Source organism: Lissotriton vulgaris, chromosome 4_1, assembly GCF_964263255.1.
Source record: "Lissotriton vulgaris chromosome 4_1, aLisVul1.2, whole genome shotgun sequence".
Classification (NCBI taxonomy): Eukaryota; Metazoa; Chordata; class Amphibia; order Caudata; family Salamandridae; genus Lissotriton; species Lissotriton vulgaris.
Genome location: NC_141691.1, coordinates 1,077,205,215 through 1,077,349,393, shown reverse-complemented (window position 1 = coordinate 1,077,349,393; position 144,179 = coordinate 1,077,205,215).

The window sequence follows — 144,179 nt, the reverse complement described above, 5'->3', positions numbered from 1 at the left end:
TTTCAAGTTCGTGTAGTCGGGCTTTTTCTCTTTCTTGGATCTCGTCTTGCGAGAGACCCGTTCTTTGCTCTTCAGGGGCCGTGTTGGTCTTTTTCGCGGTGCTTTGCTCCGGGGCTTCGACATCCCCGGTCTCTGCCCAAGATTCTAGGGCATGCTTAAAATCGTCCTTGGTACTTAGTCCGGTGGTAGCGATACCTAGTTCGATGCAGAACTGCTTTAGTTCACGATGGCTGTATTCCTCTAGCTTTTCCATTTGGAACTTCTCAGTTGATCCGCTCTCTTTAGTCGACATTGTTGTTCGTTGTGGGGTGAGCTACTCTCTGTACGTTATGCGGTGATTCGGATCGCGCCGCTGGCCACCAATGTTAGACGGACCGGGAGGGTCGGCCGAGATTACGGGGAGAGGTCTCCAGGGAGAGCCGTCTCCAACGACTGTACAGATAAGTAACTTCCCCCCCACAGACGGACACCACACAAGATTGAAGGTTAACGAGACTTTATATGCACTTCTTAGGTTACGTTGATATAATACAAGGAGGTCTGGACTCAGGGGTCCCCTCGGTTCTGATCTCTGGTTGAGGAAAAGGGTAGCGGGACAGTCTTAGTTACCAATGAGTTCAATAGCTCTCAATCCTCGAGCTCGGCGTGGTTGCTGATCGGGCCGTGGAGGAGCCAAGCAGGTCCCGAGATGGATGAAGGTTGGTCGACGGGCCGTGGAGAAGCCAAGCAGGTCCCGATATGGATGAAGGATGGTCGACGGGCCGTGGAGAAGCCAAGCAGGTCCCGATGCAGATGACAGTTACAACGGTCCGCGGCCTCGCCAGCAGATCCGGACGACGGTGAAGGATGAAGGTTACGACGGCTGTGGCAGCGCCAACAGGCAGGATGATGGTGCACAGGACAGAGCTACGGCAGCGCCAGTAGTCCGTCCAGGATGAGTTCTTCTTTCGTCTCTCGACTCCAAGATACAACTGCCTTCCTGTTCTGGAGCTGCCCCAGTTATAGGGCTGGCGTGCTTTGATGTCCGGACCCTCGCACTTGGAGGTCGGGAGGTCCGGGATGAGGGAGTCCAGACACCCAGCAGGGGGGTGGAGCCAGCGCCCGGGGAGGCGATGGGCGAGCGGCACTGGCCGGGGGAGAACCATCGACACCTCTTTCTCCCATTGACTGGCCAAGTAGCTCGCTCGCCTCCTGGGTGGAGGGTGGTGCCGGAATGTCTGAGGCCGGGCTAGGCCCAGGGTTGAGGTCGATCGGGGGCCAGGCGGCCTCGTGGCGAGGTGTCCAAGATGGCGGCCCGGGCTGGGCGCGTGGGTCGGCCGTGGATCGGACCCACGAGGTTATCATGCTTGAGGGCAGGTGTCCCTGAGGGGACGTAGGACGTGCAATGGTGGTGTGTGGTGCTTGTATGACTGGCTCGGGCTTGGTCGAGCCGGGGGAGAGCGGCCCGTCATGTGGCCTGTCCAACACTGAACTTCATCCGGCACTCCTCCTCTTGGGAACAAGGGACCATACGTTGGGCCCTGGGTAGGGGACCTCCTACACTGAAGTCTAAATAGCTGCCACCACTGGACTCAACCCTCCCTGGGGGATCCAGAAAATTATGACTGCAGTCAGGGGATAACCTACACTCTAGGGCTATCTTCTCCCTGGCCAAGGCCCTCTCAGCCTCTGCAGTCCGCTCATTCACACCCAGCTGCGCCATCTCTCTGGCATACTCTAACCTGAGCTTCTCCATGGCCAGCTGGTGCTCCCTCTCTTCTCTCCTATCCACCCACTCCTCTGGGGACAGGGAAAGGGATGGGGTGCTACATCTGACACTGGACCCAGCAAGGGGCTCCCTATCTAGGGGGTACTCGCTCTCTGCTGGCGCCCATCCACTGTCAAACTCACTCTCCACATCAGACTCTTCAGGGTTCCCCTCAGACCCACCACCCTCATGGTGTGCGGTCCGGGCCCTCTCCCTCTCACTGTGCTCACGCTCCCAGTCACTCTTCTGCCACAGGATCATGTTATCCCTAAGCTTGGACTGGGTGTCTGACTCACTCACTGGGATGTCTCTCTCCTTACATAACCGTACCAACTCATGCACACTGTACTTAAACAGGCTACAAAGGTTAAAAGGAGATTCCATCTTGACAGGATGCTCACAGACACGTGCAACACAAGGGACCTAGCAATCTGAAGTAAGAGTACACAATTCCAAAACTTCCACTCTCCTTAAGAAAAGAACTCACTCATGCGTCCAGGAAAACACACCATTCATCCACACACACCCTCCCCTCGGATCGGTAAGGCAGTTTCTACCACCCCTGACTTCTCAACCTGACCACAAGTGACACAGGTACCAAACTCTGGAAGCAGGGCGGGGGACAAATGTACTGAACACAATTACACAATGATACCTTCAGGAGAAGAAAATAATGGAACTTCAAAAACAATAATCCCCTAAAATGTGGTCATCTAAAATGCAGAGTTTTGTAGTGTGGCCAGTTGCCACTGTGGTACAACACAAACACAAATTCTCATCCTCACCGCTTGCCGCCAATGTTAGAACCGGGACCCTGGCCGGCCAAGACTCGCGTCGAGGTCAGTCAGGGATCGCCAGTTCTAAGTGTCAGGGCAAGGGAGTCACACACCAAGGTAACCCCTACTCGCCCTCTAGGTAACGTGGCGCGAGCAGTCAAGGCTAAACTTGGAGGCGATGTAAGTTAAGTATTTGCGCATGCACCCCAGCAACAACACCCAAGGCCCACCACAAAGAAACACTCCACACAAGGTTATATAAAAATAGCCTTTGTATTCCAATAAACATACATTAGATAAAACACACACTTTACATTGTGCCAGAGGCACGGGCAGAATTTACAGGGGATAATGTACAGGACAGGGCCACCTGGACCACTGTCAAGGGTAGGCACTTTTAGAAATAATACTTTCAGAAATAGCACTTTTTAGATCATAGAATTATCACTGTAGCACAAAATTAACATACAACCAGTCACTACTGGTACCAGGTGAGCACCACCTATGCAACCCTCACTATCTTAGGAGATTACACTAGGGAACCTGGGCTCTGCTAGCACCACCTGTACTAGCAAGAAGGAAACAACCACCTACATATCACACTACCTGTAGGGGTGTAAGAACATAACCCATGATGCAATGCATAACATTCATTCAGAGGTGTAAGCAAAATGAACAATTGCGCCAAACTCACGTAAGTCACCACCTGTGACGGTCCCTAGGCCCTCTGGCCTTGTTGGGGCTAGGACGCCCTGTGTCCAATGTCAGGGGGGGCCTAAACGTGGCAGTTGCCCACAAAGTGCTGGGCAACTGGGTAGCACAATGGTGGGGCCAACAGGATGGGGGAGCCTCACAGGCTCTGCAAAACTGACTGTCTCTCAAGAGCCTCACTGGGCTCTGAATATCAATTATGCCCCTGAGCCTCTCAGGGCTCAAAACGAAGCAATGCAGCCCCTCTGGGCTCTGAATACAAATGGCACCCTCAGAGCCTCTCTGGGCTCGCAGAACGAAGGACGGTCGCCTCACTGGGCGGGGGAGCCTCTCTGGGCTCAAGAATAAGGATGCGCTCTCGAGCCTCCCGGGGCTCGTCACACATGGGGCCGCGTGGGGGGGAAAGAAGACTGCTCTTGAGCCTCTCGGGGCTCTGCCACGCACGTTGCCCCCTGAGCCCCACTGGGCTCTAAGTAAAGAAATGCCCCGTCCAGAGCCTCACTGGGCTCTACACAAGTGTGCCGCCTTGGTGGAGTCCCCCTCCTGGGGACTCAAAGCAGCTCTGGCCCCCAAGAGCCTCTGGGGCTCGAACAGCAACAATGCCTCAGGACGTCCCCACTCACCGGGTCTCCTACGGCGGCCGGCTGCTTCACGAGAGCTCCCGCTCCTCGGGGCTCTCTGCAGACTTCTGCCCTCTCTCCGGGGCCCTCCCTCGCTCTGGGGGCCCGGGGGGGACAAGGGAAGACGCCGGCTCCTCTCTCCTTGCTCACCAGATCCCGGGGTCGGCTCCCGGCAGCTTCTGGCTTCCTCCTTCCTGTCCCGGGCCGGCAGCCAATCAGAGCGCGGCCCGGGTAAGGTCACGTGATGTCCCGCAGTCCCGCCCCCGGCCTGCCTGACTTCCTGGTCGCGGGCCGGGCGGCGATTTTGCAGCAATGTACGGGGCAAATGCCGGGTGGGCACCGGCTCTTTTTAAAATACAATAAATCGAGGTGGGCACTCGGTCGGGCCCGCAAATCCACCACCAAAACGGGCCAGATGCCGGGTGGGCACCGGCGAAGCAAAATAAAGCGCTCTCAGGCGCCAGGGGCACGGAACAAGCGCTCCCAGCGCTGCAGGAGAAATCAAGCGCTTCCAGGCGCTTGGAAGCCCAGAAGTCCAGCAAAAGTCCTCCTAGGCAGGCAGGGGGGCAAGGCTGGGCCAGGGGCCAGCTCACTGGCCCTCCAGGCAGGGAGGCAGTCCAAGTGGCGGTTCCTCCTGGCCCCAGCAGCAGCAGCCCCTCGAGTAGGATCAGGGAAGAACAACTTCTGTGGGCACACAGCCCCATTTTTATACAGTACATTCCTTTGTCTGAAGGTGCAGGGTGGGGGCGGAACCAGTCGCAGCTGGTTCTTGAGTACCCTTGATGGCCCAACCACCCCTTTCTTTCACTGGCAGGTCTAGGGACATCAGTCACACCACAGGGGGGCGGAGCCAGCATTGTGTGGGGGAAAACCCAGCCCATCCAGGACACAGATACACTCCTCCCACACATCACTCATGCTAATCTCCCACTCACCACCGGGCAGACCCATCCAGACTTCCTGGAGCCTGGCATGCCAGCCAGCTCCAGCCAATCACGCTCCAGCACCCTCACTGCACACATATCTCAATGTCCAGAAGTAGCACTTCCCAACTAGACACACACATGCCGCAGACACCATCTTGCAGCATTCACTCTCACGAGTTTAAGCATACCAAACTCGAGCCTGCACTCCCCACGCATCAGGAACTACCAGGGACACACACATTCCCCATGCATTCCTATGGGAGGGCAGGCCAGCCATACTACACGCACGCACTTTCACTCTGGGACTCAGGGGAAAGTGCGCAGAGACCCAAAAATCACTAACACAGGGTCACAAATAAGGCAAAAAGTCTAGGGGTGAACCTGCCCTGCGGGCCAAGTCCAACAGGAACTATTGTCTAATGGCTGCCATACAGAGAGTTTGGCAACGTTGTCAACATTAGCAGATGACTGCCCAGCGCCAGATGCAAAAGGGGTTACCATCGGTGGTGGGGTAAAAAGACCGTAGATCAAGTCGACTTTTTTAACAAAAAAGTCAGCTAAGGATTGGCATTGAACCTTGTCAAGCGCAGGAGGAGTAGGAATAGAGTCCGCTCCTGTCAGTTTTTTTACAACTGAAAAGAGCATATTAGGGCAGTTTTGTGCATCTGAAACTATTTTTTTAGTATAGTCTGTTCTGGCTGTTTTGCAGCTGTTATGATAGCCCTTCAGAGCTTCTCTGTAAGCTACTTTGCGTGTAGGAGAATAATTGCGCCTCCATTTCCTTTCTAAAATCTTACATTGAGTGCGAAGGCACTTAAGCTTGTCGGAGAACCAAGGTGCAGGTGGATGATGAGGCATAGTTTTGTTATATGTCAAGGGAAGCGTGGAATCAACAGCATTATTTAACCACTGACCAACTGCACAATATTTGCAGAGATAGATAGGTCGGTGTTAGGAAGTGTCCTTAATAATTGTTTATTAAGTTCTGGCATGTTAATTTTCCCCCAACTGCGTGTCCGTTTATCTATTTCCTTTCCGATCTGTAATGCTGTCCTGGTAATATCCAATGAAAAAGGAACAGCAAAGCGGTCAGACCATTCTATCGGGCGTGCTTTCTGAGAGCCGTCCAACTGTAGATTTGACAGGATGGGATCTAATAAGTGACCAGCAAGATGTGTAGGGGCATGTTGGACAGGCCACGTGAAAGGCTTGCTCCCTCCCCGCACGACCAGGCCCGAGCCCGGCTCTTCAGGTGTTACACGCAACAACCACCCGTTTCCCGTCTCATATGGGACCCCTGCCCCTGAACATCTCCACATCATGGGCCCGATTCCCTACCGGCCCTCTCGCCCGGCCTGGGCGCCATCTTGGACACAGCACCACGAGGCCGCGTGGCCTCCGATCGACCCTAACCCTGGGCCTGGCCAGGCCCCGACATCCCGGCGCCACCATCCACCCAGGAGGTGAGCGGACTACTTGGCAGGTCAATGGGAGAAAGAGGTGTCGATGGTTCTCCCCCGCCAGGTACCGATCGCCCCCAGCTCCCCCAGGCGCTGGCTCCACCCCCCTGCTGGGTGTCTGGACTCTGTTGGACTTGGCCCTTCTGGCAGGTTCACCCCTGAACTTTTTGCCTAGTGATTTCTTGTCTTTGCGCACTTTGACACTGTGGCGCAGTGTAAAGTGCGTGCTCTCCCTGAGTGCATGTGTGAGATTGGCCTGCTCTCCCATAGGAATGCATGGGGAATGTCTGTGTCCCTGGTAGTTCCTGATGCGTGAGGCGTGCATGGTCAAGTTTGGTATGTGCGAACTCGTAAGAGTGAATGCTGCTCAATGGTATGTGCGACGTGTATGTGTCTTGTGCGGAAGCGCCACTTCTAGACATGGCTGTGTATGTGCTGTGAAGGTGCTGGCGTGTGATTGGCTGGAGCTGGCTGGGATGCCAGGCTCCAGGAAGTCTGTGTGGGTCTGCCCCGGTGGTGAATGGAGAGATTAGCATGAGTGATGTGTGGGAGGAGTGTACCTGTGTCCTGGATGGGCTGGGTTTTCCCCACACAATGCTGGCTCCGCCCCCCTGTGGTGTGACTGATGACCCTGGCCTACCTGCTGAATGAAAGGGGTGGTTGAGCCATCAACAGTGCTCACAGACCAGCTGCGACTGGTTCTGCCCCCACCCTGCACCTACAGACAAAAGAGAAAGGTGTATAAAAGAGGGGCTGTGACCCCATGAAAATGTTCTTGTTCTGACACTTGAATCTGACCAGGGGCATGCTGCTGCTGGGGCCCGGGGGAAGGCTTGCCTCCCTGGGCCCTGCCCAGCCCCTGGACTCCTAATGGACCTTTGCTGGACTGTGGAATGCCCTAAAGCGCCTGGGAGCGCTTGTTCTTTGCTCTAGCGCTGTGGAGCCCCTTTCTGTCTGCCCTTCTAGCGCCTGGGAGCGCTGGAGTGTCTACTAAGTGCTTGGGAGCGCTGCCTTTCTGCCACAGCGCGCTGAGAGCGCTTTGTTTGCCAAGCCGGTGCCCACCCGGCATTCGTGGAGTTCTGCTGCACTCGTTGTGTGGTTACGAGTGCCCACCTCGCTTTATGGTTATTTTAAAGCCGGTGCCCACCCGGCATTGCCCCGCTTATTTAATTATTTAAAGTCGGGTGCCACCCCGATTATGGCCGCATCTTGATTTTTCACTTCGAGGGTGCCACCCCTCAGTTATGCCCAAGTGTTCACCGCCGCGGCCCGAGCGCCGCAAAACAGGAAGCCAGGCACTACGGTGCCTGACGCGGGGCGGGACTTCCGGTTTTGGAGGGAAGTCCCGCCTGCCGCCGCGCCACGATTGGCTGCCCGCTGCCGCCGGGAAAGAAGGGAGTCGCGGCTGTTTTTGAGCACCGGGGCAGGCAGGAGCCTACTCTGCGCCCCGGTGCACTCGCCCCAATCCAAGGGAGAAGAGGCAAAGTCCGGCCGCAGCCCAGCAGCGGAGAGCCGCGAGAGGAGACGCCGCCTCCCACACAGCCGGTGAGTGCAGGCGTCCCCGTGGGCCGTTCCTCTGCCCCCCCCCTGGTTCTGAGTCCCCGAGGGGGTTCCTGGGGGCACTTGATTGTTTCAGGGCCGCGGAGGCTCCAACGTGTGTGTTGGACAGGCCACATGAAGGGCCACTCTCCCCCGTCCCAACCAGGCCCTAGTCCGGGCCCACAAGTACCACACACCACCATTGCACGTCCTCTGTCCCCTCAGGGACCCCTGCCCTCGAGCATGTCAACTTCGTGGGTCCGATCCACTGCCGGCCCTCGCGCCCATCCTGGGGCGCCATCTTGGACACTCCACCACGAGGCCGCCTGGCCCCCGATCGACCTCAACCCTGGGCCTGGCCCGGCCTCAGACATCCCGGCACCACCATCCACCCAGGAGGTGAGCGGGCTACTTGGCAAGTCAATGGGAGAAAGAGGTGTCGATGGCTCTCCCCCGCCAAGTGCCGCTCGCCCATCGCCTCCCCGGGCGCCGGCTCCACCCCCCTGCTGGGTGTCTGGACTCCCTCATCCCGGACCTCCCGACCTCCAAGTGCGAGGGTCCGGACATCAAAGCACACCAGCCCTATAACTGGGGCAGCTCCAGAGCAGGAAGGCAGTTGTATCTTGGAGTCGAGAGACGCAAAGAAGAACTCATCCGGGACGGACTACTGGCGCTGCCGTAGCTCTGTCTTGTGCACCATCGTCTGGCCTGCTGGTGCTGCCGCAACCTTCGTAACCTTCATATCCTTCATCGTCGTTGGGACCTGCTGGCGTGGCCGCGGACCGTTTGTAACCATCATCTTCATCGGGACCTGCAGGCTCCGCCGCGGACCGTCGTTTCCTTCGTCCATCTCGGGACCTGCTGGCCCCGCCGCGGCCCGATCATCTAGAACGCCGAGCTCGAGGATTGAGAGCTATTTTCATCTTTTTGGTAACAAGACTGTCCCGCTACCCTTTTCCCAAACCAGAGACTAGAATCGAGGAGACCCCTGAGTCCAGACCTCCTTGTACCATTCCATCGTAAACTTAAAGAATTGCCTATAAAGCCTTGTTGAACTTTAACCTTGTGTGGTGTCCGTCTGTGGGGGGGGAAGTTACGCGTCTGTACGATCGCTGGAGACGGCTCTCCCCGGAGACCTCTCCCCTTATTCTCGGCCGACCCTCCCGGTCCGTCTAACATTGGTGGCCAGCGGCGCGATCCGAATCACCGCATAAACGTACAGAGAGTAGCTCACCCCACGACGAAATCACAATGACAACTAAAGAAAGCGGATCAACCGAGAAGTTCCAGATGGAGAAATTGGATGAGTACAGCCATCGTGAACTAAAACAATTCTGCATCGAACTTGGTATCGCTACCACCGGACTGAGTACCAAAGACGATTTTAAGCATGCCCTAGAGTCTTGGGCAGAAACCGGGGCCGCCGGAACCCCTGATCAGAGCACCGCAGCAAAAACCACCACGGCCCCTGAAGAGCAAAGAACGGGTCTCTCGCAAGACGAGATCCAGGAAAGAGAAAAAACCCGACTACACGAGCTGGAAATGGCCCGACTCAAAATGGACGTTGAGCTTAAGTTGGCCGAACAAAAAATCAACTTAGAGCACCTGCGTCTCCGAGAAGAAAGAGAGGAGAAACAGAGACAAAGGGAGCTCGAGGAAAAGAAACTAGCGTACGAACACGAGCGGAACCTAGCTGAGATCAACCTACGCAAGCAGAATAAAGGAGTAGGGGTGCCCGAGCAACCCCACTCCCCAGGGGCAACAGAGAAGAAGGTACACATCCCCAAGGATGTCGTTCGAGAATACTTCCGAGAGGACGACATCCAGCAATGGTTTAAAGCCTATGAAATCGCTATGACTGCACACCGGATCGATAGAAGCGATTGGGGAGCCGGTCTATGGGGGAGATTCCTCAATGAGGGCCGCGATGCCCTGCTACAGCTCCCGGACCACCAGATGACCTCCTATGACCATATGAAAGCTGCACTCCTCACCCGCTATGGCCTCACACCCGAAATGTACCGTCAGAGGTTCCGAGACTGCACCCGCATCCCGGGTACAACTTGGGTGGACTATGTAAACTACTTTAGCCGAGCCTTCGAGGGCTGGATCAAAGGAAGCAACGTCACAACCTACGAACAACTGTTTAATCTTATGGTATGGGAGCATCTGTCGAACAATTGCTTCATTGAACTCCGCCAGCACCTCCTCGACAGCAAGTTAACGGATCCCCGGCAGCTCGCAGCCGAAGCTGACCGGTGGGAGATCACCAGAGTGGGCCGGAATGGGTCCTACGAACAGAACCGGAACAACAATGGTCAGCACCGTCCCCGAGGGGGAGGAGGGGGCCAAGGACGAGGAAGAGACAACGCCCCGGTCGCCCCCGCTACCAGCACCACCCCCCCGGCCAACCGGGGCAGCACCCCGGCGCGACCGGGTTACCGAGCCAATGTTACGTGCCATCGATGCCAACGAGTCGGCCACTATGCGAACGACCCAAACTGCCCCCAGTACCAGAGCCCAAGGCCCCGCCAGGTGGCTGCTGCTGCCCTAGGGGAGGAACAGATCACAGAGGAACAAGAGGAATATGAACAAGAGCATCAAGAATGGGAGCCAGCCGCCATGGCCCTAGCCTGCTTAGGGGGGAGAGACATGGTCCCGCGGGTCCCCCTACCCGCTAACACCCAGAAGTACAGCCAATGGGTGAGCATCAATGGACGCCGGGCCGAAGCCCTTCGTGACACCGGGGCCAGTGTAACAGCCGTCCGCTGTCACCTGGTGACCCCAGAACAATATCTACCGAACATTCTCTGCCCGGTACGTTCAGCCGATAACTCAGAAAGTCTGTGTCGGATGGCCTGCGTCCCTTTCGAATGGGGAGGGGTCTCCGGCATGTTGAAGGTAACAGTCCGAGACGATGCCCCCGTAGACTGCCTCCTGGGGAATGACCTTGAAAGCTCCCCGTGGGCAGCCGTAGAACGAAGAGAACACCTGGGGATGTTAGGCGTCCCAGACTGGGCGTGTGTCACCACCCGGTCCATGGCCGCCCGTGCCAACCACCGCCCAGAAGAACCCGAATGGCCGGCGCCACCGCCTCCGGTCGCCCCAGCCGAAACCACCGACCATGACGTCCCCCCCGAACCAGCTCAACCTTCCGACCTCGCTAACCTCGACCAGTGGCCTCAAGAGGGGGGGCCCACGCAAGAGCAATTTCGCCAGGAACAGAAGACCTGTCCCTCCCTCGAGGGACTCCGCCAGCAAGCGCTCGCCCAAAGCGCAGGGGATACCTCCGGAACTCACTGGGTCTACTGGGACAATGATCTGCTGTACAGTGAGCAAAGAATCGCAGAGCTGGGGGCCAGCCGAGTACTAGTGGTGCCGCTCCGTTTTAGAGACTTTCTGCTAAACCTGGCCCACGATGTCCCCCTAGCCGGACACCTGGGACAAGATAAAACCTACAGTCGCCTAGTGACCCACTTCTTCTGGCCCAAAATGAGAAACGATGTACACCAGCACTGCCGATCTTGCCCCACGTGCCAAGCCAGTGGAAAGAGCGGCCGCAAACTAAAGGCCCCCCTGCAACCTTTTCCCGTGGTCACCACCCCGTTCGAGAGGGTCGGGATAGACATCGTGGGACCCCTGGACCCGCGTACAAAACAAGGCCATCGATTCATCTTGGTGCTAGTGGACCACGCCACCCGCTACCCTGAGGCTGTTCCCCTGCGGACCGTGACAGCCCCGGTAGTCGGCCGGGCTCTGATGGGGATCTTCTCCCGGGTGGGCTTCCCCCGAGAAGTCGTCAGCGACAGAGGCACGAACTTTATTTCTAAATATATGAAATCCCTCTGGCAACAGTGCGGGGTTACCTACCGATTCACGACCCCCTATCACCCTCAAGGGAACGGACTCGTTGAGCGGTTCAACCGCACGCTAAAAGGGATGATCGGGGGGTTGGAAGAACCCCTCCGTCGCCAGTGGGATGTGCTGCTGCCGTGCCTCCTTTTCGCCTATCGGGAGGTCCCTCAGAAATCCCTGGGCTTCAGCCCGTTTGAACTGCTATATGGACACCCAGTGCGGGGACCCCTCAGCCTAGTCAAAGAAGGCTGGGAGATGCCCCCGCTAAAGAACCCTCCAGATGTCTTCCGGTACCTCCTAACCCTCCGCAACCAGACCCGGCGGTTCCGGGAGCTGGCGAAAGCTAACCTAGAGGCCAGCCAAGAGGACATGAAAAAGTGGTATGACCGGAATGCCTCTTCCATTGAATTTGAACCTGGCCAACAGGTATGGGTGATGTCCCCCACCGAGCCATGCGCCCTGCAAGACAAATGGACGGGGCCCTTCAAAGTAGTCGAGCGCAAGGGCCCTGCCACCTATCTCATCGACATGGAATCGCCCCGGAACCCCCTCCGGGTCCTCCACGCTAACAGACTGAAACCCCACTTTGTGCGTACAGAACTCAGCCTCCTGATGGCCACAGACAATGGGGCTGAAGAAGACTCCGAGCCCCTCCCTGACCTCCTACGGACTCGGGAGCAAGACGGCTCCGTGGATGGGGTCCGACTCTCGGAGACCCTCACCAGAGAGCAACACCAGGAGTGTCGAGACCTCCTGTCACAGTTCGCCAGCCTGTTCTCCCTCACCCCAGGTGTCACTTCCTGGTGTGTGCACGATGTGGACACGGGGGACAGCCCCCCGATCCGCCACCGGGCCTACCGCGTGCCAGATCGGGTACGGGCCTGCATCCAGGAAGAAGTAGCCAAGATGCTCACGCTCGGGGTCATCGAGCCCTCAGACAGCCCCTGGGCCAGCCCTGTAGTACTGGTCCCCAAAGCAGCTGCCCCCGGCACCACACCAGAACTCCGGTTCTGCGTTGACTACCGGGGCTTGAATGCGGTCACCAGAACAGACGCACATCCCATCCCCCGGGCAGATGAACTAATCGACCGCATGGGAGCTGCCCGCTACCTCAGTATCTTCGACCTGACGGCGGGCTACTGGCAAATCGGCCTCACACCCCGGGCGCAAGAACGCTCTGCCTTTTCCACCCCCGGTGGCCATTACCATTTCACAGTCATGCCCTTCGGCATGAAGAATGCCCCAGCAACATTCCAACGGCTCGTCAATCAGGTCCTGGCGGGGCTCGAAGAATTCAGCGCCGCCTACCTAGACGACATCGCTGTATACAGCCACTATTGGCCCGAACACCTCCACCACCTCCGAGCAGTGCTGCAAGCCCTTCAGCGAGCTGGCCTCACAATCAAGGCCAGCAAGTGTCAAATTGGGCAAGGGTCTGTAACCTACCTCGGGCACCAGGTGGGAAGCGGCCTGGTGGCCCCTCTGCAGCTAAAAATTGCCGCCATCCAATCCTGGCAGCCCCCCATCACCCGGACCGAAGTACGAGCCTTCCTGGGCCTCACGGGCTATTACCGAAGGTTCGTGAAAGACTATGGTACGATGGTGGGGCCCCTCACAGAACTCACATCAAAGAATCAGCCCAAGAAAGTCAACTGGACCCCCGAGTGTCAAGCTGCATTTGAACAATTGAAAGCCGCCATGTGTTCCGCCCCTGTGCTCCAGGCCCCCGACTACAGCCGGGAGTTCGTCGTCCAGACGGATGCCTCCGACCATGGCATTGGGGCAGTCCTGTCTCAAGTGAACGCCGAAGGCCTTGATCAACCGGTGGCCTTCATCAGCCGGCGACTCCTACCACGGGAACAACGCTGGAGCACCATAGAGAGGGAGGCCTTCGCTGTAGTCTGGGCCCTCAAGAAACTCCGGCCCTACCTTTTTGGTACCCACTTCCGGGTGCAGACCGACCACCGACCCCTGCAGTGGCTGATGCAGATGCGGGGGGAAAACCCGAAGTTACTACACTGGTCCATCTCCCTGCAGGGTATGGACTTCACAGTTGAACACCGGCCTGGGCCGGATCACGCCAACGCGGATGGCCTGTCCCGATTCTTCCGCCTCGACGAGGAGAGTCCCCAAGAGGATGGGTAACTCTCCCCGCCTTCAGCTGGGGGGGACGCATGTTGGACAGGCCACATGAAGGGCCACTCTCCCCCGGCCCAACCAGGCCCTAGTCCGGGCCCACAAGTACCACACACCACCATTGCACGTCCTCTGTCCCCTCAGGGACCCCTGCCCTCGAGCATGTCAACTTCGTGGGTCCGATCCACTGCCGGCCCTCGCGCCCATCCTGGGGCGCCATCTTGGACACTCCACCACGAGGCCGCCTGGCCCCCGATCGACCTCAACCCTGGGCCTGGCCCGGCCTCAGACATCCCGGCACCACCATCCACCCAGGAGGTGAGCGGGCTACTTGGCAAGTCAATGGGAGAAAGAGGTGTCGATGGCTCTCCCCCGCCAAGTGCCGCTCGCCCATCGCCTCCCCGGGCGCCGGCTCCACCCCCCTGCTGGGTGTCTGGACTCCCTCATCCCGGACCTCCCGACCTCCAAGTGCGAGGGTCCGGACATCAAAGCACACCAGCCCTATAACTGGGGCAGCTCCAGAGCAGGAAGGCAGTTGTATCTTGGAGTCGAGAGACGCAAAGAAGAACTCATCCGGGACGGACTACTGGCGCTGCCGTAGCTCTGTCTTGTGCACCATCGTCTGGCCTGCTGGTGCTGCCGCAACCTTCGTAACCTTCATATCCTTCATCGTCGTCGGGACCTGCTGGCGTGGCCGTGGACCGTTTGTAACCATCATCTTCATCGGGACCTGCAGGCTCCGCCGCGGACCGTCGTTTCCTTCGTCCATCTCGGGACCTGCTGGCCCCGCCGCGGCCCGATCATCTAGAACGCCGAGCTCGAGGATTGAGAGCTATTTTCATCTTTTTGGTAACAAGACTGTCCCGCTACTCTTTTCCCAAACCAGAGACTAGAATCGAGGGGACCCCTGAGTCCAGACCTCCTTGTACCATTCCATCGTAAACTTAAAGAATTGCCTATAAAGCCTCGTTGAACTTTAACCTTGTGTGGTGTCCGTCTGTGGGGGGGGAAGTTACGCGTCTGTACGATCGCTGGAGACGGCTCTCCCCGGAGACCTCTCCCCTTATTCTCGGCCGACCCTCCCGGTCCGTCTAACAGTGTGGGGCCTATTTGTTTGAGAGCCTGCGAGGCTCTACACCGCCAGTAATTCCGAGTCCCCCGAGAGAGACTCCTGTGAAACCGGGCATTTCCTGTGAGCCCACGAGAGGCTCTGGAGTGCCCCCCCCTTGTTGAGAGCCCGGCGAGGCTCGAGGCACCGCCAGTAATTCAGAGTCCCCCGTGAGGGACCCCCACAGCCCAGCGAGGCTGCACCTTTGTTGTTGGAGCCCTGAGAGGTTCCCAAGGAGGCATATCTCTTTTGCCAAAGAGTCCTGAGAGGCTCAGCAGTGCCCTTATTTGTCTAAGAGCCAGAGAGGCTCAGGGGGACATTTTATTTCTACAGAACCCTGAGAGGCTCTCCTCTTTGCACCACATTGTTCTGGCCAGAGCCTGCGAGGCTCCAGTGGTGGCCCAACAGTGTTTCCAGTTGCCCAGCACTTTGTGGGCAACTGCCACGTTTAGGACCCTGACTTTGGACACAGGGCGTCCTAGCCCTAGAGAGGCCAGTTGGCCTAGGGACTGCCACAGGTGGTGGCTAATGTGATTTTTGCTCTATTGTGTTGTCCTGCACTGCTGAATGTATTGTTGATGCATCATGTGTTTTCCTTCCCTGCACCTCTGAATGTATGTTTATGCATCATGTGTTTTGTCCCCAGGTCTACACCCCTACAGGTATAGTGATACTTAGGTGGTTGTTTTCTCCCTAGTACAGGTGGTGCTAGTGAGGTCCTGGTTACCAGTGATTACTGGTTGTATGTTATTTTTGTGCTACAGTGATTTTTCTAAGTGCTATTTCTAAAAAGTTTTACTTCTAAAAGTGCTGATTCCTGACAGTGGTCCAGGTCGCCCTGTCTTGTAATATCCCCTGTAAATTCTGCCCGTGCCCCTGGCACATTGTAAAGTGTGTGTTTTATCTAATGTGTTTTGGTGTAATACAAAGGCTATTTTTACATAACCTTGTGTGGAGTTTCCTTTGTGGTGGGCCTTGTGTGTTGTTGCTGGGGTCGTGCGCAAATACGTAACTCATATCGCCTCCAAGTTTAGCCTTGCTGCTCGCGCCACGTTACCTAGAGGGCGAGTAGGGGTTATCTTGGCGTGTAACTCCCTTGCCCTGACCTTAGGAATGGTGATCCCTGACTGACCTTGACGCAAGTCTTGGCCAGCCAGGATCCCATTTCTAACAGACTCCCTCATCCCGGACCTCCCGACCTCCAAGTGCGAGGGTCCGGACATCAAAGGGCGCCAGACCTATAACTGGGGCAGCTCCAGAGCAGGAAGGAGTTGTATCCTGGAGTCGAGAGACGCAGTGAAGAACTCATCCTTGACGGACTACTGGCGCTGCCGTAGCCCTGCCTTGCGAACTATCGACCTGCCTGCTGGCGCTGCCGCAACCTTCTGAAACCTTCATCGTCGTCGGGACCTGCTGGCGTGGCCGCGGACCGTTTGTAATCACCACCTTCATCGGGACCTGCTGGCTCCGCCGCGGACCGTCGCTACCTTCAACCATCCCGGGACCTGCTGGCTCCGCCGCGGCCCGATCATCTAGAACGCCGAGCTCGAGGATTGTGAGCTATTTCATCTACCACCATATTCACCAGATTGGTAACAAGACTGTCCCGCTACCCCCTTTCCCAACCAAGAGACTAGAATAGAGGGGACCCCTGAGTCCAGACCTCCTTGTACCATTTCACCGTACTTAAAGAATTGCTTATAAAATAACGTTGAACCTTATCCTTGTGGGGTGTACATCTGTGGGGGGGGGGGAAGTTACTTGTCTGTACGATCGCTGGAGACGGCTCTCCCCGGAGACCTCTCCCCTTGTCCTCGGCCGACCCTCCCGGTCCGTCTAACATTGGTGGCCAGCGGCGCGATCCGAATCAACGCGTAATCGTACAGAGAGTAGCTCACCCCACGACAAAACCACGATGTCAACCAAAGAAAGCGGATCCACCGAGAAATTCCAGATGGAGAAATTGGAAGAATACAGCCATCGTGAGTTGAAACAATTCTGCATTGAACTAGGTATCGCTACCACCGGTCTGAGTACTAAAGACGATTTCAAGCACGCCATTGAGTCATGGGCAGAAACCGGGGCCGTCAGACCCCCGGACCAAAATGTCGCAGCAACAGAGAAAAACACCACGGCTCCCGAGGAGCGAAGAACGGGTCTCTCGCAAGATGAGATCCAAGAACGGGAAAGAAACCGAATACATGAACTAGAAATGGCCCGGCTCAAAATGGATGGCGAACTCAAATTAGCCGAACAAAAACTGAACCTGGAACATCTGCGGCTCCGTGAAGAACGGGAAGAGAAACAGAGACAAAGAGAGCTCGAAGAGAAGAGACTGGCGTATGAACACGAGCGCAAACTAGCTGAGATAGACTTACGCAAGCAGAACAAAGAATTAGGGGTGCCCGAGCAACCGCGTACCCCGGGAGCAACAGAAAAGAAGGTACACATCCCCAAGGATGTCGTTCGAGAATATTTCCGAGATGACGACATACAGCAATGGTTCAAGGCCTACGAGATCGCTATGACCTCCCACCGGATCGATCGAAGCGACTGGGGAGCCGGTCTATGGGGGAGGTTCGTCAATGAGGGCCGCGATGCCCTGCTACAGCTCCCAGACCATATGATGACCTCCTATGACCACATGAATGCTACCCTCCTCACCCGCTATGGGCTCACACCCGAAATGTACCGCCAGAGGTTCCGAGACTGCACCCGGATCCCGGGTACAACTTGGGTGGAATACGTGAACTATTTCAGCCGAGCCTTCGAGGGTTGGATCAAGGGAAGCAACGTAACGACCTACGAGCAACTCTTCAATCTCATGGTATGGGAGCATCTATCAAACAACTGCTTCGTCGAGCTCAGGCAGCACCTCCTCGACAGTTAATTGACTGATCCACGGCAGCTCGCCGCCGAGGCTGACCGGTGGGAAATTACCCGAGTGGGCCGAAATGGGTCACATGAACAGAACCGGAACAACCAAGGTCAGCACCGTCCCCGAGGAGGAGGAGGGGGCCAGGGACGAGGAAGAGACAACGCCCCGGCCGCTCCCGCTACCAGCACCCCACCCCCGGCCAACCGGGGCAACACCCCGGCGCGGCCGGGGTAACAGAGCCAATGTCACGTGTCACCGATGCCAGCGAGTCGGCCACTACGCAAACGACCCGAATTGTCCACAAAGCCAGACTCCGAGACCCCGCCAGATGGCTGCCGCCGCCCTGGGGGAAGAACAAATCTCCGAAGAACACGAGGAATGTGAGCAAGAACACCAAGAATGGGAACCCGCCGCCATGGTTCTAGCGTGCCTAGGGGGGAAAGACATGGTCCCGCGGGTCCCCCTACCCGCCAACACCCAGAAGTACAGTCAGTGGGTGAACATTAATGGACGCAGGGCCGAAGCCCTACGTGACACCGGGGCCAGTGTAACGGCCGTCCGCTGTCACCTGGTGACCCCAGAACAGATCCTGCCGAACGTTCTCTGCCCTGTCCGTTCAGCCGACAATTCGGAGAGTCTATGTTGGATGGCCTGCGTCCCCTTCGAGTGGGGAGGAGTCTCCGGCATGTTGAAAGTGACGGTCCGAGATGATGCCCCCGTAGACTGTCTCCTGGGAAATGATCTTGAGAGTTCCCCGTGGGCCGCCGTAGAGAGAAGAGAGCACCTGGGGATGTTGGGCATCCCGGACTGGGCGTGCGTAACCACCCGGTCCATGGCTGCCCGTGCCATCCCCCGACCCGAAGAACCTGAATGGCCGGCACCTCCTGCCCCGGTCGCTCCAGTAGAAGACACCGACCGTGCCGTCCCCCCAGAGCAAACTCCCGAGGGGCTCGTTCAGCCTCAGGACCTTCCCGGCCTGGCTCAGTGGCGTCAGGAGGGGGGGCCCACCCAGGAACAGTTTCGCCACGAGCAGAAGACCTGTCCCTCCCTCGAGGGACTCCGCCAACAAGCCCTCGCACAAAGCGCAGGGGATACCTCCGGAACCCATTGGGTCTATTGGGACGATGACCTGTTGTACAGCGAACAGAGAATCGCGGAGTTAGGGGCCAGTCGAGTGCTAGTGGTGCCCCTCCGCTTTAGAGACTTCTTGCTAAACCTGGCCCACGATGTCCCCCTGGCTGGCCACCTGGGTCAGGACAAAACCTACAGTCACCTGGTGACCCACTTTTTCTGGCCCAAGATGAGGAACGACGTACTCCAGCACTGCCGGTCTTGCCCCACGTGCCAGGCCAGCGGGAAGAGCGGCCGCAAGCTTAAAGCACCTCTGCAACCTTTCCCAGTGGTCACCACCCCGTTCGAGAGGGTGGGGATAGACATTGTGGGGCCCCTGGACCCCCGTACAGCACAAGGACATCGGTTCATCCTGGTACTGGTGGACCACGCCACCCGCTACCCCGAGGCTGTTCCCCTGCGAACTGTGACAGCCCCGGTAGTCGGCCGGGCCTTGATGGGGATCTTCTCCCGGGTGGGCTTCCCCCGAGAAGTCGTCAGCGACCGGGGCACAAACTTTATTTCAAAATACATGAAGTCCCTCTGGCAACAGTGTGGGGTCACCTACCGATTCACGACCCCCTATCACCCTCAAGGAAACGGACTAGTTGAGCGGTTCAACCGCACGCTCAAAGGGATGATTGGGGGGTTGGAAGAGCCCCTCCGTCGCCAGTGGGATGTGCTACTGCAGTGCCTCCTCTTTGCCTATCGAGAAGTCCCCCAGAAGTCCCTCGGCTTCAGCCCGTTCGAACTCTTGGATGGACACCCTGTGCGAGGGCCGCTCAGCCTAGTCAAAGAAGGCTGGGAAATGCCCCCTCTAAAGAACCCTCCAGATGTTTTCAAGTACCTCTTAACCCTCCGCAACCAGACCAGACGGTTCAGGGAACTGGCAAAAGCAAACTTGGAGGCCAGTCAGGAAGACATGAAAAGGTGGTACGATCAAAATGCCTCCTCCATCGAATTTGAACCCGGCCAACAAGTGTGGGTAATGTCTCCCACCGAACCATGCGCCCTGCAAGACAAGTGGACGGGGCCCTTCAAAGTAGTCGAGCGCAAGAGCCCTGTCACCCATCTCATCGATATGGAATCTTCACGGAACCCTCTCCGGGTCCCCCACGCCAATAGACTAAAACCCCACTTTGTGCGCTCAGAGCTCAGCCTCCTGATGGCAACAGACAACGGAGCCGAGGAGGACTCCGAACCACTCCCTGACCTCCTACGGACTCGGGAGAAGGACGGCTCCGTGGACGGGGTCCGACTCTCGGAGGCCCTCACCCTGGAACAGCGCCAAGGCTGCCGAGACCTCCTGCTGCAGTTCGCCACCCTGTTCTCCCTCACCCCAGGGGTCACCCCCTGGTGCTTACACGACGTGGACACTGGAGACAGTCCCCCTATCCGCCATCGGGCCTACCGCGTACCAGATCGGGTACGGGCCTGCATCCAAGAGGAGGTGGCCAAGATGCTCACGCTCGGGGTCATCGAGCCCTCAGCCAGCCCCTGGGCCAGCCCAGTGGTACTGGTCCCCAAAGCGGCCACCCCCGGCACCACTCCTGAGCTCCGGTTCTGCGTCGACTACCGGGGCTTGAATGCGGTCACCAGAACAGACGCACACCCCATTCCCCGAGCAGATAAACTAATCGACCGCATGGGAGCTGCCCGCTACCTCAGCATCTTCGACCTGACAGCGGGCTACTGGCAGATCGGTCTCACACCCCGGGCCCAAGAACGATCTGCCTTCTCCACCCCTGATGGCCACTACCACTTCAAGGTCATGCCATTCGGCATGAAGAATGCCCCAGCAACATTTCAGCGGCTAGTAAACCAGGTCCTGGCGGGACTCGAAGAATTCAGCGCCGCCTACCTGGACGATATCGCTGTGTACAGCCGCCACTGGTCCGACCACCTCAACCACCTCCGAGAGGTACTACGGGCCCTCCAACGAGCTGGCCTCACGATCAAGGCCAGCAAATGCCAAATTGGCCAGGGGTCCGTGACCTATCTCGGGCACCAGGTGGGAAGTGGTCTGGTGGCTCCGCTGCAACTCAAGATCGCTGCCATCCAGTCTTGGCAGCCCCCCATCACCCAGACCGAGGTCCGCGCCTTCTTGGGACTCACCGGCTACTACCGGCGGTTCGTGAGGGACTATGGCAGCATTGTGGGGCCCCTCACGGAACTCACATCCAAAAACCAACCAAAGAAGGTCAACTGGACCCCCGACTGTCAAGCGGCCTTCGAGAAGCTGAAGGCCGCCATGTGCACCGCTCCGGTGCTCCAGGCCCCCGACTACAGTCGGGAATTTATCGTCCAAACGGATGCCTCCGACCATGGCATTGGGGCAGTCCTTTCCCAGCTGAACCCCGAAGGACTTGACCAGCCAGTGGCTTTCATCAGCAGACGGCTCCTGGCCCGAGAACAACGCTGGAGCACCATCGAGAGGGAGGCCTTCGCCGTGGTGTGGGCCCTCAAAAAGCTCCGGCCTTATGTCTTCGGTACCCACTTCCGGGTACAAACCGATCATCGGCCCCTGCAGTGGCTAATGCAGATGCGGGGGGAAAACCCGAAACTATTGCGTTGGTCCATCTCCCTGCAGGGGATGGACTTCACTGTGGAACATCGACCCGGCCAAGACCACGCCAACGCAGATGGCCTGTCACGCTTTTTCCGCCTCGACGAAGAGAGTCCCCAAGAGGATGGGTGACTCTCCCCGCCTTCAGCTGGGGGGGACGCATGTTGGACAGGCCACGTGAAAGGCTTGCTCCCTCCCCGCACGACCAGGCCCGAGCCCGGCTCTTCAGGTGTTACACGCAACAACCACCCGTTTCCCGTCTCATATGGGACCCCTGCCCCTGAACATCTCCACATCATGGGCCCGATTCCCTACCGGCCCTCTCGCCCGGCCTGGGCGCCAGCTTGGACACAGCACCACGAGGCCGCGTGGCCTCCGATCGACCCTAACCCTGGGCCTGGCCAGGCCCCGACATCCCGGCGCCACCATCCACCCAGGAGGTGAGCGGACTACTTGGCAGGTCAATGGGAGAAAGAGGTGTCGATGGTTCTCCCCCGCCAGGTACCGATCGCCCCCAGCTCCCCCAGGCGCTGGCTCCACCCCCCTGCTGGGTGTCTGGACTCCCTCATCCCGGACCTCCCGACCTCCAAGTGCGAGGGTCCGGACATCAAAGGGCGCCAGACCTATAACTGGGGCAGCTCCAGAGCAGGAAGGAGTTGTATCCTGGAGTCGAGAGACGCAGTGAAGAACTCATCCTTGACGGACTACTGGCGCTGCCGTAGCCCTGCCTTGCGAACTATCGACCTGCCTGCTGGCGCTGCCGCAACCTTCTGAAACCTTCATCGTCGTCGGGACCTGCTGGCGTGGCCGCGGACCGTTTGTAATCACCACCTTCATCGGGACCTGCTGGCTCCGCCGCGGACCGTCACTACCTTCAACCATCCCGGGACCTGCTGGCTCCGCCGCGGCCCGATCATCTAGAACGCCGAGCTCGAGGATTGTGAGCTATTTCATCTACCACCATATTCACCAGATTGGTAACAAGACTGTCCCGCTACCCCCTTTCCCAACCAAGAGACTAGAATAGAGGGGACCCCTGAGTCCAGACCTCCTTGTACCATTTCACCGCACTTAAAGAATTGCTCATAAAATAACGTTGAACCTTATCCTTGTGTGGTGTACATCTGTGGGGGGGGGGAGTTACTTGTCTGTACGATCGCTGGAGACGGCTCTCCCCGGAGACCTCTCCCCTTGTCCTCGGCCGACCCTCCCGGTCCGTCTAACAGGGCAGAGTTCAAGAGTTGAATGTTAAAAACCTCGAGAGTAGAAATAAGCTGTTTAGTGGACGTACTGTCGGAATCTTCGAGATGGATATTTAGGTCCCCTAGAATCGAAACGTTGGCTACTCTAAGCAGCAAGGGGGCCAGGAAATCTGGCAAAGAAGAAACCCAGGGATTAGCATTCCCAGGAGGGCGATAGATTAATAGACCTGTCATTGTGAACTGAGGGTTAATAGTTAGCCTAAAAAGGGCTGCCTCGCAACCTTTGAAAGGAATGTCTTCAAATTTACAGGTGTACTTAGATTTGAAGATCATGGCTATCCCCCCCCCCCTTTGCCTAGAACTCTGTCCTTCCTTACGATGATGTAATTAGGGGGAATTGCAGCGGCAATATCGGGCCAGAGCTGTCATGCAACCAGGTTTCTGTAAGAAACACAGCATCCGGTTGTTCATCAGTGATGAAGTCACAGATGCTATATTTGTGTTGTGGGAGAGATCTACAATTCATACTCCAAAAATGTAAAGAGGAATGTGAAGAGACAGTATTGGACTTAACAGGCCTGCTGCGTCTGACATAGTGCTTAAGTGATCTGCAGCTCGCTGGTATTCCGAGAGCGAAACCGCATTGGTGACATTTGTATTTGGGGAAGGGCAATGTACATACAGAGCAGGTCTTGCTAGCAATGCGGCGCCATGAATGTAATTCCACAGCAGAATAGGAAAGAACCATAATGCAATACAGTAGATCAGAAACAACTTACTCACAGATGATGTATAGAGTACTTGCCAGAGCCCAGAGCCCATACACTGCTGCATGCCACACACTGCTACATGCCGCACACTGCTGCACGCCGCACATTGCTGCATGCCTTACACTGCTGCACGCCTCACACTGCTGCACGCCACACACTGCTGCACGCTTCACACTGCTGCATGCCGCACACTGCTGCACGCTGCACACTGCTGCATGCTGCACACTGCTGCATTACTCACACTGCTGCATGCTGCACACTACCGCACGCCTCACACTGCAGGCACGCCTCACACTGCTGCACGCCTCACACTGCTGCATGCCTCACACTGCTGCACGCCACACACTGCTGCACGCCTCACACTGCTGCACGCCTCACACTGCTGCACGCCTCACACTGCTGCACGCCTCACACTGCTGCACGCCACACAGTGCTGCATGCCTCACACTGCTGCACGCCACACACTGCTGCACTCCACACATTGCTGCACGCCTCACACTGCTGCACGCTGCACACTGCTGTATTACTCATACTACTGCATGCTGCACACTGCCGCATGCCTCACACTGCTGCCTGCCTCACACTGCTGCACGCCTCACACTGCTGGACATTGCTGCATTACTCACACTGCTGCATGCTGCACACCACCGCATGACTCCCTGCTGCACGCCTCACACTGCTGCACGCCTCACAGTGCTGCATGCCACACACTGCTGCACGCCACACACTGCTTCACGCCTCACACTGCTGCATGCCACACACTGCTGCATGCCACACACTGCTGCACGCCTCACACTGCTGCACGCCTCACACTGCTGCATGCCGCTGCACACTGCTGCATTACTCATACTACTGCATGCTGCACACTGCCTCACGCCTCACACTGCTGCCCCCTCGAACTGCTGCACGCCTCACACTGCTGCACACTGCTGCATTACTCACACTGCTGCATGCTGCACACTGCTGCACACCACACACTGCTGCACACCTCACACTGCTGCACCCCTCACACTGCTGCACACCTCACACTGCTGCATGCCTCACACTGCTGCACACCTCACACTGCTGCACACCTCACACTGCTGCACGCCACACACTGCTGCACGCCACACACTGCTGCATGCCTCACACTGCTGCATGCCTCTCACTGCCGCACACCTCACACTGCCGCACACCTCACACTGCTGCATGCCTCACACTGCTGCATGCCTCACACTACTGCATGCCTTACACTGCTGCCCGCCTCACACTGCTGCCCGCCTCACACTGCTGCATGCCTCCCACTGCTGCACGCCTCCCACTGCTGCACGCCTCACACTGCTGCACACTCCTGCATTACTCACACTGCTGCATGCTGCACACTGCTGCACACCACACACTGCTGCACGCCTCACACTGCTGCACGCCGCACACTGCTGCACGCCACACACTGCTGCACGCCTCACACTGCAGCACGCCTCACACTGCTGCGTGTGTGTGGCAGTAACTACTTGCTTTAGTCGACTAAACTCTCAACTATACAACTTAAACATTAATCCAATGAAAAAAATACAACAATGTCATTCATAGATTTTACTAAAAATACTCTCTACTCACACTTTACTAACACTTCCACCTCCACCGCTGCTTCCACCCCCACTTTCCACTCTGATTTTCTCTATTAGGGAGTCGACTTCTTCTAATTGACGTATGTTATACATGTGATTATTCCACATTTTACGTAGCGATGCGGGGAACTTAAATTGGGTCTTAGCTCCCAGAGTGTTCAAAATCGTAATTCTCTTCCCCAGTTCCCACTGCTTAGTGGCCGTAATATGGGAGAAATCAGAACGGATAAATGTTAGACGGACCGGGAGGGTCGGCCGAGATTACGGGGAGAGGTCTCCAGGGAGAGCCGTCTCCAACGACTGTACAGATAAGTAACTTCCCCCCCACAGACGGACACCACACAAGATTGAAGGTTAACGAGACTTTATATGCACTTCTTAGGTTACGTTGATATAATACAAGGAGGTCTGGACTCAGGGGTCCCCTCGGTTCTGATCTCTGGTTGAGGAAAAGGGTAGCGGGACAGTCTTAGTTACCAATGAGTTCAATAGCTCTCAATCCTCGAGCTCGGCGTGGTTGCTGATCGGGCCGTGGAGGAGCCAAGCAGGTCCCGAGATGGATGAAGGGTGGTCGGCGGGCCGTGGAGAAGCCAAGCAGGTCCCGATATGGATGAAGGATGGTCGACGGGCCGTGGAGAAGCCAAGCAGGTCCCGATGCAGATGACAGTTACAACGGTCCGCGGCCTCGCCAGCAGATCCGGACGACGGTGAAGGATGAAGGTTACGACGGCTGTGGCAGCGCCAACAGGCAGGATGATGGTGCACAGGACAGAGCTACGGCAGCGCCAGTAGTCCGTCCAGGATGAGTTCTTCTTTCGTCTCTCGACTCCAAGATACAACTGCCTTCCTGTTCTGGAGCTGCCCCAGTTATAGGGCTGGCGTGCTTTGATGTCCGGACCCTCGCACTTGGAGGTCGGGAGGTCCGGGATGAGGGAGTCCAGACACCCAGCAGGGGGGTGGAGCCAGCGCCCGGGGAGGCGATGGGCGAGCGGCACTGGCCGGGGGAGAACCATCGACACCTCTTTCTCCCATTGACTGGCCAAGTAGCTCGCTCGCCTCCTGGGTGGAGGGTGGTGCCGGAATGTCTGAGGCCGGGCTAGGCCCAGGGTTGAGGTTGATCGGGGGCCAGGCGGCCTCGTGGCGAAGTGTCCAAGATGGCGGCCCGGGCTGGGCGCGTGGGTCGGCCGTGGATCGGACCCACGAGGTTATCATGCTCGAGGGCAGGTGTCCCTGAGGGGACGTAGGACGTGCAATGGTGGTGTGTGGTGCTTGTATGACTGGCTCGGGCTTGGTCGAGCCGGGGGAGAGCGGCCCGTCATGTGGCCTGTCCAACATGCGTCCCCCCCAGCTGAAGGCGGGGAGAGTTACCCATCCTCTTGGGGACTCTCTTCGTCGAGGCGGAAAAACCGGGACAGGCCATCCGCGTTGGCGTGGTCAGACCCAGGCCGGTGTTCAACGGTAAAGTCCATACCTTGCAAGGAGATGGACCAGCGTAGCAGTTTTGGGTTTTCCCCCCGCATATGCATCAACCACTGCAGGGGTCGGTGGTCAGTCTGCACCCGGAAGTGGGTGCCAAAAAGGTAGGGTCGGAGCTTCTTGAGGGCCCATACCACAGCGAAGGCTTCCCTCTCTATGGTGCTCCAGCGTTGCTCCCGTGGTAGGAGTCTCCGGCTGATGAAGGCCACCGGTTGATCAAGGCCTTCGGTGTTCACCTGGGACAGGACCGCCCCAATGCCCTGGTCGGAGGCATCCGTCTGGACGACGAACTCCCGGCTGTAGTCTGGGGCCTGGAGTACAGGAGCGGAACACATGGCGGCCTTTAGCTGTTCGAAGGCCGCTTGACACTCTGGGGTCCAGTTCACCTTCTTGGGCTGATTTTTCGACGTGAGTTCGGTGAGAGGCCCCACGATGGTACCATAGTCTTTCACGAACCTTCGGTAGTAGCCCGTGAGGCCCAGGAAGGCTCGCACCTCAGTTTGAGTGTTAGGGGGTTGCCAGTTCTGGATGGCGGCAATTTTCAGTTGAAGAGGGGCCACTAGACCGCTTCCCACTTGGTGTCCGAGGTAGGTCACTGACCCTTGTCCAATTTGACATTTGCTGGCCTTGATCGTGAGGCCAGCTCGCTGAAGGGCTTGCAACACTGCTTGGAGGTGGTGGAGGTGCTCGGTCCAGTGGTGGCTGTACACAGCGATGTCGTCCAGGTAGGCGGCGCTGAACTCTCCGAGCCCCGCCAGGACCTGATTGACGAGCCGTTGGAACGTCGCTGGGGCATTTTTCATGCCGAAGGGCATGACCGTGAAGTGATAGTGGCCATCGGGGGTGGAGAAGGCAGAACGTTCTTGTGCTCGGGGTGTGAGGCCGATCTGCCAATATCCTGCCGTTAGATCGAAGATGCTGAGGTAGCGGGCAGCGCCCATTCGGTCGACCAGTTCATCTGCCCGGGGGATGGGGTGTGCGTCCGTTCTGGTGACTTCATTCAGGCCCCGGTAGTCGACACAGAACCGGAGTTCGGGTGTGGTTCCGGGGGCGGCTGCTTTGGGGACCAGTACGACCGGGCTGGCCCATGGACTGTCGGAGGGCTCGATGACCCCGAGCGTGAGCATCTTAGTTACTTCCGCCTGGATGCAGGCCCGTACCCGATCAGGTACGCGGTAGGCCCGGTGGCGGATAGGAGGGCTGTCTCCGGTGTCCACATCGTGCACACACCAGGAAGTGACACCTGGGGTGAGGGAGAACAGGCTGGCAAACCGTGATAGGAGGGCTTGGCACTCTTGGCGTTGTTCCTGGGAGAGGGTCTCCGAGAGTCGGACCCCATCCACGGAGCCGTCTTGCTCCTGGGTCCGCAAGAGGTCAGGGAGAGGCTCGGAGTCGTCCTCAACCCCGTTGTCTGTGGCCATCAAGAGGCTGAGTTCTGTTCGTGCAAAGTGGGGTTTCAGTCTGTTGGTGTGGAGGACTCGGAGCGGATTCCGGGCGGACTCCATATCGATCAGATAGGTGGCGGGTCCCTTGCGCTCGATTACTTTGAAGGGTCCCGTCCATTTGTCTTGGAGAGCGCACGGTTCTGTGGGGGACATTACCCAGACCTGTTGCCCCGGCTCGAATTCAATAGATGAGGCGTTCTGGTCATACCATCTCTTCATGTCCTCTTGACTGGCCTCTAGGTTGGCTTTCGCTAGGTCTCTGAACCGCTGGGACTGGTTGCGGAGGGTGAGGAGGTACCGGAAGACATCTGGAGGACTCTTGGCCGGAGGCAACTCCCAGCCTTCTTTGATCAGGCTGAGTGGCCCCCGTACTGGGTGCCCATAGAGCAGCTCGAATGGGCTGAAGCCTAGGGACTTCTGTGGGACCTCCCGGTAGGCGAAGAGGAGGCACGGCAGCAGCACGTCCCACTGGCGACGGAGGGGTTCTTCCAATCCCCCGATCATCCCTTTTAGAGTGCGATTGAACCGCTCAACAAGTCCGTTTCCTTGGGGGTGATAGGGGGTCGTGAAGCGGTAGGTGACCCCACACTGTTGCCAGAGGGACTTCATGTATTTGGAAATAAAGTTCGTGCCTCTGTCACTGACGACTTCTCGGGGGAACCCCACACGGGAGAAGATCCCCATCAGGGCCCTGCCGACCACTGGGGCTGTGACGGTCCGGAGAGGAATAGCCTCAGGGTAGCGGGTGGCGTGGTCCACTAGTACTAGGATGAAGCGATGGCCTTGTCTTGTACGTGGGTCTAGGGGTCCCACAATGTCTATTCCGACCCTCTCAAATGGGGTCGTGACTACGGGAAAGGGTTGCAGGGGGGCCTTTAATTTGCGGCCGCTCTTCCCACTGGCTTGGCACGTGGGGCAAGATCGGCAATGCTGGTGCACATCGTTTCTCATTTTTGGCCAGAAGAAGTGGGTCACTAGGCGGCTGTAGGTTTTATCTTGTCCCAGGTGCCCTGCCAGGGGGACATCGTGGGCCAGATTTAGCAGGAAGTCTCTAAAGCGGAGTGGCACCACTAGTACTCGGTTGGCCCCCAGCTCGGCGATTCGTTGCTCGCTGTACAGTAGGTCATTGTCCCAGTAGACCCAATGAGTTCCGGAGGTATCCCCTGCGCTTTGGGCGAGCGCTTGTTGTCGGAGTCCCTCAAGGGAGGGACAGGTCTTCTGCTCCTGACGAAATTGTTCTTGTGTGGGCCCCCCTTCTTGAGCCCACTGGTCGAGATTAGCAAGGTCGGAAGGTTGAGCAGGTTCGAGGGGGATGCCCTGGTCGGGGGTCTCGGCGGGGGCGACCGGAGGCGGAGGCGCCGGCCATTCTGGTTCTTCCGGGTGATGGTTGGCACGGGCGGCCATAGACCGGGTGGTGACGCACGCCCAGTCTGGGACGCCCAACATCCCCAAGTGTTCTTTTCGCTCCACGGCTGCCCACGGGGAGCTTTCCAGGTCATTTCCGAGGAGGCAGTCCACGGGGGCGTCGTCTCGGACCGTTACTTTCAACATGCCGGAGACCCCTCCCCACTCAAAGGGGACGCAGGCCATCCGACACAGACTCTCCGAGTTGTCGGCTGATCGTACAGGGCAGAGAATGTTCGGTAGATATTGTTCTGGGGTCACCAGATGACAGCGGACGGCTGTCACACTGGCCCCGGTGTCTCGAAGGGCTTCGGCCCGTTGTCCATTGATGCTCACCCATTGGCTGTACTTCTGGGTGTTAGCGGGTAGGGGGACCCGCGGGACCATGTCTCTTCCCCCTAAGCACGCGAGAGTCATGGCGGCTGGCTCCCACCCTTGATACTCTTGCTCGTCTGTTTCTGGTTCCTCGGAGATCTGTTCTTCCCCTAGTGCCGCGGCGGCCACCTGGCGGGGTCTTGGGCTCGGATACTGCGGGCAGCTTGGGTCATTTGCATAGTGGCCTACTCGTTGGCATCGGTGACATGTAACATTGGCTCTGTATCCCGGTCGCGCCGGGGTGCTGCCCCGGTTGGCCGGGGGGGTGGTGCTGGTAGTGGGGGCGGCCGGAGTGTTGTCTCTTCCTCGTCCTTGGCCCCCTCCTCCTCCTCTGGATCGGTGGTGACCATTGTTGTTCCTGTTCTGCTCGTAGGACCCATTCCGGCCCACTCGGGTGATCTCCCACCGGTCAGCTTCAGCTGCGAGCTGCCGGGGATCGGTTAACTTGCTGTCGAGGAGGTGTTGGCGTAGCTCAATGAAGCAGTTGTTGGACAGATGCTCCCATACCATCAGATTGAACAACTGCTCGTAGGTCGTGACGTTGTTCCCTCTGATCCAGCCTTCGAAGGCTCGGCTGAAGTACGTTACATAGTCCACCCAAGTTGTACCTGGAATGCGTGTGCAGTCTCGGAACCTCTGACGGTACATCTCGGGCGTGAGGCCATAGCGAGTGAGGAGGGCCGCTTTCATATGGTCGTAGGAGGTCATCTGGTGGTCTGGGAGCTGTAACAGAGTATCGCGGCCCTCATTGAGGAATTTGCCCCATAGGCCGGCTCCCCAGTCGGCTCTATCGATCCGGTGCGCAGTCATCGCGATTTCATATGCCTTAAACCATTGCTGGATGTCGTCTTCTCGAAAATATTCTCGGACCACATCCTTGGGGATGTGCACTTTTTTGTCCGTGGTCCCGGGGGTGGACGGTCTGTCGGGCACCCCTAATTCTTTATTCTGTTTGCGCAGGTTGATCTCGGCTAGGTTCCGCTCGTGCTCGTACGTTAGTCTTTTTTCCTCGAGCTCCCTTTGCCTCTGTTTCTCCTCTCTTTCTTCTCGGAGGCGAAGGTGCTCTAAGTTTATTTTTTGCTCGGCCAATTTGAGTTCTATGTCCATCTTGAGTCGGGCCATTTCTAGCTCGTGTAGTCGGGCTTTTTCTCTTTCTTGGATCTCGTCTTGCGAGAGACCCGTTCTTTGCTCTTCAGGGGCCGTGTTGGTCTTTTTCGCGGTGCTTTGCTCCGGGGCTTCGACATCCCCGGTCTCTGCCCAAGATTCTAGGGCATGCTTAAAATCGTCCTTGGTACTTAGTCCGGTGGTAGCGATACCTAGTTCGATGCAGAACTGCTTTAGTTCACGATGGCTGTATTCCTCTAGCTTTTCCATTTGGAACTTCTCAGTTGATCCGCTCTCTTTAGTCGACATTGTTGTTCGTTGTGGGGTGAGCTACTCTCTGTACGTTATGCGGTGATTCGGATCGCGCCGCTGGCCACCAATGTTAGACGGACCGGGAGGGTCGGCCGAGATTACGGGGAGAGGTCTCCAGGGAGAGCCGTCTCCAACGACTGTACAGATAAGTAACTTCCCCCCCACAGACGGACACCACACAAGATTGAAGGTTAACGAGACTTTATATGCACTTCTTAGGTTACGTTGATATAATACAAGGAGGTCTGGACTCAGGGGTCCCCTCGGTTCTGATCTCTGGTTGAGGAAAAGGGTAGCGGGACAGTCTTAGTTACCAATGAGTTCAATAGCTCTCAATCCTCGAGCTCGGCGTGGTTGCTGATCGGGCCGTGGAGGAGCCAAGCAGGTCCCGAGATGGATGAAGGGTGGTCGGCGGGCCGTGGAGAAGCCAAGCAGGTCCCGATATGGATGAAGGATGGTCGACGGGCCGTGGAGAAGCCAAGCAGGTCCCGATGCAGATGACAGTTACAACGGTCCGCGGCCTCGCCAGCAGATCCGGACGACGGTGAAGGATGAAGGTTACGACGGCTGTGGCAGCGCCAACAGGCAGGATGATGGTGCACAGGACAGAGCTACGGCAGCGCCAGTAGTCCGTCCAGGATGAGTTCTTCTTTCGTCTCTCGACTCCAAGATACAACTGCCTTCCTGTTCTGGAGCTGCCCCAGTTATAGGGCTGGCGTGCTTTGATGTCCGGACCCTCGCACTTGGAGGTCGGGAGGTCCGGGATGAGGGAGTCCAGACACCCAGCAGGGGGGTGGAGCCAGCGCCCGGGGAGGCGATGGGCGAGCGGCACTGGCCGGGGGAGAACCATCGACACCTCTTTCTCCCATTGACTGGCCAAGTAGCTCGCTCGCCTCCTGGGTGGAGGGTGGTGCCGGAATGTCTGAGGCCGGGCTAGGCCCAGGGTTGAGGTTGATCGGGGGCCAGGCGGCCTCGTGGCGAAGTGTCCAAGATGGCGGCCCGGGCTGGGCGCGTGGGTCGGCCGTGGATCGGACCCACGAGGTTATCATGCTCGAGGGCAGGTGTCCCTGAGGGGACGTAGGACGTGCAATGGTGGTGTGTGGTGCTTGTATGACTGGCTCGGGCTTGGTCGAGCCGGGGGAGAGCGGCCCGTCATGTGGCCTGTCCAACAATAAAAAAGATAATACAGTAGAGAAAGAGCTACATTATAGCTGACCGGCTTTCAGAGCAAGGGACAGGATGCTCTCCTTAATAGTATATGTAAGAAAATTCACCAAAACTTTCCTAGGGCGCTCTCTCCCTTGAACCCTCCTGAATGGATCGCGGTGCACCCTTTGAATATCCATGCACAAGTCCATGCCCACATCCTCAGAGTCCTTCAGGATGGTAGCCTTCATGAGGGAGACAACAAAGTTCTTTATATCGTTCCCTTGTAGATCTTCCGGTACATTTAGAATTTTCAGGTTGTTCTTCCTTGAATGATTTTCCAACCGCTCTATATCATCTTTCAAATCCTGATTTTGTTTGACCATTTCATTCATTGAAACAGAAGATGCACTCAGGGCTTCATTTATTTTTGGAAATTCTGCCTCGAGAGCGACTGTTCTTTGAGACACCTCCTCTACTTTCTGAGCGAGTACTTCGCAGGAAGCCTGGATAGCTACCTGTTTGGCCTCTGAGGTGGTAAACCTCCTACTGATGTCATCTTTCAGGCTTAGCAAAATATCAGCCAGCGTCCCAGGGGGCCCAGACATATCCGCAAAACCAAGTACAGAGTGGGCGGGCTGGGCAGAAGGTAAGGGTAACAAAGGAGATTGGTTAAGTAGATGTTGGGCAGAAGGTAAGGGTAACAAAGGAGATTGGTTAAGTAGCTCAGGAATTCCGTGCGTCTGAAGTTCAGGGAGAGACCCACCCTCTTTCACAAAAATTGTGGAGGTATCATTCTGCTCGTTTTGCTGAATCTCAAGCCCCGAAAAGCTATTTGACAGTTCTACTGACGGGTGGACAGATACTATGTGGTCCTGTGCGGATGAACACTTCACAATAGCAAAAGGCTCAGTGGAGGATTGGGTACTTAGCTCACTAAACATCAAGTTCACAGTAGTAATGGTAGCTGTAGCTGTAGTTGTAGTGACCAAAGTCGCAGTGTCAGCAGAGGTAGAAGCAGTTGCCATATTTAGAGCCACCACCTTGTCCTTATCCTTATCCATTATACTATTATTTGTGCTGTTATTCTGCCCACACACCACAGTACTGGTGAAAATAACTTTATAGAAGGATTTCAGTGAGGGTGTAATTTTGACTTTAGTGCCTCCCCTGGGTTTTTTCTTGCGATCTTTTCCTTTCCCAAATCCGTCGTGGGCCGTCATGCTGACATAACCCCTTGAAGCACGTGTGTATTAGCAGCTTATCAAGGACTGCACATACGTCGCTTCGTGGTCACGATAACCTGATGGATATTAATATTTACCTAATGGTATAATCTGATATGCTATTTGTGTGAACAATTCGACGGCCCTCTACGCTTTGGATACTTCTATTTTACTTGGAACCCTTTACTAGTATATGTACCATTATAGTGGCCAGCTCTTTCTTCATTTTGATTGCACTACTATAGGAGAACCATCTATTAAAATTGCCCTGACGAAGCTCCCATGGTTGGGGAGCGAAACGCGTTGGCTGTCCTGTGCACTTTGAAAATACGAAAATAAAAAGAGAAATATATTTTTGAAAAAAACTTTGGCCTTGTTGATTTACTTCAAGATTGGTGCTGCCTCCACGTTCTTTAAAAAGCTCTGAATAAGGCCTCACTTCCCTGAACCTGCCAAACTTTTGTCCTCCAGGCAGATTCTTTTTGCCTATGGTGTCTTTCTAAAAGTTGAAACCCTGTACAGACAGTTGGGAAATAAAGGAAGCAGGGAGTATCAGTGTTGGACTTGGCCCTTCTGGCAGGTTCACCCCTAAACTGTTTGCTTTGTGTTTGTGACCCAGTGGTAGTGATTTTTTGGTTTCTGCGCACTTTCACTGTGTCCCAGTGGAAAGTGCGTGTGCACTCTGAGTGCATGTGATGAGATAGGCCTGCCCTCCCATAGGAATGCATGGGGAATGTATGTGTCCCTGGTAGTTCCTGATGCGTGGGGTGTACAGGTTCGAATATGTGCGAACTCGTGTGAGTGAATGCTTCGCAATGATGTATGTGGCATGAGTGTGTCTGGTGTACAAATGCCACTTCTAGGAGTTGGTATATTAGTGTAAAATATGCCTGGCGTGTGATTGGCTGGAGCTGGCTGGTGAGCCTGGCTCCAGGAAGGCTGGATGGGTCTGCCCGGTGGTGAGTGGGAGATTAGCATGCTGATGGCTGGGGAGGAGTGTACCTGTGTCCTGAATGAGGCTGGGTTTTCCCCAGACAATGCTGGCCCTGCCCCCTGTGGTGCGACTGATGACCCTAGCCCTGCCAGTGAATGAAATGGGTGGTTGAGCCATCAAGAGTGCTCCAAAACCAGCTGCGACTGGTTTCTCCCCCACCCTGCACCCTTAGACAAAGGAATGTGGTGTATAAAAATGGGTCTGTGTCCCCACAGATGTTGTTCTCTTCCAGGATCCTGAGGGGGCTGCTGCTGTTGCTGGGGAGGAGGACCGCCACTTGGATTGTCTCCCTGCCTGGAGACTCAGTGAGCTGGGTCTGGGCCCAGCCTTGCCCCCTGCCCACCTGAAGAACTGTGCTGAACTGTTTGTTCCCTTTTAGAGCGCCTGGAAGCGCTTTTGTTTGACTTATAGCGCTAGGAGCGCTTTACATTTGCCCTCGCGCTCAATAGCGCTTGAATTTGCCTTTAGAGCGCTTGGGAGCGCTCTGGTTGTCCAGCCGGTGCCAACCCGGCATTTGCTGAATTTGCTGTGCCCAATAGTTACTTATCGAGTGCCCACCTCAATTTATTGCTATTTTAAACAAGCCGGTGCCCACCCGGCATTGCCCCGTGTGTTCACCGCCGAAGCCCAGGACAAAGAACCGCCGAGAAGAAGCTGCCGGGAGAGCCGCGCTGGGATTGGCCCAGCCGGCCGAGCCTCCCGCCGCGTCATCGGGGGAGGAGGAGGGAGCAGGAAGCAGCCTGCGTTAGCCGTCCCGAGGCTCCCGAAGCGAAGGGAGAGCCCTGGGGAAAGAGAACCATCCCGCCAGCGAGACCTGGTGAGTGGGGGCCGGGAGAGCAAGTGAAGGGAGGAGGGCGTCGGGGCACATTGCCGGTGCCCGCCCCTCCCCTACAGTGTGCTGCCTGGCTGTCGAGCGGCCCCGCCTGATCAGAGGGCCGCTCCAACAGTGTTCTGGGGCCATTGTTCTGAGTCCCCCGAGAGGGACTCCACCGTTATCCGGAGGCTCTGAGTGCCCAGTTGTTGTTAGAGCTGGGGAGACTCCTCAAGGCCCGCAATTGTGTTTCGAGCCCAGAGAGGCTCAGGGTGCAAATTCTCTCTTATGAGCCTAGAGAGGCTCGAGGGCCATTTCCTTGTTCACGAGCCCACGAGGCTCCCAGCCCATCATTGTTTGCGAGCCCCGAGAGGCTCGAGGGGCATTAGTTATTGCAGAGCCCCGAGGCTCTGAGGTGCCAGTTGTTCTTTGAGCCCGAGAGGCTCAAACCGCCCATTGTTCTGTGAGTCCCCCGAGGAGGGGATTCCGACGCACAGCAGCATATTTATTGGTGAGCCCTGAGAGGCTCAAGGCGGCATTCTCATTCCCGAGTCCCCAGAGGGGGGACTCCATTGTGTGGGGCATATTTGTGCTCGAGCCCCGAGAGGCTATTGAGGGCCTCATTCCTTTCTAGGGTCCAGAGGGGCTCAGGGGACACTCAGTAGCCCAGAGCCTGCGAGGCTCCAATGTTGCCCATCATTGTTCTTTCAGCTGCCCAGCACTTCGTGGGCAGCTGCCACGTTTAGGCCCCCTGACTTTGAGACACAGGGCGTCCTAGCCCTAGAGAGGCCAGTTGGCCTAGAGACAGTCACAGGTGGTGACTTGTGAGTTTGGCGCAATTTTTCTTGTTCTTACACCTCTGAATGTATTGTTGATGCGTCATGTGTTTTCCCTCCTTACACCGCTGAATGTATGTTATGCATCATGTGTTATGTGCTTACACCCCTACAGGTATTGTGATACTTAGGTGGTTGTTCTCCTAGTACAGGTGGTGCTAGTGAGGTCCTGGTTACCAGTGATTACTGGTTGTGTGCTTTATGTTCTATTTGATGCTAAAGTGAATATTATTCTATGTGCAAGTGCTAATTCTACCTAGTGCTAGGTTCTAAAAGTGCTGATTCCTGACAGTTGCCCAGGTGGCCCTGTCTTGTACATATCCCCTGTAAATTCTGCCCGTGCCTGTTGGCACATTGTAAAGTGTGTGTTTTATCTAATGTGTTTTGGTATAATACAAAGGCTATTTTTATATATAACCTTGTGTGGAGTTTCCTTTGTAGTGGGCCTTGGGTGTTGTTGCTGGGGTGCGTGCGCAAATACTTAACTCATATCGCCTCCAAGTTTAGCCTTGCTGCTCGCGCCACGTTACCTAGAGGGTGAGCAGGGGTTATCTTGGCGTGTAACTCCCTTGCCCTGACTTAGGAGTGGTGGTCTCTGACTGACTTTGGCGCAAGCCCTGGCCAGCCAGGGATCCCATTTCGCTCGAGGAGGGGATTCCGACGCACAGCAGCATATTTATTGGTGAGCCCTGAGAGGCTCAAGGCGGCATTCTCATTCCCGAGTCCCCAGAGGGGGGACTCTATTGTGCGGGGCATATTTGTGCTCGAGCCCCGAGAGGCTATTGAGGGCCTCATTCCTTTCTAGGGTCCAGAGGGGCTCAGGGGACACTCAGTAGCAGGGGTTATCTTGGCGTGTAACTCCCTTGCCCTGACTTAGGAGTGGTGGTCTCTGACTGACTTTGGCGCAAGCCCTGGCCAGCCAGGGATCCCATTTCTAACAATCAGCTTGGTGTTCGTTAGCATATTTTTGAGTGCAGGTGTAGGTGCAAGCCTATAATAATAAGAGGCTGGGTCTGATGTGTCAAAAGCAGAAAAATAAGCACACATTTGTTATGTTATGTTATGTTAAATAATATTTATAAAGCGCACGTACGCCCTTGGGCTTCATGGCGCTGAGGTACGGGAACATAACTGAGAAAGGAAAAATAGACAGCCAAATTGGAATAAACATTATTTGTGCAAATATTTTTTAACTACCTTTTGGCAGTGTTGAGCAGTGTTCCCATTGAGTGTAATTGTAAACAGCGCATGGGATACTAGCTTTCTGTAAAAAAAAAATGGTGACCATAATGTTGATAACAGAATATGTCGCCAAAGTTAAATGTACTATCATACAATTCATCATTGGATTAGGCAGCTGATTGCTCTAGATCTGCTAGGAAATTGTGCACAGCTTCAAAGTCTCAATCAACGATTAGAAAAAGTACTAGAGGTGATGATATAATTCAAGGAAATTTTAAACCAATAAGATATCTGTAAAAGTTCAATAGGACCATACACATAATACAATACCCTGTCCCACACTATTCCTACCAGAACTGGAACTGCTGTAATGTTCACCTGGGACAGGTCCCTTATCTCACGGTGCGATGATGCATGTGGCTTCAGTACCAAGTTCACAAGTTTTACTGCAGAGCGTTTATTTATTTATTTAAAGAGTTTTATTTAGCGCTGGCTAGTCCCGAAGGTATCAGAGTGCTTTACATGAGAATCAACAATGTAAGAGAAAAAGATCAACAATTACACAATACATAAAAAAATAGGCAATACAATTAGAAGAGGTGGGAAAGGAGGGATAAAAGTGGTGGAGGGGGCAGTGTAGAAATCAAAAATCCACTTCTCAGGGGTTCCACTGATACTTAGACCTTTTAAACTCACAAAGAACTTGACACAGAAGCTGGAATATAAAAGTATATTTTTATTAAACTCAAATGAGTGAGACTACGTCACACAGAAGCCTTATCAACTGAATGAGGCAGTCTGCTAGAATGGTCTTACTTCACATATTATATACTCTTTATCCTGCCCCAGGCATGTAAGGGAGTTGTATCAGTTAACTTTTTATTACATTCCTAAACAAATGGAAAATCTGGAGGGTCAGCAGGTGAGTAGCCTTTGGGGTTTTAGCAGGATATGGTCAAAACATTATAATTACATAGTTCACAAAGGTTAATCGGATTTAGATGGCACTGCAGGGCATGGCATGATTACATGTACAGTATCCCAACCCAAAAGTCAATCATTAAGAATGTCCCAAATTTAATCTGCAAAAGCCGGACAAACCTATAATTGAAAGCATAACCCATGTAATGAAGAAACATAAAAAGAAACAGTAACAGATGATGAACAAGATAAGGCATGTGCAAGGAAACTAAAAGTTAACGATGTCCTGAACATTGATTGTCAATCTCAGACAAAGATCGATCAGGAAAATTGGCTTTGCGAGGTCAGTTTCAGGTGAAGAGGTCAGTTTCTTACAGTTCATTTCAGAGTCAAAAAGAAACCTTAGTTAATGTATACATGGACTAAGAAGGCCAGGCCACTTTATTCGCCAGGCTACCTTCACAGGTCTACGTGAGGGCAACACAAAATGGTGGCACAATATAAAATGGAGTCAGTCTTGAGAATTACAGAACCTCAGACCCTCCTTTTGCCATTACATAGGCAATAACCTAAGACTCATGTTAATCTGAATCTAGGTCTATATCGATATTCATTAGGTCGTCAAAGTGTTGCTGTAACATCATCTTATTATTCTCTACTTCTCTTGGGACAGGTCTCCGAACACACATAGTAGCACAGTAGCACAAAGACTCACTTCTGGTGAACCATTTTTGGATGCTAAAGGCAGAGCCACTTCCTCTTCCATGGCAATTCAGTCAAATGAGAACTTAATTAACATTTACTTTATACAATTGCACTGGAATCGCTTGTGCAACTGTGCCCAAAGTCCGTTCAAAGCCTCTCTGGCAGGCTTCTATCGTTCATCAAATCTGCTTCCATTGTTTTCTTCCGCATTGGGCCTCTTGATTCAGGCCTTCCATGAAAATAGTTCTTCTCAGTATCCGTTGGAGTGCCCTCCTGGCAAACACTCACAGCTCACTTGAAAGTCTCAATGTCTCAAGGCAGTCCACCAGTATCTCTCCTCTGTGGCAGACACTAGAGATAGTGTGCTCTTCATTGATCATGGGCACAGATCATCTCGTGCAGACCTGGGTCTACATTCTCAAGCTCCAACACTCATTATTCAGTGTCAGAGGACGCTCAGGCTGCTCTTTCATGGGCACCATAATGTAGTGCCTTTTGCCAATCTTGGATCCTCCGGTGCACTGCCCTTCCGTTGGAGCAAAGGAAAAAGGGGGAGTGTGTGGCCAAAACTCAGGCCAAGGGGCTCAAGGGACTGCACACTGTCAGAGGTTACCAGCACATGACAGCTAGAAAACTTAATCTCCAACCAGCCCTGCCATCAATAGCAGGGATCCTTCTCTTTCGCTCTTTTGCACTGAAATTCATGTTCTGCATTGAACAGGCCTCCTTCTTCTCTGGAGTCCACTGCCGTCTAATGAAGCAAGCACGATGCTCTGGAGATGCAGTTGATGAAGCATTTTCTGGGTGTTGGGACTGTAGGGCCAAGGTATGTAGCCCTCATCTGTAGCTGACACTGATGAGAATTAGGACTCATCTTTATCACCGTTCTGCAGGGTATCATTCTTCCTTTGACTATGGAAGATACCGCAGAACCTAGTGATGTAGGAAATGTGACACAGTTGTTAGTTTCCTTCAATTTAGTACAAAAAAACAGTTCAATGTAATTCACAAGGGGACTGCAAACAGGTGGCCGCAATCTTCAAAGGAGTGGCCAAACACCATGGGACTATTGTGATCTAAAATACACTGTCATTCTCATAGAATACAAAGACAAAGGCAGTAGGCAAAACAGTGATTCTAGCCTCTTCAATTGGGTTTCCATGTGAGAGCATATCCTCTACCATCTAAGGGTAGATAACTACATGAGAATTCTATATGAATGGATGTCCTCACAAATAGTGACATCGTCTAATGGGGTAAACATTTTTTCTCAATGATTAAGTCTAAGTGTTCCGATCTTCCCTATCTAGAACACCTCAAAAGTGAAATCACATAATACAGATTATCAGGGACATGTAGATACCGCCTTTTTAATAATTGTGCATCAGGCGCACTATGCAATACAAAGGCTAATGATCAAAATGTGGAAACAAAAGACAAGAACTAGAGAGTCCTGGTGTTTCCATTATTAAACCACATCTGGTCCATCAAAAATTAAAGCAGCAGAAAAAAGAAACTGATAACCAAATTAGAATAGGCATTGAATTTGTCATATTCAAAAAAATAAACATAAGGTATCTCCTATTGAGATGGAAAACTTGTCTTACTATAATATTAAGTCAGTTAACCAGTCTATCACTACCCTGACAGTCAGACTGGAAAAGATCGAAGTAGGCCTAAAGAAAACTCTTGAAAACCAGTCCGGTCATACAAAAGGGAATTATACATAATATGGGGGTCCCTGGTACATCACTGCAGTCTGGAAGTGTGAACCCGAACAATACACCAATTATAATAAATGGGCTGACTGGTGAAAAGAATATGGAAAAGGAAATGGAAGTAGGACACAGCTAAAATCCGAATAAGTAGGCACAATGCAACATCAGTCAGGGGAGAAGCGGCAAAAGAAAAATCTATAGGAAGAACAAAAAAATTACTCGGGTGATAGTTAAGTTTGTGACATACAAGAGTATGGGTGATACACAAAAGTCACAATAGTACACAAATTTTAACTCTACCGCTGGCCCCTACACCATATACGGTAATCACAGCTAATGGTCCAGTTCCTTCTTCAAGGGAAAAAATGAAAAGTTTCGGTCACCTTTAGCAAGAGCCACAAATCTATAATTTCATCCTTAGGTCCAATCAAGGAAACATAAATCTAGGGCTGCCTGTTCCTTAATGGAAAGGGCAGTAACGTGACTAACTGCAGGTGACACAATTTGATCCTGTATCTCTTTTATTTTTCTTCAATATTATATAGCCAAATTTGACATACACTGGTGAAGTGTTGTCTGTCTTGTTCACAACATGAAAAATCATATCTGTGAAATTTAGTATCAGCACAAATTTGTTGTGCAGCGATATGCATCGTCATGAAAAATCCCTTCACAACACAGGGGAACTTGTAATAGTATCAAAAGCAGCAACATAAAACAAAAACATGCATAAGATAAAAAAACACACACATGCCAAGCCATCAGATATACACGCTGTAGATCAAGCACAAAAAGCATAGACAAAGTACAATAGCATATGTAAATAAGCGGTGACACACAACACCATTGCATGCACTTTATGCACTGTGAACCTGCAGCCCAAAACCCAATATTCTGGCCTGCTTAATTTGTCAGGCTTAAAATCGAAATTACACCAAAATTACTTTCTTTTACTTTCCTCACTTTTGACAGCGGATCACCAGTCAGTGGAGATCAGCTGTCAAATACAACTTACTGTGTCGCTTCTGACACACAGGACCAGCAGGAACAATTCATAAAAGGATAAAATGCAAAATCATGAAAAAAATGCACGAACATTTCTTTTCAAAGAAGTCATACTAAAAAACACATCTTATTTTCAACATACTGCTGATACTGCACATAACACACAAAATATCAACTGTAACCAACCATCTTTTGTAAACATGCTAAACTACCTTATTTTGAATGTCCAAAAATAAAACTCTTTCACAGACACTCTGCGTGTCACGTGCGCCAACCCCTTTAAGGCCCTGCTATTTTTGCAAGGCTGGTCAGAAATGCACTTCTCGGAGACAAAGCCCTAATGTAATAGGCTGCAGATGTGGACGTGAAAGCCTCGCAATGTGCAAGCTTTAATTTCTGTTTGTCAGAGAAGCTTTTCCAAGCAGTGATTTCTCCATCTGTTTTCACTTACTTCTAAACCCCCACTTCACTGACCTTAAGGTCAAAATCTGCCTCGCGTGATCCGCGCTCCTCAGCCCCCCTCTCTTTTCCCTCACTCGAGCTGACAAAGACAAAAAGCCTTCCTAACTCTTTCTAACTTGCAATAACCAACCCTATCCAAAACCACATACCATATATAATATTCCCTTTAGGGGTCACAATCCACTCCTATTCCCAGACTCAAAAACATCTACTGTGAATAATTCACAGAACACAACAACACAACATACCAGCTTTAGAACAAATGCTTGTTACCACCCTATGCAATGGTACTCATTTCATCAACCTTAAATGGATGAACGTCTCAGTAGGCCCAGCTAAAGTTAGAACCTTCAACCCTGATATTAAACACAAACCTCTGCACCGGGCACATTGGCTCACTGAGCTAGGAAAAGCAACCTCAAATGGTAACAACCTGCAAGTTTGTATTATACACAAATGTATGCATTTACTGAAGCCTGAGACACTATAAAGCAATTGTAAATGGCAAGAATGCTGTTTAAAAGTCTATTTAACTCAATTTCGACTTTGATCTCTGGGGCACTTAAAAATAAAGATCCTACAATTGCATTACTTATTAATCATCCTCAGAATGTTCTTTACAGATTGCAGAGATTGGACTTTAGACATATCTCATGTAATTCCTTAGAAAAATTAGTTTTTACGCCTCCGCCAATTGAAAACCCACATGCTAATTTCCTGATTATGCAGTAACACACAACTTAAATTAAATTCTAATGCTAGGAGGTCATAGTATGAGTATTAAGCTTTATAAATATTGAAAAACGAATTTAGAAGCACTTATTTTTAATAATTATTTTTCATAATTAATAATTATTTTTACTAAACCCAATCATTTTTGATAATTCCACATATACAAGCAAGCTGCATCCCTTGCCTATCATTTTAGACGCATTCATTTATGAGCCTAAGCACAGAAGCCTAACTGAAAACATGACAGATTTTCGCGCCACTTTTTTAAAAGGACAATTATCATTTAGCAACAGAACCAAGAATATGCTTACAAAAATGCTTAAAGAGAGGAAAACCGCAATTGAAATGTCTTCCTGTAATACAAAATAATGAACCTTATTTTTGTAACCCTGTAAAACACTATTCTGAAATGCAAAGTTCAAACCGTGATTAACTAACGGCTAAATCCTGGCTAAATAAACATTTCGATGTTATTCGTGGCCTTCAAAAAACAACATCTGCTTCCTTAACGGCAGTAAGAGCCCTTCACAGTGTTGAAACCTGAGCGCGGTGGCAGTCTTACTTAAAACAGACATTTCAAGTTTTAAAAAGCAGGTGCAATAATATGCATTTAAATTTTTGCAAAAATTCACTTTAGCTGAAGTGTTTGCCTGTTTACATGTAATATAATGAATGTAAGTAAAAATGCTATAAATTCGTTTTTCTACAAAACACACAATTTATTTTTGAGGCCTTTCATATTCCTAGTGAATGTGAATTTTAATTTTATCTATTTTTTTAAGCATTTAACAGTTTGTACATATGCGTTTTTACTTAGTCTAAAAATTAAATAGCAACATATAGCTATTTTAGTATATCACATGGTAAATTGCTGGATTTTTATTTAATTTCTACTTAATATAATTAATCTGACATTTTACTTAACAGACTGAAAACATAAAAAAAACCACAAACACACATTGAGCTCATTTCAGACATAAACATAAAGGGTTCAAACACTCAGGACATACAATACAGCGCTTTAGCCATTTGTTTCATAAATTGCACCAATGCTATTCACTTACAGAAGTGACACTAATGGGAAAAACCACATAGACATTTAAACACACATTTAACCCACAGATCAACATATAGGACTGAAACAAAGGACATCCCACAGACTGTACTAAAACCAAACCATTTGTAAATACTAGTTGTAAGTCATATTTACAAGAAACGCTTCTCAATAGTGTTCCAAAAGACTGCAAAAACAGCGCCACAGACCTTTATTTCCAAGAAGCCAAGATACACTCAATTCACTAGCTTTGGCTGGCAGAACACTAAAAAAAAATCGCTCTGCATATCTCCATTCATAAAATTGCACAGAACAAAGGACCCTTGTATGTATTATGTCCATATTTTAATTCCCTGGGGATACAAAATCACCAAGGAAGAAATATGTTTTTATACCCAAACCTATTTAAGTATTGCCTCTAGGGGAGCTAGCTAATTTTAATTCACATCTCACCATGGTACCTTCCAAAAAAGCAACACATTCTTTGATGTGAGCTTGAAAACAGGCATGCCAAAAATATTGCAGAATATACAATATTATACCCAAAGTAGTGCTTAAAATACTCTTCGTACGTGCACCGTTCAACAAAACCAGATAGAGAAAAATCTCCTCATTACCTGCCTACACAAATTGCAATTCGCATATACAAACCTATACAAATCCAAAGTTGGCCAACACAAATTCCAAAATTCCAAAGCTATACCAAACAAATGGTTGTCCAAATTCTAACTGCCAAGTTCTAAATGACCTAACGGTCTTTTTTTTTTTAAAATACCCACGCCAAAAAGGTTCTTAGTCAGAAGTGACATCATGTGGAGGATCAAAATCAGGAAGACCAGCAATATACTGGGCTGCAGAGACAAAGAATCCCCAGAAGCTCCGTGCACAGAGTACCTCCTTAGTAGAGCCTTGTCCTGTCCTCCTCAGTAGATTTCTGTCTTCTGACAAGATCACTCCCTCAGATAGCCACTTCTCTGATGAGGCCCGCGTTGGCCGCGCCATTTGTAGAAATCAAAAATCCACTTCTCAGGGGTTCCACTGATACTTAGACCTTTTAAACTCACAAAGAACTTGACACAGAAGCTGGAATATAAAAGTAAATTTTTATTAAACTCAAATGAGTGAGACTACGTCACACAGAAGCCTTAGCAACTGAATGAGGCAGTCTGCTAGAATGGTCTTACTTCACATATTATATACTCTTTATCCTGCCCCAGGCATGTAAGGGAGTTGCATCAGTTAACTTTTTATTACATTCTTAAACAAATGGAAAATCTGGAGGGTCAGCAGGTGAGTAGCCTTTGGGGTTTTAGCAGGATATGGGCAAAACATTATAATTACATAGTTCACAAAGGTTAATCTGATTTAGATGGCACTGTAGGGCATGGCATGATTACATGTACAGTATCCCAACCCTAAGGTCAATCATTAAGAATGTCCCAAATTCAACCTCCAAAAGCCGGACAAACCTATAATTGAAAGCATAACCCATGTAATGAAGAAACATAAAAAGAAACAGTAACAGATGATGAACAAGCTAAGGCATGTGCAAGGAAACTAAAAGTTAACGATGTCCTGAACATTGATTGGCAATCTCAGACAAAGATCGATCAGGGAAATTGGCTTTGCGAGTACAGTTTCAGGTGAAGAGGTCAGTTTCTTTCAGTTCATTTCAGAGTCAAAAAGAAACCTTAGTTAATGTATACATGGACTAAGAAGGCCAGGCCACTTTATTCACCAGGCTACCTTCACAGGCCTATGTGAGGGCAACACAAAATGGTGGCACAATATAAAATGGAGTCAGTCTCGAGAATTACAGAACCTCAGCAGGGGAGGTGAGAAAGGGAGGATAAGGGAAGAGACAACAAGGAGAGATGAAAGGAAGTCTGTCTAAAGACCAACTGGGTAGGTGATGACCAAAGGAGGGAATCCACAGCCCCTCTCCCCTACAGCTAAACCAGGTAGCTCCATCGGGCATCAGACAAAATAGTTCAGTCTCAATACATTAAGAGAGAGGAGAGAAGGAGAGAAATAAATAGAGGGAGGAAGCAGGAGGAGACTATAAGAGAGATGAAAGGAAGTCTGTCTAAAGACCGACTGGGTAGGTGACGTCCAAGGAGGGAATCCCTGGCCTGTCTCCCCTTTAGCTAAACCAGGTAGCTCCATCGGGCGTCGGTCAAAATCGCTAGATCTCAAATGACGAGGGAAAAATTCACAGATAAAAAGGGTGGGGACTAAAGGGCCAGGTAAGGTGAGGGCAAAGATCAGAAGCAGGAAAGTGGAGAAGAGTAGAGCGGGGAGGGGTAGGGGGTAGAGGGAGATAAGGTCAGAAGAGACGCAGGAGGGTTTGTTGCGTCTGTCATTTTAGGCAGGTACAAGCAGTATTTTCATGAGGATCAGAGTTACAGGATTACAAGTTACATTTGTTCCAAGAGCGAAATAAACATAGGAATTTGGAGTGTGACAGGGGGAGGGAGGGAAAGGACGGGGGAGAGACAAAGGGAAGTCTGCCCAAAGACCGACTGGGTAGGTGACGTCCGAGGAGGGGGTCCCCAGCCCATCACCCCTATAGCTTAACAAAGTAGCTCCATCGGTCATCAGTCAAATAGCTAGGTCTCAGCTGATGAGGGAGAGTTCACATAAGGAAGTCCAGTGGATAAACATGGTGGTAACTATAAGCAGGGACAGGTGTAACTATAAGCAGGGACAGGTGAGGGCAGGGGTCATTAGCTGGAAGGAAGAGAAGAGTAGAGCGGTAGGGGGTAAGGTGACGGGGGGAGGGAGAAAAGGTCCGGAAAGACGCAGGAGAATATTGCCCAAGGACCAGCTGGGTAGATGATGGCCAAGGAGGGAGTCCATATCCCATCTTCTCTTTAGCTCGCGAGGTAGCTCCACAGGGCATTAGTCAAAATGGGTCTCAGCTGCTGATAGTGGGTTCACAAAGTCAGTGAGTGAGGCGACCGTCGTGAGGCCAGGCGGGGGGATGGGTCCTTGATGTATATGTTCAGAGGATTCCCATAATTTCCTAAAATCCAGATGAAAGTGGGTGCAAACAAAGCAGAGGATCAGCATGAAGCACATAGGCAGGGTCAGCATGTTGGAGTACTTGACAGGCTGAAATCAGATCGTCAGATGGCTTGTAAGGAGGTTCCCGATGTTAGAGAAAAACATAATAGGAGCTGGGTACCATTTTGTGAATCTGCGAAGGCGCTGTCTCTCAGTGGGCACAAAAGAGGAGCTAAGCAATGCAGGATGAGCTCCCAATCGCATGGGAGGTGGGGGGCACAGTGGATTGAAAGTGAAACGCTCATAACACTCTGCAGACAGTTACAACGCTGGGTGAATATGCGCAAATGTCTCTATAATGAGTGTGTCTATTATGGCCGTCATCTTAGGGTCAGGCTAAGTCTGAAAGAAGCTTGATGTGATGATAAAATAAAAGAAATAAACTTGAATTGTTATAATGTGGTGGTACCTTAACCAGAGACGGAGGCAGCTAAATTCCGGGGAAGCGGCCGTTCCGATGGGTTATCCGGAGTATGAATGATTCACATCACAGCAGATACGCGTGCCACTTGATGTCCGCCATTTTGGGTTACTGCATTTACCCGGTTGGCGAAGTTAGTGATCATGCTGAAATCAGTATGCCTCGATGTTCGCTGGCCACACCACAAGTGCAGCGCTTCACCGGGAATCGACGTCCGGAGATCGTTCCGCGATCCTCAGTGGACTCCGGAGACCACCATGTCCCCTGCTCAGCCTCCTCTGGGGCTGTCACAACCGGCGTTCCGAGGCTGAGTGGAAGGGGGCCGTCTCGATTCCCGGTGTCGCGCTGCGGCAGTCCTCGCGCAAGTGTAGTCTGTCCGTCGCAGGAGGTCCTCCACGTCTTGACCGGTGAGAGGAAGCAGGACTCCGATCCTGTGGTGCAGGTCCACGCTGCGAGTGCCGGGGCAGAAGGGCCGATGCTCTGCGGTTCGAACTCGAGCCAGACTGCCCTAAAATTCCCTGGAACAACTCAAATCCATAGCGCTCTGGTCTGTTCCTCACATGTGAGTGATATGTCAATAAATGCACAGCAGTATAGGGAAGGGGGCCAGCAAACATCCCCTCGCTCGGGCTCGGGCTCAGCGTCGCAGTTCATCATATCGCAGTTAATAGTTTGTGCATAATTCTTTTTTAATGATGTGATTATGGATCCCGAGGCTAACATTTGTCACATGCTGAGACCTTCACTAAAAGCTTTCACGGGATAAAAGCCAAGAAGTGAGCTCCACCATGGCAAGCGATTAGATGGAGGAGATGTTCTGGGTAATAGTGACCATTCAGAAGTAGGAAAAAGACAGTCACCAAACCAATACAGAGGACCAGGAAAAGTAATCCAATTGTAATCCTGAGATGTATCCAAGGAGCAACAATGCATGTATTTTTCAGCCAAAAATAGAGAGCATACACCGGTAGCTTGAAAGGGAGAGGCGATGGTTGCAGCTCAGGTTCACTTGAATCCAATGAGAAGTTGTCATAATGCACGAAGTAGCCAGACGCAGTCCGGTCTATTTTTGGCAGCTCAGAAAGTTTTGTAGAACTGAGAGATGACTCGGTCTGTGGCATATTCACATAGACGTCGTCAAATGTTTTGAATTGAGATTTCTGTAATCGTTGACTGTACAGGTGTAGTTATTTCAACAGGAAGAAGTAATACTTCTTGTTGTTTACAGCTTCTCCTTGAAAAGTGGAATCTTCTGTAGTTATTAAAGCTTCCATCTGAACTTCTTGAACGGTAGCGAGAGGAGTGCAGTAGCTACTCAGAAGTCCATGTGGCCTACGGTTAAGAATCCGCCACATAGTGTGGTTGAATCAGATCAATGGAGACAAACCTTTTCTCTGTGGCCAGCAAGGGGCGGAAGAAGTACAGTTCTGGTACCTTCGACAGCCAGGACAGGTATAGGCCTACTGTAAGATGGCCCAAATTAATTCTTGTCCACATTGTTTCCTCTGACCAGGTCCTCAATCTTCGCGACCCAGGCAGTTCTTGCTGGTACGACCTTCACTTCTCCAGTGGTTGTGTGTTTTACTTGGACGTTGCCTTGAGATCCTTGGAAATCATTGAGTTTCTGTAAAACAGCTAAACATTCATTGATGGCAAACGGGTTTCCGCCGCTACTTTGAGAACATTAGCGAGGTCTGGTACCCATATTCTCACACTAAACAGGACTTTGTATGGAGTACAACCCACTAGGGATGTTCTTGGCATGTTATTAAGTGCCCTCTCGATCCCATTTAGGTGATTGACCCAACAGCCACCTGAACCTGATTCCTTAGCTGTTAAGGATTGCTTTAAGTCATGTTTTTTCCACTCAACTTACACATTTCCCTCAGGATGGTGGAGGAATACCGCAAGTCCACACCCATACATCCCATGGCTTCTTTGTAAGCCTGAGAGCTAAACGCCAGATCATGGTCTTAATGTAGTGTGCTAATTGCGTATGTCCAGATGAAGGATGCAAATCCTTTATAACAGTTAGGGCGTCAGCCGAGTGCTGTGGCCAAACCCACAGGCATCTGGAGCATGAATCCACTGCCACCAGGAAATACTTGTAAGCCCCGTCTGAGTGTAAGAGGCTGCAGTGATCCAAATAAACAACCGCTAGAGGCTTGTCTCAAATCAGTAGAGGTGTCTTGTGGAGGACTTGCTACTGTAAAATCCTTCATCTGCTGGCAGATGTCACATTTGAGCGCAAAGTCCTTGGTCTGTTTTGTAAGACCAGGCCACCAATAGTGATGCTCCAGTAATGAAACTGTAGCAGTGACCCCTGTGTGTGCTGACCCCAAACCCTCTTGTGAAGCTAGTATTAAACAAAATCTGCGATCAGGGTTTGGTATTACTCTATCCCCCACTCCTAGAATCTGAGCATATGGAATATTTTGTGGATCTAACTTGTAGGAGTACATGAGTGGAAAGCCTTTCCGCTGGTAGGTGTCTTTACAAGCAGCATTGATGGCTACTATGATGTCTCCGTCTGGTCTCGTACTTGAACGAGTGATTGCAGCAACGGCAGCAGTGTTGGCTGTTGCTTTAACGGCTTCACCAGACATGGAATTCCCTTCAACGTTAACACCAACACGTTGATGACTCAATGTGTGGATACCATATTTCCAAAGCAGCTTGTGCAATTATTGGAATCTCGGAATCCATTTTGGCCCCAATAGTGAAGATATTGTTTATTGCACTTAACACAGTAGTATGAATCACACACTATAAGTGTGGGGCATTAGTAATCTGCACTTTGTAGTGCCAGTATTATGGTTTTGACGTCTGCCAACTGCGTGTCTTGCAGGCTGAACAGTTCCATCAGTTTAGATTATATAGTCATATCAATCTAGAGACATTATTTCATTCAGCAAGGAATTACCTTGTTCATACTTCAGGAATGCTTGTGTTTGTAATGTAGAGTTGAATCTGTAATCTACATCTGTTGCAGTGAGAGAGTTAGCCTATTGAATCCATTGTGGATGTAAGGCACTCACTTTGGTGATCCAGTCCGGATCTTACACGCAGCACGCAGCAGAGCAGCAGAGTGAGAGGCTCACGGCGGCGGTAGCAGCAGCAGCCGCGGAAGGACGGCGACCGTGTATCGCCGTGTATCGCGACCGTGAACCACGACCCAGAATCCCGCGAATCGTGACCCGGTATCCGGCAACCGGCGAACCACGACCTGGCGAACCGCGATCTGGTGACTGGGGAAAAGCACGGCTTGGTCGCGCGCCGGGACTCGTGACCCGTGGCCCGGGGGTCGGGGTAAACAGCACCGGAAGGCAGCTACCGGAGGGTCAGCGGTAGGATCAGTGGCGTGGTGTCCTGTGGCGCTGGTTGGCCGCTGGGACCCGGTGCAGAGTGGAGCAGAGCGAAGCGCTGAGCACTGTGCAAGGCTGACGGCGGACGGCTGCTACTGAGAGCGGTAAGGTCAGCCAGCGTCAGTGGAGGCGTGGGAGGAACCGGAGCTAGACAACCACCGGGGGCTGGCTTGCACTGCTGGCTGTACCCTCTGTACCCCTAGCCGGCCTGCCCGCTCGCCTCTCCGCCCATTGTCCGCCCTTTGTCTGCCACAGCTACTGCCAAACCTTGGCTCCAGTCTATGCCAGCTCCAAGGTCTCAGCACTCCAGATTGAAGGATTGAGCACAGGCGCATAGGAGCTTCACCTCTGCAGTGTTTTAGCGGCTCGGCCTTGAGGTAAGAGGCGGGGAGAGGAGGGGGCGACATAAGCGCAGACGCCGTTAGAGGCGGTAGCTAAGTAAGAGCCCGGGGAGTAGATCGAGGGAGGCTGTCTTACTAGGTCTTTCAGCCTGCGGTCCCCCTGTTTGCTCCGCTTGTCGCCCCTTACCCCGCATGAACTAAACGGATTAAGCCTGCACCTCACTCCATAATCAAAACTGCCCAGCTAACAAACTAATAATATAAACGCCAAGGGCGGGTGCAAATTGAATCTCGTGGGGGACAGCAGGCGCTTATCAATTGATTGGTTTTGTCATCTGCCCGCCCTCACCACCATCTACCACCACATCTTTACAAAATCCCAATCAGCAATCAGCAATCCAGCAATCCAGCTATCCAGCTTGCAAACCAACTTGCAAAACCAACCATCAAAAAAGTTAAGAGATAAAAGAAGGATAATTCCGACCCATCGACTGCACACCGACGGAACCTTCAGCCCAGGTTCCCCCCCAAACGAAAGGAACAATTATACAGTTCACACTTGAAGTATCTTGATCATGAGATCCGGGAAGATATGAGGCGAGGAAAACCCAGCCGAAAAACCACAGGCAAAGACAAAAAAGGCCAAGGGGGACCCTGCGGGGACTATCAACGAGGCAGAGGACGAGTCCGCCACAGGTGGGGGCAAGAGCCCCAAGAAGCAGGTCCCGGACAAGGCATCAGTTCAGCAAACCTCGTAAAATCCCCTCCTGGCGCGATACTCCAACGTGATCAATTCGGATTGCAGAGCCCCGATGCGGGAGCCAAGGGGCTCCACAAGTTCAGCACAGCCTGTAGTCCCCTAGCCAGAGATAATGAATCATCGGAACACGATGCTACGCCATCACTGAACCATAAAGCTCAAGCTCAAGCGGCGCACTCCAAATCAAGCAAACGGGCACTGATTACAGACTTTCTTAAAGTCTGTCAAAGACTCTCTACCGGGAATGGATCAGAACTTCGCCCATTCGATGCTAGCTCCAATTTCAACAGTACTCAGCGCAAAGCACTCAAGGAGGGCACAAACAAAGGCGTCATATCGCCAGCACCACCATCACTTCACATAAGGTGTTATAGCGAACCTAGCAATGCCTCTAATACCAAAACAAGAAGGATCTCTGGGAGTGGGGGATCTGGCCCTCCCGGGGCGTGTGACCTAATTACCCGACAACTAGCCAATGGCTTAGACCAAACCAGGGGGCACCCAACTCCCAAGCCCCAACAAATAGCTCACATATCACCGGCTCGTGCCTTAGTCCATTGGACCCCGGACGCAAGCTATGACTCTGTTTTTTTAGAGCAAAGCCCACAATTCATCCAGAAAACGACCCCGACAATAACCGAGGAATGTCCCTCACAAACACAAACAGTAAACTGCATTCAAAACCTGCTGTCACCAGTAAACTCTCCCAGTAAATCGAGTTGCCAGCCCATATCTGCATTTGTTAAAAAGCATCACCCCCCATCTGTCGGACTCGTAACGGAAGAAACCGATGCCATTGAACACAGTGAGCCATCGAACCCACAGAAAGAAAACGTAACCACAAGCGACAGCATAGAAACAGAACGGAGTATGCGCCAGTTCGCAGCTCAATATGACCAAACGCCTGGCAAGGAGGAAGGAAATGTCAAAAGGTTATCGCTAAGGAGTGTGCAACCGTGCAAGCATCGCAATCAACTAAATCCTCCTGAGCATCCTTTCACCTCACCCAAGCTTACCCATACATATGGGGAAACACTAGTGAGCAACCAAACGGCCTCCATCTGGCCGCAACTATTAAAGACCATGGAAACCATAGGTGTCGCAATGTCCTACCATACGGACAAATTGGACACGCAAGTCGACCTGCTTAACCTTCTGGCCCTTCACGTTCAGGGCATTGAATCAAACTTAAAAGATTTAAACAACATGATCACGAAGGTGCAACTCAACAAGGACTCCACCTTCTATACCTGCCACTGTTCAGATATAATAGACAAACTGGCCACAGTACCAAGCCTGATGACGCAGATATTGGGGGCTGTCAAAGAACCCACAATGGACTCCCCTAAGGCAACAACTACAACTATAAGACACTCAACAAGTCAACAGTGCGCCAAAGAGGGCCCAGGTAGGCCGCTTGAGATTTGCAGCGGCGAAGCAATCTTGAAAACCCAAGACCAATCAGATTCCTCCATCTCCATTGATATCACGACGCCAGCAAGAGCACACGAACATACTCTAGCTGACCACGGATAGGAAGCAGACTCAACTCAGGCGTCCCTACAAATCGCGGAACATAGTCCCAATCTTACTGTTCAGGTACATGCGCTTACTAAAAGGGAAAGGAAGCGCCAAAGGAAAGCTAGAAAAGCAAAAGCATACAGGCAAGGCGCATTATCGAAGCCCCCCAAAAAAAACAACAACGACCATAGCAGCTGCGAAGATAAAGAGCAGTCAGAGGGTGTCCCATCCCAAATCAGAACAACTTCAGAGCAAGGGTCAACCTTAAAAGGATTACCCCTTGACAAGGACACAACCACCCCAAAAAGAGCCACAAATGGCACAAACTCAACCCAGAACGCAATAAAGGTGTTTAGCATCTTCAACCCACCCAGAGAAAAGCCAAACCGCAAGCCACCAATTGACGAGCAAGTCATAATCACAAACATCAAGCGAAGAATAAGTTCAAAGGATACCACCTCATCCATTCAAGTATCAGAAAACAAAAGACAAGTTGGCATAGATAAACCCGCAAAGATCAAGGAACCAAATTCACGAGACCTGCTGGAGGGAAAAACACAAGTCCCACCAGCCCTAGACCTCAACGAACAATCAACCACAAGCAGTGCACAGCCAGCTAATCAGTACACCTCAGAGCCAAAGATGGACCTGGAAGGAAAGTCTACCCCAATCATCAAAGAAATCAGACGACCAATAATTCAAAAGCGACATATTTCAAGCAATAAAATTGAGCTAATTCCGAAATACTGCTCAAGAGGGACCCATGATATTTTGAACAGAGGGGCAATCCTAAGACTCCTAGAGGAATTACCAGGCCTGAGTCACTTAAAATCATGCGACTTGGAATCAGTAGAGTTTAAACCAAACCCCTTCCAACCAGGCTCCGATTCCACGATAACAACCTGGACTGATCACATCGTCACAGAACAAATCCTGACCCACTGGGAGGATTTTGCCTCATGGGGTATTGATCTAAAAAAAGTGGAGCCAGCTCGATATCCCAGTCCGTTGCGGAAACAAAATCCAAAACGAGGCCTCCTAAAAAACGCTAAAGGACCAGAGTTAAGAGGCAGCATAGAAGAAGAAGGCAACCAACTCAGGCAAATCACAATCACGATTGCCCGTCAGGTGAATGACCTGCCCGAAAGTCACCAACATGCCCCTCTGGCATCAATCCATAGGAACACAGACTGAACCAAAAGTAGAGCAAAGGTTGGGAAGGAGCAGGGCTGCTTGTTCTGTTCATGGAACGTATATGGTCTAAAAGCAAAGCTGGAGGAAGAAGACTTTATAGAGTTTATCACGCAATTTAAAATACTAATGCTCCAGGAAACTTGGCAGACAACAAACACGCCTCTTGTGGGATACAAAGAATTCTTTACACCAGCACAAAAGGAGGCCCGCTCCGGCAGGGCAAAAGGAGGCCTATCCATTCTCATATCGACGGACCTTCTATGGCAACTTAGTCACATCGACCTAGAGTCTACATGGATGCAATGCGTTAAAATTGAAATTTCCCCAAATATGGGCCTTTTGATCATGAACATTTACATGCACCCGGGTGGAAAACATAAGGGGAAGAGGATAAAACAACTAGTTACTGCAATCAAGGGGTTAAAGTCTACCTATCCAAGCGAAAACATGCTTATAACAGGAGATTTTAATAGGAATCTAATTCATCGTCAGGAGGGAAGCCTCCCCACCCACATTGTCCCTCGGCAGGGCAATCTTTGCAGATAAAGTGCCATAGGAAGGAAATGTGCCATGGAGTTGGAAGCCCTCCAATTGTACACCTTAAACGGAAGGGGTAATCTGGATACACCAGCTGCCCTAACGAGGGTTTCCAAAAATTCAGGTTCAACCATAGACTATACTCTGGCGGACCCCGACCTATTCCTTTACATCAGAGACTTCCACATCCAGGAACGGGGGGAAAGCGATAATTTCCCACAGACCTTCACCTTGGCAATTGAAGTAAAAAAGTCTGAGCTAGCGCTGCCTCTATCCTTGAACACCCAAATCTTCAATTTACAACGTCTAAACTGGAATGAAGAAAACCTCGACAATCTAACGGCGTCATGCCATGCATTGCTTTCACTATCTGATACATCAAAGGACATAATAAAGACCTGGGAGTCCTTTGTAGCAGACTTAAACAAGAATTTCCAATCCAACCATAGAGGACAAAAAGCCATAAGAAACAGAGGAGGGAAATGGTACACCCCAAAGCTGCGACAACTAAAAAGGCAAACGAATGCATTTCTCAGGGCCGAACGCAAAAAGGATCCTCACTTTTCACAACAAACTTTGAAAACAATTGCAGCCTTAAAAAAAGAGCTAAAAAGAGAGACCAATCTGGCCAAGAGAATGCATAGGGAAAAACTAGCATGTACTATACTCCACGCCAGTAAGATGCAGAACTCAAAAGAATTTTGGGCAAAAATAAACTTCATGCTCAACGGTAAACATCGGCAGTTCAATTCCGACATGACTGACCAGCTTTGGTGTAGCCACATCGATTTATTATACAATTTCACACTTGATAACTCACTTGACAATAAAGTCGTGCCGCTCCTGGAGCGTGCCTTGCCAAGCCTGAGAACAACGACAGACCCAAAGCCTGCTGATCCCAAAGCCACTTGCGAACCGTCAACAACAAAGAACATAGGTGGCACGGACCTGATGACACTAACGCAGGTTTTTAACACCATAAAATCATTGAGAGCAGATGGAGCTCCTGGCCCAAATGGTCTCCCCAACGCTCTATTCAGGAAAGACCCCATGTTCTGGGCCAGTCAATTACTCCCTTTATTTTGTCACAGTGTAAAGACCGGGAACATTCCCGAATCGTGGAGGGGCAGCATTCTACACCCAATATATAAATCTGGGTCTCGCTCTGACCCCAACAACTACAGGCTAATAGCCTTAATAGATGTGGAGGCAAAGATCTATGCGTCAAACTTACTGGTAGAACTGGAGGCTTGGGTAAGCAGCATAGGTCTAATCCCCCTGACTCAAACAGGCTTTCGCCCAGGAATGGGCACCCTCACCAACTTATCTGCAATAACCCTACTAGCGAAAAAGGGCAATCGACAACTCTAACTCGCTGTATACTTGTTTTTTGGACTTAAAAGCGGCCTTTGATAAAGTGCCAAGATCCAAACTCTGGGCCAAAATGAAAGCCTGGGGCGCACCGCCAAAGCTAATGGGAGCAATCATAGAGCTGTATTCAAAGACCTGGGTCCAAGTGAAAAAAGGAGATGGCCGATGCCTGACAAAGAAATTCTTCACACTCAACGGCTTAAAACAAGGCTGCGTATTGGCCCCCTGCCTTTTTAACATTTACACCGCGGACCTAGAAAGCGACTTAAGCTCGATTCAGGGAGATCCACCAAAATTGGGTAACTTGCCCATAATGAGTCTACAATTCGCAGACAATATTGTGCTTTTGTCACAAACTCCTCTCAGCCTACAACGTATGATCTCTAAGCTTGCGTCATACCTCTCGAATGCACAACTTACAATAAATCTTAAAAAAACAAATGTTTTATGCTTTTCTGGCTCTCGCAAGAAAGGAGAAAAATTCGTCTGGAAGATAAACTCCAGCATACTAACTCAGGTAGATCAATACAAATACCTGGGCATCTCACTGGATCATCAATTAAAATATAAACAGCACTTGGAACAGGGGAAATCAAAATCCAAACAGCTCCAATTCGCCTTTAAAACAGTCCAAAAACACCTATGCGGAAATTCCACTGCCCACATTTTAAAGATCGTAGCGGCCAAATTCTTGCCATCCCTCACATATGGTTCAGAGATGATGGCAACCCGGGACTCCACAGCGCTAAACCTCGCCCAATCTCGCCTCTTCAAAAACCTTTTTTCAATCCCGCGCTATATTTCGCAATCTCAAATACGTTTGGAATACGGTCTCACAAATCAGCTCCCGGCAAGACAAGGAGCCCTCGTCAAATACTACTGGCGAATGAGGGATGCAGAAGATCACTCCCTGGCTCATCTGTGCTGGCTGGAAGTAGAAAACAGGCAGGACTTCCCAAGTCTATATATAAGTCCCTCAGGCAAGCGCTTCAATCATTAGCACTGGAAGAATCCTGGCTTGCACCCATGACTTACACCGCTTTTAAACTGCGAACTAACAACGCAATCAAACAAGCGTCACTATTAATGGACAAAGCTGCAGTGGCAGGCAAAAGCCACGCCTGGATTGTTCTGCCATCATACATCCACATGAAGCCCCATCCATATTTGCAAGACTGCTTCAGGGACCATTACAAAAGGAAATTAAGTTTGTTAAGGTTGGGCTGCTTTGCGAGTAAAGATCTCACTCCCAAATGGCTACAGTCGTGGTCAACTTCCGACTGCCGCCTTTGTAACAATGGCGCAGAGTCATTACTGCATCTAATATGTATCTGCCCCGCACTTCAGAAACTAAGGAAAGTGCTTCTGCTACCACTCTTTAGAGTCGCCCAGGTGAGAACCTGCAGGGCGGCTGTGATCATATGCCTCAGCGGGACTTGGATAAAACTATCTTGCAACACTATAAAATTTCTGGAGCATGCTGCTCAAGAGCTGGGAAACAAGGCAGCAACCAAAGAGAAGTCAGGATAACAGGCATGGACACAGCCGGCCATAGATTCACTTTTATTTTCCCAACGGACTCTCTTGTCTCCATCCCATAGCACTTCATTTTATGTCACAAAAGTGTACCCTGATCCAACCCACTTTGATTCCCCAAGTTTTACTTTCCCCCTTACACCACTTTTTGAAAAGTCTGTGTAATTTCATGTTACAAAAGTGTCCCTTGATCCTAATCATAACACCTTTCTAAATTTTAATTTTTACCTTAGACCACCTTCCTGAAAAGCTTGTTCAATTTTATATTCTCTTTGCTTTTTTTAATTCTTTTTGTTTTATCTTGACCTGAAGTTGATTTTGTGTTGTTTTAAAGATGTAAACATTGATCAAATGGTGGTAAGCTCCACCCTTTTATGATTTTTATTATAAATCAAATAAAAGTATTACTCTCTCTGGATGTAAGGCTTTGGCATTCAGAGTGCTTGCTTTAGTAACGGGCTCTAAGGTCAGTACTGAAGTAACAACAATTATTTGCTTACCTTGAGCTAGTGCTCTCTCTATCACTACAGCAGTCTGTACCGCTGTGACAAATTTCAAAGTGGGTGTAAAACGCATTTCAGCGTTTGTGTCCAAACGTGATTTGTATTCAATAGGTACCGTATCACCTTCCTTGAAAGTGATATAGATGTACCCAGTTGATCCAGTGACTACGCGGATCACCAAGTTAATCGTGTTTACATGTGTGTGTAAATGTTTGGAAGCTGTCATTCAGCTTGCACAGAACTTAAAATGTTTGTATGTTCTGTTGTCCAATAGTTGATTGAATAATTCGGTCTGATTAAATCGTAGAACGGTTTTACTCGTTCAGCATAATCCAAAATGTATGTTCTGCAAAAACTTTCAAATCCTAAAATGGATTGTTAGTTTTTATTTTAGAGTTGTTGCAGGTTGGAGCAATGCACATTTTTCTAAAACATTTGCTGTCAGGCTCTTGCCTTCACTAGCTAACTTGTATCCCAGAAAAAAGACATTAAGATGGGCAGGTTTAGATTTTATAAAATTGAATTTGTAGCCCAGGTGAGCAAACACAAGAATTATGTGGTTGCCTCTAGCCAAGTGTTCCCTTAACTCAGCATCCTTCAGATAAATATCATCTACTTGGGACAATGTCTCCTCATCAAAATCTTGAAGTAACTCTGTTACCCTTTCTGAGGCCAGCCCAGGGCTGTTTTTAGACCCTTGAGGTAGACGGCAAAATTAACGGCTGGTTTCGGAGGGTTAGGAGGTACCGGTAGACGTCGGGGGGGAGCCTCCTGGGCTGCAACCTCCCAGCCTTCTTTGACCAGGCTGAGGGGAACCTGGACGGGGTATCCATACAATAGTTCGAAGGGGCTGAACCCCAGGGACTTCTGAGGGACCTCCCGATAGGCGAAGAGGAGGCAGAGCAGCAACACGTCCCATTGGCGCCGCAAGGGCTTTTCCAGGCCCATGATCATCTCCTTGAGGGTGCGATTGAAGCGTTCCACCAGTCCGTTCCCTTGGGGGTGGTAGGGGGTTGTGAACTTGTACGTGACCCCGCATTGTTGCCACAGGGACTTCATGTATCGGGAAATGAAGTTCGTACCCCTGTCCCTGACGACCTCTCGGGGGAAGCCCACCCGGGAGAAGATCCCTATCAGCGCCCGGCCCACCACGGGGGCCGTCACGGTCAGGAGAGGAATGGCTTCGGGATAGCGGGTGGCATGGTCCACCAGGACGAGAATAAAACGGTGACCCTGAGAGGTTCGGGGCTCCAGGGGCCCCACAATGTCCATCCCCACCCGCTCGAATGGGGTGTTGACGACTGGGAATGGTTGAAGGGGGGCCTTGTGCTTCCCGCCGCTCTTCCCGCTGGCTTGGCAGGTTGGGCACGTCCGGCAGTGATTGTTCACATCATTCCTCATTTTTGGCCAGTAGAAATGGGTCACCAGGCGGCTGTATGTTTTGTCCTGCCCCAGATGCCCGGCGAGGGGCACATCGTGTGCCAGGTCCAGGAGGAAATCTCTGAACCGGAGGGGGACCACCAGCACCCGGCTTGCCCCCAGTTCGGCCCCCAGTTCGGCAATCTTTTGTTCGCTGTAGAGGAGATCGTTGTCCCAATAGACCCAGTGGGACCCCGATGGGTCTCCGGTCTCCGGCGGCTTGAGCAGCGGCTTGCTGTCGGATCCTCTCGAGGGAGGGACACGCTTTCTGTTCTTGACGGAACTGTTCTCGGGTGGGGCCACCTTCTTGGCTCCATTGGGCCAGTTCCGGGAGGTCGCCGAGCGTGGCAATTTCTTCCCGGTTGGGCCCCAGTGGACCGGGCTCAGGGTCGACGTCTTCGGGGACGGAGGGTGGCGGAGGCGCGGGCCACTCGGGTTCTTCGGTTGGGGTGGATTCAGTCGGGGCGGTGGCCCGGGAGGTCATGGATCGGGTGGTCGCACAGACCCACTCGGGAAGGCCTAGCATCCCCAGATGCTCTCTTCGCTCGACGTCGGCTCAGGGGGAACTTTCCAGGTCGTTCCCAAGGAGGCAGTCCACGGGGGCATCGTCCCGGACGGTCACTTTCAGCATGCCCGACACTCCCCCCCACTCGAAGGGGATGCGGGCCATCTGGCACAGGCTCTCTGAATTGTCCGCCGACCGTACTGGGCACAGCACATTGAGCAGGATCTGGTCAGGGGTCACGCTGGCTCCGGTGTCACGGAGGGCTTCTGCCCGGTGCCCATTAATGGTGACCCACTGGCGGTACTTCTGAGTGTTGCCCGGAATCGGGGTCCGGGGGACCATGTCTCGCCTAGACATACCAGGGACATGGCGGCGGGCTCCCACTCTGTCTGGTCTTCGTCATAGTTCTCTTCTTCGGGGTCGCTGGTTCATCGAGCAGTTGGGGTCATTGGCATAGTGACCGGGTCGCTGGCATTTGTGACAGATAACGTTTGAGCGGGGCCCCGGCCATGCTGGGGGGGCCCCTCTTCTGGCCAGGGATGGCAAAGTGTTGGTCAGGGGAGGCACTGCGGGGGAGTCTCGGTTCCTGTTCTGGCCTCCTCCGCCGCCTCGCGGACGGTGGGGCCCCTGGGGAGCTCGGCTGTGGTCTCCCATTGAGTTCTGGGGGACCCGGGTGCTCTCCTATCGATCGGCCTCGACGGCGAGTTTACATGGCTCGGTCAGCTTGCTGTCGAGGAGATGCTGCCTGAGTTTGACAAAACAGTTGTTGGAGAGGTGCTCTCATACAATGAGGTTAAACAGCTGCTCGTAGGTGGCGACCTGGCTGCCTTTGATCCACCCCTCTAGGGCTCTACTATAGAAGTTCACATACTCCACCCATGTAGTACCGGGGATTTTCTTACAGTCTGGGAATCGCTGCTGGTACATCTCGGAGGTGAGTCCATAGCGAGTAGGGAGGGTGGCTTTCATATGTTCGTAAGAGGTCATCTCGGCGTCTGGGAGCTCCAGCAGGGCGTCTCTCCCTTCGTTGACGAACTTCCCCCACAAGCCGGCACCCCAGTCTTTTTGGGGTACTCGGTGCGAGGTCATGGCTACCTCATAGGCCTTAAACCATTGTTGGATGTCGTCGTTTTTATAGTATTCTTTGACGACATCTTTGGGGATGTGGACCTTCATGTCCGCAGGAGGAGGTGGGCTCCGGTTCCCGGAGGCCCTGGCCTCCCCATTTTTGGCCTTGATCTCAAGTTCTTTTAAGCCACGCTCGTGCTCGAACGTGAGCTTCTTCTCCTCTAAGTCCCTCTGCCTTAGTTTCTCCTCCAGGTCCCCTTGCAGCCGAAGTTGCTCAAGGGCTATCTTTTTCTCGGCCTGCTGTAGTTCTCCGTCCAGACGGAGTCGGGCGAGCTCCAATTCGTGGAGCCGGCTCCTTTCTCGCTCTCGGGCGTCTTCGTGGGAGAGGCCCGCGTTTACGTTGGTATTTCCTTCCTCTGCTGGGGTTGTGCTGGTTTCCGGGTGCATATCTGGGATCGTGTTATCTTCGTTCTGGGGTGGCGTTGCTCCTGCCTCTACCCATGTTTGTAGGGCCTGCTTGAAATCGTCCTTGGTGCTTAGTCCAGTGGTAGCGATGCCCAGGTCCTTGCAGAATTGTTTCAATTCTTTGTGGTTATATTCTTCCAACCGTTCCTTCTGGAACTCCGCGGTCGGTCTGGTTTCCTTGGTAGTCATGGTTGTAGTGTGTTTCTGTCAGTAGTGGGTGAGTCACTATCTGTACGATTTGCGTTGGCTCAGATCGCACCGCCTGCCACCAATGTTAGAAAGGCGATCCTAGGGGGAGGCAGAAGTTGTCTGGCTGACCACCCCGCGACCCACCTTTCCTTCTGGAGTTGGCCGAGCGCCGTCGAGAGGTCTCCTGGCGAGGTTCCTCTCCTAGAATCGTACCGCCGAGCAATCACACCACTACAAATGGACACCACACAAGGATAGATTCTTAGAGTCTTTATCAGCAATCAAGGCAGGTTCTTTCAGCAATATATACAATCGGATCGAGGGATCCTTAATGTCTCGGTAACTGGGGGAATAGGGTAGCGGGACAGTCTTAGTACCAGGCTGCACAGGGAAACCCTACCCTCAGCTCGCGGTCCTCGAGCTGGGGGTTCCGCACGGTCGGGCCGCGACGTCGTCAGCAGGGCTCCGAAGATGGTTTAGCGAGGTCGGGCCGCGGCAGCGCCAGCAGGGCTCCGAAGATGGTTCAGCGAGGTCGGGCCGCGGCAGCGCCAGCAGGGCTCCAAAGATGGTTTCAGCGAGGTCGGGCCGCGGCAGCGCCAGCAGGGCTCTAAAGATGGTTTCAGCGAGGTCGGGCCGCGGCAGCGCCAGCAGGGCTTCAAAGATGGTTTCAGCGAGGTCGGGCCGCGGCAGCACCAGCAGGGCTCCAAAGATGGTTTCAGGGTTCAAAATCGCGAGTTCTTCTCAGGGTCCTCGACTCCAGGATACAACTGCCCACCAAGTCCAGAGCTGCCCCAGATATAGGTCTGGAGTCCTTTGATGTCGGACCCTCGCGCCTGGGGGTCAGAGGGGCCGGAATGAGAGGATCCAGACACCCCGCAGGGGGGTGGAGCCAGCGCCCAGGGAGGCCGGAGGGTGATCGAAACCAGGCGTCCGGGGACGGCTGGAGGGCCATCGAAGTCAAGTGGCCGTTTTACCACCTGGTCGGATCTTGGTGCCTCGATGTCGGGGTTTCGCTGGGGCCGCGGCCGGGGTCGGGCCGAGGCCACGGGGCCGGATGTGGAGGGTCCAAGATGGAGTCGGGGCCTGAGCTGGTGGCCCGGGATAGGGGTCGATGTCGTCCAGGGCCTGCCATGTGGAAGGAGGGGGACCACGCCATGAGGCCGGGTCCAACAGCATTCATCACCAACTCAGGTGGCCAATCTGTTTTAGCCAAAAGAATGTTGTGACCATGTGTCAGGTTCTCTCAAAATAGAGCCTTGCTGTTTCTGGGTATGTCCACCTACATTCGGTGCATTATTTTGTATAAACGATGTGGGACACTTACCCTTGTATCAGGTGTTTCCACCGTGATATTCTCATTCAGTGCTTCTACCACCAGATAATCCATCAGGTTACAGTGAGTTATTGTGACTTCTGTGGCGCTGTCCAGCATTGTCACTGCCCATTCCCCGTTCAGAAGCAGAGTCCTCAGTAGTCTGGGCATGTCTTATTTTAATCCCTGCTACTTCCTTCTTTTTGAATTGAGGTTTTTGAGTCTTTGATTTGACCTAGTTTAGGATGTAGCCTGAAGTGCAATGTGTTTTCTTTTCAGCTTCACACGCTCTTCTGATCTGCGCTCTGCCCGTTCACCTGTCTCTGAATGTGTATCAGATAAATTCTAAAAGGAACGAGAGGAAGGTGTATCAGTATCCCGATACCTGTCAAGCTTTCTAATATTATCATGGTTTCTTAAGTTATATTTCTTGTCAGTGGTTTCCTGCGGGGGAGACCCACGCCGTGATTGTGTCTTCTTTTGTTTATTTTTTTATTTATTGTCCCATTTGCTCTTGGAAGAATCGGGTGCTTGCTTAGAGCTATCCTTTCGAGAATTACTCTTAACATGTGGTTATCTCTACCCAGCATAGCATAGGTTTCTTCAGAAATTTTAGGCAATTCTCACTCCTGCTGCGCAAATGGTGTATGACCAATATTGCTGCTTCCCCCTTTATGTTTCTTAACATAATTGTTGATACTGCGGCTAAATTGCCCATCAGATTAATCACCAAGTCCAGGGCAGGTGCTGCCCTGTACTCATTTCAGTACCTTAGGTACTACTATTGAAGGGATACCATGAGTTCTGGTGTAAACTGCAGCGAAGATTGTACTCCAAGTGGCACAATCTTCCGTCAGGGGAGCCATCCCTATTGGCAAGCAAATTGTTAATATTCTGTGTTTTTCCAGAGGGCCCTTATGAGGAAAAACCGCATCAATCTGACTTGGTTTCTCTGCTATCCAGAGCGTAATTTGCTCACGACTGGTGGGAACTTTTCCATTAACGGCATTCAGTGTTTAATGCCTAATACCCATAGTAGCCAATTCTGGTTGTGCAGCCAAAGCTGTTTACCTGAGGGATAAAAATTAGGTTTTCTCATATATACCGGAGTGTCAGAACATTGTGTTAGCACGATTTTTCTATATCCTCTGTGCTTCATATGTATATAACATAACCCACATATGATTTAGTTGGTAGGAAAAGGGTTACCCTTCTTCAATTTGTCCCATTAATGGAGTAGGCCGGGAACTAGACAGACGCCATCTTGCTGTGATCACGTCTTACTCTCCAGCAGCTGTCAGGTCCCAGTTCATTTGAGTTACTGAGAGCAGCTGAAAGTAAACTGTTCTCCTGCTATCCGGAGACTCAAGGTCGCATCTGGCTTTGGGTGCGATAAGCACATTCCTGGAGGCGCTGTGCCTACACTCCCGGGTACCGAGACGAAAGGGAGTCACCCTTCCTGCCCCCCCCCAGTAATAGATAGTTGTGCCTTTATTCCTAGCCAAGCTGTGCCATATATGGTCCCTTCCTGGAGCTAGGGGCCAAGTGGTGTTTTTCCTTTTACGGTGACTTCATGTGTTGATCTGAAATTATATATGTTCTGTTTTGACTGTAAGCCAGCAGTCTTCTCTGCGCACCAGATGGGTGAGGACAGAGAGGCTCCTCTATAGAGTATTTTGCTTAATAAATTATTGAACCTTCTCCACTGCCAACTGACTGATTATTTAGTACTGGGATTTAAGCTGTTGGTAGGTAAAGCCCTTTATGTTATTTTTGCAGTACTTCACACCCAGGGTTAACTGTGAGTGTTCTGTAAATCTTTACACATTTTTTGTTTACTGTCGTTATTTCTGCTGCATCTAAATTAGCGAGATTAGGATCCGCTGTATAAGAAGCTAGGACTGGCTAGGTTGCTCCTTCTTTACCGAGCGGACCAAGTCTCACACTTTCTACAGTATGGGGTAGGGCACCTTAAACCAATTTATGTGTCCTTCGTAAGTTAACGGAATTTCTAGGTCCACATATGAAAAGTATTCCTCTCGTGTTTCATCTTTAAAGTATGTATGAAACAATTGTGTACGTGAATCCGCAGTCAAGAATTCAACCCAAGAATAGGATACCTCTGTTCTGAATGCTTCATGTGCCTCAACCATGAAGGTCGTAATGTTCTAATTTCATAGTAACTGAATGTCTGCAATTTTCTGTTCTATTTAGAGTAACTACTTCTTCTCCACTGGCTTTTTGGTTTACGGACATTGTGTGTAGAGAAAATAGATTTAGTAAGTGAATTTATGGAGAAAGATTCAGCACAATGTGGGAACATTTTATTCTACAAGCTTGCCAGTACATGGGGTATACCTACTTAGCTGAGGCGGATTTCCTTCCCATCATGGACGTCTCCGGTTTAATGGTGAGTAGGGGTATCTGAGAAAAGCACAACTGAACTACTCAGACAGACCGTTAAGTAAGTACCCAAACAACGTTGGCGGTGCCATGTCATTTATTTACCACTAATCCGAAGGACCTGTTAGTTTGTTGGACAACATAAACTTTGGGTGAGGTGCCTAGAACTGATTCCAGGCGCTCCGCAGGATATGTTGGCCTAAAGACTAGCTAGCTCACAGTTCCACCGTAAGTTCCCCTAACCTTATTAGAGAGCGAATGGTTTCTGGCAACCACTGAACCTGACAACCCTGACCTCTCAGAGATCATGAAATCAGATCAGAACCTTTCGCTCAATCATTCGTGTTTACTCATGCCCAGAGAAATATACAGTGAATACACATTGGGACGGTGTCATTATATTTATTGAACTAAAGTTATTCTTGTATAAAATACATGTCCTGCTATAATCAGTAGACAGAAGCAGATGAATGTGATTACACGCAGCAAAAAAGTAAATAGTAGATATAATTATACCATGGTGCTAAAAGAGGGTATATATGCAGGCATATAAACAAGGCAGTATTCAGGCCTACTCCTACTATGCAAACCCTACTCTGCATGTACCTAGAGTGTGTATAGGTGTGAAGCCAAAAATCCCCCCCAAGGGACGATCCAAACCCATTACCTGGCCGGAGAGAATGTAGGAGCTCGTCTTGGTCACAAACTGGTCACCCCCTCACGGAGATGTCAGACCGCTGCGTGGTAAAGTCTCAGCTTGCAAGGACCCTCTGTTTCAGCTGAAGTGCATCTTCGGCTAATCTTTTGGGATGCTTATTATTTATAATAGAAAGCAGCCTTGTGATGTGTAGGAAGGTACATCCTGACTATGGTTGCCCCCAACTTTTTGCCCTGTGTTTTAGCTGGTTTTTGACATAGTCGACCTGGTATCCTGCCAATCAGGACCCCAGGCCTACTGCTCTCTCTTTAAAATGGATTCCATGTACCCTAGGTACATTTCCAATTGGGACTGGGCCACCTTATCAGACCCTGTAACTCAGGGCATAGGTGTACCCAGGGCCTACCAGGGGCTGAAGCATGTATTATGCCACCCCTGGCTGGCCTCCTAAATTTGACACAACTGGCTGCATGACAGCTGGGGCAAAGTTGTGTAATCACCCTTTGCTATAGATATAGTATACCTATATCTAACCCTAAAATGGACACACAGATTCCTATCAGTCACTCCTATGGCAGGCCTTGACAATCCTGAAGGCAGAGTGCTTGGAATCGTGTGAGATGGTGCTTTGGCATGAGCTGAGCCTGTCTGCAGCTTGCGGAACCAAGTCCTAATAGCTGTTCCATGATATCGCATACCATATACTCTTAAGTGCATTATAATCCTCGCGGTTAAATGCTATCTTTGGTATTGCTTTATCAAAACATGTCGAGTAAGGTGTCATACGAATTGGAATACTAACCCCTCGCCAATTCTGGCGACGGGGTTAGCATTCCACCCTTCTAGAGGGACACGACATGTATGTAACTGTGAACCCCGGTTAAAGTTAAACGAAGCCTCAGCTCCACAAAATGGATGCTGCCACCACAGACACGAGTCTGACCCCCTGCAGCTGGGAGTCCTTCCAGCGAGGGGAGCCTGGACAAAGGGTTTCCTGTCAGGGGCGGTGCTAGCACCGTCCCAGACATGGTTTTGTGTATCCTGGGTAGGCAGGGCTTTACAGGAAGGTGACTGCTGAGTGGCACCCCGGTGCTCACTACCCATAGGCCGGTCAGAACCAGTTCCAGGGGCACACCAGCCCCTGGCCTGGGGAAAGTCCGGCATGGCAGAGGGGTGTAACCACCCCCTCCTAGTCCCACCCATAGGCAGGACCTAGTCACCGGGTCAGCCCCCTTTTTTAGTAAAGATGGGAGCGGGCCCCCTGTTCAAAGGAGATCATCTTTGGAATCAAGACACGACTTTCTGCGAAAGGACTTCAAGATTTCCTTCTTCAAGATTCTCCCTTGTGGCTAAGGAGTAGTCACCCTACATCCGCAGGCACCATCCTAAGAACACTGCGGTCTGCTGCAAGTCCTTCTTCACGAATCCGACGACCCAGCTCGACGAGACCCGGCTTCCCTGGCACCTCTGACCTCTACTCACCTCTACAGCAAAGCTGAGAACCGTGAGTGCGACGAGACCTCGAGGGACCGACGATCGCCAAGACTGCACGACTTCTTTGTAACAAGCCCAATGTGTGCTCCACTGGTGAGTGCTTTGGGGTCCGAGAAGCCCCAACCCTGAGCAGCTCCAGCACCAAAGATCAGCCCTCCAGCATCTCCACGATCTGCGTGGGGCCCTTCTGCTTTTGCGTGCTCACCGCGCTGTGTGGCTACTAGCCGGCTGGCTTGTGGCCTTCTTCACGACGCCCGACGACATCACTGCTGCTGGTCTGGTTGTTCCAGACTGGCCCTTGCTTCCTTCTTCAAGAGAGGCACCCCGTACCCTCCTGGTCCACTCCAGACGCCATTTTAAGTCCACCGCGTGGGCTTGAATTAGCCAAGGCTTTGTTGCCCAATCCTGGGTCCAGCGACGCCGACAGCTTCATCCATCGTGGGACAGATCGCTCCTCCATCCTGGTCACCGACAACGCCTCCTGGTCCGTGAGATCTGCGATCACAGCATCACCCACTCACCTAGTCGAGGTGGCTACCATCCGGTGCCCTCCTGGTGCCCCCTGACTACTGGCTAGTAGTCTCGAACTTGGTCCCCTCTGCTTTCAGGTGTCATCTTCCTTCGATCCAGGCTTGGATCCATCAAACTTTCTTCACTGGTCGCCTGCCAGCAACTTCTTTCTTCCAGGCTCCTGGTCCGTCTTCGAGAATTCCTGACGTCTTTTGAGTCCTATGCAGCTGCAGCCCCTGGGCTAGGTAACTTCGGCATTTCGGTGCCCCAGCATAGCCTCACTATCCAAGGGTCAGAATCCACTTTCGTTTTCCTCCTACCAGGTCGGGTTCGCCCGAGAACACTAACTTTGCGATTACTAGCTACCATAGACTTTGTCCCGCATCACGCGTGAGAGTGCACACTCTGCACCCGAGTCCCCTGGGTCTCCTAGAAGTAATCTAACGATTCTATAGTCAAGTCCTAGCGATTCCAAAGGCTATTAGTACTGTACTTACCTGCTAGTAATTTCGCATTCCACTTTCAGAGTATATGGTTTTCCGTGCCCCTCGGGCATTTGTATATACTGTGCTAACTTAAGTATTTTCGTAAGAGTTTTGTTTTGTGCTTAGTACCCTGTCCTCATAAAGAGTACAGGGCTGTTGTGATTCTTAATAAATATCTTGTTTATTTTCATAACACTTGTGTGATGTCCTTTCACTTGGTGTTCAAGGGGTATATGTGTGGTATAACAGCTGGCTTAACACGCCCTCTCGAGTCTTTAGCCTTAGACTGCTCGTATCCACGCTACTAGGATAGCTGGTCTATAAGGTTGACTTACAACCAATCATCAATAGGGGTTGCTGGACTGATACATAGTGTTCACTAGAATAGTGAGCACTGCATATCAGGCCACCTTCTCACATTGGTGAGCAGCGGTTGGGATTTGAGCTTGCTGTTGTTTTACCACACGTATCCTAAGAATATCTTGTTGAAAGATCACATAAGTACTGTTAGTACATATAACTAAGCTTAGAATACTCTGAGTTCTACTGAACCAGCTGTTGCAGCTCCTCAAGGCTTATCACACCTTGGCTGCAACTCTTAGCAAGGGATCAGTAGGCAAACACATAGTGTAGGTAGGTGCATCACTTACACCACACTAGAATCAGCATGTCAGACAAAGGAGGAAACTCTGAGTCTCCCCTTGTGTCAGTGGACCCTCCACAGGTCACTTCCAAATATGCTGCTCTTAGCTTCCAGGAGATGAGACAAGTGTGTACCCTCAGGAAGCTAAAACAGGGGTCTAACCCCACAATCTCCTTTCTGATTGGTCTCTTAGAGACTTATGATGCCAGGAAAGCTGAGAAACTTCTTAGCTCTCCTAATCCAGATGGGAGTTTGCCCTCCTTACAGGGACCCTTTGATAGCCATGACCATCCCCTCCAGGAGGCAGATGATGCTGAGGATGAGGATGAGGATCAGTTGTCAGGGGATGAGGCAGATAAGGGACAGGTAGAAGTCAGCAGACTAACCAGGTCCAACTTAAGCAAACATGACAGTGGTACTGGGGGACCCCTGGGGCCACTCTCAGGTCAGCTTAACATTGGGAATGGACGAGCCAGATCTCTATCAAGAGGCTCTGGCAGATCCCTTCAAACCAATGGCTCTCACAACTCTTCTCAAAGAGGGATGACTTCCCCTCAGAGGAGAGTGTATGAAGCTAAAGAAAGGGCAGCCAATCTGAGGATTGAAAGGGAAGAACTTGCCCTGGCCAAAGAGAGGCTTGCCTTTGCTAGAGAGCAACAGTTAAGTGGGGTAGTCCCCACTGGTGGCAGCAATAAACCTAGCAATAGGGAAAGGAGTTTTGATACAAAGCACCTGAGTAAGATAGTGCCCCCCTTTAAACAAGGGGATGACATCCACAAATGGATTACTGCTTTGGAGAGGGCCTGCACTGTGCAAGGTGTTCCCCAGAGTCAGTGGGCAGCTATCTTGTGGCTCTCCTTTGAAGGAAAAGGTAGAGACAAGCTCCTCACTACTAGAGTGGAGGATGCTAACAATTACCAAATCTTGAAAAATACACTGGTTGATGGGTTTGGTTTAACCACTGAACAATACAGGATGCTGTTCAGAGACACCCAGAAAACTCAGTCTCAAGATTGGTCTGACTTTGTTGATTGTGCCACTAAGGCTTTTGAAGGCTGACTACTGGGTAGTAAGGTTACTGATTTTAAAGGATTGTACAATCTAATTGTGAGGGAGCAAATCTTAAGTAATTGTCAGAACCAGTTATTACACCAGCACCTGGTAGACTCTGATCTGACCTCTCCACAGGAATTGGGTAAGAGGGCAGACAAATGGGTCAGAACCAGGGTCAGGCCTAAAAACCAGGGTGGTGACCAAAAGAAGGAATCAACCAAGCCTCAAGAGAAGGGTGGGGATAAATCCACAGAGAAGACTTCCCAAGGGCCCCAAAACTCCAACAAGGGTGGTGGCTCCCAGAACACTACTTCAGAACAGAAGAAACCTTATTGCCATGCCTGTAAGCAGGTGGGCCATTACAAAAGTGATGCCAAGTGCCCTAAAAATAGCAATAAGGAAAACATACCCCCAAGTAACACTCCCAGACCTCCTGTTACCACTAGTGGTAATCCCCCAGGTGGTGGGAGTGCCCCCAAGAATGTGGTGGGCATTACTTTGGGCAATCAGGAGGACTATGGCCTAGCCAGGTCCCCTGACCACACTCTTGTCTGTGAGACTGGCATGGGGTTTGCCAACTTCACTACTGGACCCCACATTTTGGGAAAGTATAGACAAGAGGTCATAGTGAATGGTCAGAAAGTTGAGGCATTCAGAGACACAGGGGCCAGCATCACCATGGTGATTGACCATCTGGTCCCCTCTGCTCAACTGACCCCTGGTTTTACTTATCAGGTGACAGACATTCATGGAGTGAAGAGAAGGCATCCCATGGCAGTAGTCAAGCTCAGCTGGGGTAATGTCACAGGGCCCATGAGAGTGGCAGTGACAGATAACCTACCCGTAGATTGCTTACTGGGGAATGACCTGGAACTCTCAGCCTGGGCTGAGGTGGAGCAAGAAACTCACTCCAGAATGATAGGCCTATCCAGACAGGTTAGTGGGGCAGTAATAGCTACAGCCCCAGTCCAAGCACCATTCCTCACTGAAAAGGTTGGAAGGGCAGTGGTAGCCACTGCCCAGGCTCAGACAGACTTTCCAGAACAGGATAGGAGGGCTGTGACAGTCACAGCCCAAACACAAACTGAGTGCCCTCCTGAAAAGGTTGGCAAGGTTGAAATGGTCTCAGCCTCTACTCAAACAGATAGTGAGGTTGTGAAGCCTGAAACAATGGATCACTCCACTCAAACAGAGAGCATTGAGGAGGAAGAAGAGTCTTCCCCCTCCCAGACACTAGGTGAGAGCCAGCCTCCTCAGGGAACTGACTCTACCCCTGTTGAAGGAACTGCCCCAGAGGTAGTCAGGCCTAGCCTGGCAGAGCCCCTAATGGCAGTGGACCCTTCCCAGGTGGGACCCAGTCTGGAGCAGGTAACCTGCACCTCTCTACCCTGCCTCAGTCAGCCCAGGGCTGTGGAGGTCAGGGAGGCCAGTGGTGGACCCCAAAGGGCCCCCTGTCCAAAAGAACCCCTTAATCAGCAGATTAGGATCACTGAAGCTGGTAAACCTAGCCAAGTGAAAATAAAACAGACTCCTGAGGGATCCCCCTTAAAAGTAGTTAGGGACCTCCCACAGCTGGACACTGTTGGGCACAGCCAAACCTGGGGCCTAAAAACCCCAAACCTGACCTGTCCCTCCAGTAAGCCAAACAGAGGGACTCAGCCTCCAGCTTTAGGTAGCCAGAGGCTGACCCTGAGAGCTCAGTGCATCTCAGCTAAAGAAAGAAAGGCACACATGATGAATGGTGATTGGAGGAAGTTGAGCCCAAAGGTAGAGGAGCCTCACTTCAGTACTCCATCCCAGCATCAGCCTTCTTCTTTCCCAAGACACACCAAAGGCAGAGATTCCCTATGGTGGAGACCGTCAGATACCCTTAGGGTGAGGGGTTGCCTAGTGGACCATGACACAGGGGGAAACCAAGCCAGAGCTGGACCTTCTTTATATGGCCACTTAGGTAATAGAGGCTTACCTGGACAAGGATAGCCTTATCTCCTTTCGTTTGGGGGGGGGTTGTGTAGGAAGGTACATCCTGACTATGGGTGCCCCCAACTTTTTGCCCTGTGTTTTAGCTGGTTTTTGACATAGTCGACCTGGGATCCTGCCAATCAGGACCCCGGGCCTACTGCTCTCTCTTTAAAATGGATTCCATGTACCCTAGGTACATTTCCAATTGGGACTGGGCCACCTTATCAGACCCTGTAACTCAGGGCATAGGTGTACCCAGGGCCTACCAGGGGCTGAAGCATGTATTATGCCACCCCTGGCTGGCCTCCTAAGTTTGACACAACTGGCTGCATGACAGCTGGGGCAAAGTCGTGTAATCACCCTTTGCTATAGATATAGTATACCTATATCTAACCCTAAAATGGACACACAGATTCCTATCAGTCACTCCTATGGCAGGCCTTGACAATCCTGAAGGCAGAGTGCTTGGAATTGTGTGAGATGGTGCTTTGGCATGAGCTGAGCCTGTCTGCAGCTTGCGGAACCAAGTCCTAATAGCTGTTCCATGATATCGCATACCATATACTCTTAAGTGCATTATAATCCTCGCGGTTAAATGCTATCTTTGGTATTGCTTTATCAAAACATGTCGAGTAAGGTGTCATACGAATTGAAATACTAACCCCTCGCCAATTCTGGCGACGGGGTTAGCATTCCACCCTTCTAGAGGGACACGACATGTATGTAACTGTGAACCCCGGTTAAAGTTAAACGAAGCCTCAGCTCCACAAAATGGATGCTGCCACCACAGACACGAGTCTGACCCCCTGCAGCTGGGAGTCCTTCCAGCGAGGGGAGCCTGGACAAAGGGTTTCCTGTCAGGGGCGGTGCTAGCACCGTCCCAGACATGGTTTTGTGTATCCTGGGTAGGCAGGGCTTTACAGGAAGGTGACTGCTGAGTGGCACCCCGGTGCTCACTACGCATAGGCCGGTCAGAACCAGTTCCAGGGGCACACCAGCCCCTGGCCTGGGGAAAGTCCGGCATGGCAGAGGGGTGTAACCACCCCCCTCCTAGTCCCACCCATAGGCAGGACCTAGTCACCGGGTCAGCCCCCTTTTTTAGTAAAGATGGGAGCGGGCCCCCTGTTCAAAGGAGATCATCTTTGGAATCAAGACACGACTTTCTGCGAAAGGACTTCAAGATTTCCTTCTTCAAGATTCTCCCTTGTGGCTAACGAGTAGTCACCCTGCATCCGCAGGCACCATCCTAAGAACACTGCGGTCTGCTGCAAGTCCTTCTTCACGAATCCGACGACCCAGCTCGACGAGACCCGGCTTCCCTGGCACCTCTGACCTCTACTCACCTCTACAGCAAAGCTGAGAACCGTGAGTGCGACGAGACCTCGAGGGACCGACGATCGCCAAGACTGCACGACTTCTTTGTAACAAGCCCACCGTGTGACCACTGGTGAGTGCTTTGGGGTCCGAGAAGCCCCAACCCTGAGCAGCTCCAGCACCAAAGATCAGCCCTCCAGCATCTCCACGATCTGCGTGGGGCCCTTCTGCTTTTGCGTGCTCACCGCGCTGTGTGGCTACTAGCCGGCTGGCTTGTGGCCTTCTTCACGACGCCCGACGACATCACTGCTGCTGGTCTGGTTGCTCCAGACTGGCCCTTGCTTCCTTCTTCAAGAGAGGCACCCCGGACCCTCCTGGTCCACTCCAGACGCCATTTTAAGTCCACCGCGTGGGCTTGAATTTGCCAAGGCTTTGTTGCCCAATCCTGGGTCCAGCGACGCCGACAGCTTCATCCATCGTGGGACAGATCGCTCTTCCATCCTGGTCGCCGTCAACGCCTCCTGGTCCGTGAGATCTGCGATCACAGCGTCACCCACTCACCTAGTCGAGGTGGCTACCATCCGGTGCCCTCCTGGTGCCCCCTGACTACTGGCTAGTAGTCTCGAACTTGGTCCCCTCTGCTTTCAGGTGTCATCTTCCTTCGATCCAGGCTTGGATCCATCGAACTTTCTTCACTGGTCGCCTGCCAGCAACTTCTTTCTTCCAGGCTCCTGGTCCGTCTACGAGGATTCCCGACGTCTTTTGAGTCCTATGCAGCTGCAGCCCCTGGGCTAGGTAACTTCGGCATTTCGGTGCCCCAGCATAGCCTCACTATCCAAGGGTCAGAATCCACTTTCGTTTTCCTCCTACCAGGTCGGGTTCGCCCGAGAACACTAACTTTGCAATTACTAGCTACCATAGACTTTGTCCCGCATCACGCGTGAGAGTGCACACTCTGCACCCGAGTCCCCTGGGTCTCCTAGAAGTAATCTAACGATTCTATAGTCAAGTCCTAGCGATTCCAAAGGCTATTAGTACTGTACTTACCTGCTAGTAATTTCGCATTCCACTTTCAGAGTATATGGTTTTCCGTGCCCCTCGGGCATTTGTATATACTGTGCTAACTTAAGTATTTTCGTAAGAGTTTTGTTTTGTGCTTAGTACCCTGTCCTCATAAAGAGTACAGGGCTGTTGTGATTCTTAATAAATATCTTGTTTATTTTCATAACACTTGTGTGGTGTCCTTTCACTTGGTGTTCAAGGGGTATATGTGTGGTATAACAGCTGGCTTAACACGCCCTCTCGAGTCTTTAGCCTTAGACTGCTCGTATCCACGCTACTAGGATAGCTGGTCTATAAGGTTGACTTACAACCAATCATCAATAGGGGTTGCTGGACTGATACATAGTGTTCACTAGAATAGTGAGCACTGCATATCAGGCCACCTTCTCACATGATGTACATATAGATTACCATTTTATGGATATGCAGATAGCCTTGCTGCCCCGTGGATGAAGATACAACGACATTTGTACATAGTGGGTAGAAGGGCCTTGTACAAGATGTTTGGGCATCATGATAATGTTGTGCGAAGCTACATGTGTAAAAAAAGTAGTTTCAGAGAAATGAATCCAACAGTGTTGGGCACGCACATATGTGCAAAAGGTTACAGCAGAAATGTTAAAGTGAAAAGTAGGACAATGTAAGTAATTAGCCGCTTTGCTACATGGGCCTAATCTGTGCACATAACAATACTTGAGAAGGGTGGTTCTTTGACAGATGGGCAAGTATGTTTTTTTACCTTTGTGCTCTATGTTGGGAGAGTTAATACTAAGATATAGTGCAACCATAGCTCCTTCGGACCTCCATCACTCAGGATCCCTTCGGAAAGTGTTTTGAGGTTGAATGCACTGTACCAATATTGCATATTATACCACTTCTTTAAATGTTATTTTCAATCTGAACTTACATCATCATTACTTATAGAGAAGTTGATATTATCATGTAAGACAAAGACAGAATGATAAACAATAGTATTATTACTTGTATACATATACGGTGGCCAATCTTTCTTCAGCCAGCTATATACAATGCAACGATCTTTCATTATTACAGAAACAATCCTTGCTGCAGGCGAATTTTGATTCTGAACAAGTTTAAAGGTACTTAATACAAAGTTATCATAACTCAGAGAGTGAAAATTACAGCTAGCGGTTATTTCAGTATTATTTTGAGCTGTCCATAACACTTGCATATGCAGTTCTCTCTGGCTGCAGGCTTTGCTGAGTAGCAGTTCAGAGTAGCCCCATAGTATTAGCAGGGAGATTTCTGTTGTAGCAAAGAACAGCCCCATTTTCAAGGAAGAGGTTTCCAGCACTTGCACTGGAGCACACTTTTTGATAGTTGGACACGTGTGTTCATGATGGGAGGCCTTGCCACTTGACCACTGTATTGGAGGTGAGTAGTATCAGAAAAGGACCCTTCCACCAAGGCTACAACAATGTCTTTCTTTGAAGACTCTCATATGACCGACTTCCCTGACTGAAGTTGATGACGAGTGACTGTATTCCGTGGTCAAGGCTGTTGATACCTGTGAATGGAAGATATGTACGCAACTTATTAAAGCACAGCAATAATCCAGGACAAAATCATTAGCTAAGTGCATATCTAATGCAGATAGGGGTACCGGTGGTGAGACAGGATGTCTTATCATTTTGCCTTTTAGCATCTCATGTGAGCTAAGGCCTGTTTACCTATTTTCAGTAGCTTGAAGGTTCATAAGATCAATAGGCAGTGCATCAAGCCATTTGAGGTCAGTTTCCACATAGATATTTGCAAATTTGTTTCTAAGCACCCCATTATTTCTCTTGACTTTCCCTGCTAAATGGGGGTGATAGGCAGAGTAAAAGTTCTTATTTATTTGTAGTGCCTTGCAAATGTCACACATTATTTAGACAGTAAAGAGAGTACTATTATCTCTTTTTATGGTTAGTACAATGCCAAACGGAGGAATAAAAGGCCCAATTTATATCTTGGTGGTTGGGCTGTCCATCCTCCATGACGTCATTGAGCCTGCAGGGCTTCTCCTGTCATTCAGCCTTGATGGAGTCATTTCTGTACGAATAGTGGTTGTCCTCTGCACATGTCGCACACTTACCTGCTGTCAGACAATACTCCATCAGTATCGGAGTGGCTGTATACCACCTGCCAAATTTATATATGTTCGTCACATTGGTGGCCTTGCAGCAATGTACTTTCAAAGTAATTACGCCTCAGACCTATTTCAGTTTGCCGTATCCTTCCATCTTGAAGATGAACGTGTACATCACACACCTGAGAAGAATGGGCAAAGTAATCATAGCTGCACTGCATGGTATACAACACACCCCATTCAATACCATGTTCCTTTGCTTTTCTCATCTTGCAGCATCAAGAGGTACGTTTTTCTTTGGTTCCCTTGTACTAGTTCAGTGATTTTTGTTTATCCCCTACTTGTTTTATTGTTTATTTTCTATTTTACAGAGTTTTATATAGCGCGAACTTGACCCGAATCGGGTATCAGAGCACTTTACATAGCACCAGTTGCATTACATGAGGACACATTCATTTTTGTTAGGTATGGGGAGATTAAGGGCCATATGTATCATGCCCAAATGCGTTCGCAAACGCCGAAATTCACAGAATTTCGGCGTTTGCGAACGCATTTTCGCAAATTGGTATGCATCACACATCTGCATGCAAAATAAGGAATTGCAAAATTTGCGATTCCTTATTTTGCGATTGCATTTAAGGAATCGCAAATTTTGCGATTCCTTAAATGGAAAAACAACTATTGAAGGAGGGTCAAGGGGAATATATTTATAGACCATCTGAGTTCAAAAAACCCCTATTGAAACTATGAAGAACAAGAAGAACTAGAAGGTCTGAAAGGAGAAGCTAAGTCCTCATGGTCCTCAATGAGAGCTACGCACTGGAATTGCACTGAACCAGACCAAAATGGTCGATAGACACTAAGTGTACAGTAGAAATCCTATCAGCCCACCCTCTTGGCGGAGCCTCGTCATGTAGGACATCTAGAACCAAGTTGGTGTATCCATGCCCAGATGAATTGGCTAGATATCACGCTGTTATGGTTCACAAGATGGAAGTGTCCACGCCACTAACGGTGCTGGTACAGTGCAGTGCAGTGAAAAAAAGTGAATGAGTGATATTAAAATGACGGTCAAGGCAAAAGAAAGATCCCTTTATTATTATTCACCTGGACGTCATATTAAAAAAAGGGGTGCATAACAGTGTGACAAGATCACTGTCTACTTTGCTGTGTGGTTGATTAGGCCAACATGTTTTTTGCCATCAGGTGAAACTACACCGGCATTCTTCAGGGCCACTAGTATGAAAATTGCTACTGCAAAGATACACTCTATTAATAGTGCAAAAAGTGAAGTATCAGACCAAACTAAGTCTGTCAATAGAATAATATGGTCAATTGGACCATCCTACCGTATCCTCTTGAACCATGTGATGATAGAGGATGCAGTTCCCAACAATGTGTGGGAGTCAAGCCTCACCTCACCCGGCAACGGCTCGGAGAATGAGGCTCCGCTCTCATCGTCGGTACCTCTCGGCTAGATCCAAAGCCGATGGGGAGGCGAAATGGGGGTGATAGGCAGAGTAAAAGTTCTTATTTATTTGTAGTGCCTTGCAAATGTCACACATTATTTAGACAGTAAAGAGAGTACTATTATCTCTTTTTATGGTTAGTACAATGCCAAACAGAGGAATAAAAGGCCCAATTTATATCTTGGTGGTTGGGCTGTCCATCCTCCATGACGTCATTGAGCCTGCAGGGCTTCTCCTGTCATTCAGCCTTGATGGAGTCATTTCTGTACGAATAGTGGTTGTCCTCTGCACATGTCGCACACTTACCTGCTGTCAGACAATACTCCATCAGTATCGGAGTGGCTGTATACCACCTGCCAAATTTATATATGTTCGTCACATTGGTGGCCTTGCAGCAATGTACTTTCAAAGTAATTACGCCTAAGACCTATTTCAGTTTGCCGTATCCTTCCATCTTGAAGATGAACGTGTACATCACACACCTGAGAAGAATGGGCAAAGTAATCATAGCTGCACTGCATGGTATACAACACACCCCATTCAATACCATGTTCCTATGCTTTTCTCATCTTGCAGCATCAAGAGGTATGTTTTTCTTTGGTTCCCTTGTACTAGTTCAGTGATTTTTGTTTTTCCCCTACTTGTTTTATTGTTTATTTTTTATTTTACAGAGTTTTATATAGCGCGAACTTGACCCGAATCGGGTATCAGAGCACTTTACATAGCACCAGTTGCATTACATGAGGACACATTCATTTTTGTTAGGTATGGGGAGATTAAGGGCCATATGTATCATGCCCAAATGCGTTCGCAAACGCCGAAATTCACAGAATTTCGGCGTTTGCGAACGCATTTTCGCAAATTGGTATGCATCACACATCTGCATGCAAAATAAGGAATTGCAAAATTTGCGATTCCTTATTTTGCGATTGCATTTAAGGAATCGCAAATTTTGCGATTCCTTAAATGCCCAAAACATTTGCTAAATGGCCTTAAGGAATCGCAAATTACCACCAACTTCTAGTTGGTGGTAAGTTGCGAATTCCTTGAAAAATGCACATTTTTGCATTTTTCAAAGTGCCATGTGATGCACATATATGCCCTTAGGGCATGTATGTGCGCCACATGTGCACCCATGCATATTTCAGGGGTGCAACAGGGTGTCCTTTGGTCACCCCTGCACCCTTGAAATTATTCTCAATTTGCGATTAGCAAATTGCGAATCGCAAATTGAGAATACCTTCTCATTCATTCCTATGGGCCTCCTGGCCCATAGAAATGAATTAGAAAGTATTCCTTAATTGCGAATTCACAATTTGCGAATTCGCAATTAAGGAATATCCAGAAATCGCTAAAAAATTGCAATTTTCTTGATACATACCAATTAGCGATTCTGAAATAGCGATTTCTTAAAAATCACTATTACAGAATCGCTAATTGGTACCTTGATACATATGGCCCTAAGTGATTTGCCCAGAATCAAAGGATGTTCAGCGTCATTGCCGAGATTCAAAACCAGTTCCCCAGATTCGAGGTAGACCGCCCTAGCCATTAGGCCAACTCCTCTCCTTTACTTGTAATTCTGTAGGTATTTTTCATTACATTATATTTTTTCATTACCTTCACCATGTGTGAAAGAGGAAATCCTAGCTGCTCAATCACAAAATTAGCAGTCATGGCAGACGAGATAATTAGGTTAAATCAACAGTTGTTTAAAGCCCTTGTTCAAAGTACTATAATAACTCAGAAAATGCAAATGTGGGAGATCATTGTCTCAAGAGTGAATGTTGGAATGATCTGTGGGGAGAGTAAGAACCCTGGCCTCTAAAGCCCAGCAGACTGGTGGTGGTTCTCGTAAGCCCAATAACCTCATGCCCTGTGCCCTGGAGTAGGTGTATCGGATCCTACCTATAGAAGACGTTGCAGGAACCCCTAGTGGTTTGGAGACTGGTAAGTGCAGTCAATGTTAGTCATACAGCAAACTGTCTTCAGAATTTGTATTTTACAATGTGTCAGTGATTTCACTTAATTGTACACAAAAATTAAAATCTATATCTGTGCCTGAAGTGTAACATTAGATATGCTGTTATCAGAAGCTGCCTTCATTCATAATCCACTTTAATTCTTACAATAATATATTTTTTCTCCAGATTTCATCTCTACCCATGTATATGTTTAGACTTTTGACTTATCTGCTACAATATAGCCATTATGTTTGTCTTGGTTTTCAGAATATGCATTCTACTTCATAAAATGCATGTAATCATTTTCTTTCTATGGTTCTGGTAAAAAAAAAAACCTGTGCATTTTGTTTTAGCATAGTATAACACATATATTTTCACGAACTCACATTTAGCACATATTTAGTCAATTCTAAGTATAGACCACAACTACTTCAACATTTAGTTGCTAATAACTACATCTCCCATAATTCCCAAAAATGATGGATACGTTTGATGTATGTTTTTTTGTCAAAAGTATGTTTATTGAAAATTTCAAGTGCAAGTAAAGTACCAGACAGCTTAATAAAAAATACATGGCCATAGCAGAAATTCCCACATTGGATAAAATACAGTCAGGATGATGCAATAATAGGCAGTATAAGCAACAGAGATGAAAAACGACAGGCGACGAAGGGAGCAAGTCTCCCGCTGCGGGTCCAGCAATACATTTAAGAGTCATGTGCTATAAGCAGCTGGGAAGACGGTCCCTATAAAACTCAGTCGCAAGTCAGTCAGCAAACATCCTGAAGAAAGCGGAGGGGAGGAGCACCCAAATTCCTGCTAAGGGAGACAAAGAAGAACTGGACATAGCGAAGTGGCCTCAAGGAAGGCAGGCCAAGCATTGAACTAGAACAAAACAGACCCCCGTCCCCCTATCCGACCAAACCCCCCCACACCTATCCTCACCCCGCCACCAACCCCCCCGCCCCCCCTCCCCAGAACCCCCCCTCCAAACCTCCCCCCCCCCCCCCCCCCGGTGGCGGCAACAGCTACTAAAAGACGAGGGAAACAGCGAAGGAAACAACAGGACCAGTAGGTATGAGCGCAGCAGGCGTTATAGAATGTTCACATTTGGATGAGATGTAGAGACCTAAGAGTGGGAGGGCATACTGCGGAAGGGATAAAGTTCTTAAATCCATCCCTGAAGATGTCCGCCATGCGCTCTAAGCTTAGAAGTTGCCAAAGGCGGGCGTGCCATAAGGATATGGCAGGGGCCTCCTTCTTCTTCCAGGCCGCTGCTAGGGTTATCTTGACAGCCCCAACACACAGCCACATAATAGCCTTGTCTGCCCGTGTTTGATGTAGCAGGGAGGGATCGCGGAGCCCCAAAAGGACCCCTGCCATGTCCGTGGGAATAGGATAGCCAAGCATTTACTTTATGTGCGCTAGGATTTCTTCCTAATTGGGTCTAATGGAGGGACAGTCCCACCAGATGTGCCGAAAATCCCCCAGCTGACCACACCCCCTCCAGCACCTGTCGGAAGTGGCGGGGAATATCCGCCAAAGTTTGGAAGGGTGAAGGTACCAGTCCATCATCGTCTTGAGGTGTGCTTCTCTGAGGGTGATAGATTGGTTAAAGCGGTGGGTATCAGCCCACAGATGACTCCATTCCTCATCGGTGATGGGGCGCTGCAGCAGGTCCTCCCACATAGTCATATATCGATGTCGCTGCGAGATGCAGGTTTTAAGCAAGAAAGAATAGATAAAGGATATCACTCCCTTCATCGAGGAGGACTTAGTAAGAAAGGCCTCAAATTTGGTCAAGGGGCGGGTAGCAGCGTCTCTAATGGAAGGGTGAAGAGCCCAGTGCATGAGTTGGATGTAGTGGTAGGATTCAGTGGCTGGCAAGTGAAATTCATCCTGGCATTCCTGAAAGGTGAGAGGCTCCCCATCACGGAATAGATGAATCAAGGCAAGACACCCGCCCCGCTTCCAGGCGTCAAAGGGGCCCTCCTGGAGGGCTGGGGGAAAAAGGGAAGTGTGGTATATCGGAGTGTAGGGGGACGGGAAGGTGGTCCACCGTTCGTCGTCTGATAGAGTGTCCCAGATCTTCAGTGTGGTGCATGTGGGCGTGTTCAGGTAAGTGTTCAAAGGTCTATCCCTGCTAGGGCGCCAGACTAAATCCCATATGGTCCGTCCGTCACGCTGCGGTCCATATGAAGCCAATGTTTCTCAGAATCCTTCTGAGACCACATGAAGCCAATGTTTCTCAGAACCCTTCTGAGACCACTCGACCAGCACCCGCAATTGGGCTGCCTTATAATACATCTGTGTAGGAGGGTGGATACCTGACTATGGTTACCCCAGATTTTTTGCGACTTAGTTGGCCTGGGATCCTGCTAATCAGGGTCCCAGGCTATCTGCTCTCTCTGTAAAATGGACTCCATGCACCCTAGGTGCATAACTAATTGGCTTGGGTCACCTTAGTAGCCCCTGTACAGTGTACTATAGGTACCCAGGGCATAGGTGCAACCAAGGCCTAACAGGGGCTGCAGCATATCTTTTGCCACCCCTGGCTGGCCATTCAAACAGACACAACTGGCTGATCACTCAGCTGGGGCAGGGTGGTGTAATCACCCCTTGCTTATATATAGTATACCTATATCTAAACCTATATCTGGACACATATATACCTATCAGTCACTCCTATGGCAGGCCTTAACAATCCTGGAGGCAGAGTGCTTGGCTTTATGTGAGATGGTGCTGAGCTGAACCTGTCTGCAGCTTTCGGAACCATTTCCTTATAGCTGTTCCAGAATATTGCCATACCATATACTCTTAAGTGCATTATAATCCTCGTGGTTATTGCTAACTTTGGTTTGGCTTTATCAAAACATGTTGTGTAAGGTGTCATACACGTTGGAATACTACCCCCTCGCCAGTTCTGGCGACGGGGGTAGCATTCCACCCTTCTAGAGGGAGAAGACATGTTACTTTACTTAAATGCGGTTAAAACTAACCAGAGCTTCAGCATCCCAAAATGGATGCTGCTACCACAGACACAAGTCTGGCCTCCTGCTGCTGACCGAAACTCTGGCAGGGTAGGCCTGGACAAAAGGTTTCCTGTCACAGGGAGGTGTTACACCACCCCAGACAGGAGATAGTGGATTGAGGCAGGCAGGGCGAGTGAAACTAGACACTGCCTGGGGCACACAAGGTGTCCCATGCAAAATCCAGTCAAACCGGTTCTGGGGCACTCCAGCTCCAGCTCTGGCGTGAAACTGGACAAAGGGAAAGGGGTGTAACCACCCCCTTCCCACCGATAGGAGGGACCTAGCAGGTAATCCAGCCCCTTGATTTGGAATAAAGGTAGGAGCTGTGCCCAGGAGCATTAGATTATCCTGGCTGAAACTTTGATACAGAACTCTGGACCCTTCAACATCCCACACAACGTGGAAGACTGAAGAATCTCCCTTGTGGTCAAGGAGTGACCACCCTGTGCAAACAGGCACCATCCAGCGCCCAACGGTTTGCTTTATTGCAGTTCCGCCGGAACTCGAGCGACAAAGATTGACAAGACCCAGCTTCCCTGAGTTCTAACAGCCCAATCCACAGTTCCAGCTAATCTGAAACTCGTGGAGGCGACGTGAAGCGTGGGGCCGGCCATCTTGAAAAGACTGCAAAGTGCTGACCGTGCAGCTCCCGAGGCATCCTTGAAGCTGTGCATTGGGGTTTGAGAAGCCCCAACCCCGAGCAGCTTGTGCACCGAAGATCTTCCCTTCACACTCATCGAGTGCTGCGTGGAGCCCTTTTGCATTTTCCTGCTTGACGCATTGTCCAGTCACCTGGCCGTTGGCTAGTGACCCCTAAGACGACAAAAATACAAAACTACTCTACTGGTCTGGTTGCTCCAGACCGGCCCTTGCTCCCCTGAAAAGGAGCCACCGCTGGTCCGAGTAAGAAGCGATCTTCCAATCCCGCAATGGTTGCATTTGCCAAGGCCTGTTAACTCTGATTCGGGAGCTGACACCGCCGACAGCGAGAGCCTTTGTGGGACAGCTTGTGAACCACTCCTGGACATCCTCGATGCCCCAGAGTCCACGTGGCAGCGGAGACAAACTTCACAACAACCACCTGATTGCGCCCGACATCGCCTGGTTCCTTCCTGGTTCCATCCTGGTCACTGGCTAGTTACCCAGACTATGTCCCCTCTGCTTTCAGGTACTCTACATCTTCGATCCACCCTTGGATCCAACTGGACTCTTCTCTCCTGGCCGCCTGCAGCATCTTCATCTCCAGGCTCCATAGATCTCCACAACGAAACCCGACACACTTTGGCACCTATGCACCCGCTTCCTGTGGGTGAGGTAACGATCTAACACCGGTGTCCTGTAGTGGTTTACACCTCTAGTGTCCTAGTTTAAAGTGGTTTAATTCTATTCCAGTCGGAAGACTTCCAAAACAGTAACTTTGTAACTTTTATGCGCCATTGACTTTGCATTGGTGCATGCGTGTGTTTTAGGCACTGCACCCGTGTCCCGCGGGCCTCTCCCGACTTAATCACTGCTAGTCCTGAGTAGTCCCAGCGATTCACAAGGCCCTAGGCCCTACCATTGTTCGAGAGGTGGTTCTTATACCACTATTTTAGTATATGGTTAGAGTGGCCACCGGGCTTATCCAAAATTGTGCAACTTTTGAATGTTGAACTGGGCTTTTGTTTAAGCCCTTGTGCCTCTGCACTCATAAAGAGTACAGAGGATTATTCTAGTAATAAATACATATATTTTTATGATATATAACTTGTGTGGTGTCTCCTTTCATTTGGTATTACAGGATTGCATATGGTAAAACAGCTGGCTTCACATGCCCTATTGAGTTAAGCCTAAGACTGCTAGGTCTATGCTACCCCTAGGATAGCTTGTCTATAAGGTTGACTTTCCAACCACCACCATAAGGGATTGTTTGGACTGATACAAGGTGCTCACAGAATTGTGGACATCATACATCAGGCCAACTTCTCACAGTCTGGATGTCCGGTAGACCCACACCACCCTCAGCACGAGGCAAACGCAACAAGGCAAAGGAAAAGTGTGCTCTGCCCCCTTGCCAAATGAAGCAGAGCAACGAGGTCTTGAGTTTCTGGATATAGTCAGGTTCAAGGCTAATAGGGAGTGCCTGAAAGAGATAAAGGAGTTTAGGTAGTAGGGTCATTTTAATAGCGTGGAAGCGGCCCAGCCATGAAAGGAAGAGCGGCTTCCATTTTGCCAATTCGGTTTGGATTTGTGTGAGGAGAGGGGGAAAATTAGCTTGAAAGAGCCCCCGGAGCGAGGGGGTCAAATACACCCCCAGGTATTGTAGTGACTCAGTCGCTCAGGCGAGCGTTGTGGAGGAGCGAAGCTGATCCGCCCTTTCCGAAGGAAGGGAGAGGTTAAGAATGAAAGACTTTCTAGCATTGACCTTGAAGCCAGAGAGAGACTCAAAGTGAGCGAGCTCTGTGTGGAGGCTAGGGAGGGCTCTCAGGTTGCATAAGGGACAGCAGGATGTCGTCTGCGAAGAGGGAGATCTTATGGGTTTCGCCTTTAAACTGAATCCCCTGAATGGTCGCGTTTTGTCGCACAGCTATCGCTAGGGGTTCAATGCTGAGGGCAAAAAGCAGGGGTGAAAGGGGGCATCCCTGCCGTGTCCCCCTTGAATGCCTGAATGAATCAGAGCCTGTGCCATTGACCAGCACCCTGGAAGTGGGAACACAATAGTTCGCCTGGACCATCTCAATAAATTTGGACGAGAAGCCAAAGGCGGCCATCACTCGGTAGAGGAAGGCCCAGTTGACCTGGTCAAAGGCCTTCTCCGCCTCCAGGCCCACCAGGATGGCCAGGACCCAAAGTTTGTTGACCTTTTCTATGAGATGGATGATCCGGCGGGTGTTATCATGGGTCTGTCGCCCCTTAATGAACACGGACTGGTCAGCGTGAATGAGGAGGGGCATAAGATCATTCAAACGTTTAGCAAGGATGGAGGAATATAGCTTGGCATCAATGTTCAGTAGGGCAATTGGCCTATATGAGGAACAACATTGAGGGTCTTTCCCCGGCTGAGGTATGACGGATATCACAGCTTCCGCCATGGTACCAGCCGTCCTGCTCTCTTCAGCCGTTGCGTTAAAAAGCGAGACCAGATGCTTAGAAAGCTCAGGGGCAAGCGTCTTATAAAAGAGCGGCGTGTAGCCATCGGGGCCAGGGGCTTTATTGGGCTTCAGCGAGGAGATGGCCGTAGTAACCTCCTCTAGGGTAATGGGGGCAGCCAGCTGGTCATTCCACGTTGCAGAAACTTGAGGAAGGGAGAGGGAATCGAGGAACGCCTGCTGGGCATCACCATCGAGGGAGCCCCCCGAGTAAAAGTCTGTATAAAATGAACCAAACAGGGCTGCCTTCTCCTCACCCCCAGGATTCCCCCTATATACTCCTTCTCCCTTTTAGCCCGGAGTTGACGTGCCAGATGTTTTCCTACCTTATTGCCCTGGGAATAGAAGAGCTACCGAAGCTTAAGGAGCGTGAGCTCTGTCCTATTAGAATAAATGGCCCGAAGTTTGCCTCTAAGAGCAGGGAGTTGCCGTTGCTTTTGGCACGTGGGATTCGTTTTGTGGACAAGTTCCACGGCTGTGAGTTCAGTTTCAAGGGACTCGCGCTCCAGTGCCCGCTGTCGATTGTGCGCAGAGTTGAGGGGAATACATCTGCCCCGAACAACCGCTTTCAGAGTGTCCCAATTGGTAAACACCGAAGTGTCCTCCGGTGCGTTAGTCTCAAAGAACCCAGAGACAACAGCGTGCAGTTTATTGCAGGACTCCCTGTCTCGAACGAGGGAGGGCGGAAAATACCATCTAGGGGCAGCCGGCCTGGGGCCCGCCATTGTAGACAGACCGAATAAAGGCTATGGTCAGAGATTGCGAGCGGAAAGATCTTGTCTTCTTGTAGAGCACCCTGCAGGGATTGACTGATTAAACACATAGTCTAGGTGCGAGTACGTTCTGTGGACATGGGAGAAAAATGTGTAATCTTGTGTCTGGGGGTAAAGTGCCCTCCACGTATCTAGAAGTCTCAGGTCGCTGAAGCGGTGACGCAGCTCCCCCCCAAAAGTCCCCGCATCCGACCTCATTGTGTGTGTGCTGTCAAGTCCCTTGTCCCAGATCAGGTTAAAATCACCCATGAGGAGGAGAGGCCCTTCCACGAAATCAGTTAGTTTCTCCAGGAGTGTGGAAAGAAAGGCCGCCTGGCCCGCATTGGGAGCGTACAGCGCTACAAAGGTGCAAAGCTGTCCCTGGTGAACCCCCTTCACCATCACTCAGCGACCCTCTCTATCACTCTGCACACCCAAAGGCTGGAATTGAATCGCTGCGCGAAAAAGGAGGGCCACCCCTCGGTGTTTAGTGGTAGCGGAGGAACGATAAATGAGGGGAAAGAGTTTGTGTTTAAGGCGAAGTTCGTCCGCTCTCGCCAGGTGTGTTTCTTGTAGGGCCACGACATCCAGGTGATGGTCCACTATGTATTTCCACACCTTGAGCCTCTTCTGCAGAGAATTAAGGCCCTTCACGTTCCAAGTGGCAATCGTTATAGGAGTCATAGCATCAGGGGAAATATTGTACGCTGAACAACGCAGAGGAGGGCCCCGCAAACTCGCCACATGTTCCTGCGCCTATGTGCCCCGCAATAACTGCACACTGCCCGTGGAGCCAGAAAGAAAAAGGAATACCAAAATAAAATAGCCGCCACCAGGAAACCCTCCCAACCCCCCACGCCCCCACCCTAGGACCCAACCAAACCCCAACTTGGAAAATGAGAAGAACAACCAAGAAAAAGAATCAGCGGGACAGCAAATGCATCCCAGAGTCCAGTGGACCAGACTCCAGACCCATCAGCCGGTGGCCCTTGGGCCGGGTCCAATACTCGCCGGGGACGAACGGAGGGTACGGTGAACTCTCATGGATCACTCACTCCGGCACCCTCAATAGAGCTAGCAGTGCCAGTCGAAGGACATGACTTTCAGGAGGCCCCGGACGCCTCAGTCACCAGCGCCACAGATGCAACCGCAGCTCCTTGCTCAAGGCGGCTTGTAGAGACGTCAGGTGTCGCCGCACGTGGAGACCCGCCATCCCGCTGCCAAGCCATCGATTGCTTCTGTTCCACGGAGGCCGGGCTCGTGCCGACGGATGGAGTCTCGGGGTCCGACAATCCCAGGAGGGAAAGGGTCACCGCGAGGGAGCGGGCCTGGACTAGTTTGCCGTTGAACCTAAAAATCAATCTGAAGGGGTGCCCCCAGGAGTAGGGGATGTCCGGCTCTTTCAAATAGGAGGTCACTGGTTTGAAGTCTCTGCACTTGGTCAAAGTGGAAGCCGCCAAGTCCTGAAAGAGCAATGGCCGATGCTCTTGGAATTGCAGAGGATTAAAAGCGCGAGCCTAACGGAGGATCCGTTCCTTCAACTGGAAGTCATGGACACACACTAATATATCCGGAGGGGGCGCTTTGGGCGCTTTGGGGCCTCTCGGAAGGCCCACCCTGTGCACTCTGTCCATGGTAATGGATGTAATGTCGTCCTCGTTCAACACGTGTTTAAACAGGGCCTCCACGTATTCTCGTAGGTCAGTCCTCTCACCCTGCCATGGCACCGCCCAAATTATTCCTGAGCAATCTTTTCTCCAGGTCCTCAGCATGGGCCTGGAGGTCAAGATTTTGCTCGGTGAGCCGGATCACATCCTGCTGTAGGCGGTGAATGTCGCCGGCCGTGTCCACGTCGTGTTCCTCTAAGGTAGCCACTCTTTCTCCCAATTCGTCGACATCGCGCCGCACCTCCCGGAGATCCGACACTAACTGGGAGCGCAGCTCAGAAATATCCTCCTTAATGGCAGCGAAGAGTTCCATCATAAAGGCCTTGGTAGTTGGTGCGTCGTCGTCTCCAGGGCGCTGCGACTTCTCTGTGGATTTCGCGGGAGGGAGATTCCCCGGCGTGTCCTTGAGGGGCTTGTCTTTCCGGGGTCTACCCGTCGACATGGCGAAATGGCCGACAGCGGTGGCGGCAAGGTCCCAACCTCGTGGTAGCGTTCACAGGTATCGCCAGCCGCACAGTGACCACTGCGTAGGAGGAGTGAAGTGCAGGGTGCTCCGTCCACGAAAGCCAAGGGTAGCCTCACAGGGGGGGAGGGGCACCGCGGCTCCTCACTATGTTGGCGGCCCGGTCGTGTCCCACTGAGGCCGACAAAGACTGCTTCGTAGGAGAGGGTGAGGAGGGGGGAGCCCCGATGGTCCACTGCCTCACCACCGCACCGGCTCCACACCGTCCGCCGACACACGGACCGAACCTCCCCCCGGCTCCTGGCAGTTCCTGCTCTCCTCACCTCACACCGTGCTAGGCCGCCTCTTCACAGGCCGCCCCTCCACAGATCGCCGCTCCACAGGTCGCCAAACAGAAGCTCCTTCACCTGGCTGTGCTGCAGTAGGTCCTCTCAGCTTCTCCGCCGCCGCTGGGAGCAGGGCCCAAGATGGTGGCGCCAGCTCTCCCTACCGGGCAGGGCCCCACTCCAAGCTTCTCCAATGCCTCACTTGTCCCCCGGGCCAGGCGGCTGCCAACCACACTGCAGTATGCCCCAGCGAGGCGGCGAGGCGGCCAGGCAGCGGTGCAGGGGAGAGCCCGCTCGTTATGTAGGAGCTTCCCCCCGCGGCCTCCACGCTGCCCCGAGCTGCACACCCCAGTCCGCCGAGGCGCAGACCGAAACCAGGTGAGAATCACCCGCCCGCGGGCGGGAGACGGCCACTCACCGTAGGCGGGCCCGCTCTCCTCCACCGCGGGTCCCGCAGTGCCTTCCGCCGATCCGGGCAGACCAATGCCAACAGCCTGCCAGGCGCCGTTGTCGGAAGGCCGCCACTAGCGCTCCCTCCTCCCGATGACCAGGCTCTGTGAACAGCCCAGCCCGGGGCGCCAAAGGCCGCAGGTCCGTCGGACCGCAGAACGCTGCCAATACAGCTCCCCTCCGGCACCAATGGACACGGGACAGTCTGGGGCTCCCAGGCGAGCCGAGGTCGAGCATAGATGGGAACTAGCTAGGGCTCTGAACAAAGCTTAGCAAAAAGCGGCGCCGGAGAGACGGAGATACACGTCTTACTCTGCCGCCATCTTGGACACGCCCCTTGATGTATGTTTTTTGGAAACATTCCGGCCCGTATCCGTTGGTTGTCTGGCACTGAGTTGCTATGCTCGTGTCCTCTAATAATTTTGCATCATGCTCCGTTTTCATCAAGTTTAGCAGTTTATCTAGAATCTTTTAATCGTCGCCTTCTAGAGAAGGTCTTGTTGGACATCGTCCTCTGTTCCCCCAGAGGACCAGTTACGCCTGTCTCGGGATCGAGATAGGCTCCTTTACATATGAGATCGTCTTTTTGAACCCGTCTTCATCGGAATTTGAGTGCAACTTTTTGTTTTATACTTATTAGCCCTTTTTGGATCCACGCCATCCAGAACAGATCCTCTTGTCTATATATTTCTGTGGATACCATTTGAGATTCACATGCAGGAGAGTCTTCAGTATATGTTTTTCTGATAATTACAGAGACGCCATATACAGGTTTTCCTTGAGCACAACTTCTTTTGAGGTGATACTCCAGATGAAGACAGTGTGTCTGTCAAAACGCGTTGGATCAGCTTTACGCCCAGTTCAAAGATCCTATCGACTTATCAAACTTATTTAATTATCATCTTTTGGTTGAACATTAGGATATATTGTATATCATTTGTATCAAAGAATCGTTTTTTAAGTGAGTCGGTATGTGCCCTAGTATGTATGGTCTTGTATGAAAGTGGTAAGGATGTTGTGCATTTGTTCAAGTCTCTGTATGATATGATATGTTTTTTATTGTGAATATATGTCTTTTATAATGTATTCAAAAGGATTAAAGAAAATTACAGTTGAAAAAATAAATATTTTTGTATGGTTCTAAAAATTGTAAGTGTCACTATTGTGATTCCCTTTTGTATGAAATAAGGGTCTGTTATTTCTGAAGTAGTCCTAGAATGTCTACATGATTGTATTTTCCCTGTCTAGGTATACTTCTTACCAGTTCTCAGGGGTCCCCTTTCTTTTGCGATACGTTTGATGTATGTTACATTACACTTTCATCATACTATATGTTGGACTGATGACACATATAGATACATGTGATAGTCATCTACAAATCTATGCACTAACTTTACATAGTCTTTATACAAAAAGCTGTGTTAATTATGCCTGTTGTTTCACACTTTCTATTGTAAATATTATTACTCTGTGCTTCACAGGATGTATAGGTTCATAATCTTTCTACCGCATTCTCATGTTGTTGATCATCTTTTCAAGTCGTTATTCTTGTTATACAGATATGAAATCTATGTGATGTTGTGTCCTATACCTAAATGTCAATGAGAAATGTGGTTGTCTAACAAACCTCAGCAAGTTGAAGCACAGCAGTCTTACTTCTGAGTCATCAATTACAAATGTTATGTGATATAAATACTCAACATCTAATTTGTTGTAGTGTCAGACTAATGACGTTTATTTTGAAGGTTATCATTTTTAAAAAAAATGTTTTAAATTGGGATTTTTACAGTACAATACAATATAGAGCACATTTAACATGAAATAACATTTCGCTGAATGTACAGCGGGGTTTAGAGTCATCATTGATGGTCAGTGGATGCTTACCCCTCTTTGCGTTTACACATAACACAAAAACCACGAGTGGTTGCGATGTTGTCTTGGCTCAAGTTATACATGAAACATAAAAACATGCAGGTGTTGAATTGGGTGTTGTGGAAGACCCTCTTTGGTTTTACTTCCGGTACTATGTTTGAATCTTTCTATTTTACTTTGCATTCATGGGGGTTCGTAAGGATCAAGCAACTTATCTAGCATTGTCCACATCTCTCTGTTGGGATTCTTCCATGGGGCGTATCTAAGTGCAGTGTTGTCTGCGCCTCTAAGGAAAGTTATCCAATTTAGCCATACCTTGAAGGTGGCTTTGGTTGTATCTTTCCAGTCACCAACCACAGTTTTTGTGGCCGAAGTTAGGAGGAAATCTAGAAGGTTTCTGTCTTGCTTTGTGATGTTGTCTGCCCCTAGGCTTGCTGTGGTTAGTGTGGCGAATTCTTCTCTTAGTGTGCACCCCAGGGTTCTGTTTACGAATGTGAATACATCCTTCCAGAACTTCTTTACCATGGAGCAGTTGAAGATGAGTTGCGCTAGGTCGCCCATTCCTGAGTCGCAGTTCCAACATTGGTCTGTTCTCTGAGGCCTAGTGTCGCTAATCGTGCCGGGGTCCAGTATATGCGGGGCAATAGCCAGAACTTTGTTTGAGCAGCACCGGGGAGATTTGTGCTTCCCAGTACCTGGTGCTTTTAGTGTTGAGTTGTGATGTATTGGGGCGGAGTAATTTGTATAGATGGGGTACTTGGTGGCCCACCGAGTTTAGGTTTCCCATATATTAGATGATCGTGGGTTTACGCTTCAAAAGTTTAGCTTTTGCCACTGCCGTTTTAATTATCAGGAAGTTGTATAGTTCTATCTCGCTCTGGTTGTGTTGTGTTTTTATGTTGTTGTAGGTGAGTGGTTTCTTTTCATCATCCTCTAGTTGTGCCGGGAAGGAGAACCCTAGTCGTTTCCACAAATCTATGTCTAGTGTTTTCCCCCTGTACTTGATTTTGTTGTTCACCCAAAGGGATTCCCATTTTGAGTTTCTGACACTGTGTTCGAGTGTCCTGTCTATCTTAAGCAGAGCCTGTCTGGTATTTCTGAGAATGGAGTTATTCAGCAGTGCCTGTTTGTTTGCTGTTAGGAGGGTCATAGGGCTCATGTTATTTAAAGTGTCTTTCTCAATTGCTAGCCATGTCGGTGTGTATGTTTGTCCTGGTAGTATCCAGTACATGCCTTGCTTGGCAATGAAGGCTGTTTGGAACGTTCTGAAATCTGCCAGATGGAGTCCTCCTAGTTTTTTTTGTAGCCTTAGTTTTGGGAGACTTATTCTTGCTTTTTTATTGCGCCATATGAATGTGTTTATCATCTGGTCTATTTTACAATGAAAATTGTCTGTGAGTATGAGTGAAAGCATACGCGCTAAGTAGTTCACTATTGGCGTTATCATCATCTTAATGGTGTCAATTCTACCCCACCACGTTATGAATTTGGGTGACCAGTCTTCCAGCATTTTTTTAAATTTTCCTAATTGTTATGCTTTCGTTGTGTTCTAGGGTTAATTTTAGTGTTTTCCCGAATTGTATCCCCAGGTATTTGATGAATTGTGGTTGCCACGCTAACCCCGAGTGGGCTATAAGCTCTTTAGTTGTGTGTATGTTTAAGGGAAGGCACTCTGATTTATCTTTGTTTAGTTTGTATCCCGAGTGGGCTGAGTATGTTTGTATGGAGTCAGTTAATGCTTTGATGGAAGCATCTGGGTCTTCCGTGACTATAAGAATGTCGTCTGCATATGCCGCTAGTTTGACTGTGGTGTCATTGATTGTAACACCTTTAATTTTGCTGTTGGCCATGATGTCTGTGATTAGAGGTTCATGGGTGAGCAGGAATAGTGATGGAGATAGTGGGCATCCCTGTCTTGTGCCGCGCTGTAGGTTGAGCTGCTGAGATTTGGACCCATTAATTGTTATCTGTGTCTTGGGAGATTTGTATAGTGCCATTACTTTCTTGATGAATTTATCTCCCAGATTGTACGTGTGCAGACATTGTTGTAGAAACCCCCAGGACACTCTGTCAAAGGCTTTCTCTGCATCTAGCGTTACGGCTACCGTTGGCTTGTTTGATTTGTTTGCATGGTCGATTACGTGGCACAGGAGCCTAGTATTGTCGTGGGACATGCAAGTTTTTAGGTATCCTACTTAGGTGTTCCTGATGAGTTTAGGTAGCAGGCTTTGTAGCCTTGTGGCGAGTATTTTAGCACAGATCTTACAGTCTATGTTGATGAGTGAGATGGGGCGATAGTTCTGTGGACTATAATGTTAGCTTCCCTCATTGACGCTGATATTACCCCCTCTGTTTCACAGGTGTTGAAATCCTTCTTCATGATAGGGATGAAGTTGCTTTGGAAGGCTTTGTAAAAGGTAGCTGTGTAACCGTCCGGCCCCGGCGCTTTGTTATCTTTCAGTGAGTTGATCGCCTGAGCGATCTCGTTGCTCTTAATTTCTTGTCCTAGAGAGTTGGTTTCTTCTGTAGTTATTTTGGGTAGGTTTAGATTCTCTAGGTACTCACCGCAGCCTTCCTGATCTAGTGTGGTGTCCTCCTTGTATAATTCTAGGTAGAATTCTTTGAAAGTACGCAGTATGTCTTTGTGTTGGGTGCATGCGATGCCATTCGCATCTGTGATCGATGAGATGGAGTGTTGCTTTTGCATGGGTTTGAGGTATGATGCTAGGATTTTCCCTGCCTTGTTGGCCTCGCATAGGTTAATTTGCTTGTATTTGTTAATCCATAATCCTGCTCGTTCGCTCAGGATGATATTGAACTCGTATTTTTTACACGTGATCTCTAGTAATGAGTCGGAGTTTGTGGAGTCTTTGATGTGTTTTGTTTCTAATACTTTGATGTCTTTCTCTAATTGGTTTATCTAATGCTTTGTTTCTCTATCTCATCTGGCCTTAATTTCTATTAGTATCCCTCTGACAGTTGCTTTGAGGGCATCCCACAGAGTTTTGGCGTCTATGTCTTGGGTACTGTTCTCTGTTATGTAGCCCTTGATCGCCTGTTCTATTTTCGCTTTGTCTTCCTGTTTTGCTAATACTGTGTTGTTAAAGCGCCATTTACGGTCGGGGCTTTCGTTGTGTCTGCCTGTTAGTTTCAGGGTGATGCACGAGTGGTCGGAGATTGTCCTTGCTGCAATTTCTGTGTGATCTATTAGGTGTGTGTTAGCCTGATATGAGGATGTAGTCTATTCTACTGTATGAGTTGTGTGGATAGGAGTAAAATGTGTAGTCTCTGGTGTCGGGGTGTTGGAGCCGCCATGGGTCTTTGAGATCGTATCAGTTGCATATTCTTCAGGGTGTTCTGTGAGGCCGGGGGTTTGGTGTGTGTTGATGACTGCCTGTCTATGGTGTGGTCTAGTGTTAAGTTGAAGTCGCCCGCCAATACTAACATGTGGTTGGGGTCGCGTGACTCCAACTTCTTCTCAATATCTTTCCAGAATGCTACATCTTCTTTATTTGGCGCGTATACATTAGCTACAGCTATAGTGTCGGCTCCTCTCTTTAGGTGAGTTATCAGTAGTCTCCCTTCCTCATCATGTTGTTCTTTCTCAATGGATATCTTCGAGTTTCTGCTGATCAGTGTGACTACCCCTTTCCTTTTGCTTTCAGCTGGAGAGCAGGCGACTTGTCCTATCCACCTTGCCTTGAGTTTGCTGGCATCTTCCCTGGATAATTTTGTCTCCTGTAATAGTGTGACGTCTGCCTTCATCTTTGCTAGGTAGTCTAGCACTTTTTTCCTTTTTAACGGGTGGTTCAGACCCTTCACGTTGAGTGACCCTATTTTTAGGTCTGTTTGTAGCATGGGGCGGTTTCTCAGTGGGATGGGTGTGTTACTGTTGTATGTCATTACGTGTTTCTTTCTGTGGTTCCTTCAGTTTATCTATATATTCTTTGAGGTGTTTGGCCTGGACTGTTGCGTGTGTGTGTGTGTGTGTGTGGGGGGGGGGGGGGGGTTGCGCTTTCTATTGTAGTACCCTGTTGGCTGTTTGGAGTGTTTCAATTGCGCATTTAAGGGTTCACTTCTACTTTCTGTTGATGTGTGTGCACCTGCATATTTGGGACAGTACAAGACGAAGGGACAGACTAACCAAACAGAGCACAGGACAAGACAAACTAGACATACGTGATGATAAAATACTCCCTTCCTTCTCCCCCTTCCCTCCCATCCCCCCTGCCTCTATATCCTCGTGCTGAAGACATGCGACAGCAAGATCCCTCCCGCCCCGCCCTTTCCCAGGGGTGATTGTCTTGCTACATTGTGTTTGTTTTAGTTCCGGATGTCTCTTGAGAGTCGTTTAGCGGTCGTACCAGGCCTTTGCACAAATAAAGGATATTGCCGCTGATGTTGGAAGCCCTCTTGTATTGCCGTTTGTTTCCTCTTGCTTCTTGTCTGCATCTTCAGTCTGTATGTCATCGTGTTCTGTTACTGTGGTTTTAGGCTGAGGTAGACTTGTTACGTTTCTGAGGTAATGTTTTGTTATTGCCGCTACTGCCTGTGTTTCAAGTAGAGATCTTTCATTGTTAATTTCTGTATGCTAGGTGTCTGTTAAGAATCATTAAAAGAAAAAGTGTCTTCTGCCCTTGTCTTTAAAAGGATACGGTCGCTTCCATGTTTTTTTCTTGGCTCTTCATCTGTATCCTTCAATGTCCTGGGGCCTTTTGTTTCTGGCCATTGACTGTGCCTGAGGTAGGATTCGTTTAGGTTTTGTAAACTGTATCTATTGGTCAGTTTATTCCGCTAGTTGATCCTGTGAAGCTCTTCTTTTGCTCTAAGTCATAGTAGTGGTTTTCATCTCTTGTACGGTTGGTCCTTGCAGGTGTCTCGATAGCTCTTTTGGGTCATCAAATGTGTGTGACCTTCCATTGCTGCTGATCCTAAATTTAGTGGGGCCCACAAAGGAAAACAAAATGTTTTCTTTTCTGAGTTTGTCTCTTTGTGCTAAGAAGCCTTTTCGTATGTCTACCGTCGGTTACGAGTAGTCTTGTGTTAGGATTATCTTGTGACTGTTCCATTGTAGATTTGGGTTCTTTCTCGCTCCTCCAAATATGGCGTCTGTGTGGTGTGACCTTAGTGGTTTGCAGATTATTGGTCTGGGGCCTGCCCAGTTCGTTGATTTGGAGGCTGGTACTCTGTATGCTCTGTCCAGTTCAAAGGGGTGCTCGAAGTTGAGTTTTGTGAGTTTTGGATTGAGATCTTGGATAAGTTTTACGCACGATCCTGCTTTGTCTTCTTCCCCCTCTGGTACTTCTAGTATCCTTATATTGCCTCTTCTGTTCCTGTCCTCGAACTCTGCTGCTTGTTTCTGAAGGCCGTAGTCGCACAAGCTATGGCGCTGACAGTTTTATTTGTGATGAGCGACTTGTCCTCGATATCACTCACTCGTTGTTCTACCTCTGACAGTCTGTTGTTTGCTGTGTGTATATCAGCTCTAACTGCGGCCAATTCGTGTTGGATTGCGTCCGTTGTTAACTTCGTTGACTTCGCAAGTTCATGGACATCTGCTAGTTTTTTGAGGATGCTATCCAATGTACTGTTAATGTCCGGCTTTTGTTTGAGGGGGGATTCCGAATGACTTTCTGGCCTGTTCTTCTTTGTGGCTTGATTGCCAGTCATTATGGGTGGCCCTTCTACTTGCTTGACGATCGCAACTTTCTTTCTTTAGGTCTTTGTTATAGCCCGAAGCTGCTGTTTTTGCCCTTGTTGTAGCTTGCTCACTGTGAGTCGGGGTTCTTCTGTACGGTGCTGCTTGGCTTGTCTTTGTCTTCACAAGGGCTCTTTGTCGTGTGTGTTATAGTTGTTACCGGTTTCTTTGGAAGGGTCCAAGTGTATTTAAGCTGACAGGATGGCTGTTTTGCTTGTCGCCGTATGCCTGCACACGTGCCTTTATTGTGATCGGTCGCTCTCTTTGTGTTGGATTTTGTGACTTTTATGCGTGATCCTCTTTTTCTCTCGGTGCTCTCTGTGGCTTGCGGGTTTCGAATCAGCTGGTCGTTTCTTGACCGTGCGGTTGGCTTCTTCAATTGCTGTTGACACGCGCTGGTATTCCTTTGTTTCACTCTTGCGTGCTGCTTTTGCGGAATTTTCGCAGTGTGCTCCTGCTTCTTGGCGTTTTTGCCTTCCTAATCTTGTCTTTTTTTATTCAGCCCTTTCACATTTGTTCAAGGATGGTCCTCTGTTTTGGGGGCTACGTGTGAGAGCTTTCCTGATTTTTCTTTTCCGTTAAGTTTGTGGTGCGCTGTGGCCCTTGCAACTTTTCTGTTTACCTTTGTTGCGTGCTTCTTTAATATTTGTCCTCCATGCCCCGCCTAAGATGGCCTAAGATGGCCTCTCTGACGTTGGTTTCCCTGATGTTGGCATCAGTTTCGTTTCGTTTTGTGTCCTCCCCCAAAATGGCCTTTCCCTGTAGCGTATCTCAGTTTCATTTTTGTTCTTGGCGGGTTTTGTGCGGATACTAGCGGGGGTGTTCGCGGGGTTGGGGGGCGGTTTTCCTTTCCTCTCACCTTAATCACTGATCGGCAGTTATTCTCAGCGGCATCTGTGGATGTCCTCTGTTTCTTTGCTCGAGCGCGCTTTCACTTCAGCGCTCTACAGCCGTTGCGTTAGCGGTGCACTGTGGTCTTCGCGATTCTTCTGTTTACTTTTGTTGCGTGCGTCAGTTGTTCAGAGTTCAACCCGACAGTCTTTAAAATTTATCCTCAATGCCCCGCCCACGATGGTCGCTCTGATGTTGGTTTTCCTGCCGCTGGCATCAGTTTCGTTTCCTATCCTTGAAAAAGGGCGTAGAGGCAGCACCAGTTTTGAAGTAATTCACAAAGGCAAAGAATTCTGTAAATAAGTTCTTCTTTTTATTGATCTCTTTGTTTTAAAGGTGCACAGGACAGCCAACGCGTTTCGCTCCCCACCTTGGGAGCTTCGTCATGGCAAAGTCAAGAAAAATATTACACAATATACTGGTCCAGGCCAGGCAGGCAGTATAAGGCTCAGTCAGAGTCCCAATAGACATACAGTAAACAAAGTCAGGAGAATCGCACGCAAGTTAGTGCAGGAACTGAGTGCAATATGGACCAAATCGTGTAGGATCAGTTTCCAAGGTAATAGGCATATATTGAGGCAACAAGAATATGGGGTTCTTGACAGAATTATTTCTGGATAGAGATGAGGTCTTTCTTGAAAAACTTGCCAGACCTTAATAAGCTGCCAGGCCCACTCGTTCTCAAAAACGTATATCGTCCACTGCGAGTCCCCGAGTCTCGTTTCCTGTCCTTACCCAAAATGGCTGCTCCCTGTGTCGTATTTCAGGTTCTTTTTCGTTGTTTGCAGAGTTTTGTGGGGATACTAGCGGGGGGTGTTCGCGGCGTGGGGGCGTTTTTTCTTTCCACCCACCTTACTCGCTGATCACCCGTTCTTTCTGCGACACCGGTAGATGACCCCTGCTTCTTTGCTCGATCGCACTTCCCTTCTCGGTCCCTCTGCCTTCTTTCATATAGCGCCCGCGATCTTAATCTTTTTGCTGCTCTGCGGAGGTCTCTGTTTCTTTTCTAATTTGTCCGTTCTTTCCTGTTTTTTAACAGCTTGTTCTGTGGTCTTCCTGCGCACTGGGTGTTCCGATCGCTTCCTTTTGTTTTAGTTTGGTGTTTCGCAGTCTGCATTCGTTTTTATAGTCTCGCTTTTCCCTGGGTCTAGCGGAGCTTGGGATTCAGGCAACTCTCTTCATTGCCGTCCAAGCTTTTACGTCTCCCTTGGGAACACAGAAGAGAACATTTTATTCACAAAAGAAAAAGAGTTGTTGTTTTGGAATAAGGATGTTAAGTGAAAAGGCTGATATATAAATGTTAGGTAAAAACAAATGTATACACAGATGTGGTACTAATCCGTTTCTTATTTATATTGTAAGGTCATCATCCAGAGATGAAGTCCAGGCAATATCACCAAATTCCCCAACTACCAGTCCTACTCCTGCAGAAGCCTTCAGTAGAGACAACTCCTACTGGCTTGGATCCTGATAAGGAGCAGCCTGGTCTGTCATGTGTGGCTCAGCATGGTGCTAGGGTGAGCCTCGCTCTGCTTAACCTTCTCACAGCCTGTCCCTTCTCAACAGCCATTATTTTTTTTATTTCGTCCTGTGGCCCAGCAGCTATCACTACCTCTGTAGTGTGCATCACAGTCCTTGCTCCTCTATTTCTAACACCAAAATACCAACAACAGCTGTAGTTGAGCCACGACCCAGTGTTACGGTGCACACTGTTCAAAGGCCACAGGGTAATGTGGGTAGGGGTAGGCCAGTATTGGAACCGTAGAGTGAGGCCACTGATGCCCATAGTGGTCGTGAGACTATGGGCCATAACATCATTGGCGCAGCCTCCAGACACAAATCCAGATGGGCCAGCTCATAGTGCTCCTCAGAGAGACCAATCAGTTCCTGGGGGAGAAAAACCAGTTGCAGAGGGAGCACAATAACCTCACGTAGACTTATGTAAGGCAATTCAACATCTTTCTGTGCACCATATACTTCATGCAACACTCCAACAGGCACCTCAAGAGAAAGGGAGGCTCTGCATCCATTGGAGTCACCTATCATTACCTTGGACTCTGCAACTGCGAACACATCAGTCCCCCCGAGGAGAGGTCGTTCAGCTGGCCAGAGGGAGAAGATCACACTATGACCACTACCATGAGTTACAAGTCTTAATTTATTTCTGTGAGGCACGACCATTCACTCTTTTTTTATTTTTATTATTTTCTTTATTCAGCATTTTCGTACAAACCTACAAATAGGTGGAAATAAACAAAACCCTGTCAAAAGAAAGGAGGTGGGGAACACAAATAATCATCGGAACAATTTCAAAATATACATATCCGAGTACTGAATCGTTCAATTATTTCAGGCCACAAAGCGTTTGGAACTTAGCATGTAATAATCATCTTACAGGCCGGTCACTCCGGTCAGGAACATTCGGGACATAGCCCATTAGTTGCGATATCACCGATATTGTAGTTGTTAAGGGTAGGTGACACTGGTAACTTCCTTTTGTGGTGATAGTGCTTGGCCCTGTCAGTTTTTTACTCTATCTAGCCTGGCTTTCCAGGTAGGTATTATATAAACTCCAAAAATGTTAGGAGCAACTTCTAGGAGGGAGCAGCTCGCTGTATGCTTCTGTTTGTATGTTTCAAAACAACATGTCTCTAGACCATTGGGTTACTGAGGGGGGAGGACCCCGGGCCCAGTGCATTGCCATCACTCTTTTGACTATTAATACGCCCATGTCAAAGAGTTGTCTAACACTTTTCTTATGCGTTTTGAATATCTCAATATTGGCAATAGTGGGTCCGAGCCAACCTGTTCATCAGTGATGTCGCTAAGTTTGGAGAAAATTTGTATCCAGAAATCAACGATTGGTGGGCATAGCCAAGCCAAATGCAAGAATCCCGCCCCTGTCTCCCCACATCTTTCACAGCAGTCCGACTCCCGCAGCCCAAGTCTATGGACCCGCATGGGTGTGTGGTATATTCGGTTCAGAAATTTGAATTATGTGAGCCGGTGTCCTCCGTTAAGGGAAATTCGTTTGGTGGCTTCGCAGCAGTACGACCACATTGTATAGTCTATTGTGAGTTCTAAATTGCGCCGCCATTCCAATCTTGCTTTAACATATTGGTTACTGAGCAGCTCTTGTGTCTTTTGTTAAATGTGCAAAACCAGTCGGCATGGGGATTCACTGCGGAATATGGCCGAGAAGGCAAGGATCTCGGGTGGTTCTAATAAGTCGTCACCTAGCACCTCCTGTGGTGTCTTAGTGAGGACACGTTCTAGTGTTTCTATGCAATGTAATACAATCTACACCCACCCACCACAGACGTCATGGTGTCACATGACGCTGCCAATAAAAGAGGCTGAGCGCACGTGCTCAGGACCTTTCCTACCACTCATTCCTGGTGTCTGTGTCATTCTTGCTGCGCCTAACATGAGGGCCCAAGGCCCACACTTTCAATCATTACAATGGCGACGAGGTCGGTAGTGCAACCCACGCGTGCCACTACCAATCACTGAGGAAAAGGGGGAGATAGTGCCTGCCTGAAGGGCACCCCCTGCAGCAAGGCACAGCGAGCCGAGAAGCCGGTGCACGTCGGAGCCCAGCAGCCACCAAGAGGCGACCAGCTAGCCGACTGAAGCCACCCGCGATGGCCGCCACCAACATGTGCCTCGAGGAATGAGCGGACCGCCCAGAGCCCACCTGAGACGGCCGCATGGCAACAACCCCACCAGAGTGGTGCACGGACCGGGCGGAGTCCACCCGCCACGACCGCGACGCAGCATCTGGCCTGCCGGCCGAAGGTGAGCCCCTGGGGGGTGAAGTGCCCAACAGTAACTGTGCCAATAAATAAGCAGGACCAGCGGAGCCTACCCGCGGCCTGCCCGAGTCCTCCCTTGCCCCCGCCGCGTGTGTAAAGGAAGCGGCGGGGCCCAGAGTAAGCCACGGCGCGAAGGGAAGGCGGCCGGACCCAAAAATCCAACTACACCAACGAGGGGGAGGGAGCGGAGTAGCTAACCGCCTCCCGACCCCCCTCGCGACGTGGTCCAGGCCAGCGGAGCCCACCCGCGACCGGCCGGCGGCACCTCCATCGAGGGAAGACACAGTAGCGCCTGCGGAGCCCACCCGCGACCTGCCGGCGGCACCCCCAGCGAAGTAGAGTCTAAGCAGCACCAGCGGAGCCCACCCGCGGCCCGCCGGCAGCGCCTAGCGGAGGACGGTGACTGCAGAGCCAGCGGAGCCCACCCGTGACCTGCGAGAAGCAAGACAGGTCTCCGCCGCGCAGCGTGTGCCTGTGAAGCTGCAGCGGCGGGAGACCGGCGAAAGTGGGGCCAACGGAACAGCGCATTTAAAAGACAGAGCCGGCGGAGCCCAACCGCGGCCTGCCTCGAGCGTCCCCCGCCAAGGAGGAGTGAACGGAGCGACGCGCTTCCCCGCCGGAGTACAACACCTTCACCCCGCCCGCGTGAGTACTGCCGAGGCGGCTGCGGACGGGGAGAGGAGGCAAAGGGAAGCAAGCGTCTGCAAGCGGCCAGCGCCGCCAAGAGCAAGAGGCGCCCCCCCCCCCTCCTCGTGTGCTCCGTGCGAGGAGCGGAGTGCACGGGAGCAAGGGAGAAGCAAGCGCCTGCACCAAGCCAGCGCCGCCGTCGCATGAGAGCACCCTCCTTGTGTGCTCCGTGAGGGGCAGTACACCGTCAAAGCGGTCAACACCGCCAAGTTCACGCAAGCCCCCACCGGGACACTGAAATAAGAGGAACCACCGGGGCACCCACAAAGACTGCCAAAATTGCCCCCAGCACAAAAGCCTGCACGAAAAAACAAAGGGGATACAAACTGTGCTTTTGAAAGGCCTTCCGGACTTCATTACACTGATGCTTCAGTACATTTACATTGGTGAACACTAAGGCAAGGGAAAATCTACTCACCCATATCAGCAGCAACTCCAACCCCCTGTGCACGGAAGCATTAGAGTGCACATCCGGGAAGACAATACAGGCGGCTAAAAGATCCAGCAACACTGCTACCCTGTGGCCAAAAGTATTACTGCACCAACATCTTTAAGCACAGGAACAAGCACTGCTCAACGCAAAAGAAGTTAGCACCATCTAGCGGCAACAGACGGAGTAGTGCCCCAAGGTAAAGCATCTCAACGCCGCAATCCAGAAAGCGCGCTCCGCGCAGAAGACAAGGAAGAGAAAACACCAACACGCACCAGCAAGGAGTCGGCAGAGGCCACTTCCAGAGTGACGTGGGAAGAGGCACCAACGCCTCACCAAGCATCCAAGCAAGGACGAAACGTCTGGAGAAAACGACTGCCAAGCAATGGAGGAACGATCAGGGAATAAGACTGCCGAGATCAGAAGACGGAGAGAGCAGTGACTTCTAGTGGCCACAGGAGATCACCGCAGCATCAACTACTCCCGCCAACGGTCCGAAGCAGCAAACGTCTGACGCCATCCAAAGCAGCAAGTACCCGACGGTCCAAAGCAGCAAAGTACTGGACGTCAGCCAAAGCAGCAAGAAAACGACGCCAGCCAAAGCTGCAAGTACCGACGACACGCTACAAGTGTCCGAGAGCCTTGAAAAGAACGGGCGCAGATAACGCGCCACGTGGCAAGGCACAGCCCCCACGAGATGGAAGAAGGGCACAGGTAACGCCACAGTGCAGAAGAGTTACCGAAGAAGACCACTAAGCGTGGCACCCCCAGAAGCCGATCCACAGAAAGATCGCGTACCAAGTATGACCCGTGATGGGTTCTCTAAACCTACATCAGAAAGTCCGATGGACGACCAAAGGAACCTGCCAAAACATCAGCAGGAGCGGACCGCCAAAGGGTCCAGGACGTTCGACCTAGCCAAGGTCTCCAAACACCATCCCATGAACGTCACCTACAAGTATCTAGTGAAGAGGGTTCGCGACGCCAACTCAGGAAGCTGAGGAAGAAGGAGGAAGTGTTCCGGTCGGGGACAAACCAGGATCACACATGCAGCGGGCGCGCCCTGCATGGAGGAGCCAGGTCAGGAGAGAAGATGCAAGATCGGACCGAGTGATGTCGCGAAACAAGAAGGGAGAAAAGGAGAGATCTGCGTGGCACGTCTGCCACTGCGAAAAGAAAGGAAGAAGAGGAGAGATCTGCGTGGCACGTCTGCCACTGCGAAAAGAAAGGAAGAAGAGGAGAGAGATGTGTGGCACGTCTGCCACTGCGGAAAGAAAGGAAGAGGAGAGAGCTGCGTGGCACGTCTGCCACTGCGAAAAGAAAGGAAGAAGAGGAGAGATCTGCGTGGCACGTCTGCCACTGCGAAAAAAGAAAGGAAGAAGATGTGTGGCACGTCTGCCACTGCGAAAAGAAAGGAAGAAAAGGAGAGACCTGCGTGGCACGTTTGCCACCGCGAAAAGAAAGGATGAAAAGGAGAGACAGGTGGGAACCCTGCCACTGTTAGAGCGTAAGGAAGTATACCCACGTGGCAGTTGCCACAGTTAGTAAGGAAGGAATATATCCACGTGGCCGTTGCCACAGTTAAGAACAGAAAGAAGTACATCCCTGTGGCCGTTGCCACAGTTAATAATAGAAGGAAGTAACACACGTGGCCGTTGCCACAGTTAAGTAAGGAAGGAATACATCCACTTGGCTGCTGCCACAGTTAAGAGTGAAGAAGAAGTCAGTGCGCAGTGAGTCCCCACAGTGAGCCCTAGGCCAACCATCATTCCAAGGCGAACCACGAGAACTCCAACCGCACCCGTCACCGCGGAGGTCAGCAACAGAAAGATTGTGAGTACAACGGGACTCCCCAAGGCTTGCAGACTGTTTCCATCAGCACCACCAACCAGGCCAAAGCGGACAGTGTTCCCCTAAACAAACTGAACGCCATCTGCCCAATTCCAAGCAGCGGTGGATTGAACAGCTTGGCGGAACTGAACACTTCACTGCATCCTGAGATACGTTATTTTCTACAAATGTAAACTCTGAGGTTTAGTCTTTTCATAGATTAAAAGGGGGAGTGATGTGGTGTCTTAGTGAGGACACGTTCTAGTGTTTCTATGCAATGTAATACAATCTACACCCACCCACCACAGACGTCATGGTGTCACATGACGCTGCCAATAAAAGAGGCTGAGCGCACGTGCTCAGGACCTTTCCTACCACTCATTCCTGGTGTCTGTGTCATTCTTGCTGCGCCTAACATGAGGGCCCAAGGCCCACACTTTCAATCATTACACCTCCTGTAGCGCGCCTCGGGCCCTGAAGTAGGTGAATAGTGTTAGAGTGAACCTGGGGGTGTCACTGTCTGCTAGTTCGTCCCAGTCTCGTCCCTCTTTAAAAAAGTCACCAATTGTGTCTATTCCCAAGGTACTAAGGGCTCCAGTCATCTCAGGTGTAGTAAACTCTGGAAGCCACGCACACCATGCCAAGGGTGTAAGGGGAGAATACAGTTCAGTAGTTGCTTGGCGGTTCAGCAGGTTCGGCCAGGAATGAGTGGTTGCATTTTTCAAATCTAAAATTGCTGTGCGACAGGATGCCTCGTGAAATAGTGCAACGGCCAAACGCGCCAGGGCCATCACAATACATTCTATGTGGAGGTGTGTGTGTCGGGGGGGGGGGCGGTTCTGCTAGTGTAGCCAGTAGTATGCTTGTGAGGCCTGCGCAGCTCGATAGTAAAGATCTAGGTCGGGGGCCCCCAGCCCTCCCTTTGCATAAGGAAGAGTGATAATATCCCACCAGGCTCTAGGTTGCTTGCTGGCCAGGTCAGCTTGATTTGTAGTGTTTTTAGTCGTTTGAAAAAGTGTTCAGGCAAAAATATAGGGATGTTTAAAAACAGGAAAAGAAATCTGGGAAGTACCAACATTTTCATAATAGAAATCCTTCCCAAAAGCGTGAGGGGGAGGTGGATCCATCGGTCAATGTCTTCCTCCAGCCTGGCCATAGTCCTGCCATAATTCTCCTGCAGTACCACCGCGGAATCTGTGTGGATTTGTATCCCTAGATATCGGACCTGATCTGTGGACCAAGTCAAGGGGAAGTCCAGGTCCTTCAGGATCGGCATTGGGTCAAGGGAAAGATAATGGACTTTGCCCAGTTGATTCGTAGGCCGGAAAATTCCCCGAATCTCACAACTTCTTGTAGTACTGGGGAAAGGTTAGTTTCAGGGTCTCGAATGTAATGGAGGGTAACGTCAGCGTAAAGCGAGATTACCAGATCATAAGCAGAGGACCTAACTCCTCTATGGCTTTGGTACTCTCTTAAGGCGCAGATTAGCGGTCCCACGACTAGGGCATCCAGCAGCGGGGAGAGTGGGCAGCCCTGCCGTGTAACCCTAGATATCTCCAAGGGCGCAGTGACTGTATTGCCCACTCGTACCCGGGCTGTTGGGGCGGTGTAAAGCGTTTTCAGGAGATGCAGGAAGAGACTGCCCAGTCCCATATGCTCGAGCACTAGCATCACAAACTTCTACTCTACCTAGTCAAATGCTTTTTCTGCGTCCAGGAAAACTGCGGCAACATTGGTGTCAGGGTTCATTTGTTGGATTGCTCCAAATACTGTGCGGAGATTATGAGTTGATGTCCTTCCTGGGACAAAGCTGGCTTGTTCTGGGCTCACTGGGGTTGGGAGTAGAGGGGCTAGGCGGTTCTCCAGGACTTTGGCAAACATTTTTGTATCAAATTGTAAGAGGGATAAAGGGTGATATGTGGCACAATTATGTGGGAGTTCCCCTGTTTTAGGGATTGCTATTAGCAGGGCTTCCCGCATCGTGGGGGGCATGGTTCCGCTTTTGCCCATTTCTTCAAACAGGGATATCAAAGGAGGAGTGAGTGGTTGTTTTAATTCTTTTAAAAACCCTACAGTGAGGCCATCTTGTCCCAGTGCCCCGCCTGAGCGCATTGAACCAAGTGCGTTGTGGAACTCCCATGCTTCAAGCGGCCTCATTAGATATGCTCTATGATCATTCGATAACCATGGCAATTTTATGTGTTCTACGTAGGATGACATGTCGGCGTCTGTAATATACACAGAAGAACACAGGGGGTCTAAACACCACCTTGTATGGCTTGCTATCCTTAACTCCAACGTAGATTGCGAGTTAGTACCCTAGTCACCCTAGATAGCCTGCAAAACAAGATACAGTATAGTGGTAGGTCTGCGTGCATGGAATCACGTACAAACAGTGCCAGTTTACAAAATCCCAGTAGCTATTATATGGACTACCATCAAATGGACTTCGTGATCAGTCATATCATATGGTTCTTCAAAACAAAGGAGAGAGAAAGGGTGTTCTACATGTGTGTAGGGCGGGAACTCCTGATCCCCTTCTGAATATTTAAATAACAAATGGAGGAGTGCCCCCTATAGGTATAACAGAGAAATACTCTGTAACCAAAGCTTAAAGATCAATAATGCACAGTGTGCCCAACCTTTTTACAGGACATAGTATGTCCTTTCAGAAGACCCCTCACTCACCAACCTAGTTGGTGACATGCTTCATCATCGGGGTCCCACCCCGCAGGCCGAGTGCCAGCAGGGTGTGCTTCGACACCTGACTACAGTGGAGCGGGTAATTTTTCTTTTTTTATATGTGCAGTGATACTAAAAGGTGATCAGTGATTTAAAAAGGGGCCAATACTACTCACACCAAGACTTTATTCCTGAGTGATTGGACACCCTAAAGATAGAACTGTGACACCTATGTCTAATTAGGTAGACTCCGGTGTTCAAGACGTGTGGTGTTTTGAAATAGCGACGTGTGCTATGTGATTAAAATACAGGTCTACATGTTTCAACCATCTTGCAATTGTGGGTTTTCGTCAGGACTAGTGTAGATGACCTGGGTTAAAACCGAGCGTTTTTTTTGTGCGGGCGGGAGATCGCCTCAGTAGGTATTTGCAAGTGCCGTGGTAGCAAAGAAAGGCCATGATGACATTAGCGTTAAGAGAAGCACACGTGTCTCACAAATACCCAGGATTCGCCACATCTTGCAATCCTAAAGGTCGGATTTCTCATTAATACTGGTAATGTAGCAGTAAGGGACCTAGGTATATGTAAAACTGTGAGCTTACTCAGAAAGCGGTAATTGGCCGCTTCATGGGCGTCCTGGTTCCAAGAGCCGTATGCTCACGTAACCTGGTTGCTTAATACGGTATTTGAGCTTTGCACGTCAATTCCTAATGCTTTATTGCAACGCGCACATTCACACGGAGCCCCAGGCACCATGGCAACCTGCAAGCATGTCTCCCAAACGTTGTGCTCGCTTGCGATTGGCCCACATATCCACGTGACCCTGGTCACGTCTAACCACGCCCACTCCAGGAAGCGAGGAGTTTCAGTATATCTCCGGCGTGGAACGGGCTGCCGGTTACTTCCACGGGGCGTACCGCAAAGGAAACAAGTAGGCTACCTAACCGATGAGCAGAAGCCACAAGTAAGTCCCACGCTACTTGATCCTATGGGTGCTTTGCTGTGGCATTCGCTTTAACGCTCCGGCACTCATCCCGTGCTCGCAATTTTTTTTACCAACCAGGTTACGTGAACATACGGCTCTTGGAACCCGGACGCCCATGAAGCGGCCAATTACCGCTTTTTGAGTAAGCTGACAGTTTTACATATACCTAGGTCCCTTACTGCTACATTACCAGTATTAATGAGAAATCCGACCTTTAGGATTGCAAGATGTGGCGAATCCTGGGTGTTTGTGAGACATGTGTGCCATTCACAGAACTAACTTAAAACAAAATCCTAAACTTACTACTTTAGGTATTCACAGAAGGCATTTAGTAGTAAAGTTAGGATTTTGTCTTAAGTTTGACTTAAGACAAACCTAAGGCAGACCTAAGGCAGACCTAAGGCAGACCTAAGGTAGACCTAAGGCAGACCTAAGACAGACCTAAGACTGACCTAAGACAGACCTAAGACAGACCTAAGACAGACCTAAGACAGACCTAAGACAGACCTAAGACAGACTTAAGACAAAATCCTATCTTAAGTCTGTCTTAAGTCTGTCTTAAGTCTGTCTTAAGTCAAACTTAAGGCAAAATCCTAACTTTACTACTACTAAATGCCTTCTGTGAATACCAAAAGAAATAAGTTTAGGATTTTGTCTTAAGTTAGTTCTTTGAATCGGGCCCATTGTGTTTGTGTTTTTTGTATGGAATATTCATTGTGTATATCAATTGTTACAACCTTGAAAAAGTCTGAGTACAGACGAAACATGTGTCGGCTAGATCGTGTGCTGGGAATTCTTTTAAAACAATAAAGACGAGAATATAAGAAATTGATTGGGTTTGGATTTTCTGTTGGACACTGTGGTCGGGACACTCTCGACAGTCTGTCCGTACCTACCTTTCCTGGTACTGAAGTAGTCCCAAGGCTAGGTACATTTTATAGGTTTGATTTATTTAAGGATGTATGCATCAACTAAAGGGCTTTCTTTAGGCTAGCCACAGTCAGCGTAGAACAAGCAAGAACACAGGTCGAGGGGTTGGATGTGGGGCCCTTCTTTGCAGACTCCTTTGCCTCTTCTCCTAGCTCCTTCTTTTTGGCAGGCGAGCGTGGACCCAAAAGAAAAGAAAACAAAAACGGGCTCAGGCTACTGTTTCTGTTAAGCAATGATATAGGGGGTAGGGGAAATTGCACCATCACCAGTTCCTATTGTGCTGTGCCTAACGTGAGGGGGGGGCAACAATGGTGCTTCCAATGGTGCCCAGTTATGCGCGTCCACAACCCCTGGACAAGCCCCGAGCATGCAGCCAGTGCTTGCCTGCTCCCACGACCCTCCTGGGCCATGGTGTTGGGAGACCAAGCCTCCTCGCCGTCGGGGAGTACAGTGGTCCCGGGCACAGTGCTCCTTGTGCTGATTTCTCTCCCTGGCTCCTGTTTGCTGGTGCGTGACTCCCGCTTGGCTCCCGTGAAGAGCTCCTCAGGGTCAGGGTTCCCTCCTGTCTGTTCTTCTCATTTGGCTCCGGTTGCATCCTCCTCTTCTTCCCGTTTTAGAACAGCTAAGCCCCCTTCCGGACGCCAGCCACCCTTTTCACCGGTCTCCCCGCGTTGTCCTGCGTCCGACGCTAGACCACCGACCCGCTTCCGGATTCCGCGTCGACTTCGGCCATGTTGGGTAGGTCGATGGTTTGTGAGGGTCAGAGACCATCACAGACATGAAGACTACTTACTGATTGAATTTACCTCTTCAGTTTTCATATGTACCAATCAGTACATGTTTTCTCGCCTTTATGAATCTGTAAGTCTATCAGTCTGGCTGGTATGTGACCTCTGTATGTTCTCGTACCGGCAAAATTAAAACAAATAAAAACGAACACAAGAGAATACCACAAAACTCTCTTCTCCCACCCACACCATGCATTCCTCAACTTAGCACAGTCAGTACCTCCCTACCCCCCTCCCCCCTTACCCTTCTCATTAGAAACCTCTGGCAAGGACATGTAGTGTGTAACACGTGGGGGCTGATGTTACCACATCGCTTCAAGCAACAATCAGCTTAAGTTCTACGTATATATACATAATCGTGGACATTCAGACTTGACTAGACCTTTACCGGCCGCCACAGTTAATGAAGAGAGGAATCTCAGCTATGCAATTATGACTTAGCAAACTTTCCCCGTCAAGGAGCAAAAACCCAACCAGCTCAAAACAGTTACACTGGGGTAAGATAAGCAATAACAAATGGCTTAGGGTCATGATATATCAATAATTATTGCGACATTGCGACAGTTCAGGAGGGCAAGTCCTTTAACAGAGCCTTTGCAAAGTCAAGTGGTATCAACAGCGTGGCAGGTCAGCAGTCTATTGGGCCGCCAAGCAATCCAGGTCTTATGCATCGATTAGGCGGTCTCAGTCGTATGTTTCTTAGTGATATAGGCTCTCCGGCCCGGTGTATAATACTGTGTCATCTCGACCTCCTCTTGCTCCTCCAGTCGCTTCCTCAACCACATTGTTTGTTGTTTTTGCCAGCTTTTCTTTCTTTAACCCCTTCGCTGCGGCAGCAATTCCGCCGCAGCGCTAGGGGGGGGAGGGCGAGCTGCGCTCGCATGCTCGTGACGGAGCCGCTCAGTCACGAGCCGCGGTTGCGCTGTGCTCATGACGGAGCGGTTCCGTCATGGCCCGGCCCGCTCAATAGAACGCGCCGCGCAGGCGTGGCGGCAGGGCCATGACGGAACCGCTCCGTCATGCGCACAGCGCAACCGCGGCTCATGACGGAGCGGCTCCGTCATGAGCATGCAAAGGGTTAAGAGATCTTTTAGTGTCTTTTGCAGTATCTTAGGGTCCGAGAAAATGGCTTCTTTGCTTCAAAGAGACACTGCATTGCGCCTACCGCCGAGTACCATCCAGATGCATAAATACAATATCCAGCCTAACTAGCTCACAGGGGGTCGAAGTTTTATTGTACCCCACCCATGAAGCACCGCAGCTGCGCGCCCGTCGGAGAAGAGAGGCTGAAGATGTGGCATACAATATAACTGGTCCGGCCCGCCCTGTTGTTGCTGCCCCAGGGACGTCCCCGGGCCGCCGAGAGAGCGTGCCATGGGTAAGGTCGAAAAGATACAAACTAAGCTGCTGGCTGACCCTAAACTCACTAGAACCAGAGACACGGGCGGCACTTGCTCTGCGTACAGACACATGGAAACCCCGGAGGATGAACTGGGCGAGGTAAAGCAAATGTTCACCGCAGTTCAGAAAAGCTTATTGATGATAGACAGGAATATTGATTCACTGGTTTACCACATGGACAGAATGTCAGAATGGCTAAATAAGCACGCGCAGCGAATAGATATGACAGAATACCGTGTCACTGAGGTCGAGGAGGCTCAAACGGAGGTGACCTCGACCCAACAGCAAATGGCGAAGGCGCTCATGACCTTACAGGACATGGCTGAAGACCTTGAAGCCCGATCTAGAAGGAGTAACATCCGCATAACTGGCCTTCCGGAATCCACTCAGATGCCTAAAACTGAGCAGTTCATAAAACAGCTCCTGGTCACCTTGTTGAGTCGTGATGTTTTCTCGGACATATTCATGGTGGAAAGAGCTTGTCGTTCGTTGGGACCGCGTCTGCAACCAGGGGCTCCCCCGCGCCCGATAGTCGCGAAGATGCTGAACTACCGCAACAGATTCCACCTTGCGACGAGCCAGGGAACCGGGTGAGCTAGAGTACAAAGGCACGGTAATCTCCCGCTACCCAGACTTCACAATGAAAGTCCAGGAGGCGAGACACCAGTTCACAGCGGTTAAACATGCCTGCAGGCGCTCTGCACCGGAGGCCAAACATGCTCCCCAGGTCTCAGTCAGACCACCGCCCACCGCTCCAGGGACGGGCTGCACCTCTCCCAATCCAGCAAGATGTTGTGACGTTTTCGGTATCGGATGAAAGTCCCGGCTCTCAGCTCGTCGATTCTGTGGAGAGTGGTCAGCTAGGAGCGCAGAATGTCAGGATGGTGACGTTATATTGCAGATGGCGCATAGAGCCTTTTCCTCACGCAGCCATCTTACGTTGTGGCAAGCACCGCCTCCTGGCACTACCATTCACTCTTGAGACTCATTTTTTCAACTTTGTCTGCATTTGCGAGGCTCCTGCCGGATCCCGAAGAATCTGCTACACAGGACATGGACTTCCAGACATCTCTGAAGCTGACCTGAGATCCCAGCAAAAAGCTGAGACCCGTAGCTGACACAAGAGACGTGTGACCAGAACTCCTGGACATCCTGCATTTTTGCAACTGTGCCTAATTCCTGAAGTTTCCCGAAGTTGTGCATTGGGGTATTTGAAGCCCCTGCCCCGAGCACCTTTTGTACCAAAGCTCAGAGGCTTACACTCCACGAGTGTTCCGTGGGCCCACTTTGTGCATTTCCACTTGAGGCTCCTTTGCGATCTCTAGTCCGTTGGCTAGTGGGTCCGCACGAAAGACAATCCTTTATTTCTTGAGCTTTCCTGGTTGCTCCAGACGTGCTCTCACTCCTCTCCAAAGGAGGAGTCCCCCAGACCTTGCTGGTCTGAACCGAAGCCAATCTTGTCATCTTGCGTGGGTTGCTATTGCCAAGGCTTGTTGGGTCCAATCCGGATTCTGATGCTGCAGCACACAACATCATTCGTGGGACAGCTCGAATCCGGCTCCTGGTTGTCATCGACACTTCCTGGTCCTCGTGGCTGAAGAGTCAAGCTACACCTCTTTCACCTGAAATCACCCGACATCGGTTGGCATTTTCCTATCGCCACCCTGGTCACTGGCAAGTGACCCAGACTCTGTCCCGTCTGCTTTCAGATTCTTCAGATCTCCGATCCACCCTTGGATCCACCCGGACACTTTTCCTCTGGGCGCCTGCAGCACTTCTCAGCTCTCCATTGGAATGGACAACGAAACCCGACACCTATGCACCCGGCTTCCCTGGTTGAAATATCACGAGTACTCCGGTGCTCCCGTGGGTATTGACTCTCCAAGTGATTAAGTCTAAAAGGATTCCATCTTAATTAACCTAGTAGTGTCCTTAATCTTTACATTTTTAACTTGTTTGTTCTCCATAGAAAGTCAATAGTGATCCGCGGCTGTGTTTAGACACTGCACGAGTCCCCCGTGGGCCTCCTGCTTCCCTACCATAGATTGTTCCTGGTAGCCATGTGGTTCTACAGGCCCTAGGCCTGCTTTCTAACTCTAATGTGGTTCTTATACCACTATTTTAGAATATGGTTTGTGAGGCCCCTAGGGCATAACCTATACTGTGCAACTTAATGTATGCTAATTAAGTTCCTTGTATTGTACTTTTAACTCTGACCTCATAAAGCGACCATAGGGGTTGTGTTTAGAATAAATACATATATATTTGATATATACATTGTGTGGTGTACTTTCATTTGGTCATTCAAGAGATTATAACTGGTAAAACAACTTGCTTAACTCGCCTCTAAGTCTTAGCCTGAAGGCTGCTCTCCACAGTTACCACTAGGATAGGTTTCTATAAGGTTGACTTTACAACCTACCATCAATAAGGGTCATTTCGACTGGTGCAAGGTGCACCCTTGAATAGTGGACATCATATGCCAGGCCAACTTCTCACAGTGACGCTGTCAGTCAACATAGTGTACTGCTGTCCCAAGAAATGGTGAAACAAGGTGTCAAGCACAGAAGTATACTATGTAAAAGAACATTTGCCACGTCCAATGATCAACAATGATTAAAAGTTAGCGGAGCAGGTAATTTTCCACCTATGGGGTTGCCCAAGGGTGGGCAGTGTGAAAGCCCCTGTCCCCCTTTTCCGGAATATTCTAGGATGGGGGGTTGGTAGGACTAAGTCAATCCTCAATGTTAGGCACCATATCGCTCAGTGTGAACTGTATTAAATCAGACAGACTCTCTTAGCTGGTATGCCTAGGGGGTTTCACCACAGAGGGAGCTCGGCTGGCGAAATTCTCATAAGGAATAAGGGATGCATGGCAAGGGCAGGAGGGCACCCTTGCTCATTGTCACATACTGCTAGTTATGAACCATCCTGTGCGTCATGATTTAAATGAGTCAAATGTCCATGGACTCGATAATTCTCGCTTCGGTGCCTGACCTAATCATGGGTTCACACTCTGCAACTCTGGGCATTAAGCTTGCTTAATCTCCACAATGGCCCCCCTGCGGCGGGATGCCTGGCTTTCACCTTGGGGATGCCCTGTAGGGGCTATCTCACAGGGAAAAGCCAGGACGGGTTCCCAAGGCAAGCGCGGAGATACCCCTTCGGGGGTCGATTCTGGCGCTAAGAAATATATAATAATAATAATAATAAAGCAAAGGGACTGCAAAGGTTAAGCATAATCCTCCTCACCCGAATAGCCAAAGTAGGCAGGCGGGGGTGGGAACAGTTACCTAACAAGTGGGCTGCTGTCCCATAGATGGGGGACACAGGGGTTCAGGCAAACACAGTGCTAGAAGGATGGCAGCTAGGTGGGATCAGCAAATAGATGGGGCAATGTGAGCCGTAGTGTAGGAAATCGTCCCACCCAGAGTTGGCACGGGGCTAGGTCATGTGAGGCAGAGGAACTTTCCCCCAGGAGGGTGAATAGTTCTTGGCACAGGTTCACAGGCCAGAAGGGTCTTTGGTTTCTTCAGACACTAGGTGATCCAGGCTAACGTCAAGGGCTATTGTGATATAGGGAGGGCGTGGCTAGCCAGCGGACATGGCGGGTCTATAGCGCTCCAGCCAAAATACCCAAACTCTCTGTGTCAATGATCCTGACGAGGTGTCATAAACTGCGGAACTGGTGAGGCACTGAGGCGAAGCAGCGGAATAGCCTACAGAAGTGTGGCTTCCGCGAGCGAGATAGCTGCCGCAGCTTGAGGGCCGTGAGGTCTGGGAAGCGCGGACAGGTGAGGAGGTGACGTGTGGCGGAAGACTGCGGCTGGCGACTGTGATTCTGCTCTCGGTGAAGGCAGCTGGCCGCGACTCCTGTGTTCGGCGAGGGCGCTCTGGTCAGTGACGGTCCTGACTGGGAGGGGACCTCCGGGGCCTGTGGATGACAGCTAGCCGCCTGGAGCAGGCTGGCGGGTAGCGAAGATCCTTCGGAAAGGACGCGTGTGCCCGGCGGCGAACAGCGACGTGCTGGGGACAGCGGAGGGGAGTGTGACCGACCGGGATCGTGCAATGACTGGCAGGGATCGTGCACAGACCTGCCGGGATCGTGCACAGACGGAGGGAGCTGATGCGAGAGACGGAGGGCTGAGCTGGGACTGTCCCCTGTGCCGAGCGCGGAGTCTTGCGGCCATGGCTACAAAGTGGATCACTGGCGGGCTCCCGCTGCCTGAAAGACTGTACAAGGAGACGTGGGGCGCAGGCTGTGAGAGCGCTCCCTGGGGACAGCATGCCACGAAGGAGGCTGCTAGGGTGGCGTGACATCCTGGTGGGGCCCCCAGATCGACTCCAACTGGCGTGCATTGGTGGAGTTGGGGAAATCATTGAGTAGTGCCCGAGTCCTGAGCCCGCCATAGACAGCAGGGGTGAGTGCCATTTTGTGGAGCTGGGACGTAAGAGGCACACTATGGGAGGCGGATCACTGAAATAATATCGAGTGACAAAATATCGACTTGCCAAAATATCGTGGACAAAATATCGACAGTCAAAATATCGAGTTTGTATCTACAAACAGGTAAGTACAAAACTATCGAGTACAAAATATCGTTAACAATAATATAGATATAAAAAATATCGACTTTATTAAAAACAGTGTTAAATTAAATTAATATTAAATTTTAATTACTAAAATATACTTAAAAATACTTAAATTAAATTATAATAATTAAATAATAAATGAAAATAATAAAAATAATTTTTTACAATCTTATTTGTTGACCCTGAACCCTAAAATATACCCCTTTACCCAAAAACCCAAAACTGACCCTGAACCCTAAAAATACCCCTTTACCCAAAAACTAAAAACTGACCCTGAACCCTAAAAATGCCCCTTTACCCAAAAACTGAAAACTGACCCTGAACCCTAAAAATGCCCCTTTACCCAAAAACTAAAAACTGACCTTGAACCCTAAAAATGCCCCTTTACCCAAAAACTGAAAACTGACCCTGAACCCTAAAAATGCCCCTTTACCCAAAAACTAAAAACTGACCCTGAACCCTAAAAATGCCCCTTTACCCAAAAACTGAAAACTGACCCTGAACCCTAAAAATGCCCCTTTACCCAAAAACTAAAAACTGACCCTGAACCCTAAAAATGCCCCTTTACCCAAAAACTGAAAACTGGCCCTGAACCCTAAAAATACTCCTTTACCCAAAATGTATCAATATTATTTAATTACCAAATAATTATTAATTAACAATAACAATAAAGTAAATATATTAGCACATTAGCTGTAATTATTTTAATAATTAATATTATTTTTTCCCAATTATTAACTTAACAATAACACAAAATTATATATATTAAAATGTACTCTAATTAATGTAATTAACTAATTACAATTAATTAATTACCAATTAATTACTAATACAAAATATGTACAAAATTATATTAATTAATTAACTAATTATTATTAATTAAGTATCAATTAATTATTAATTATAAATATTTACAAACATATATTAATTAATTAGTTATTATTAAATTACTTCCCACCCTATTCCCCTATAAACCCACAACCCGCTACAGAATTACATTACGCAATTATTAAAAAAACAAAATTCATTTAATAAAATATTTTATAACATTAATACACACTTTTCACACATATTATTACATAAAAATACACTATAAAATATTATATATTATTAAAAATTCGATATTTATGCTATCTATATTTTATACAGTCGATATTACTTTACTTACCTGAAAAACGATATTTTTGTAGTCGATATTATGTCCAGTCGATATTTTGTCCAGTCTATATTTAAAACTCGATATTATGTCGCGATATTTTGGAGTCGATATTTTGTCTGTGCACCATGGGAGGCATAGCGCTGGGGTGAAATGGCGCCCTGAGAATGGAACAATACCTTGCCTCCAGGTAAGGGGACCTAATTACTGGCGCTTCCTCCATATCAGCAGCGAGACTGTGGCAAGGGAGCCAGAAAAGTGTGGAGGGTGTAATCGCTCTGGATAATCCCCTGCGGAGGCAACTACAGAGGTAGCGATGCACATTTGCAGGCCACAAGGCAGTGAGGAGCCACTAGCTGAAAGCGGATTGAGGCGATCATTGCATCGCGTGGGTGGACCCTTGTGTCAGCAGGCCGAAAACTGAACTGAGGTGGGAGTTTCTGGGGTCCTTTTTAATAGCGGGGGCCGCACAATTAGCCTGCCTGACTGAGGGACTGCGCCACAGGCCCAGGGCTGCATCGAACGTCGGAGGCGGGTAACTGCAGGTCACAGCACAATTATTGGGTTGCGGCTCAGACCAGCGTAACTTTTTCCTATAGCGCCATGGAGATGGCGTGGATGCCCCAGACCCGCTAAGCTGTGCTGTCACAACGGGCCTGCCCCTCTCTAGGCCCCCCCCCTCTATACTTCAAGTCAAATGCAGTACGCAGGTTGCTGGGAGCGGCCACCGGTTCACCCTCGGCTGCGCCTACGCCGCATGATAACGAAGAGCTGGGGACCTACTGGGGAAGTGCAGACCAATTAGAGAACGTCGAGACCCGCAGCAGAGGATACCAGACATCACCAGAAGGGCGCAGAGGCGAGTAGACCCGACATCTAATTTGCCCCCACAACCAAGTGCCAGATGCCAACGGCGCAGCAACTGATGATGGGTCGCTTGCGCAACACCAATCAGCACCTTAATGTACGCAGCAGCAGCGCAGACCTATCAACGGCGCAAGGAGGAACAATTGCTGAAACACCACAGGCTACGTTAACCACCAAGCTAGACTCCGTGCTGGCCGCAGTAGAAAAGATAGGATCCTCGCTGGACCAGACCCGCACCTCACTTGAGTCCAAAATCGATAAAGTCACGTCAGACTTTAACCTGCTGCGCGCTGACCACCAGAAGCTCAGAGACAGAGTGTGTTCACAGGAGCAGTCGATTGCGGAACTGAGGCCCAGCGCTCAAAGTCATACGGCCGCCTGGCAGGACCTCACTGACCGCGTGTCTGGACCGAGGCCTCCTGGGTCAGACGAACTAGGGATGTCGGGCAGAAGACCACGTCGACGAGGTGGGCGGAACAGACCTCGGATAGGGGCCACGGCGACCTCCACCTCTCCCAACCTGGAACAGAGACAGGCTGAACAACAAGTGGTGATCCACATGGCGGCGTCGTTGGGACCACTAACTCCCAATCCTGATCGCCTTCCTAGCCCCTCGAGACTCTTAGATACTGGGAATTCGGAGTTGTTCAGATTGGATGGATCCGAAGAATATCCAATGCCGGTAGTCACCCCGCAAACAGCGGATGGAATTATATGACTCTTCAATTGACGCCTGCATCTTGCACATCAACCACAAATATTCACAGTACCAACACTACATTGCGCTAATGTTTGGCACCCTAGTTAGTCACCCATTCCCTACAGATGGCAACGGCTGTCACGCATATCACACGCATCGCAGCGAACAGCTCCCACCGCAGCCCGGGCGACACAATACGTGCACCGCTCACACTGCTCTCACCATCACGGATCGACTTAGGGGATACCGGGTTACACCCTGGTACTAGGGGGTAGTCCGACACACACTACATACGAGCCACTAGTACCCCCACTAAACGTCACTCGACCATTGAGTTTTCCTCTGTTTTTTTTTTAGCCCCTAGTTGGGCCTCACACTTTGGACGAACACCTCTTTGGTGCTCGCCCCCACAGTTAATCGTAATTTAGCTTGTTTTTTATCTTTTCCCCCCTGTTTTACTTAATGTTGCTGGGTTGGAATCAATGCACATGCCGCTCACATCACGATGCCCCGCCCCTTCTTCCCCACCTTAGTTATCAAACAGCTACACTTTGGTACAGGTCAACATGATTACGTGGAATGTGCGGGCTATACATACGCCAACACGTAGGTACTCCATTTATGCCTATATGTGGCGCAGAGCAGTCGACATTGCGCTCCTCCAAGAAACGCACATGTCATAGGCAGAGCTCGGTAGACTGCGGAGTAGATGGAGGGTACACATACATGGCACAGTGTACTCGGCCCATGCACGGGGTGCCCTTGTCTGGATAAGAGCAGGAGTCCCATTTGTCAGCGAACAGACGCTAGTTGAGGGCAGATACACCTTTGTTAGCGGGAGACTAAACGGTCAGCTGATTCTCCTGGGCTCGGTCTATGCCCCCAATAACAATCAGTCCGCCTTCCTAGATAGCCTCACAGGGAAACTTACTAATTGGAGAAGGATCCCCTGGCTCATCGGAGGGGACTTTAATTCAGTATTAGATGTCGAACTGGATAGATCATTATCGCCTCTCACGAGAACCAATGCAGCTTGTAACGTGCGGGCCCTCGCAGACTGGCTGACATGCTGGGCTCTAATAGACAAATGGCGCGCCACTAATCCCGACACTCGGATATACTAATATTACTCGGAGGTACACAAGTTGCACGTGAGGCTAGACAGGATAGTGGGGTCTACAGTGCTACTCCCGCTGATACACCATATAGAATACTTAGGCCGCACACACTCAGACCATAACCCCCTACTCCTAAAGCTTAATTGGGAACCTGGGCGCCCACCCACCCCCACCTGGAGACTACAAACCTCTGCATTCGAGGACCAGCACTTTCGCTCGTCACTAGGAACAGCGATCCTTGAATATTTTGAGTTCATCGAGGGTACGGCCGGGGACAAGTTAGTGGAGTGGGAGGCTGTGAGAAGTTGGCCTGATGTATGATGTTCACTATTCTAGTGGGCACCTTGTATCAGTCCAAGCAGCCCTTATGGTGGTGGTTGTAAAGTCAACCTTATAGACAAGCTATCCTAGTGGTAGCATGGACTAAGCAGTCTTAGGCTTAACTCAAGAGGGCATGTGAAGCCAGCTATTTTACCATATGCTATCCTGTAATATCAAATGAAAGGACACCACACAAGTTATATATTATAAAAATATATGTATTTATTACTAGAATAATCCTCTGTGCTCTTTATGAGTCCAGAGGCACAAGCGTTTAAACAAAAGCACAGTTAGACATACACTAGTTGCCGCAACTTTCTCTATAGAAGTCAATGGTGATTTGTGGCTGTGTTTAGGCCCTGCACGGGTCCCCCGTGGGGCTTCTGCGTCACTACCTTGGGTGGTTCCTGGCTGCCCCAGCGGTTCTACAGGCCCTAGGCCTTGTCTCTATGACTGTAGTGGTACTTATACAACTTTTTTAGTATGTGGTTTGTTAGGCCCCTACCGCAAAACGTATACTGTGCTAATTTACTGTGTGCTAAATAAGTTTACTGTATGTACTTTTGCCTCTAGCCTCATAAAGAGACTAGAGGGATGTGTTTAGATTAAATACATATATTTTATATATATACCTGGTGTGGTTCTCCTTTCATTTGATCATTCACAAGATTATAGAGTGGTAAAACAAGCTGCTTTACATTCCTTCAAGACTTAGCCTGAAGGCTGCTCTCCACAGCTACCACTAGAATAGCTTTCTATATAGGTTGTCTTTAAAGCTACCATTAAATAAGTGTCGTTTGGACTGGTGCAACGTGCCCACTAGAATAGTGGACAGCATATGCCAGGCCAACTTCTCACATTGATGTGCAGCGTGTGAGATTCCAGCTTGCCATTGTTTTACCAGATAATCTCAAGTGCGTTATCATTTGAAAGCCACTAAAGGTACCAGAGGTATATATAATACAAGCTTAAATATGTCAAGGGCTTAAGCACACCCTTTCTACAACTCAAGAGAGGTTTAGTAGGGAAGCAAATAGTGTAGGTAGTGCATACACCACACCTCACTAGTCATGACTTCAAAGTCAGGACCTAGTGGATCTCTGCCAGATGTCAGTCAAGTACAGACATCCAAATATGACACATTCCCTCTCCAAGAGTTAAGGGCTCTGTGTGCCATGAGGAAATTGAAGCCAGGACAGAATGCCAATACCCAACGCCTCATAGAGGCATTGCTGCTTGATATCTTTAGACAGGCTACAGAGTCTGGAAGGGTAGTGTGAGAAGTTGGCCTGCTATGGTAAAACAGCAAGCTCAAATCCGCACCGCTGCATACCAATGTGAGAAGTTGGCCTGATATATGATGTTTCCAATTCTGGAACCACCTTGTATCAGTCCAAACAATCCCTTATGGTGTCTGGTTATAAGTCAACCTTATAGACAAGCTATCTTAAGGGTAGAATAGACTAAGCAGCCTTAAAGGCTAAACTCAAGAGGTCGTGTTAAGCAAGCTGTTTTACCAATCACAATCCTGTAATATCAAATGAAAGGACACCACACAAGTATATATTATAAAAATATATGTGTTTATTACTAAAATAATCCCCAGTACTCTTTATGAGCAAAGGGGCACAAGCGTTTAAACAAAAGCACAGTATAACATATGAAAGTTGCACAATTATGGATGAGGGCGGGTGGCCACTTAAACCATATATTAAGAAAGTGGTATAAGAGATACCAATCGAACAGTGGTTAGGCCTAGGGCCTAGGGAATCGCTGGGAGCAGTCGGGACAAGCAATGCTGAAGTCGGGAAAAGCCCGCAGGATTCGGGTGCGGCGCTTAAAGCACACGCATGCACCAATACAAAGTCAATGGTTCGTAAAAGTTATAATAATAGAGTTTAAGGATACTTCCGCTGAACCTAGAAGGACAAAACTTTAGACACAGACCCTAGAGGTGTGTACCAGTGTGGGAACACCGGCGTTGCTGAGTTACCTCACCCACAGGAAGCGGGTGCATAGGGTCGAAGTGGTGTCGGGTTTCGTCACGCAGGTTGTTGGTGCTTGAAGCTGAAGATGCTGCAGGCGATGTGAAGGAGAAGTGTCCGGTGTGATCCAAGGGTGGATCAGAGTCGTAAAGTACCTGAAAGCAGAGGGGACAGAGTCTGGGTCACTCAGCAGTGACCCGGGTGGAACCAGGACGGAACCAGGCAATGTCGGGCGCAATCAGGTGGTTGTCGAGGAGCTTCTCTCCGCTGCCACGTGGGCTCTGGTGTGTGAGAACAAAATGGGGCTGGCTCTAATCAGCAAGGCTGAGCCTATATAGCAAATAACAAAAGAGGTTGCCAGTGCTGATAATATTCATTTAGGGCTCGGATTAATTCTCCACAAACAGAAATTAGAATTCCAGAAAGGGAGCTGCGGTCTAGTAGCAATTTTATTTGTAGAAAATCAACAATATATTATAAAATTCATTTTTACATTAAGGAAGAAAACATTAGGAAAAAATCAAGGTGAAAACGGACACATAAGAATACATTCAATTGAAGCAATCCACCATTCGAAACTGCAATCATGTCACATTCGCAACACATTCAACACATTCAGATTTGACTCAAGCATACCACATAATACTGTTCTAAAGAAAAGGGGTGTGAAACTGGGTCTGCCTTAATTAATCAAAGAGGTTCAGAATCATTATTTGGAAAATAGTACAAAACCAAGGATTTATACAATTTTAAACATTCATTGCAAATAGAAATGAATAGGTAATGTACAAAGGATGGTAAAGAGTCTGCAGAAGGACGTGACTCTTATACACATGGGCAGACCAGTTGAATAATAGGCCTACGCGTTTCGAATCCCCTTTGATTCTTCGGAGATTCTCATCAGAGCCTTGGGCAACTCAAGAAAGAAAAAGACATACAAAAGTTTTTTGAGAACGGAGGACAAAGAATAATGACATGTGAGCAGTGCACAAATGCAATGAAAGGGCATGCACTGTTAAGAATAACAATGGCTAAAGCAGGAGGCAAATACATAGCAAGAGTCTCAACACTCAGTGAATACCCAGCAATGGACAACCCTGAGTGGGGGAACATACTAATGGAACAACATTCCGTGGACGGACTGTAAAAAGGTACAACGATCTCGTGGTGGCATATGGATCCCTGCATAGAGCTAGAAATTTCAGCTGCACCAAAATTAATGAGAGAGGGGAATTTACTTACCAACAAAAATGGCTAGAGGAAAAGCCTGTGGTGGTCCAGAATAGGGAGGCTTCTCTAAGGGACCAAGCCTGTGAATAGACATCAACGTCTATAAGGTCAGTAAGAAATTGTCAAAGTAATTACAATGAGCGTGGGGGCCCTTAGGGAATGTCTTACCGCTCTGTGAAAGTCAATGCACGCAGGCGGCAAAGGGGGGATTCATTGGTGGAATCTGGGGGGAAAAAAATGAAGAGTCTATTGAAAAGCCTAAACCAGACAGTATAAGAGCTAATAGACCTTCGGTGGGGTAGATCTGTTACCTGAAAATGGACTATGCCACAGCCTGAAATACCAAGACGATCGAAGGCATTACATTACGGCGTGTCCTAGTTTGTTCACAACGGAATTTCTGGGTCCTGTGGGGATATAATGATCAAAAAGGGAAAAGGAAGTTAATCAAACTGACGACGATGTGTACGCTGCTGGGCAACTCAATAGTATGAGTTAACATCACCTACGTGAAATGGTCGAGTCACAAAGCTTCGGCCGATAGCGTTCAGGTGGCTGTAAGGGGTGGCAGCGTCAGCACAAGCAGGCGCGAATCGTGTGTGCTGGAAAAGGAGCAAAGTGGCACAAAAATCAGGGTTTTTTTTTAAGGGGAGCAGGCATGACGAAGCTCTATCCGGCGCGGTCAGGGGGCTAAGGAGCGCAACGCCGTCAGGACTGGCTCTTACCGGGTTCAAGGATTCCGAAGGTTTCTTCTAAACGCTGCAGCCGGGCGGCGTCGAGGTGGACACTAGTCTCTCGCGCAGGCGCGTTACCCTGCCACACGAGACTTTTCAATTTATAGCTGTAGACGCGCTGCGTCATCTGTCAGGGGGCAGTTCTACAGAAATCGATTGACTCGGGCAGGAAGGCCCGACAGGAAAAAATGAAGTATGTGATAAGCCATGTTTAGATCAGAATAATATCGAAGGCGACACGGGGCTCATTGGGACATGTATATAACACAGAAGATAGCTGTGTGTGTAAATGAGAGGAAGATATCAAAGGCAAATTGGGGCTCATTGGGACATGTATATGGCACAGGGGGTAGCTGGTGCTAGAAGGGGAGTTAGCCTATGTGTGCAGTAGCCAAGGCATTACTGGAAAAATTCATAACTTGAATATTTCAGAGAGCTTATTAAGACCTGGCACAGCGTGGGCTCTGGGGCATCTGCGATGTCCAGGAGTGGGTCATGAGCTGTCCCACGCAGGCTCTCACCGTCGGCGCTGTCGGCTTCAAGATCGGAGCAAACAACACTTGGCAAGAGCAATCCACGGGGGATTGGAAGATTGCTTCTCACTCAAACCAGGAGGGTCAGAGCGGGTGTTTCTTTTCAGAGGAGCGGGTGCAAGTCTGGAGCAACCAGAATCACAAGTCGTATTTTGGTTTTTGTCGGCACAGGGGCCACAAGCCAGCTGGCAAGTGACTGGGCCAACGCGTTGAGCCAAAGAAAGCAGAAGGGCCCCACGCAGCACTCGTCGAGTGTAGAGGGGTGAGCTTCGGTGCAAAAGTGGTTCAGGGTTGGGGCTTTTCAAACCCCGGTGTACAGCTTCGAGGGTCACTCGTGGGCTGCACAGTCAGCGTCTCGTGGTCTTTTCAAGATGGCGTGCCCCACGCTTCCGGTCGCCTCCACGGGTCTCAGCTCTGCAGGGACTGTGGATCGGGCTGTAAGAAGGCAGGCAAGATTGATCTCGTCGATCTCTGTCGCTCGAGTTCCGGCGGGAACTGCAACAAAGCAGACGTCGAGGTGCTAGATGGTGCCTGTTTGCACAGTGTGGTCACTCCTTGACCACAAGGGAGATTCTTCAGTCTTCTACGTCGAGTAGGATGTCGAAGGGTCCAGAGTTTTGTTTCAAATGTTTCATCAGGATAATCTGAGTGCGTTGGCACTGCTCCCATTCTTATACCAATCTAGGGGGCTGGATTACCTGCTAGGTTCCCTCCTATGGGTGGGACCCAGGAAGGGGGTGGATACACCCCTTTCCCTTTGATCCAGGCCGCGCTGGGACTGGGGCTGGTGTGCCACAGAACCGGTTTGGCCGGATTATGCAAGGGGCAGCCTTGTGCTGCCCAGGCAGTGTCTGGTTTCTTTCAAACCTCCCTGCTACAATCCACTATCTCCTGTCTGGGGTGGTGTAACACCTCCCTGCGACAGGAAAGCCTTTGTCCAGGCCCCCTCTGCTGAGTTTCAGTCAGCAGCAGGAGGCCAGACTTGTGTCTGTGGCAGAAGCATCCATTTTGTGGATCTGAGGCTCTTTTAAAAATCAACCGCGTTTCAGTAAAGTAACATTTCTTCTCCCTCTAGAGGGGTGGAATGCTATCCCCGTTGACAGAACTGTCGAGGGGATAGTATTCCAAATCGTATGACACCTTACACTACATGTTTTGATAAAGCCAAACCAAAGTTGCTATATAACCGCGAGGATTATAATGCACTTAATAGTATATGGTATGGCATAATCCCGGAACAGCTTAGGGAGTTGTTCCCGACAGCTGCAGACAGGCTCAGCTCAAGCTAGAGCACTATCTCACATTAAACCACGCACTCTGCCTCCAGGATTGATAAGGCCTTCCATAGGAGTGGCTCACAGGTTTATATGTGTCCAGATATAGGTTTAGATATAGGTATACTATATCTAAGCAAGGGGTGATTACACCCACTTGCCCCAGCTGAGTGATCAGCCAGTTGCGTCAATTTAAGAACCAGCCAGGGGTGGCAAAAGCTATGCTTCAGCCCCTGGTAGGCCTTGGTGGCACCTATGCCCTGAGCACCTATAGTGCATGGTACAGGGGCTGACAAGGAGTCCATTTCCAATTGGGTTATGTACCTATAGTACATGTATGTGAATTTAGAGAGAGAACAGCAGGCTGGAGGTCTGATTAGCAGGCCCACAGCCTCAGTAAGTCGAAAACCAGTGAAGCAAAAAGCAAAAATTGGGGTGACCATAGGATAGCAGACCCTACTCTCCTACAGATAGTTATTACCCACGGGAACACTAGAGTACTTGAGTTACCTCACCCAGGGAAGCCGGGTGCATAGGTGTCAAGTCGTGTCGGGTTTCGTCGTCGAATCCTATGGAGAGCTGCAAGAAGATGCTGCAGGCGACCAGGAGGAAGATGTCCGGGTGGATCCAAGGGTGGATCGAAGAAGTGAAGAACCTGAAAACAGAGGGGATCGAGTCTGGGTCACTAGCCAGTGACCAGGAAGGAACCAGACAATGTCGAGATGCAATCAGGTGATGTTGTGAAGCTTGTCTCCACTGCCATATGGACCAGGAGGTGTCGACGATGACCAGGAGCTGGATACCAACTGTCCCACAAAGGCTCTCGCTGTTGGCGGTGTCGGCTTCTGGATCGGAGTCAACAATCCTTGGCAAAGGCAACCCACGCAGGATACAAAGATCTGCTTTTGGTACAAACCAGCAAAGTCTGTGGAGCTTCCCGTTTGCAGGAAAGCAGGAGCAAGCCCAGAGCAAATAGGCAAGCAGCATTGTTTTAAAATGGAGTCTTCAAGATGGCCACTAGCCAACGGGCTAGCAACCACAAAGACGCGTTGAGGAGAAGTGCAAGAGCAGGCCCCACGTGGCACTCGTGGAGTGTGGAGGGCTGAACTTCGGTTCACTTATGGCTCGGGGTTGGGACTTCTCAATCCCCAATACACAACTTCGAGGACGCCTCAAAAGCTGCACAGTTTAGCAAAGAGCAAAATGGCCAGGTGTCCAGTCCCACATCTCTCGTGTCTGCCACGGGTCTCAGCTTTGCTGGAGGTATGAGTCGGGGTCCGAGAAGTCTGGAAGTCCAGTCCTGTGAAGCAGGGTCATCGGGATCCTTCAGGAACGGCGACAAAGCAAACCGGCAATTCACTAGTTGGTTCCTGTTTGTACAGGGTGGTCACTCCTTGACCACAAAGGAGATTCTTCAGTCTTCTAGTTGCAGTAGAATGTCGAAGGTCCAGAGTTTCATTTCAGAGTTTCAGTCCAGGATAATCTAAAGTCTCTAGACTCAGCTCCTAGCTTTATACGAATTAAAGGGGCTGGATTACCTGCTAGGTCCCTCCTATGAGTGGGACCAGGGAAGGGGGTGGTTATACCCCTTTCCCTTTGTCCAGTTTCGCGCCAGAGCTGGGGCGCCCCAGTAACTGGTTTGAACCGGACTATGCATGGATCACCTTGTTAGCCCCAGGCAGTGTCTCATTCCTTTCAACCCACCCTGCCCCAATACACTATAGCCTGTTTGGGGAGGTGCTAGCACCTCCCAAGGCAGGAAATCTATTGTCCAGGCCTCCCTCGCTGGAAGGGCTCCCAGCTGCAGGAGGTCAGACTTGTGTCTGTGGCAGCAGCATCCATTTTGTGATGCTGAGCCTCTGTTTAACTTTAACCGGGTAAAGCTACAACCACATGTCTTCTCCCTCTAGAAGGGTGGAATGCTACCCCCGCCGCCAGAACTGGTGGGGGGGGGTAGTATTCCAAAGTGTATGACACCTTACACTACATGTATTGATAAAGCCGAAGCAACCAAAGTTAGCAATAACTGCGAGGATTATAATGCACTTAAGAGTATATGGTATGGCTATATCATAGAGCAGCTATAAGGACATGGTTCCGAAAGATGCAGACAGGCTCAGCTCATGCTAGAGCACCATCTCACATAAAACCAAGCACTCTGCCACACTAGAGTCGAAAAACCAGTGGATCAGAGCAAAAAGTGGGGGTGAACATAGGAAGCAGACCCTACTCTCCTACAGGAGTGACTTGTTCAAGGATAGTAAATCTTAACTTGGTAAGGCAGTGTCTCATTCCTTTCAACCCACCCTGCCCCAATACACTATAGCCTGTCTGGGGAGGTGCCAACACCTCCCAAGGCAGGAAATCTATTGTCCAGGCCTCCCTCGCTGGAAGGGCTCCCAGCTGCAGGAGGTCAGACTTGTGTCTGTGGCAGCAGCATCCATTTTGTGATGCTGAGCCTCTGTTTAACTTTAACCGGGTAAAGCTACAACTACATGTCTTCTCCCTCTAGAAGTGTGGAATGCTACCCCCGCCACCAGAACTGGCGGGGGGTAGTATTCCAAAGTGTATGACACCTTACACTACATGTTTTGATAAAGCCGAACCAACCAAAGTTAGCAATAACCGCGAGGATTATAATGCACTTAAGAGTATATGGTATGGCTATATCATAGAGCAGCTATAAGGACATGGTTCCGAAAGATGCAGACAGGCTCAGCTCATGCTAGAGCACCATCTCACATAAAACCAAGCACTCTGCCACACTAGAGTCGAAAAACCAGTGGATCAGAGCAAAAAGTGGGGGTGAACATAGGAAGCAGACCCTACTCTCCTACAGGAGTGACTTGTTCAAGGATAGTAAATTTTAACTTGGTAAGCCAGTGGTACGACAAAGGCCCCCCTGATACCACTACCTGTGGTGGGGGTCCCCTTTGAGAGAGTGGGGATTGACATTGTTGGACCACTGGATCCTCAGACAGCATCTGGGCACAGGTTTACCCTAGTGGTGGTGGACCATGGCACTAGGTACCCAGAAGCTATTCCCCTTAGGACCATTACAGCACCTGTTGTGGCACTCTTGGGAGTGTTCTCAAGAGTGGGGTTCCCTAAGGAGGTAGTATCTGACAGAGATGCAAACTGTATGTCCAGTTACTTGACTGCAATGTGGAAGGAATGTGGAGTGAACTACAAATTTACCACACCCTATCATCCACAGTGCAATGGTTTAGTTGAAATATTCAACAAAACCTTAAAGGGTATGATTAAGGTTCTCCCAGAAAAGCTCAGGCGGAGTTGAGACATCCTGCTACCCTGCCTTTTGTTTGCATACAGGGAGGTTCCTCAGAAGGGGGTTGGCTACAGCCCCTTTGAACTTCTGTTTGGATACTGTCAGAGGACCCTTATGCCTGGTGAAGGAGGGATGGGAGTTACCTCTCAAGCTCCCTAAACTGGATATTGTGGACTATGTACTTGGTCTCCGCTCCAGGATGGCCGAGTACATGAAAAAGGCAACTAAAAACCTTGAGGCTAGCCAGGAATTACAGAAAGCCTGGCATGACCAAAAGACTGTGCTGACTGTTTACCAGTCAGGCAGAAAGTGTGGGTATTGGAGCCTGTGGCCCCAGCAGCTCTCCAAGACAAGTGGAGTGGACCCCACACTATTGTTGAACAGAAGGGAGAGGTTAACTATTTGGTAGATCTTGGAACTCCCAGGATCTCCCATAGGGTGCTTCAGGTCAACAGATTGAAACCATATGTTGACAAGGCAGACATGGGCTTGCTCATGGCTACTGATGAAGGACAGGAGGAAGAGAGTGACCCTCTCCCAGACCTGCTCTCTCAGAACCCTGATGATGGATCAGTTGATGGAGTAGCCTTGGCAGGCAGCATCACTGATCAGCAGCAAACTGATTGCAGACAAATTCTCCAACAGTTCAGACATATGTTTTCTCTGACTCCAAGTCAGACTACCGGGTGCACTCATGAAGTGGACACTGGGGACAGTCTGCCTGTTAAAAATATGATTTACAGGCAACCTGATCATGTCAGGGACTGTATCAGGACTGAAGTCCAGGAACGTTCGATTTGGGAGTGATTGAACCCTCAGATAGCCCTTGGGCTAGTCCAGTAGTATTGGTACCCAAACCTCACACCCAGGGTGGTAAGAGAGAGATGAGGTTTTGTGTAGACTACAGAGGTCTCAATGCAGTCACTAGAACTGATGCCCATCCAATTCCAAGAGCAGATGAGCTCATAGATATGTTGGCCTCTGCCAAATTTCGAAGCACATTTAATCTTACAGCTGGCTACTGGCAGGTCAGACTAGCTGATTATGTAAGCCAAAGACAGCATTCTCAACCCTAGTGGACCTTATCAATTTGTGGTAATGCCCTTTGGTCTGAAGAATGCAACTGCCACTTTTTCAAAGGTGAACAAAGTCCAAACAGGCCTGGAAGACTATAGTGCAGCATACTAGATGATATTGCTGTCTTTATCTCCACCAGGGAGGATCACCTGGTCCACCGGAGAAATGTTTTGGAGGCCCTGAAAAAGGCAGTCCTAACTATCAAGGCTACAAAGTGCCAGATAGTGCAGATTCAGGTTGTGCACCTGGGCCACCTTGTATGTGGAGGCCAGGTTCAACCATCGCAGAGCAAAATCCAGGCCATCATGGACTGGGTTGCTCCCACTACCGAGACTCAGGTCAGAGCTTTCTTGGGCATTTGATGACCTAAAGCAGGCCATATGCACTGCACCAATTCTGCAAAGTCCTAACTACTCCAGAGAATTCATTGTCCAAACAGATGCACCTGAGTTGGGGGTAGGGGCTGTGCTGTCACAATTGAATGATGAAGGCTGTAGGAGGGTGGATACCTGACTATGGTTACCCCAGATTTTTTGCCTTGTGTTTAGCTAGTTTTCGACTTAGTTGGCCTGGGATCCTGCTAATCAGGGTCCCAGGCTATCTGCTCTCTCTGTAAAATGGACTCCATGCACCCTAGGTGCATAACCGATCTGGTACTAGACACCTTATCAGCCCCTGTACAGTGCACTATAGGTGCCCAGGGCATAGGTGCATCCAAGGCCTACCAGGGGCTGCAGCATATCTTTTGCCACCCCTGGCTGGTCCTTAAATTGACACAACTGGCTGATCACTCAGCTGGGGCAAGGTGGTGTAATCACCCCTTGCTTAGATATAGTATACCTATATCTAAACCTATATCTGGACACATATATACCTATAAGTCACTCCTATGGCAGGCCTTAACAATCCTGGAGGCAGAGTGCTTGGTTTTATGTGGGATGGTGCTCTAGCATGAGCTGAGCCTGCCTGCAGCTGTCGGGACCAACTCCCTTAGCTGTTCCGGGATATTGCCATACCATATACCATTAAGTGCATTATAATCCTCACGATTATGTGCTAACTTTGGTTTGGCTTTATCAAAACATGTCGTGTAAGGTGTCATACGATTTGGAATACTACCCCCTCGCCAGTCCTGGTGACGGGGGTAGCATTCCACCCCTCTAGAGGGAGAAGACATGTTACTTTGCTAAAACGCGGTTAATCCTAACCAGAGCCTCAGCATCACAAAATGGATGCTGCTGCCACAGACACGAGTCTGACCTCCTACTGCTGACTGAAACTTGGCAGGGGAGGCCTGGACAAAGGGTTTCCTGTCGCAGGGAGGTGCTACACCTCCCCAGACAGGAGATAGTGGATTGTAGCAGGGAGGTTTGAAAGAAACTAGACACTGCCTGGGGAGCACAAGGCTTCCCCTTGCATAATCCAGTCAAACAGGTTCTGGGTCACACCAGCCCCAGTCCTGGCGTGAAACTGGACAAAGGGAAAGGGGTGTAACCACTCCCTTCCCTGGTCCCACCCATAGGAGGGACCTAGCAGGTAATCCAGCCCACAGATTTGGAATAAGAGTGGGAGCAGTGCTCACGCACAACAGATTATCCTGACTGAAACTTTGATACAGAACTCTGGACCCTTCGACATCCCACTTGACATGGAAGACTGAAGAATCTCCCTTGTGGTCAAGGAGTGACCACCCTGTGCAAACAAGCACCATCCAGCGCCTCACCGTTTGCTTTGTTGCAGTTCCCCCTGGAACTCGAGCAACAGAGATCGACAAGACCCAGCTTTCCCGCCTTCCAACAGCCCGATCCACAGTCCCAGCAAATCTGAGACCCGTGGAGGCGACCTGAAGCGTGGGGCTGGCCATCTTAGAAAAACAACAAAGTGCTGACCGTGCAGCTCCTGAGGCTCCCTCGACACTGTGCAATGGGGTTTGAGAAGCCCAAGCCCGAGCAACTTTTGCACCAAAGCTCACCCCTCCACACTCTCCGAGTGCTGCGTGGGGCCCTTCTGCATCATTCTGCTCGACGCGTTGGTCCGGTTGCTTGCCCGTTGGCTAGTGGCCCCAGTACCGACAAACCTTTGAATTTGCTCTTCCAGTCCGGTTGCTCTGGACTGGCCTTCTCGCTCCCCTGAAAAGGAGCACCCGCTCTGACCTTGCTCGTCCGAGTAAGAAGCGATCTTCGAATCCTGCGTGGGTTGCGCTTGCCAAGGTTTGTTTACTCCAATCTGGAAGCAGACACTGCGGACAGCGAGAGCCTTTGTGGGACATCCCATGATCCACTCCTGGACATCCTCGGTGCCCCAGAGTCCACGTGGCAGCGGAGACAAGCTTCCACAACAACCACCTGATTGCGCCCGACATTGCCTAGTTCCTTCCTGGTTTCACCCTGGTCACTGCTGAGTGACCCAGACTCTGTCCCCTCTGCTTTCAGGTACTCTACATCTTCGATCCACCCTTGGATCCCACCGGACACTTCTCTTCTGGACACCTGCAGCATCTTCATCTCCAGGCATCATCAGACTGCGTGACGAAACCCGACACACTTTGGCACCTATGCACCCGCTTCCTGTTGGTGAGGTAACTGGTAAACGCCGGTGCTCCTGCATTGGTATACACCTCTAGTGTCTAAGTCTAAAGTTTGGGAATTCTAGTCCAGTCGGAAGACTCCTAAAACAGTAACTTTGTAACTTTTATGCACCATTGACTTTGCATTGGTGCATGCGTGTGCTTTAAGCGCTGAACCCGAGTTCCGCGGGCTTTTCCAGACTTCACTACTGCTAGTCCTGAATCGCCCCAGCGATTCCCAAGGCCTCAGGCCTTACCACTGTTCGATTAATGATACTTATACCACTATTTTATTATATGGTTTGAGTGGCCCCAGGCCTCATCCATAATTGTGCAACTTTCATATGTTTTACTGTGCTTTTGTTTAAACGCTTGTGCTTCTAGACTCATAAAGAGTATAGAGGATTATTCTGAGAATAAATACATATATTTTTTATAATATATAACCTGTGTGGTGTCCTTTCATTTGATATTACAGGATTGTGATTGGTAAAACAGCTGGCTTCACATGCCCTCTTGAGTTTAGCCTGAAGGCTGCTTAGTCCATGCTACCCCTAGGATAGCTTGTCTATAAGGTTGAATTACAAACACCACCATAAGGGATTGTTTGGACTGATACAAGGTGCCCCCAGAATTGGAGACATCATATATCAGGCCAACTTCTCACATTGGTGTGCAGCGGTTGGGATTTGAGCTTGCTGTTGTTTTACCATTGCAATCTTTTTATCAAATTGAAAGATCACATTAAGTACCATAGGTACATAAAATTTAAAAAAGTGCCAAAGCACTAAATAAGGAACCTAAACGGTTCCACAAAAACAGGACTGAACAAAATAAGAAGGAATTACAAGAAGCCACAAAAAGTCACGCAAAAAAGGTGTGGGCCGCAAGACGAGCCCACTGCGATTCACAATGGCTAATTATATTTGAGTCGCTGAGGCCCGGAAAATCACAGGAGTTTTGGAACTACATATGCAACATGGGACGAGGCCCAAATCATAGAGAAAATGCCCTCAAAGCCTCCATCTGGGTCCCCCATGTTAAGGCATTATATACCAATGATGGTTCAGGACACATGCAAAATGTAACATCTATTCCAGAAGACTACCTTGATTCTACCATCGAGATGACGGTCCCACCGGAAAAATCGTTGGTTTCTAAAATCTTAAAAAATATTAGACAAAATGCCGCTCCAGGTCCCAATGGGCTTCCTGGGCATTTATTCAAGGCAAATATCAACTTTTGGACCAAAAACCTGACCCATCTGTACTCCGAATGTTGGCTCCGGGGGGAAGTTCCAGATTCATGGAGAGGCTCGCTTTTACAGCCTATCCACAAAAAAGGCCCAAAATCGGGACCTGCCAATTACCGCATGATTGCCTTGTTGGATATTGAGGGTAAAGCTTACGCTAGTGCCATCTTGAGGGACCTCGCAGACTGGTCAAGTGCAGCTGGCATCCTTCCATTCTGCCAAACCGGATTTAGACCTGGGTCAGCCACAGTAGATAACATCATCGCTCTCTCCTATCTGGCGCATTGTGCACGGACAGGCAAAAGCCTTCCACTCTTCGCCTGCTTTATCGACTACTCGGTGGCATTTGATGGTGTCGACCGCGCAATCCTGTGGCATAAGCTGGTCCAATGGAACATCAATCCGGGGCTGCTGAGAGCGATACAGTCCCTGTATCAAAAAACTTGGGTGTGCATCAAACTCTCAAGGGACCAAGCTTCTGCTAAGATCTACACTGACAGAGGCCTAAAGCAAGGGTGCGTGCTAGCCCCATTACTATTCAACTTATACACGGCGGACATGGAGAGGGCCTTGACTGGTGCAGCCCTGGCCACTCCAAAGATCGGCAGACACAAAATATACTTCATGCAATATGCTGATGACCTGGTCCTTTTGGATCATACGAGAATGGGGCTGCAAAAGGCGTTGACGGCACTGGCCGCATACAACGACAAAAATAGGCTTGTAGCCAATCGATCTAAATCGAAGGTAATTATATTTGGGCATCACTCAAAGAAAAAATCTTTGAAACGGAGGCTAGGGGATCTTTTGCTGGAAAGCACACAGGGCTACATTTACCTGGGCATTTGTTTTCAGGAGTCTGGGCTCCCAAGTGCCCATCTCAAGTCTATCAAGACCAAAGGCAAATCCATCACCTACGCCATCTGTAAGCTGCAAGCCTCCCTTCACAGCCCGTCTACTACGGCCATTGACAGAGTGCTTAAAGCCAAGCTCATGCCGGCACTCAACTACGCCCTTCAGGCATTCCCGGGTAAATTGAGCCACAAACTGGAAAAAATTACTTGCAGGGCATACAAGAAACTTTACCACCTCCCAAGATGCACCAGAAACACCCTTGTTCGCTTGGAGTTCTCCCTTAACCAGCAAAATCTGGAAGAGCTGGCCGCCTTAAGCAAATACTACTTTTTAACGACGGCGGCACAAGAGAACACTCTGAAGGCAGTCCTGAAATGTATTTTCAGAGAGCCAGGGAATCCTTGGTCGGCCTCCCTTGAAGTGGCTAAGGCCCATCTTAACCTTGCCATGGACTCCTGGAATCCTGAATATGTTACATACTCCACAATCAAAAACGCGATTAAAAAACAAGTGTGCGCGCGGTCACGGGAACTGGATCTGGAGTCCCTGTGGCGAAGAAAAGACCTGCATGAGACCCTGTGTTTCCCGCACATCCTGAACTCCCCCAAACAGCATCTCACGCAGGCAGTGGGAAGTGCAGCCCTTCACAAGATCCTGGCCTACAGACTACACCCATTGCCCCTAAAAGAACTTTTTCCATGTGGCAAGGCGAGCCCAGGTGCACAGGTATGCAGGCTCTGCAGCTATAAACGGGAGTCATTGGCACATCTTCTTTTCTGTTGCCCCGCCTTGCGGTTGCCCCGCAGTCTTTATCTTAGGCCATTACTCAGACATTCTGGGTCAAGCTCTGCAAAAGATGGGATTTTTCATCTTTACACCCTGTCCAGAGTAATGCATATGGCTGCCTTTGGGAAGTTTATCTTTAAAGCACGGGCAATGCTGATGACTGCTACTGGCCAGACCACAGAGCCCTCAGCCGGCCCATGAACCTTTTTTCCGGCTTCTTTGCATTTTTGGATTAACTATACAACTTGACTTTTGAAATGTCCTTGATTTTAATTTTTTTGGAACGTGATGACTTTTGTATTGCTGGTTTTATGTAATGGTTTTTAGTAACCAACAATAAATATTCATTCATTCATTCATTCATTCATTCATTCCATAGGTACATACAAACAAAGCTTACATATTTAAGTTCTACTGAACTTAGTAGTTGCAGATCAAAGGGCTTAGCACACCCTGCCTACAACTCACTAGCAAGGTACAGTAGGAAACACTAAGTGTAGGTAAGTGCACCACTTACACCTGACTAGAAGTCATGTCTGGCACATGTGAGCCTTCCAATGCTCAGCCTGTGTTGGTTGACCTTTCCAAGGCACCTTCCAGCTATGACAAACTCAGCCATAAGGACTTGAGTACCTTGTGTACTTCAAGGGGGCTGAAAAGGGTCACAACCCTACCATTCCCATCCTGATAGCCATCCTGAAGAAGGATGATCTTGAGAAAGCGAGAGTAGCTCCCTTAGGGTCAGGAGATGGAGTGAATCCCCCAGAGACTGAGAACACCACCCCAGAAGATGAGGTGGTAGACCCTGATCAGAAGGTGAAGAGTCAGATCATGATCAAGGGGATACCCAGGTACCAGTTGGGAGGCTTAGCCAAGCCAACTTGTTCCTACATGGAACTGGAGAGGGCCAGCACTTCCCCAGAGTACATAACAGAATAGTTCCAGGCAATAGAAGAGTGAGATCTCACTCAAGGGATACTCACATTTCTAGTGCCTCAAGTGAATCTCAAAGGGGAATGACTTCCCCCAGAGAAGAGAGCATAGGGCCAGAATGAGGGCTGTCCGACTCCAGATAGAGAGGGAAGAGGTAGCCTTCTTAGGCCTGACTGGGTATTACAGAAGGTTTGTGAAGAACTATGGGTCCATTGTGACACCATTAAATGACTTGACATCCAAGAAGATGCCAAAAAAGGTTCAGTGGACAGTTAGCTGTCAAAAGGCATTTGATGACCTGAAGAAGGCCATGTGCTCTGCACCTATCCTGAAGAGTCCTGACTACTCCAAACAGTTCATTGTACAGACAGATGCTTTTGAGTTGGGGGTGGGAGCTGTGCTTTCACAACTTAATATAGATGGCCAAGACCAGCCCATTGCTTTTATTAGCAGAAGGCTGACCCCCAGGGAGAAACGTTGGTCAGCTATTGAGAGGGAGGCCTTTGCTGTGGTTTGGGCCCTGAAGACGTTGAGGCCATACTTGTTTGAAACTCACTTCCTAATTCAGACAGACCATAAGCCCCTCTTGTGGCTAAATCAGATGAAGGGTGAAAATCCCAAACTGCTCAGGTGGTCCATTTCCCTACAGGGGATGGACTTTACAGTGGAGCACCGCCCAGGGACTGACCATGGTAATGCAGATGGTCTCCACAGGTACTTCCACTTAGAACATGAAGACTTATCTGGTCAAGGTTAAGTTTAATGTCCCTGCGTTTGGGGGGGGGGGGGGTTGTGTAGGAGAGTAGGGTCTGCTATCCTATGGTCACCCCAAATGTTTGCTTTTTGCTTCACTGGTTTTCGACTTAATGTGGCTGTGGGCCTGCTAATCAGACCCACAGCCTGCTGTTCTCTCTCTAAATTCACATACGTGTACTATAAGTACATAACCCAATTGGAACTGGACTCCTTGTCAGCCCCTGTACCATGCACTATAGGTGCTCAGGGCATAGGTGCCAACAAGGCCTACCAGGGGCTGCAGTATATCTTTTGCCACCCCTGGCTGGTACTTAAATCGACACAACTGGCTGAACACTCAGCTGGGGTAAGGTGGTGTAATCACCCCTTGCTTAGATATAGTATACCTATATCTAAACCTATATCTGGACACATATATACCTATAAGTCACTCCTATGGCAGGCCTTATCAATCCTGGAGGCAGAGTGAGTGGTTTAATGTGAGATGGTGCTCGAGCATGAGCTGAGCCTGTCTGCAGCTGTCGGGAACAACTCCCTAAGCTGTTCCGGGATAATGCCATACCATACCATATACTATTAAGTGCATTATAATCAATCACGGTTATGTGCTAACTTTGGTTTGACATTATCAAAACATGTCGTGTTTGGTGTCATACGTTTTGGAATACTACCCCCTCGCCAGTCCTGGCGACGGGGGTAGCATTCCACCCTTCTAGAGGGAGAAGACATGTTACTTTACTGAAACGCGGTTGATTTTTAAAAGAGCCTCAGCATCACAAAATGGACGCTTCTGCCACAGACACGAGTCTGACCTCCTGCTGCTGACCGAAACTCAGCCGAGGAGGCCTGGACAAAGGGTTTCCTGTCACGGGGAGGTGTCACACCACCCCAGACAGGAGATAGTGGATTGTAGCAGGGAGGTTTGAAAGAAACCAGACAGTGCCTGGGGAGCACAAGGCTTCCCCTTGCATAATCCGGTCAAACCGGTTCTGGGGCTCACCAGCCCCAGTCCCAGCACGACCCTGGACAAAGGGAAAGGGGTGTAACCACCCCCTTCCTGGGTCCCACCCATAGGAGGGACCTAGCAGGTAATCCAGCCCACCAGATTGTTATATGAGTGGGAGCCATGCCCAAGCATTCAGATTATCCTGACTGAAACTTATGAAATGAAACTCTGGACCCTTCGACATCCTACTCGATGTAGAAGACTGACGAATCTCCCCTGTGGTCAAGGAGTGACCACCCTGTGCAAACTGGCACCATCCAGCACCTCGACGTTTGCTTTGTGGCAGTTCCCGCCGGAACTCGAGCAACAGAGTTTGACAAGACCCAGCGTGCCTGCCTTCTAACAGCCTGATCCACAGTCCCTGCAGAGCTGAGACCCGTGGAGGTGGCCCCAGTACCGATGAACCTTTGAATTTGACTTGCCAGCCCAGTTGCTCTGGACTGGCCCTCACTCCCCTGAAAAGGAGCACCCGCTCAGACCTTTCTGGTCCGAATATTAAGCGATCTTTGAAGCCTGCGTGGGTTGCGCTTGCCAAGAGTTGTTTGCTCCAATCTGGAAGCCGACACCACCGACAGCGAGAGCCTGCGTGGGACAGCTCGTGATCCACTCCTGGACATCCTCGGTGCCCGAGAGTCCACGTGGCAGCGGAGAGAAGCTACTCGACATCGACCTGATTGTACCCGACATTGCCTGGTTCCTTCCTGGTTCCACCCTGGTCACTGTTGAGTGACTGAGTGACCCAGACTCTGTCCCCTCTGCTTTCAGATCATCTATATCTTCGATCCACTCTTGGATCACACCGGACAATTCCCTTCACGACGCCTGCAGCATCTTCATCTTCAGGCACCATCAACCTGCGTGCCAAAACCCGACACTAATTCGCACCGGTGCACCCGCTTCCTGTGGGTGAGGTAACTCAGCAACGCCGGTGTTCCCACACTGGTACACACCTCTAGTGTATGTGTCTAAAGTTTCGTCCTTCTAGGTTAAGGGGAAGTCTCCTTTTGCAGTAACTTTATAACTTTTACGCACCATTGACTTTGCATTGGTGCATGTGTGTGCTTAAAGCGCTGCACCCGAATCCCGCGGGCTTTTCCTGACTTCAGCATTGCTAGTCCCGACTGCTCCCAGCGATTCCCTAGGCCCTAGGCCTAACCACTGTTTGATTGGTATCTCTTATACCACTTTTTTAATATATGGTTTGCGTAGCCCCTGGGCCTCATCCATAATTGTGCAACTTTTATGTGTTTAACTGTGCTTTTGTTTAAACGCTTGTGCCTCTAGACTCATAAAGAGTGTAGAGGATTATTCTAGTAATAAATACATATATTTTTATAATATATAACTTGTGTGGTGTCCTTTCATTTGATATTACAGGATTGTGATTGGTAAAACAGCTTGCTTAACACGACCTCTTAAGTTAAGCCTTTAAGGCTGCTTAGTCCATGCTACCATTAGGATAGCTTGTCTAATAAGGTTGACTTACAACCAGACACCATAAGGGTTGTTTGGACTGATACAAGGTGCCCCCAGAATTGGAGACATCATATATCAGGCCAACTTCTCACACTCACCTTGAATGAGGCCCTGAAGCTGACCGTCCAATGGCTCTCCTCCAACCAACTCAAACTCAATGCTAAGAAAACTGAGTTCCTCCTAATCTCCCTGCCCAAAAGCAACTCTGAGAACCAGACATGGATTAAAGCTATCACAGCATTAAACTGTCCTCGATCATTGTGGACTCGGCCAAATCTCTGGGAATTACCTTGGATTATAACCTAAAAATGCGAGACCACATCAACTCAATGGCCAAATCTTGCAGATTCCACAAGAGCTACCTATGGAAACTGAAACCCTTTCTTGACGCTCCCGACCTAAAACTTGCAGTCCAATCATTAGTTATTTCTAGGCTGGAATATGGTTGCTCCACCCTCTCTGGTTTACCCAAGATCTCCCTAGCACCCTTAAAAGCCTGCCTCAATGCAGCCACCAGATTACTTACCGGCACGAGGAAATTTGATCACATCACTCCTCATCTGAAAGTGTTGAACTGGCTTCCTCTCGAGGCTAGGATTCATCTCAAACGAGCATGCATCACGCACAAGGCCCTACACTCATACTCCCCTGCGTATCTTGCACAGAAACTTGTGATATCCGGAAGAAGCATAAATTCACAATCGGCCAGTGCCCTCCTACTTCAGCCTGCGCGCTTTCGGGAAAAAAACCCTATAATCGGGCGTTTGCTGGGGCTGCACCAAGAATATTGAACTCCTTCCCACCCACCATCAGAAGAATCCCCTCTCTGGCACGTTTCAAAAAGGAGGCTAAATCCTTCCTCATGGGCAAATTCCTTGGCTAAACCCATTCCACAACCACCTCAGAGAATATTGCCCTCATCCTGCGACGTCCCCCCACCAAGAAACCGGGGGTCTGTCTTCAGTAATTGTAAATGTAATGTTATCCTTGTATTCCTCCGTCCCGCTGGTACCCAGCACCCCTCCCCCCTAATGTACAGTACTCTTGTGATATCCTGCCTATTGTATAACTAACTGACTTTGTAAAGCGCTCTGATGTACAGTATTCTTGTGATATCCTCCCTATTGTATAACTTTCTGACTCTGTAAAGCGCTCTGATACCCTAACGGGTCAAGTTCACGCTCTATAAAACACTAAAATAAAATTAAAATAAAATAAAAACTAGCAGTAGGGTTAAGGCAGTGCCTTCCCCCCTGACTCAGAGTGAGGATCAGCCTTCTGAGGAAGCTGATTGTGAGCCTGAAGAAGGAACTGTCCCAGAGGAGCTTGAGCCTGATCAGGTTGAGTTCTTAGGGACAGGGGGCCCTTCCAGGGCAGATCTGAGTCAGGCGCAGTTTTTGTTTTTTTAGGATTTGTAATGTGCGTAGCTGTTAGCGGTGGTCTGATTCACAGACCTTCTGTAGCATGTGTTCCACATGGTGTTCCTTCTTAATCGAATTTGCATGTTTTTAGATATCGCCTCCTAGAACTCCTTGAGTTCCTTGTGCTCTGTCATGTACTTTTGAGACAATCCCTAAGGAACTGAAAAGGACGTCTCTCACATGAATCCACGTTTGGCTTACTGATTTTAACGTGACCACGCCCCCTTTACCTAGCGTTCGCTCTTCGTGCTTCGTGGAAGCTATCGGAGCCTTTGTTTATCGATTTATCCCTGTTCCAGTTCCCGATATTTGATTCCTAGACAGCAATTTTGGAGAGAACTTGAGTACCTTGTTGTCTATTCCCTCGCTTTCAACCACCCTCTCCCGAGGGGTGGTGTGTCCTGACCCCACAACCCTTCTCTCCCGGGTTCCACCCTATTCCGAGTTACGACTCTATCATCTTTACCTGGCATTTCTCTGTGTTCGTGAGTATTGTTATACCGTGTGTATGTTTAGAGAGGTGCTCGTTCCGCCCCGTCTTTAATTTACGAGCCGGACAGCATTTCCTCTTGTCTCGAGTGAGTCCTTAACATTGTTGTCTTCGAGAGCTCCTTCCCACTCTGTCTTTAGTTTATGATCTGGGCAGAGCTTCTCACTCGTGTTTCTGTTTTATGTACACCCATTCCGCTCTGTCTTTAGTTTAAGAGCCGGACGTGGTTTTGTGTACATCAGTTCCACTCTGTCTTTAGTTTATGAGCCGGACGTGGTTTGCTCAACTCCTCATTCAGAAAGTTTCCTCCTCGCTCTATTCTGTTATGCCTTGAGCTAGTAGGAATTTCCTTGGTACCGACTTTTTCTCCTCTGCTGTTGCTCTGAATGCCAGGTGAAACCCCTATCCTCACACGTTTTTGCTGTAACCCCTTTTCTGTGTGAGTCATTTGCTGTTGCTGGGGTACATATCTTCCTTGGCGTATTTTCCACTCTGGAATTTCCTGGTGACCCTTCAGTCAAGGTCTGACTCTCACTATCGAGGGGTAAGTGGAACTTCATGTTGAACACTTGTATGTAATTCTTGTTGTTTCATTGTAGTTTAGAAGTACTGTGTATATTTTGCAGCCTTCTCCTGTCTACAAGCCTGCAGCTACTCCATCCAGCTGGGGGAGAGTTGGTACACTCCTTGGACTATTACCCCCACACTTTTTGGGAGCAGTTGGCATTGAGTGTGTATATATCCCACTCTTGTCGTTGCTTTTGGAAGTGGGGAGGACTTTCATCTTCGCTTCTGTGGAACTTAGCCCCCCTTAGGGGAACTTCGACAGAAAGCCAAGCCCACGAAGATATTCCACCCGAGCGAAGATGAATATTGATAACACCCGCAGTCTTTCCGACCCGGCAACCCTCTTACCTAGTCAAGCTCCTACAGTAGAAGACCTATCTATAGTGTTAATAGAGTTGCAAAATGAAGTAGCTCAGTTACGTTCAGAGAATCTAAAATTACAGGCAGAAGTCACCCAATTAAAGTCATAAGATCTAGGTGCGACGGGAGGGTTGGGTGCTATTCCCAAGGGAAGGAGAAATTATATTCAGCCAGCACATTTTTCTGTTCCGACCTCTTCTGCAAGTGTCACATCTGGTGACACAAGTGCTATACCTCCTGTTCAGGTTACGGTTCATACCCCTAGTCAAGTCCCATTAGCTATGCCAGAAAGGTTCACAGGGGATACTTCTAAGTTCAATAGTTTCATGACTCAATGCCACCTCCAGTTTATGTGCAAAGAGGCTGCTTTCCCTGATGATTCTGCGAAGGTAGCATTTGTTATATCGTA